The sequence below is a fragment of the Salvia hispanica genome, chromosome 3, assembly GCF_029641045.1.
Source record: "Salvia hispanica isolate PSC_SH4W2 chromosome 3, Shi_PSC_v1, whole genome shotgun sequence".
Taxonomy (NCBI): domain Eukaryota; kingdom Viridiplantae; phylum Streptophyta; class Magnoliopsida; order Lamiales; family Lamiaceae; genus Salvia; species Salvia hispanica.
The window spans coordinates 35027648-35168990 of record NC_142694.1 but is presented as its reverse complement, the minus strand read 5'-3'; the positions used below and the strand labels follow the sequence as shown (position 1 = coordinate 35168990).

The following is a 141343-nucleotide window of genomic DNA, read 5'->3' as shown; positions in this document are numbered from 1 at the left end:
TCCATGTGGAGTATATCTAATGCATATATGGTCTCATCAATCATACCATCATTGTGATCATAAAGTAATAACAATATTGGAAAAATTCGGCCACTAGGGATTAGGAGGCTATGATCAAACAATGAAACTTGCATCAAGTAAGGAGCATAAGATCTACACCCTAACCATAATGCATATGTAAACTCAATATCACAAGTAATGGTACTATCAACAAGTTTTCTCCTAACACATTTGTGCGTGTCATCAAGATATTTTCCATACTCTAACAAGTCCAAAGTATAAGCACATGGTATGGAGACACATAACTCTAACAATCCTTTTATAAGGTAATCCAAAACAAACTCATTTGTTGTAAGACCTTTGATAAAGGATCCATAAAACATACCAACTCCATGGAAAAGTTTGATTTTTATGCAATAAAAGAACTTATCATGCCAAGACACACATGCGTCAAACACTTTGTATCTCTTGGTCCCAAATCCATCCACTCTACCAATCCACATACCTAACATTGTCTTCATAAAAGAATTGACATTTTTAGAAGGGCTAGGGATACACAAGAAAGGATCCTCATAGCTTGTAAGACTAAACTTAGCAAGTAATGAATCAAGATTATCATGCCACATATCAAACAAACCACAAGTAATACCAGTATCAACACAAATGGGCATTTGAAAACCAATCACATTCACTTGTTTCATTAAATCATTATCACAAGTTAAGGTGAGAATACTTGAACCTTGGGAAAGAGGTGATTCAACTTGATCTTTCTTCCATGAGCTTATAACCGGTAAGAAGTTACTCGGTACATCCACAACTCGAGGTTCACATTCCAATCCTTCTAATTTATGTTTCAAAAATCCATCAAAGAGGAAAAACATGTTAAAAGAGTTAGTGAAATAAGGGTCGTTCTCCTCACCAAGGGCAAAAAGGATAGGGTGATTTAGAGCCCTCCCAAGGTTAATCTTAGAGTCTAACAAGCAACTTTTTTTTCTCACATGCTTGTAGTTTTTCTCTCTTGGTTGTGTTGATTCGCACTCACCCCCACCACTCTCTCTTGGCTTTTGCATCTCACTTTTTAGCCTTTTCTCACACTCTATATTTTCTTCTCTCTCTTGCTCATTCCTCAAGTACTCATTTACTTTAGCAATCTCATTTGGCTTCGTTTCAATGCTCAATACTTGAAGGGCTTTTAATGGCTCACACCTGTCCTCGGCTTCCACCATGCTAGACACACCATCATTGAAAGTTGGGCGTGCATCTTCCTCATGTACGGCCATAGACTCTTTTTCATCCTCACATTGCTCTGCATCATCATCGTCAACAAAATCCAACATATGCTTGACACGCTCTTTATCGTCACACTTATTTTGAATCAAGCCCTTTGAAGTAGTGAAGTTGGATGACAACCACGACAAAACCTTCGTGTGATAGCTAGGATGAGATAGGTCCACTTTCTTTGGTGGGATGCTTCTTCGGCTTGTGTCATTACCATAATTTCGAGGGCTTGAGCTTTCCCTTAATTTACTTGAGACTTCCTCCCCCATTAACCACTCATGCACCTTATGATGACCATGATCCTTCATCTTCTTAGAGTGAGACTCTCCATGGAACTTTGGTACTCGTTCCCTTCTACTTCCTCTATCAAGTTCATCATCATGGTATCTTAACTTGTAGCCACTCCTATCAAGTCTCTCTCGGTCACTAGGTGCTACAGAATGGTTTTGCCTAACTCGATCTCTAAGGAGAGCTATATTCTCATGGTATGCCGTAAAGCCCCGTTGCATAGAATTTATGGTTCCCCGCACCTCGTGCATTGATTTAAAATTCGGGGCGTCATTTGCTTAAGTAATTGAGGCTAACTATGTTTGTTGCTCTAAAATCCTGGCTACTGATTCTTCCAAATTTTGAGCATCTATGGTTCTAAGTTCTCATCTAGAGCTTGTTATGTCGAAATCTATATGAATGCTATTTACGTAAAGGATGTTGGGGAGAATTACCTTGCTTTGGTGATTCCTTAATTGTTGGGCAGCTCAAGAGCTTCCTCCCTCTCCTCTCATTCCTTGCTACTCTTTGCCGAGAAGTTTCTAAGTGGTAAAAAGGTGAAGCAAGAGGTGTGGTATGGCTCTTTATATAGCCAACTCTTTTGGCTTGTTGGGGAAGATACCAAATTCCCCTTTGAGCTAATTGTTCATCTCTCTTTTTGAATCTTGATAAAGGCTTCCTTGCCTTCTTGGTGAAAGTCTTGGAAGGTGATATGCTTGGTGATCAAGTTCCTTAATTAACCATGTTGTAGAAAAGGACTTTTCACTCTTTAGATTAAGGGGATGACTCATCATTCTTTATCCAATTGTCATTACATCCACTTTGGGAAGATTTGTGATATCTCATTCCTTGTCTCCTTGCAAACACTCTTGCAAAATCTTTAAATGGCTCCTTACCATTTCCTTGAATAACATTTTCCCTTGGTTTTTGTTGAAGATACCATTTATGCAAATTGAGATGGATCAGCTGGGGAAGCTTATTTTAGATTTCGTTAAGATGATATCCGAGTTGCCATTTTTGTTGCCCAACGAGGTATAGATGGACTTTGTTGCCCTCAGCTACTGACTCCCTCCTTCAAGCCTTCTTTTTCCTTAGATTCTGCTCATTTCTACTTCATTCCTTCGCTAGACTGTTTCCTTCAGCATCTCATTGATCTAGCGATTCTGTCACACACCTGGCTTAGAAACCGTGTTAGACCCAGCAAAATGTAACGCTTATCACCATATAACCGATGCATGAAATTAGCCTTATCACATCCTCATCAAAGTTATGATAAACAGCATCCAGGAATTCTTGCCATGAACAATTAGGATTAGAGTGTCGATGCTCGTGGAGCCATACAGATGCTGGATGGTAAAAAAATAACCTCACAAAAAACAAACGATCAGTATCATGATAGTCAAAATACTCCTGAACATCCAAAATCCATCTCACGGGGTTAACACCAGAAAACCGAGGAGGAGAGTTTGACAGCAAGACGGACATGGTGGTAGAAATCAATAGGAAGATGAGAACCTAATGAAAGCACCAATTATTTGATAGGAAGATGAGAATCTAATGAAAGCACCAATGCCTTTGATAGGATTTTACCTATCAAAGGAATTATTTGAGAAAAAGAGGCGTGAATTTGTAAGAGAAAAAGAGAACAACCCTAGTTGAAGTGCTAGGGGCGTCGTCACGCGGAGCGGATCACCTCCCCCATCTTATACACCACTTGCTACCCCACCAATAGAATAATGCCATGTATTTATTCTTTAAAATAAACAATTTCCTACATCATTTATATCCCACCAATATAATAGTGCCATGTGTATATTTACTAAATATAAAATTAAGGATTAAAATTTTCATTAAATAGTAATATATCATCTACAATACCTATTCATACCTATTCGGAAACCGCGGCCAATGGCCTTTCCGCCAACAATCCCTTTCTCCCCCGCCGCTCTCCGCCGCGATCGCCTCTAATCCCCCCGCCGCCGCCGGTCTCATCCTCTCCACCGGTAGTAAACCCGCCACCCGCAACACCCTCTCCCTTAATACCCTTCCCTCCTCCCCCCACCCGCCGCCGCCAACTCCATCCCCTCCGCCAGCACCCGCGGAGGACTCGGCATCGCCACCACCGCCGCTGGTTTCATCTCCCTCGCCTCCCGCACCGCCGCCGCCGCCGCTCTTCCCATGGCTGACGCCGCCGACCGCGGGAACAAACACTCCTCCACTGCCTGGAATTGTCTTCCTGCCACCGCTTGTGCCGGACTTGTTTCTGACGCCGCCGCAAATGCCGGTGGGGGTGGGGGTACGGGTCTTCCGGTGCCTCAGTTGCCGGGGTTCTTTCCACCGTCGCTGGTAGGTGATCCGATACCATTTGCGACTACGCTGCCGGCGGTGGAAGAGCAGCCGCCACTTCCTTTCTTCCTTCAGAGCCCGATTCGCCGGCCGCCGCCACAGAATTAGTATTTAATGAAAATTTTAATCGTTAATTTTATATTTTAATGAATAAACACGTGGCAATGAGTAGGAAATTGTTCATTTTAAAGAATAAATACATGGCATTATTCTATTGGTGGGGTAGCAAATGGTGTATAAGATGGGGAAGGTGATCCGCTCCGGTTTTCCCGCCAGAAGAGAGAATGAGATTAATAATTTAATTCTCCATTCTGCTTCATGATAATAAAAGACTCCACACATATTTATAATATGTGTGGTAAAAAAAATCTCCTATAAACTAGGGAAGTAAATCAAAAGCAAATCAAATCCTAACCACTAGAGAAAGTAAATAAAATCATGGCAACTAAATAATACTAAAACATTAATAAACTAAATAAATATACAGAGAGAATATCAGCTCCCTTCCGCAATAAAATAGAATATCAGGTCCCTATCACATTTACACCAAACTCAAACTTCAAAATTTATACCATTTTTTATTTTTGTCTCACAAAATTTTTGCAATAATATCATATTTGGTGTTGTTTCACAAAAAACACCAAAAATGAGTTTGAGTTTGGTGAATGATTGGTGAAGATTTCTACACCAAAACTCATTTTTGGAGTATAATTGGAGATGGCCTCAATTTGCAGTGTCGAGATCTTTCTCACTAACTAGTTCGTTTATATTTCCATCTTTTATTATTTCTAACAATTACAAACGTTATTTTATATATAAAATACAATAAGCTTAGCTTTTAAACAAATACTAATTTCCAATTGTATATCATTAGGCTCCATCTTGCATGAAAATAGATTTAATTTTATATCTTCAACATCCAGCATATTCCAAGAAATATCTCCAATTTGCGTTTTTACATGTAATGCCTCAACTTTTAAGCATAAAATGCCACCTAATTCAAATCTAGTGAAAGAAAATTGATTCATCTCACGGAAGTAATTCCACCTCAACACATGAAACGAAAATGCGTTGTGCAAAAATAAGAAGAAATAATACTAGTATTTTGTGTCCACGAATTTGATCATAATGGAGTATTAAATTATCCCTAGCTTTTTGAGTATTTAAGAAAATATAACATATAATTATGAGAAAAAATGAATTTCTAGAATATGAAAGTCGATAAAACAACACGGAGGTGAGCCCGGACCCACTTTTGCTCCTTGTCCTTAGCTAAGAGCACAACACCCACATCCGTGCTCTTAGCTAAGGACAAACTCAAAGGTCCCACCCTTCTATTATTCAATTTAAATACTCCAATTATTAAAAACATTTCTACATTATAAAAATACATTACAAAATAAAAATTACATAATTAAAATCCTAGAAAATAAAAAATACATAATTAAAATCCTACAAATTAAAAATTACACACGTGGAAGACTAGCCCTCTATCCCCAATTGCCTCTTGAGACCCCGGATCCTCTTGAGACCCCGGATCATTTGCTCATGTGTTGCAAGTTGATCCGGAGTCATCCGAGATGTATCGTTCATATAGAGTTGACTCAAGATGGCCCACAACATGTTGTTCGGGGGTGGAGGAGGCACAAAGGGAGCGGGGGCGGCGGGGGCGGTTGGCCGCCGCCTTCTTCCTTCCTTGCGGGCGGGAACTGCTCGGGCCAGCGTCGGGGCTACCCAAGTTAGCTCCGGCAAGCTGGGTAGCCACATCATCGGAGACGCCGTCGGATAGGCCAACCGACTTGGACCGTTTGCTGGAGGAGCTGGAGGAGGATGCTGCTATGCCGCCCCTTTACTTTGGATGTTGGCGCCCCTCCTGCCAACAATCGAGGTACTTGAACGGTTTGTACTCCTCCCGTTGGTATGCCGCCAAGGCGGCAGTGATGATGTCGAGCTCGTTCGTGCCGCTCCCCGCCGACCGCTCTTTCTGGAGGTAAATCCCCTGGAACTTCCCGATTGCCTCGTTGCATTTGTAGATGCAATTGCGAACCATACAATTATTGCGATAGATGGTTCCCGCCGGCCGGGTTTCATTGTAGAGGCGAGTGATACGCCACCAATAAGTTTCCCCGGTTTGGTTCGTGCCGACGTCCGGATCTTCGGAGACTGCCAAGTAGGCTTTGAACATCGCCATCATCTCACCCGGAGTGTACGGGGTGCGGGTGCCACGAACAGGAGGAGTAGGAACAGAAGTAGGAGTAGGATGTGACGCCCCGAATTTTCGTACGCTTATCTTGGATAGGAAAACTCAAGTTTAAGTGCTAATGTTATATAAGTGAAACAATATATGGAATTTACATACATATAAATGTGTAATTGGGAATACACGCCTATGTGGTACATATCAAGACTTTTCACATCACATTGCAGAAAGAAAATGCTACAGTTAATACAATTTTAAGGAGCTCAAGAATCAAGGATTTGCTAGCAACAAATAAATGGAAATGAGGATTTAATGGGAATAAGTACAACTTCTATACAAAGGTCACTCTGCATCATCAAACCAAAATTAGCAAAGAGATAACTACAAATCTTCATTGAGGATCCTCTCTACACACATTTCAATTCTTGATCCCCACTCCATGCCAAGGAGTTAATTAGTAGTCTCCTAGAGATAGCATGAGTTGTCTCTTAACCTGCCAAGAAAATTCCCAAAAATAGTTAGATTCCTTCTTCAACAAAAACCAAGGGAAAATGTTATTCAAGGAAATGGTAAGGAGCCATTTAAAGATTTTGCAAGAGTGTTTGCAAGGAGACAAGGAATGAGATATCACAAATCTTCCCAGAGTGGATGTAATGACAATTGGATAAAGAATGATGAGTCATCCCCTTAATCTAAAGAGTGAAAAGTCCTTTTCTACAACATGGTTAATTAAAGAACTTGATCACCAAGCATATCACCTTCCAAGACTTTCACCAAGAAGGCAAGGAAGCCTTTATCAAGATTCAAAAAGAGAGATGAACAATTAGCTCAAAGGGGAATTTGGTATCTTCCCCAACAAGCCAAAAGAGTTGGCTATATAAAGAGCCATACCACACCTCTTGCTTCACCTTTTTACCACTTAGAAACTTCTCGGCAAAGAGTAACAAGGAATGAGAGGAGAGGGAGGAAGCTCTTGAGCTGCCCAACAATTAAGGAATCACCAAAGCAAGGTAATTCTCCCCAACATCCTTTACGTAAATAGCATTCATATAGATTTCGACATAGCAAGCTCTAGATGAGAACTTAGAACCATAGATGCTCAAAATTTGGAAGAATCAGTAGCCAGGATTTTAGAGCAACAAACATAGTTAGCCTCAATTACTTAAGCAAATGACAAATGCTTTGAAGATGATAATTCCAGTGAGCTCTCAAGAATTTAGAAAAAAAACTAGTAGAAGGCTTTCTTTAGCAATCACCAGCATCAAGTAATAAACTTTCAAGAACTAGTATAAGCTAAGTAGGAAGACTTAGCTTAGTGCTAGAAGCTGTTCGGCGAGAGGCTCGACGGAGGAGGCGAGCGGCAGGGAGCAGCGACAGCGGCAAGGACAGCCGCTGGACGCCAGCTCGACGGAGGCAGTAATGTCGCCGGAGATATCTCTGCTGTCATGAGAAAGAGGCAGCTGAGGCGGCGCTGGATTCGATCGCCTCTGATCCGATGGAGAGATCGGAGGATGGTTACGGAGTCGCCGAGGGAGAGAGGAAACTCAGCGGAGAATGAGAAACGGAGAGAGAGGACCGATGGGAATCACCGGCGATAGGGAGCGCCGACGATTCGATCGGTGATGGACAGCCAACGGTGGTGGAGCTGGACGGCGAGAGTGAGCTCGACGGGAGCCGGAGACGGTGTGAATCGCCGGTGAGAGGCGTTGCTGGAGTAGCAGCGCATCGGCGACGCGAGGGCAACGGCGATTTCGCAGGTGAGAATGGGAAAGTGCCGCTACTGTATTCTTCGATTAGGGATTTCAGTTTGAGAAGTAAATGATTTTGGGGAAGAAGAGAAATCGATGGGTTGAGTTGAGGAGTATAGGCTTATTGCCTTCCTAATTAATTTAGTTGGATCACTAGATAAATTAAAGGTTGGGCCAATGGAATTATTTTAGTTGTTGGGCCTTAGTAAATTAAATGGAATGGGCTATGGAGTTGAATGAATAGTTTGTAGGCCTCATGATTTAATTGTGAAGTAATTGGGCCTACAGGTGAATTAAAGGAATAAATGGGCTGCTTCATTTATTTGTGGAATTGGACTCAAGGGAATTTAATTAATAGTGGGCCGATTTCTTTTAGTAAGTAAATGATGTTTGATTTTGGGCCAAGGCATAAAATAATTGTTAGACGTGAGAATCAATTAAGTTGGATGAGAATAAATTAGCATGACGGATGGACTTGTTTAATTGTGGAAATGGACTCAAGGGAATTTAAGTAATAATGGGCCAAGAGTTTTGCAACTAATTGGAAGTGGGCCGAGATGTTTTAAAGGAGAATGGAGCATGAACCAAGATTAAATAACTGAGCCAAGAATTATTTATGTTGGATCGGATTTAATTTAAGGACTTGAGTTGGAGCTCTATCAATTAATTTCTGAATAATTTACTAAGTTTCCGAAGATGGAAAATATTGAAATTGGAGAAGCGAATGGACGGCCTTAAGAAAATTCAAAGAAAGGATTTAGAGAGAGATTTTCCATGAATCCATACTTTAGTAAATAAATACCCAAGTGATTATCTTCGAGAAAATAGAGATTTCCCCGAAATTAGTGAAGTGAATAATCAAATCTTATGAAGTAGTGAAGCCCGAGATAGGATTAAGAAAATCCTATAAGCCGAGACTAAGATATAGGTGTTATCCAATAGGATGCATTGCATTAATGTTTTCTCATGAGAAATATTTCAAGTACTAATTAGCGTGCTACGCTATTTATTTTCAAAGGATATTTTGCTCGAGGGCAAAGTGAGGCCAACACGAGAGTTGTTATTTGGAGATAAGCGTATCAGGTGGGCTTTCTTTTAATATCCAGCACTATAGTGTGGATATAAATCAAATACTTGTGAAATTATGAAAAATCATCTTTTCTCAAAATGAAGCAGTGATTGTTTTAAAGTTGTTGTCATGCCATAAAATGTTTGTTTTGAGGCCTATCTGTTGGGGTACTAGCCCGCGGGTTTTTGGCGATGCCAGCCCGAGTTTAACGAATTCAGTTCCCAATAGGACCGCAAATCCTGTTCGGAATAACGTGCACGCGAGCCGTGAGCCATCAGCTGTTGGCCGGCGATGTGTCCGCTGAAGGTGGCCACCTTCACGGTACACGATTCTCAGATAAGGCGAGGATCCAAAAGAACTTAGATTGATCAATCGAACTTTTAGCTCAAACAAAGAATTTAGTATGCTCGGGCCTTTTAAGAAAAACCCCCGTGTGATACTGTGGATGGATGACAACTATATATTGTACGTTTTGTTTTCGGCATGTGTTCACTGAGTACTCCTGTACTCAGCCCTGCATGTATTTATAAATGTGCAGATTAAGCAATGGGGCGGAGGTGTGCTGATCAGAGTCGATGCTACTTAAGAAAATAAGTGTGGATCTCTCGACGCTTCGTATCTTCATATGCGAAGTCGTTCTCTGGACTTTTTCCGCTGCAGTTTGTCAAGAGAGAATAGTAAACTCTCAACATCGTAACTCTGATTCATTTTGATGAAATGGTATTGTCATTTAAATCCTTGTATTTGAATACTTGGATCCTATCTTATGATATTGTTTGACTTTTCAATGTGCAAGTTCCATTTCCATTTCTTCCTAATTCCTTTAAATCCTTTTATTAGTCGCGATTTACCCGCTTTCGCTATCCTTAGCAAAGTGCGGTCGTGACATAGGAGTAGAGCTGTTGCTCCCTCCTGATCTGGGTTCGGGAGTCCACCCGAATCCGGGGGCGTTTAGGTCGTGCAACGGGTAAGGACGGTAGCCACCCGGAGCTTGCGAACCCTGAGTTTGAGGAGGGGCCGTAAATTGGGTTTCCGGACTATATCCGGCCTCGGAGTCGAACCAATCGTGGTTCCAACCGCGATTGCCGGAGGGGTGATCGCCGGAGCCGGACATTGTGTAGTGTGGTGGGAATTTAGATGAGAGAGTATGAGGAAAAAAGATGAGAGAATGTAGATGAATGATGATAGAATAGATGAGAATGTGATTTTTTTTTTTGTTGAAGTGGGGGTATTTATAGATGAAAATGTGAATTTTGGGGAAAAAATTGAAAAATAAATTAAAAGTGGGTAGAAAACGGATATAATTTTTTGAGAAGTGGGAAAATATTTTTTTTTATTTAAAAACATTTTTTTAAATAAATTTCGAATTTTTTAAAAATAAATAAATAAATAAACGAATTTGCCAACGGCATAGCCGTTGGCCAATCAGAGCGTGCCACGTAGGCACGGACGTGCTCTTAGCTAAGAGCAGCGCCGTGCCGCTGGCACGGACGGACAAGCTCCAGCGACGGACGGACGAGCAGCGTCCCTGCTACCGCTGCGGATGCTCTTAATTTCAATTTATATATCACCAAAATATAATATGTATCAATAAATCTATACTAATATAAAAGCCGAGTTTTGGGCATAGTTTTGAATATTTATTAATTTTGGGTATTATTGCAATTAATCTAAATTTAATTTTAGATTTAAAACGACAGTTTCGCATGTATTATAAATGTAATCCACGATAACAAAAAATTAATTTTTCCCAATATTCGTTTAGGAATTTGACCAACTTAATTGTCATTGAACGTTACAAATTTTTCAAACTTAAATTGAATCAACCGTGCATGTCTTTTTTGCAAATATTTGCATGGAGTAATTATTAAATCAATGTGATGCCATTGCACAATTGAAATTAATATTAGTTAATGCTTATAATGCCTAATTATTGCCCCGCTTTGCTCCATATGTATATTTAAATATCGAGTCCTCATTTTCAACCTCCAATTTTATGGTCATTTTCTTTCAAGTTTTCTCTTTTGTTCTTTTCTTATTTGTTTATGCTTTATAATTAGGTTTATTCGTGTTTATGTCTTCTTTTAGAGTTCAGGCAGATTCTGCTTTGAATACAATTGATATGTCACTGGAAGAAAAAAGAGAGCAACAAAAGGATGGAGTTTTGCATGGCAGCAGTCTTTGTATTTTTTAAAGGTATTATTTTTTCTATTATCTAAATTTTATTTTGTTATCCTTTGAATGTGCAAGGCTTAATGCAAATAAGCAAGCACTCCATGTCGACAATAATGAAAAATGAGCGTTTAACGGCAAGGTCTTGCAAGGTCAGTAGTTGGGATAACAACACAAATAGGATTTGTTCAATGTTCATCCATGATGTGGATATGATGCTCATATCTTATTGTGTTTCCGTTTCTTATCAATACTTCATATGTTTGAAAATCTTTTATAACCATCATTACTTGTGAATTCAGGCATAATCTTATTTAAGCGTGAAGTAGAAGATGGAGGCGCTACAAGCGTGAAGAAGAGGAAGCTATCATTTTTCTTTTAACCTGATTGACTCTTTTAAATAGAAATAGGTCAATTTGGTAGTTAACTTAATTCAGTTAGTGGGTTTCAATATAAATTAGCACAATTTATTTAATTCAATCTATATTTGTATTACTGTATTCGGCTAAATTATTTAATGCTAAGAAATTATGTAGAAGGTTTTAGTTCTTAGGATTTTGGATTCCATAATTTTCTATATAGATTTTGGTTTTGAGTTTTAGCATATGGAATTGGATTTCCATTTATATTATTTTGAAAAAATAGGGAATTAGATGCAATAAAAGGTAATATTACTTTTAAATATTATTATATATTAAAATCACATAATTTACATAAATAAATAGAGTTAAATTATTTACTAAATATCTTTCAAGTTTCAATGTATTTCTGTGTGACGTATAAAGAGTACATATTATATGGATATCTTATTTAAACATACGAAATATATCAAAAAAAATGTTGGAGCAATATAGAAAAATTAAGAAAATAGGTATGCAAAATAAATATAGAATGACCTCTACTGATAAATTGAGTATATGAATTTATGAAATTTAAATTCTTAATTTTATGTAATTAATATACAAATTTTAATTTAATTTAATTAATTTTAGGTTTATTACTCTACACAATATTTGTCTGTTATATACTGAAGAATTTCTTAAATTTATTACTATTTTTTTGTATAAGAATAAATTATTATTGCATACATATTTATTTATGTTAATTTCTTTATAGCATGTAGGTATTGCTTAAATTTTTTAAGATTTAGACAAATATATAAATTTATAATCCGTGCATAACACGGGTGTTACACTAATTATTTAATAAAACTAATGTTAGATGTATATGGAAACAAGGAATTTCCAAATTAGTATACCTGCTTATTGTCGGTGTACCAAGGTATCCAGTCCTCTTCAATATTCAATTTTAACTTTCTCAAAGCATATCTAGTTGACGTTATTGGAACTACGCCATCTGTATCTCCACTATATGGTTATTACAAACACAAGTTAATCTTTCCGTCATAAGTAATTATTGAAATTTAGTTGAACAAGTGAATAACAAAATGATTAAGGGTGACACGTGTTTTAGGCCATCGGACACATTTCTACGGAAAGCTGAATCATAACTCTATAGACAACATATTTGACAGTTTCGGTTTTGAACTGATAATCGACAATTCTTATTTTAGTTCGAATTGGGTGATTTTTAGCCATTTTCACATGTATTTAACTAGGTTACCTTGAAATTACAATGATTTTTCCATGCCAAAACAAGTGACTAATAGTTGATTCTCGATTCAAAAGTATTCAAACTGCAATTGAACCGGTTGAATCGATAAATCAGTTTAGTTAGGCCCGTCATGATTCGTAAACAATAACATCTCGTTCCGAACCGACCATACCAAACCAACATTTCCGGCTTAACCGGGCATGATGTGAATCTATGCCAAACCAATAGAACAAACAAAGGCATTCAATGAACCACACCGAAGCTGAGGTCCGTTTCAAACATCAATATACCTATCAAGATGGTGTCCAAATTCTCTTTTAAGAATATCATTGTCTTCGTCATCAAAAGAGCTTCGCGTGAGTACCTTACACGCCTTAATCGGAGCCCGGATGAGGAAGTTATGGCCATTTGACTAAAGTTGCGCAAAGCTGCCAAACAATGCCCGGCGACAGAGAAAACGCCCGGGCCGGGCGTTTTGCCCGAAAATGCCATTTTTCAAGCTTTTTAAGACTATTTTCCCTATTACTTTTGTTTTAGTATAAATACTCTTTTGTAGGGTTTTCATTCTCAGCTTTTGAATATTTGTAAGAGACAATTTCTCCATATTTGAGAGCTCACCTTCTTCATCTTTTGAAGACTTATCAAATTCCTTCGGGTTGCATTCGATCTTTTGCCGGGCTAAGGTTGATTGTAAAGGTATGCTTGCTAGTTCTTGTGTTGCTAGTTTGTGGAGCCATTAGGTGTTTGTATGTGAAAGTGCCTTTGAGATTTCTTTCTTGTTCTTCACCTAAATCATAACACTAATTCATCCTCTATTCTTTTATCCATTTTTCTTGTTTCATTTCTTGGTTTATCTTGTTTATTTGTTGGGTTTATTTACAAGAATAAGTCCGGAGCAAATTCATGAGTCTTCAATCTAGAGGATTCACGTTAGGGCATTAATGAAAAAAATTACTCCATTAGACATGTTATTTGTATTAACTTAGTAGTGAGCATTTAGCATTTTTTTTTTGGATTGTGTGAAGAATATTAGTGTGTTAGGAAAATGAATCGAGTATTAACTAGCGAATTACCTGTATACCCAAACTCTTATATTTGAGGCTATGATTCTTCTTAGAATTGGGAGTATGGAGAATGCAATGTCATCGCTCTTATATTGGAGACTGTCACTGCATTGCAAACCACATTGGTACTCAATCATTCTTCTATTAAATATCATATTTATAAAGGTATAGTTGTTGGAGAAAAAAAATCAAAATATTTGATTAAAACTTGGTCTGTCCTATAATTATAAAAATTTAGTAGAAAAAAATTATGTAGTTTAAAATAGTTCGCAACTATCTCACGATGAAATATTCAAGTTTGTATAGCTAATATATTATTGACGTGACATATAAATATTTCAAAATTACATATGTCACTATATGTAGGTGTTTAGTATGATGTTAAAGTGACAGAATTTATGAATTTAAAGACTTGGATATAGATATAAACTTAAGTTATTAATATGACTAAACTTTGATGAAATTTCATGGGTTTTTTATTTCAACAATTTACCCTGAAACAATACATAAAAATAAAGTGCTATGTTATACCTGCAATGCACCCACGAATAAGGAATTTTTGTGACATTAGCATGAAGAGCATGTTGAACATCAGCCCTATTAAAATAGTTAATAGTATATCTCCGAGCACATGGATCGTACCAAGCCAACGCTCTTCCTTCTTGAAATAGATATAAAAGAAATTAAATTTTACTGTATAAAATTATACTCCATCTGTCCCATGCTACTTGAGTCATTTCTTTTTTGCATTCGTTTTAAAAAAATAATATTGAATAGTTAAAGTGGAGAGAAAGAAAAGTAAGAAAGAGAATAATGTAGAGAAGAGTCTTAATTATAGTATTCTCTTTTTTACTTCATTTTTTCTCCACTTTAACTATTTATTATTATTTTTTCAAAACGAGTGCGAAAAAGAAGTGACTCAAGTAACGTAGGACGGAGGGAGTAGCAAAATGAATTGAGACACTTACATTGTGAGATATATATTTTTGAGCATCATCCTTCAAATGGGTGTAAGATTCGGAAATAGTGGTGTAATTGTTGTCGACGCGGGTAGGAGTGTACAAACTGTATATATCTATGATATTATAAACCTCAATGTATTTCTGAAAGGGACTGTTGCATTCGTTCGAAACAATTTGCAGTTTAAAGTTGCAATTTTTCTTGATTTCTTCGTATAGTCCGTCAGATATAACGGCGCGATGCCAAGCGTAGTCGATCATGCCATTTTGGTCGGTTTCAGAGTCAGTGATGGCTTTCCGATCTATTAATAAAATATTCATTTTAGCTTGTGAGCTAGATGAGATAAACTCTACGGATAATAGTACAAAACTTGTTCACATTTTGACCAGTCGTACAAAGTTTTGAAAAAGAATTCTCAACTGTCTCTATCATTTACAAAAATGATGACTTCTGGCAATGCTTAAGCAACGTCATTTTTAGCATTAATAAAATATATTGTTTTGTACATGTATCAACAGTAAAAAAAAATTGAAACTTAGTGATTTAACATTTCATTTTCAAACATCATGCGTATGACTATAATTTATCAAACATCATAATCTAAATTAATACTATTATTTCTTTATTATAATGCTTGAAAACTGAAGATGATGAAATAAACTGAATCTTACTATAATGCCTTTGAGATTGATATGATCGTCGTCAGATGTTTTTTTGTTTCTCCCTATTATTAACTCAACAAGCTGAGGAATGTAGTGTCCTGAAACGTTTAAATAAACCACATGTCTAATTAAATGTAAATAAATCTAATTTAATTAGTTTATTCAAATAATTTCCTCATATAAACCAACAATAGAATCGATAATGGTTTTAGTTAAGTTATTACCAGCATAACTGTCCCCAGCAATGTAGAATTCATGAGATTTAAATTGTAGAAACCTTTGAAACCAGCCCAATAGAAAATTGTATGAATCCTGAGCTAAAATACACAGTCAAATGAAAAAAATGAAGTCAAGGTTAACCTAACAAAATTTCAATTTCTAGAAATCGATTTTAAAGAAAATAAACTGTAATGGTAGAGTTGTTAAATTGCTAGAAAAAACAATGAAGTTTGGTCAATTTGGTTCAATTCATATGTTACAACTATCATCGTGAATTTGACATTTTTCGTAATTGTCTCATGGGCATGGACTCGGGAGGAAATTACGTGTGATGTAGTTGCTGGAAAATTATGCCACAAAATGTCCAAGAATTTAAAAGACGCCGTGATCTATCTTTACAAAAGTTGTGATATTAACCAAATTTCATTAGTTTTTTTCAACAATTTGCTCTATTTAAAAGATAGTATGCGTTAGAAACTTCTTGTTGTTATCTATCCTTACAAAACTTTAGATATTGACCAAAATTTAACTAAATTTTTACAATTTTTTTGACAATTTACTCTATTTGAAAGATAATATACATAAGAAACTTCTTTCGATTTAATAATAACTAAAAGTAATAGTAAGTTAATTACCAGTAATAGTATCACTAATATAGCCCGCGAGAGCGAAGATACAATCTCTTTATTTTCAGTTTGTTTTGCACTTTTACGGTCGAACTTCACTTTTGGGAGTCGATTTGGTTGTTGATGTTACTGATTATCAATTCACTTTCTGTTAGTTTGCGTTTATCTGTGATATTTCAAGTTGATTTACGTAGATCCTGCTGTTGAGAGTTTATTTTAATAAGTTGTATGTTGATCTCTGTTTTTGCTGCTGTGGTACTCGATCTGGGAATTTGGTGATAGATTTGTGGTTTGTTGATTGATTGGAGATTGTTAGTTAAATCTGAAGTTATGGAATGTTTCTTTTGGCTGGAGTTTGTGTCGGACGCTTGGATCCGGAGTGGATTTAGCGTCTGAGGTTGGATCTGAAGGGAGGAGGTCAAGTTGTGCATGGATTTTGAGTTTTCCACTTGCTTTCTGTTTTACTTCGTCTAGCATCTGTAGATCTGTTTAGTTCTTTATTGTTACTCATCAAAATGGTTTAGATTCAGTCTGCTCTGTTCCGATTTCGCTCATGCTGTTTTTTTTTCTTCTGAGTTTTTACGCAAATTGGTTGAAGAAGACGATGTCGCTGTTAGTTAGTACCAGAGTTAGTTATTTTTCCAGCTTTTCGACCGTACTCTGCTTTTTCAGTTGTGGTCCCCACAGTCAGTTCGTTACCCAGATCTAGGTAATTAGAGTAGTTCTTAGACCTAGTGATTGTTCGGTTTAATTTTCGTGCATGCTTTGCTGTTTCGCCTAGGTCTAGCTGTTAGCGTAGCAGTTTAAATTCCCAAGTTAAGTTTATTTTCCTCAACCCGAAAAATGCGTGGCAGCAGTCAACCCAAAAACAAGTCCAAATCCTTGAACATGATTGTTACACATCCATCTCTGTGGGATTGATCCCTACTTCCCTATGCTAGGTTTAGTAAAATGGTTGAGGGTTTTTGAAAGAGTGCTCTGTGTGTCCGACGACCAACGAGTTCCTAGACCGCGTGATCTAGTGGATTTGCTGGACCAAGGAAACCCGTTATATTCTTTCCGTGCACACAGCGTGTTAACCAAGCAATCCCGTTCTTTCAGGATGCCATTTACTTTGCCGAGACGAATAAACTTCTCAACAAAATTTCAGAGGCAGTTGCATATATAGCAAAAAAGGAGTCCATGGCTAAAAAGGAGGCCACATTTGATTCTGCCGTCGAGACTATTGCAAAAAATGACGATGTGTCAACAACAAATGTCAAGTCTGATTCCGTCATCGACGAGACGGAAAAGATGACGACGAATCGCCTCAAGCGTTGGATGAGGCAATGGCTTTGGTGGAAACCAAATGTCCTCCACAATCTCATAGCCCAAAAATGAATGTTGTCATCATTGGTTATGTCACTGAAATCGCTGAAGAGATCTCATGCCCGAAGACGGTTTCTCCATCATTCGTTGAGGTCACAAGCGATACAATTTTATTTGAAGATCTAAACAAAGACAATGAGATGGAAGATTATTTTTCCGACTTCCACCTTGAGGGCAAGGTGGTTTTCAACGGTTGGGGAGTTGATAGGGACTTGATATTCTATTTTATTCCGGAAGGGAGCTGATATTCTCTCCGTATATTTATTTAGTTTATTTATATTTTAGTATTATTTAGTTGCCATGATTTTATTTACTTTCCCTAGTGGTTAGGATTTGATTTGCTTTTGATTTACTTTCCTAGTTTATAAGAGATCTTTTTTGTACCACACATATTATAAATATATGTGGAGTCTTTTATTATTATGAAGCAGAATAGGAAATTAAATTATTAATCTCATTTTCCCTTCTGTTGTGAAAATGCCCCCTAACACTTCAACTAGTATTGTTCTCTTTTTCTCTCTACAAATTCACGCCTTTTTCTCTTAAATAATTTATCTGATAGGTAAAATCCTATCAAAATGGTTGGAGATAGGAGTGAGGAAGCGCAAGAAACATAGACGCTGCGTTGCATTTGTGACTAATTGAACTCCCGATTTATTTTACAAAGTTTACGAATGATTTTAGCATGCTTCTTGGGCCGTTTAATTGATGGGCTAAATTAATTTATTAACAGCCCATGCACAATGAAATTATATGCTACTAAATTATTAGCCCATTTGTAATTGCTTCTGTTTTACAAATTCAAATATATAGACGCGTATCAATAATTTAAGATATAGAAACAGAAATGATACGCTTGTATATATTAAAATTCTCTAATTAATAACTCTTCTATATATGTGTGTGAAAGTTTTGCAGTTATTTTATCCGCTACTATATAATTTACCTATAATTTGAAGTAAAGTAAGAACTATCGATTATTAGTTCAAAAACTAAAACTATCAAATACAGGTTGCCTACCCGGTTATGATTCCGCTCTTTCCGAAACTGCTATTTCACCCGTAAATGTAATGACTTACGATATAAAGATAAACTCATTTTAATAATTTATTTGACCTAGGCAATTAAAGGAAATACTTATTTGTGGTGAAAAATGTTCTCACGCACATCTATTTTTGGAGTTTTTTTTTTTTTTTTTTTATATTGACTGAGTATAAAAAGAGACTATTCAAAGTAGCATGCCTCGGTTAGTTGTTTTGGTAGAGAGAGATGGTGATATTTGAGGAAATGTCCAAAAATGGGTATAGGAGTGTCGAAACGGGTATCCGCGGGTCCCCAAACCCGATTTTGTGGGTACCAAAACCCGAAAAGTTTAATATTATACTACCCAATCCAGACCCGTATAGTTGTACGGGTAACCCGCAGTTGCAGGTACCCAAACAATGTTGGCATAAGTCCAGTTGTGTATTATACTCCCTCCGTCCCAAGGAAGATGACCCCTTTCTTGGGCGACACGGGATTATGTAAATTTATTTTGTGTGTTGAGAGGAGAGAGTAAAGTAAAAGAGAGGGAATAAAGTAGAGATAAAGGTGTTTCCATTTTAAGTAATGGGTCATCTTAGTTGGGACAAACTAAAAAGGAAAGTGGGTCATCTTCAATGGGACGGAGGGAGTACTATTGTTTAATCACTACAAAAAAAAAGCACTAGATAGTAATGGGAATTAGTGACGGCGGCTGCTAGCTCAACAACTAGTGATGGAAAAATGATTGGAAAAGTCACTAAAAAATGACAGCATATTCCGTCACTAAAGCAAAGCAGTTGACTATGTTTTCCGTCATTAAGTGGATAATAGCTTTAGTGACGGACAATCCATCCCTAATATATTGACATGTTTTTTAATGACGGATCTGTCGAAATTTACTTTGTCACTAACATGTTTAGTGAAGAAATTTCACTGATTAGTGACGGATAATTCCGTCACTAAATAGCAAGTTTTTTTGTGGTGAATGATATTATGCTCTTAGTTTTTTGTAATGGATAGTATTATGCTCTTAGTTTTTTTTGTAGAGAGTGGTATTATGCTTCTAGTTTAGGGGGTCTTTAAATACAAAAGGAAAAAATACCTACTTCCTCCATCCCATAAAGTTTGTCTCATTGTACTATTTTTGTTCGTCCCACAAAAGTTTGTCCCACTTGAAAATTGGAATATACCAAAAAAATAGACATTAAATACACCCTCAATCTCCTCAATGTGGACCCTTATTCAAATACACATCTCCATTTAATATAAAGTCAAACAATTTCTTAAAACTCATGCCGGATCAAAGTGAGACAAACTTTATGGAACAAGGAGTAGTAAAATAGTAGCTTTGAGATGGTTTCAGTTTTTTATTCTCGACATTCAAAATTATTTTTTTTATTCTCGACATTCAAAATTAATTTTATTTATCATTTCATTCTAGTAACTATAAACGAAGCATTGGAAATAATTTTATTAAAACCTTTCTCTACATTATAGAAGAACAATCGATGTTATCTAGAACCTTAGTACACAGCGGAATGAACACGGTCACGTGTATGGAGACATGCACCTCCGAGAGCCTCCACTTAGACTAACAAGAAAATCATAAACTCTGCTCACCATTCTCTACCGTCACTGCTCAACCTGCACATTTAGAAATATATGCAGGGCTGAGTATAAAAATACTCAGTGAACACATTGCCGAAATATACATACATAAAATGAAAATATTGTCATGCCATCACAGTAACACTCGAGAGTTTTCTCTTAAAAGGCCCGAGCTTACTAAATTCTTTGTGAGCTAAAGTTCGACTGATCAGTTTAAGTTCTTTCTTTCTTTTCGCCATATCTGAACACCAAGTGCCGTGGAGATGGTGCTCTCTCACGGTCACCTACCTTTTTCTCCAGCCGGGGAGGTGGCCACCTCCCACGGCCTCCATAACTTTATTTGTGACCCGTGGAAGGTGGCCACCTTCCACGGCCACTTGTGTACACTAATCCAAGTAGGGACACCACCCTCACTTGGACCCGAATTCGATTCTTACGTTCCAACCAAACAGATAGGCATAAAACAAATCATTTATGGCAAGACATCATTATTTACATAAATATAGATTCACATTTTCATATTTTCATCCACATTAGTATGCAGGATAGAAAAGTTCACCTTTTCGCTTTCCCACGATTCTCGTAAATCATTCTCTCATTTATCATCATTACTTTTCTCAAGAATCTTCCCTTTTAAAAAAAATATAACAAGCTAACTTCAGTTTCAAGAAAGATACTAACTTGATGATATGCATTCTATTCTATTCTCTTCTACGTTCCCTTTTAGTTTTGCGTTATAAATTAATCCGTGAATTAATTTATAAAATGTAAGAACGAAACAAGGGATTTCTCATTCTCACATCTATTCTTTAATTAGATATTCGATCTTGTTCAACAAGGAATTATTTTATTCTTGTCGGGGTGATTGTCCCTTAATCATTTCGAATTACACATTTTACTTTCATAACATAATCCGAAGATTAATGTCTTACTCGAATCCAACACTTTAATTTCACAAATCATTTATTAATTCAAAATTAATTATTTACTTAAATAGGAAGATTTAATCACGAAGGCGATAACTTATTTATTTAACAAGTAAAACCAGCCCAAATCAAATAATTACTTTACAGCCCAACTCTTTAATTCCCAAGTTTCCCCTTCTCTTATTTCTTGTGGCCCAAAGATTTATTCGATAAATTATGGCCCAAACATTGAGTCCAACTAATACTCACATATGGACGTCGCCCTTCCCCCTCTCGAGTCCTCTCCAATCAAATCCCTAGCTAGACAAATCTGGTTTCTCCCTCTTTCCTTCGATTTTTTTTTTCTGCGGTCATGGCATCACCGGCTGCCTCTCGCGCTCCGTCCCCTGTACCTCTCGGTCGCCATCATCGCTGCTCTCTCTCTCTCTCTCCATCAACACCACCGCCATCCAACGCCCTCGACCACTCCCACCGTGGCTGTGCAAGGTGGTGGTCGCCACTGCATGCATGCGGTGGTAACGCCGCCTTCTGCCCTCGTCGGATCTCCTCGGGGAGGGTGAGATAGGATCATCACCAAGCCGATGTGGGACAAGATAATAGAATTTTAACACGCCCCCTCACGTGTGGGCCGGAATGACACATCGAACTTCCATCACGTGGGTAGACAAGAGAAGAGATAAAGAGATATAATCCATCATTGACTTGGACCCGCTCTGATACCATATTAGAAATGGGCCACTCACCCCTTAAAAGGCGAGGAGGGTTATCCATCCTTATATAGAAGAGATAGGACATCATCAAGCCCTTATATAGAAGAGATAGAACATCATCAAGCCGACGTGGGACAAGATAATAGAATTTTAACATATGTGCTGTCAGCCTTGTCAAGGTGAAGTTCTCTCCTTGTGTTTCATTAAATTTTAGCTTTAGATCCATTCATTTCATCCTAAAACTCAGATTGGATAGATCGTGAAACTGTCGCTATCGGGATTGGCTCGGCGTAGCTGCCGCCCTCTTACTGCCGGTGTGCCGTCGCTGGAGCGCCATGCCGGAAATCCGGGAAGCAGCTCCCCCACAAGAGAAGCCCTCTAACCATGTAGTTATTTAATACCATAGGCCTTTGCTTATTACTCTCATGATTTTAGGCTACTTAGTGAATATTTATTGAACAAATCATAAGTTTGGTGTTCTTAAATCTTGGTTTGGAAGTTGTATGTAAATTATGTATTACTGTTAGATGATTTAGGTTTTAGGCAGATTCTCTACTTTCTTCATATGCTGCTATATGATGCATAATCATACAAAAAGAACTCTACCAATTACTTACTTAAACTCATTGAAGAAGAACCTGCTCTCTACTTCTCTGAGATTCCCCCTCCATGTTTCTCTCGTTGCTCTCTACTTCTCTAAAATTCCTCCTCCATGTTTCTTTCGGTTATGATGTGTATAGCAGCTGAAAATCGGGAAGGCTAAGTTCTTTTATACCCAAGGATAATTTTGACAAGTGTCCCTATTTTCTTGACAAGTGTTAAATATTCTGACATGTGGCATTTAGGAGAACTTATAAGCTCATGGTCTTACGAAAATCCCTTTTTAAATACCTACTCTATCAATTTCTTCATAAATCCATTTACTTGGAAGAATCCTTGACTAACTTATATATGTACACTTATTTTTATTTGTGTAGGAATTGAAAGAAGATCTTGTGGTTACTCGAAGATGCATTGGGCGAGCGTTTCATTTGCATGTCTCTTAATTTACTTGTAATAGATTACTATTCAAATATTCAAAAATTATTTTCTATCGGACTTTTATTTGTACACACTTGAATATTTTAATTCTCGGGTTGAGATTTATGATTTCTATTATTTTGCTTGGGTCAAAGTTCGTCGCAACGCGTTTATTTCTTATAAATCACACTAAAGGACTCCAAGAAAACTTTTTATTTATCAACTCAATTTTTTTTTTCTAACAACTAATATACGAAATTTCTATATGTCATTTTCCAAGAGTTGTAAATAATAATAATAATAATAATAATAATAATAATTTGTAACCTAAGATTCATAGCTTAAGGAGTCAGTACAAAAACTTGGGTTGTTACAAGTGTATTATAGAAAGTGTCTTTAAGTCATAAATTTGAATTATGTTAAAGTTTGTGGACATAAAACATTATTAATTCTTCTTAATCTTGCAAAGCAATTTCGTTTCATGTGTTGGGGTGGAAATTAATTTATTATGTGTTAGTGTATTCTAGAAAAAAAGGGATATCGGCTGTGCCGATCTATCGGCTTCGGGGCAGAGCCGAAGAGGTTGGGAGATAGTCAGATAGGCCCCCTCCCCGCAGTGGAGGTCTAAGAGAGCCGATGAGAGGGCCGATCGCTCGGCCCTTGCGATCAGCCTCATTGCTAGTGCTCTAAAAGTCCACTGAATTTATACACCCCTGCATTTTCAGTCCATTCGTAATTGCTTTTCTTTTAGTTTTTGTTTGTTTATACTAGTACTATATTCTTATTGTGTAGTTTATGGAGTGTATTTTATTTATTTATTTTTATCTCATTTATTTTTTTAATGAAGTTGCATGAATTAATTTTTTTTTTCTGTTTTTTATACTAAAGTAGTTTAATTACCATTTTAATATGTATGTAACTTTAAATTGAATATGTAATTTAATAGTACAATTTTAAATATTTATTTAATTTTTAATATGCTATATATTATAAAAACTCACTTTTAAATTAAAACTTCTAGATCCGCAAAGACTTCATGCAACAAAAGTAATTTAATTCGTGAAGCCATTGTTGAAGAATTGAGCAGCCATGTTTGACTGCTTGTAGCTGCAATATTAGAAAGTTGAAACACAATTTCGAAGAAGGAATTGAGGGAAGTAACCGATTTGTTAATTGCCTCTTATCTATTTGGTAGTAGTATTTATTTGAGGAATATGAGAAATGTCAGAAACAGGCAACTCAAGAAATTTCTAGGTCTTTTGATTTTTATAAAAACGCATAACTCAAGAAAATGGCGAAGTTTGGAGGTGAAATAAAAAGAAGAAAAAAGAAGGTATGATTAATATCTTCGGCCAACTAGTTATTGTTTCAACATGTATATTTCCTTTCCTACTTACTTGTTCTGATATGAAAATCGTTGTAAATTAGGAATAATCTTGGAAAAACATGTAAATTGGTCAAAAGGTTACCTATAATTTGAAGTAAAATAGAACTATCGATTATAAGTTCAAAAACTAGAACCATCAAATATAAGTTGCCTACGCACTTATAATTCCGTTCTTCTCGAAACTGCTATGTCACCCGTAATTACTTACGATAGAAAGATAAACTCATTTTAATAATTTATTTGACTTAGGCAATTAAAGGAGTACTAATTTGTGGTGGAAAATGTTCCCACGCACGTCTATTTTTTGAGTTTGTTTGTTTGTTTTTTTTTGGTATAATTGGTGGGTTGAATGAGTACGAAAAGAGACTATTCAAAGTAGCATGCTTCGGTTAGTTGCTTCTATAGAGAGAGATGGTGATATTTGAAGAAACGTCCAAAAACGGGTGCCTGAATCCGAAAAGTTCAATATCATACTACTCAATCCCGACCCATGTAGTTATACGGGTAACCCGATACGCGCATCGGGTGTCCCAAATCCGCAGTTGCCGATACCCAAACCCGCTTGCATAAGTTGAGTTGGGTATTATATATATTGTTTAATGGTATTATGTACATGTACATGTTTGTACTCTATAATGAGTTTCCGCTACATAGCCGAAGAAGAAGAAGATAATCCGCATACAAAATTTCTCACATCAATTTTAGGAGTAAAACAAATACAAGTACAATTGTACAGCGACAACTTGGACTGCATTTAGTGTAACACCTTTGCGTATTTGATCTCCACAAACAAATCCAGCATGCCTAAAATCTAATCACTATTCAAAAGTTTAATACAAAATCAAAAATAGCACTAATTACTATAAGAGATGTCAGAGGAGACACAATTGGAAATAAGTATTGTGCAGTATATATTTCATTATTTGAAAACCCTAATCCTAAAAATACCGGGTATTAACGGGTATACCCATACCCGCAAAAATTTAAAACACTACCCGATCCCGCCCCGTTTCCAGATGTTGCCGGGTAGCAGGTCGGGATGTGTTTTAACTGTTACTACCCGCTACCCCTTTCGACACATAAAGTCAAGAATTGCTATCTTTTTCTTGTGGATGAGAAATTTCACGTGAAGAAGAGGGAGAGGAGAAATGTCAAAAACGCGTTTTACAGAAATTTCTAGGAGAAGGTACCATTAGTATCAGTGGCCAACATCTATAAATACCTACTACAGTTGCTACAGTATATACACCAATATCAAGATCTCACTCAAGCTTAGCAAAAAATAAATTAATTATCATCATATCTACTGATATAAAGAGAGAAGGGAGAGATGCATCACCTGGCGCACCAAATGCAACATTTGGTTCCTGCGATAAACTCTGTGACGGAAGGAAGGAGGCTGAACAAGTTGCTGATTCAGGAGAGGAGGCTGACCCAGGGCAGCAGCCAGAGTTCACTCTCTCGTTTTATTTTAAAAGCCACTAAATTCATCAAAAAAATAATAGAAAAGTAACCCTTCTTTTGTTTATCGGAGCGGATCTTGTATCTTTTGCTCCAACAATGGTGCACAATTCCTACTCAAACACTCTCAACAAAATAAAATAATCTTATAAACATGTTTTGTTGTGAGTGTTGGAATAGGAATGGTGCACCATTGTTGGAGTAGGAGAGCCGCTCCATTGTTTCTTACTCCCTCCGTTCCAGAGTCATTTCATTTTCTAAACAATGATATAAATAATTAAAGTGTAGAAAGAGTAAAATAGAATAGAGTATTGTAGTTAAAACTTTTCTCTACATTATTCTCTTTCTTACTTTACTTTTTCCACACTTTAACTATTTGTTACTATCATTTTTTCAAACTAAGTGCAGAATATGAAATACTCTACTACTGTGGAATGGAGGGAGGGCGTATCAATCAATATTATGTTCATTGTGTTTTCATACATACTGTGTCTTGTTTATTGTGTTTTCATCCGTATTGTGCCTGTATCCTTGCACTTATACTTGTTGTATAATGTGGCTTTGTTTTTTATAGTAAATTTCCTTTTTTGTGATATTTTGAGCGTTTTGTACTCATCAAAAGGACAAAAATAAGATATACTAGTATTTGTTTTTATTTTACACGGCTTAAATTATGTTGATAGCATGTAGCTCGTCCTCATTTTAATCTTGAACCTTTCTTTTGTAAACAAAATATTAGAATGTAAAAAATAATCGAACCTTCTAAATAGCAATATCATAAATCTAAATTAATGTCCAATAATCCCTTAATCACGACTTATGAGTCTCGATAGTTTTAAAACATTTATAAAACAATTAAGTTGTAAATTGTTTTTTTTTTTTTTTTTTTTGTTTTAAGAGAAAATTTAGCGAATGAAAGCCAGTGTATTATTGCTCAAAAACAATAATCATTATTGCAAAGATTAGTAATTTAAAATTTGTTTTGGTTTTAACTTTTAATAGATACCATAATGTCCTTAAAAATTTATCGATCGATTTTTTTAAAAAAATTTAGCGACTTTTAGTTTCTTATTCTAAACATGAAAAATTTCAATCTAGACCCAGAAACTAGCTGGTAAGATATTTCTCATCCAATTATAAAGTGAGAGTTTGAGTCAACATGATACGTAGAAGTGAATGGAGAACTATTATTGATCTTATACCGAAATTAAAAGCCAATGGTAGATAATGAGGCGTTTCTCATTCAATTAATATGTGAGGATCGGAGTTAGAAATCTCAGTAAATAAAAAATTATTAGGAGTATTAATCATCTTTAAATACAAAATGAAATATAACTAGTAAAGTAGTAGCTTTGAGATGGTTTCAGTTTTTTATTCTCGACATTCAAAATTAATTTTATATTATTTCATGCGAGTAACTTTGAACGAAGCAATGGAAATATCTATCATTTTTTACGTAAATGTTTTACATAAAATGTCTGATGTCTCGCTATATAAACTACGGGTATGGAATGATAACTAGTCTTGCCACATATTAGTATTTTGTATGTGATATTTTTTTTAATACACTAAAAGTAAGGGATGAATTATGTTAAAATGCGTGGACACAAAACATTATTAATTCTTCTTATTTTTGCAAAGCAATTTCGTTTCATGTGTTGGGGTGGAAATTAATTTGTTAACCGCCCACTGAAGTTACATATTGCTTCTGTTTTAATTTTTTGCTTATTTACAGTATTATATTCTTGTGATTTATTTTATACTCTCTTTGTTCCATAGTAATAGAGTCATTTTCCTTTTTAACAAAAGTCAACATATTTTTCCGCACATACTTTACTCTCACTTTATTCTCTTTTACTTTTTTCTCTCTTCATCTCTCTACCTTTTTCATTTTCCACTTTATTCTCCCTTTCCTTAACTCATCTAACACAATTTTTCTTAATCTCCGTGCCGAAAAGAAACGCATCTATTACTATGGAACGGAGGGAGTATTATTTAGCTCGAATTCGGTGATTGAATGGTAAATCCCACAGACCCACATTTTCCTTCTTCGATTTTTTTTTTTTTTTGGATTTCTTAAAGTATTCAAAGATTCGACATCTAATATATTTTGCAATAAAATTCCTTATAAATTGATATCAATATTTAATCAAAACAATATTGTTTTAAATTTGTGTGATTAAAAATGAGCCCGTCTTTGGGCAACCATGATTACAATGCCTTCACCTAATACGAAACCCAATTAAAAGAATCGAGCTTATTCAGCACTAGCACAAGGCCAAAGCCCATCATATGAAAAATATAGTAGTAATGCGCAATGATCCACCACATACAAATAGGTTTATTTAATTTTCAAATTAAGTGTTTTTAAATTTCTTATTTAATGTATATTTGGTCCCTTCAAATATTAACATCTAAACGGGAAAGTTCTCTATGTAAACGAAAAAACACAATTTTGTTGGTAAAACATTTCTTCTCTAATAATAAGTTGAGGGTTTGTTTCATTAGGTCAGAAAGTAGATGGAGATCATCTTACGATGAAAGTACTATAAGGTAAAATAGACTATGAGTCGTGTCTATTATCCTCATTCACAAAATCAACATTATTTGCTATACATAGATTCTAATATACTACTAATAAACAGCCTCATTTAAATAATTTTCAGTGACGATTTAAATCACGAATTGGGTCAAATTTTGGTAAGTTCTGGTAACATAGTAGTAGTAGAAGTATTAAATGATAAAGTTATGATTTTCTACTATACACAAAATGAGGTGTTTTCATTTCTTATTTTAATTAAGTAATGGTGTTTTGAAAGCTCGTATTTTGATTTCCAAAACGTTAATGTGACCACCGAAGTCCGACGAGGCTACCGGAGAAGTTTATTTTTGGACTTGCGACCCCACGCAGCAGCATCTCCGAACGTCCACCCCATGGTTGTTTTATTTTGAATTAGAATGGTCAACCATTTAATACTCCATATACTAGTTGAAACAAAGGAATCAGGTGAAGACAAATTAAGAATCCTTTCCCAAGTTGAGCCACTTGTTGATCCTATCCTATGCAGCTGCACCATTCATCTCAACAAAGCTCAAAAAATGTTGTTGTTTTTTTGTAGAATTGAATAGTTGTTTGTTAGAATAGTCAAAGTGATGGTGATGATTGAGAAAGATGAGAAATTTCTAGGTGGAGAAGAAGAAGGTGTGATTAATGTCTTTGCTTTGGCCAACGTCTATAAATACATATGTACAGTACGCCAATATTAAGACTCAACTCTAGCTTAGCTAATAAAAATAAATTATCATCACATCTAGAGAGAGAAGGGAGAGATGGATCAGCTGGGGAAGCTTATTTTAGATTTCGTTAAGATGATATCCGAGTGGGTGAACGCGAATAGGGAGAACAAGAAGCGCAACAAGTGGATGCGCGGCTAGCCGGTGAGCTTCAAGCCATGGAGGAGCACTCGTTTATTTGTTTTTCAAAGCCACTCAAAATCCAAAAAAATAAAAAAACCCTCCTCTTGTTTCTTAATTATGAATTAGTACTCTCTTTATTAATGCGCGCATTTTCATACACAGATTGATCATTGTCTTATATCTTTGTACTTGTTGTCCGTTGTGGCTTTATTTCTTCTTGTAAATTTCCTTTTTGTTGTATTGAGGTTCTTTTTGGCGTATCATCTGAATTCCTCTTCAATTCAACTTCCGCTTATCTTTCCATTTTGAACTACTCATACTGAAAGCATGTAGCTCATCCTCATTTTAACTTGGAACGTTTTGTAACATACAAAAATATATATTACAAAATATTAGAATGTAAAAGCTAATAGGGCATTGGAAATTGATTGGTTAGGATGCTATTGTTGAATAAAAACAAATGACTTTTGGGGTGGGGGATTGCTCATGCATCAAACTTGCATTATTAGTTTGAGATATTAGTGTTAGTGGATAGTGGAGTCCATTGAATGTTTCTCATTTTAGAAAACAGACCAAAAAAGAAAGAGTTTCTATTTTTAGGAAACAGATGGAGTAATCATTGTTAATTTTAGTCCCTCCGTCCACCATTAATCGTAACAAGTCGACCCGTCTCGGATTTAAATTAAAATGTATGAAAAAATTAGTGGAATATGAGTCATACTTTTTTTTATATATAGTTTTATAGTAAAATATGAGTGAAATGAGTTAGTGGAATATGAGTTCCATTATCAGAAGTAATAAAAAGTACGTGTGATAAGTATTGGCGGAAAAAAACTAGTGATAAGTAAAGACGAACAAAGGAAGTATGAATTGTAAGCAAAATTTATCCATTTTCTATGAAGATTCATAAATATGAATGAAAAACATATGGAGCTTTAACTTTCACAACTCAGTTGAGCCCATGGGTCAACTAAATTATTCAGGACACGCTCACTCGCCAGTGCAATTCCAAAATTTCTACAACTAACTTCAGCTTTAAATTAGACTCGACTCAATTATTCAAATCAATTTTGAAACCTTTAGCATTCGCTAGACCTAAGTATGAGAAGAAAGTAAATGGAATAGATTAGATTAATATGGTAGGAAAAAGTCGATTGGGCTTGGCCCTATGTGGCAACTATCCTACTCCCCCGTCCATAGAAATATGTCATATTTAGTTTTCATCTGTCTCATATAAATAATTTATTTCCATTTACGGCAATATTTTTCTTCTTCTCTTTTACTTTATTATTTATTGGCCCGTCATTCATTACACAATTTCAACTACTTTTTCTCATTCTCTTTTACTTTACCATTTATGCATTAAAACTCGTACCAACCCTAAATAGCCTATATCTATAGGACGGAAGGAGTATTAGTGTTTATTTTTTTAATTATTTGACTTTATTTATTTTAAGGTTTTCGTAATGATATTTAGTGATGAAAAGTAAGAATAAAGTTCATTGCCATTTTTAGTAAACTCTAAATGAAACTTTTAATGAGGATCAGACGAAAATGAAAAATGTAACTTTTAATGAGGACCAAACGGAGTTCCTAGTAATTTTATTATTGATGCCCAATTAAGTTGAAAATGTTGGTTTGTATGGGCCTTCACAGTCCTAACTAAAACTAGCTTATCGAATACTTTGAACTGAAATACGTATCACTTAGCTTGTTTTGACATGAACGAAAAGCCGTTGTAAATTCGGGAATAACCGAGTTAGAAACATGTAAAATGGCTAAAAATCACCTAATTTGAACTAATATTAGAACTGTTGATTATCAGTTCAGAATAATTTATTTGACCTAGGCAATTAAAAGAAATAACTAATTGATGGTGAAAAATGTTCCCATGCAAGTCTTTTTTGGAGTACTTTATTTTTTTGTTTTTATTTGTAGAATTGGTGAGTAAGAGAAAGACTAGTCAAAATAGGCTGGCCTGGTGTCCCTGCTTAGTGTAGAGAGAGAATAGTCAAGTGATGGTGATAATTGAGGAAGATGAGAAATTTCTAGGTGAAAAAAACAAATAACTCAAGAATGGCGTTTTCTGTGGATGAGAAATTTCTAGGTGAAAAAGAAGAAGGTGTGATTAATATCTTTGGTTTGGCCAACGTCTATAAATACATATGTACAGTACACCATTATTAAAACTCAACTCAAGCTTAGCTAAACATAAATTATCACCACATCTAGAGAGGGAAGGAAGAGATGGATCAGCTGGGGAAGCATATTTTAGATTTGATTAAGATGATATCCGGGTGGGTGCACGCGAATCGGGAGAACAAGAAGTGCAACGAGTGGATGCGCGGCTAGGGCAGCTGCCACCGGTGAGCTTCAAGCCATGGAAGAGCACTCGTTTATTTGTTTTTCGAAGCCACTCAAAATCCTAAAAAAAAACCTCTTGTTTCTTAATTATGAACTAGGAGTAGTACTCTCTCTATTAATGTGCGCATTTTCATACACAGACTGATACGTGTCTCGTATCTTTGTACTTGTACTTGTTGTGTTGAGGGTCTTGTTGTTACTTGTTCTACCTTCTTCTACTTAAATACCTTTGTTTTGGGTTTTGGGCATTTTGTAGTCATCAAAAAGAAAAAGATATACTAGTATTTGTTTTTGCATGATTTTGTCATATTGATAGCATGTAGCTCACCTTCATTTTAACTTGAACATTTTGTAACGTACAAAAATAAATACTATAGTACGATTAAAACTAGTAGAACACTCTAAATAGCTATATCATTTAATCACAACTTATGAGTCTCAATTGATCTCACGCATGTTTTAAAACACTTATAACAAGGGACTTTTCTATTTAAAAGAATTAAGTTATAAATTTAAATTATATTTTGATTTTAAGAGAAAATTTAGCGAAGTCAATGAAGCCCGTGTATTAATGCTCAAAAACAATAATCATTATTGTAATTAATATTAATTTAAAATTTGTTTTGATTTTAATAGATATCATAGTTTATCTTTTCAAAATTTAATTAATTATAAACTGATATCAATATTTAATCAAAACAATAGTGTTTTAAATTTCTATGATTAAAAATGAGCCCGTCTTTGGGCAACCATGATTATGTTGGGCCTTCACCTAATAAATTTTATTTACTTTGTCCATTATACGAAACCCAATTAAAACAATCGATCTTATTCGGCATTACCACAACTTCACAAGGCCAAGCCCATCACATGAAAAATTATAGGAGTAGTAATGCCCAATGATCCACCGCTTACAAATAAATTAATTTCATTTTCAGATTTAGTGAATTTTAATTTCTTATTTTATGTATATTTGGTCCCTTCAAATATTAATATCTAAACGGGAAAGTTCTCTATGTAAACGAGGAAACACAATTTAATTGGTAAAATATTTCTTATCCAGTAATAAGTTGAGGATTTATGTAATCAAGGTCATAAAAGTAGACGGAGATCATCTTACAAAGAAATTACTATAAGCTAAAAGTAGACTATGAGTAGTGTCTATTATCCTCATTCAACAAAATCAACATTATTTACAAAGGAAAAAAAAAATTATCAGTAAAATTATTAAAATTTTGATTCCTTATCAATCATGATGTGATAAGGATAAAAACCCTTAGCCAGACTAAATAAGTAGCAAAAGTCTAAGTTTAGCCATTTAGGAATGTTCAAAGATTTGATTTTGAAAATTAAGAGGCTATATATTCGATGCATTGAGTGTAAATATTTCCTTCGACTTTTGAGTATTCAAGTTCACATTGTTGAAAATTGTTTCACGTCTTTATTTGACTATTACTAAATTGTACAACTACATTAGTTTATTGAGTCTGAAAATATTATAAACTTTTGATCAAATTTATCACATGATTGCAAAATTAAATTATAAAATTATGAATTTAATAATTTTTTTCATTTTTTTCTTAAGTTGTCTAATTTAGGTGAATTGCATGCAGCATTACATCTAAAATTTTATTCGAGAACGAGACCAGTCGTGAGTTTCATCATTTTTCACCACACACTTAGCTAGCAAATATCTGAAACACATCATCAATTTAAATCACATGTGTTTTATAGCTTTATATCAACAATATATTTAAAATAAGAAATTTGAATTCATGCAATTATTCTTCTTTTGTTTCTTTTTCCTATCCCGTAACTAATTACAGTCCAACAATTAACCAATTCGTTAATTAATCACTTAATTAGTTGCCTATCATTTCAACATGTATATTCCCACTTAACACGTCTATAAATGTATAGTACTCCCTCCGTCCCGCTTTAGCAGTCTCATTGACTTTTCTGCTCCCTTTTTGTAAAAATGATAAAAAATAGTTAAAAAGGAGAAATGGTAAATTGAGAGAGAGAATAATATAGAGAAGAGTTTTATCTACAGTATTGTCTCTCTTACTTTACCATTTCTCCACTTTAACTATTTTTTATCATTTTTACAAAAAGAGGGCAGAAAAGTCAATGGGACTGCTAAAGCGGGACGGAGGGAGTAATATATATGTATACCAAGGGGAGTGATCAATTGCTAACTCATCATTTAATTGCTAACTACAACTAATTTAAGGCCATAGGATTTTAGAAAACGCGTGGTCTACAACTTGCCACGTGTAAGTTTCGTTTTTATTAATAAAATCAAAAAAGATAAAAAAAAACGCCAAATTAGGGTATTAGATGAAAATGTCAATATAGTGTTTCGGAAATATTAACACAATGCTTTGAGAATGTCAACACGGTGCTTTAAGAATGTTAACCCATTGCTTATATTGACATTCTACATGTATTATATTGACATAATTTATATAGTATGTTGACATTTCTGCTTTACGAAAAAATTGAAAATTTTTTGAATTTTTTTTCAAATTTTGACGTCGGAACATATACATATGTGATATCGTTGGAATCCTAATAAAATTATCTTTAATTTGATATATGTTATATGAATTTAAAGTTTTGGGATTTCTTTTAAAAGTTAGTTATAACTAAATATGTAGTTAATTGACATTAATACCCCTATTGATATTTTATGGAATTAATCATATGGCTTTATTGACGTTTTTTGTTGATCGTATTGATATTTCTTGGTTGATGATCTAGGCTTTAATTTGAATATCTAATGGTTATTATTTAGTTGTAGTTAGCAATTAGGTATTGAGTTAGCAATATATCACTCCCATGTACACCAATATTAATTAAGACTCAAGCTTAGCTAAAAAATTAAATTTATTGTCACGTCTAAAAGGGGGAGATGGACAAGGCGATGCATCATGCGATCTTAGTGTTATTAATGGCGGTGGTTGCGAAGGCAAACACGACGGGGGAGCAGGAGGCGGACCGAGTGGCAGCGCTGCCGGGGCAGCCGACGGTGAGCTTCAACCAATATGCGGGGTATGTCACTGTCAACTAGAGCCATGGAAGAGCTCTCTTTTATTGGTTCCTCGAAGCCGCAGAAAATCCTCAAAACAAACCTCTCCTCTTGTTTCTTACTGGAGGTACTAACCGATAACGTTCTTGTTTTCTTGTGTTCGTTTGCTGTTTTTTTTCATATTCAAGATTTTAGATATATATAGTGTTTGTTTTTGGTAGATTTCGTTATTATTTCTATTTCAAATTGCTATTTCGATATATATAGTACTATGTAGCTCACCCTTATTTCTATTTGAACGTTTTGTAGTAACATATTAGGATCTAAAAGCTAGCTAGTAGGAATTTGGTAGTATTTGATTGGTACTCCATTTGTTAGGATAAAAACAAATGAAATTGGGAGAAGAATGGGTGGGTCTCGCTCATGAAGCAAACTTGCATTATTAATTTGAAATAGTAACAAAAAGAAAATATCTTAACTATAATCAATTGAATAATTACATATGTAGCATACTCCCTCCGTTCCAGATAGTTTATCCCATTATTCCATTTCGATCCGTCTCATATTGTTTGTCATATTTCACTTTTTACCATTTTTGGTAGTGGATTCCATATTCCACTAACTTATTCCTACTCATATTTTATTAATATGTAAAAATAGAACTCACATTCCACTAATTTTTTCAACTCACTTTTCATTACATTTCTTAAAATACGTGTCTAGTCAAGTCAAAGTGAGACAAACTATTTAGGACAGAAGGAGTATTCATGAAAATGGGCCAATCTATATACATTGACTTTGGAGTCTAAATGACTGCATTATTACCTTTCACATCATTCATTTCTTTCGACAAAAAGTCCAAGAATTGGTTGAAAACCCACACGCTATAAATTTAAAAATTAATATTAATTCATTAAATTATACAAAAAATTAAAGCAACAGTTATCCATTTTCTATATAGATTTAAAAATATGAATGAAAAACAAATGAAGCTTTAATTTTCACAACTCAGTTGAGCCCATGAATTTGTGATTTCAGGTCCGGGATGCTCGTCAATTGCGTACGGACAGTCACAAGAGTTGGGACCTTTCATTCCCCAAAAAGGGAAACCAGAGCTCAAGCTTAACGATTATTCTTGGAATAAAGGTAAATAATTAATAATTATATCATCATCTTCATCACAAGTTAGAAAATTTTGGTTGAATATGTGTGACAAGTGAAATAAGTTTGTGATTAGATAAAGTTAGTAATTTATGCTTCTCATTTTATTAAACTCTTTCATTCTCCCAGTTTTAGTCCATTTTTGTCATTTTTGTCGGTCCTTTATTTAGTGTTCATTTTTACTTTTTGCCGTAAATGTTAAGTAGACTCCATTTAACTCACATTTTATTATAACAATAAATAAATTGGAATTTTTAAGTTCAATTAACCATAATACAAAATTGAATATTGTTTTATTTTTCATGTTCATTAGAAAATTGGATAATTATAAGTTGATTATGATTATTGATCTCTATATTAATTATTTTTCTTTTCATGTAGCTGCCAACTTACTATTCCTAGACTCTCCGGTCGGTGTTGGTTTCTCATATACAAATACAAGCAGTGATTTGCAAAACCATATTGGTGACACGATTACTGGTAATTAATATAAGTATCTTTTAAATAGAGAAAATTGTCAAAAAAACTTATGAAATTTAGTCAATATTGCAAGTGTTATAAAGATTGATAATAATGTCTTTTAAATTCGTGAATGTTTTGTCCACGTAGTCTTTCCCGCAACTACATCACACATAATTTCCTCTCAAGCTATGAGACAATTGTGAAAAATGTAGATTCACAATATTAGTTGTTAATGACCAAAATTTGGCAAAATTATATTGTTTTTCCGATAATTTACCAACTAAAATAATATTTCATGCTCTATACAATTACAGTTTATTTTTTTATAATCAATTTGTTGAAATTAAAATTTTGTTACGTTAATCTTGACCTGCATTTTTTTTATTTGATTGTGTAATTAGCTCTGGATTCATACAATTTTCTATCGGGCTGGTTCCAAAGGTTTCCTCAATTTAAATCTCATGAGTTCTACATTGCTGGGGACAGTTATGCTGGTGAGTAACTTAACTAAAATCATTATTAATTCTATTGTTGGTTTATATGAGGAAATTATTTGAATAAACTAAATTAGATTTATTTACATTTAATTAGACACGTTTATTTTAAACGTTTCAGGACACTACGTTCCTCAACTTGCTGAGTTAATAATAGAGAGAAACAAAATAACATCGGACGACGATCATATTAATCTCAAAGGCATTATGGTAAGATTTAGTGTATCTCACCATCTTCAATTTTTAAGCACTATCATTTAGGAATAATATTAATTTAGATGATCAAATTATAGTCACACTCATGATGTTTGAAAATGAAGTGTTAATCACCGAGTTTCAGTTTTTCGAAAATATTTCATGTGTGTACAAAACGACATATTTTATGAAAATGTTAAAAAAATGACGTTGTCTAAGCATCGCCGTAAGTCATCGTTTTATAATCGGATGAGACAATTGAAAAAAATTAGAACTTTGTGAATTGATATTCTCTTTTCAAACCTGGTGGGACTGAAAAATTTTCGTAATTTAAATAGCTTTTGTTCTTATAGTTTATTCCATCTAGCTCACAAGCTTACATGAATCTTTTATTAATAGATCGGAAATCCAGCAATCGACTCTGAAACCTACCAAAGTGGCAGGATCGACTACGCTTGGCATCACGCCATTATATCTGACGGACTATACGAAGAAATCAAGGAAAATTGCAACTTTACACAGCAAATTGTTTCTAATGATTGCAACAGTTCCACTCAGAAGTATATCGAGCTTTATAATATCATTGATATGTACAATTTGTACAGTCCTACCTGCGTCGGCAACAATCAAACCACCGTTTCTAAATCTTACTTACATTTGAAGGGTGATGCTCCGAAATATATATCTCACAATGTAAGTGTCAACGTTGGACTCAACTTCGATTCAATTCTTTTTGCTACAATATTTTAAATTAATTTCTCTTATTAATTTCTATTTCAAGCAGGAAAGGCGTTGGCATGGTACGATCCATGTGCTTTGATTTATATTAATGACTATTTCAACAGGGCTGATGTTCAACAAGCTCTTCATGCCAATGTCACAAAAATTCCTTATTCATGGGCACCTTGCAGGTATAACATAGTTCTCAAGGGTAAATGGGTAATTGTTGAAAAAACTAGGAGTATGAAATTTCATTAAAGGTCATACCAATAACTTAAAAAACCATCTATAATGAATTTTAATATAGTCCACAATTGTTGCACATGTTTTGATTATAACATATATATAACATCCCCTCAATAGGGATGTATTCATATCAAAACGCTAAGTATGAGTAAAACTTAAAACACTTGTTGTTCATTGGATCTTGTGATCTAACGGTCAGATTAATGCCACGTGTCATCTTATAATATAGATTTTTAGCCTAATAATGTAGCTCGGATATTAATATAGTATTTTTGTCAAATAATGTACATTTCTGGTCTAATAATGTACCTCGGCTAATAATGTAGATTTTTAGTATAATAATGTACCTTATCACAACCATCCAATCTAAGGATCCAAGGGCTATGATTTGTGTTGTGTTTTACACTGGGATGCTGTTAGGACCCCAACACACCCCTCAATATATATTACACATATACGACTTGAATATTTCATCACGAGATAATTGCAAAATATGTTAAACTTCATGTTTATTTTGGAAGATTTTTATAAATAAGCCATACCATTTTTTTATTAAAATTTACAATTAGCCCTTATCAAATTATAAAATCCAATAGAAGAATGATTGAGTACAATGCGGATTGCAATGCAGTGAGAATCTCCAATATAGGAGCGATGACGTTGCATTCTCAATACTACCAACTCTAAGAGGTATTATTGCTTCAAATCTAAGAGTTTGGATTTACAGGTAATTTTCTAGTCAATACTTGATTCATTTTCATAGCACACAACTATCAATGCTTACTATATACTCCTACAACATAGTAGTGATTTTATTTTATATGTTTAGTAGTAGTGATTTCATTTGTTAGTATTTTACTCGTTCAACTTAATTTCAATAGTTACTTATGACCAAAAGATTCACTTGTGTGTGTAATAACAATAAAGTGGAGATGCGGATGCCGTTGTTCCAGTAACGTCAACGAGATATGCTTTGAGAAAGTTACAACTAGACATTGAACAAGACTGGACACCTTGGTACACCGACAACCAGCAGGTACACTAATTTTTAAACTCCTAGCTTTCCATATATTTAATTTTATTAATAAAATTATTGATACATATATTTTATATTAATTCAAAATTAAGGTGGGAAGATGGACTGTGGAGTATAAAGGGCTGATGTTTGTGACAGTGAGAGGAGCAGGGCACCTAGTTCCCATATTAAAGCCCAGGGAATCGCTGCAAATATTTAATCATTTTCTCAAAAATGAAAAACTTCCTTCCATTCCATTTTGAATTCACTTTCTTAATTAAATTTCATATGGGAATTACAATAAATGAAGATTTGTATGCATAATAAATCTTCTATATATAGTATAATTGAAGCACGTAAAAGGTTGTGTAATAGAGAATTCTACAATAATGAAATTTAAAATCATTTCAGTGTTTTATTCTTGATTTTCAAATGTAATTCTCAATAAAATTTATTCGAGTAACTATGACGGAAGAAATTGGAAATATATAGTATCACTTTCTTTAAATGTTTCATTATATTAAACTTTCAGATTTTCACTTTTTAGAGCATCCGCAACGCTGCCTCGTTGCGGACTCGATCTCGTCTCGACAAGACGAGACGGCATCGAGACAGCGTTGCGGCTCCCGTCTCGTCTCGACGAGACGAGATGTCTCGACGCCCGACGCGTCCCGGCGAGGCAAGTCTCGAGGTCGCGAGACACGCGCCCGGCGCCACGTGGCGCGCGCGGGCTGGTGGCGTGACGCCCACTCGCCGACCCGCGAGTGGGCGTCGGATTTATGACGTCATAATTCAATTTTTTTTTTTTTTAAATCAGATTTTTCAAAAAAAAAAAAATTTAAAATAAGAAACGGTAATATTACCGTTGAACGGTAATATTTTTAATTTTTTTTTTTTTTTTTTAATATTCTATATATACTCTTCTCCATTCTCCATTTTACACACAAACACACATTTATTCTCTCATCTCTCTTTCTTTCCTCTCCAATCACTTCTATAAAATCATTCCTTTATTTTTTTCTTCTCCCAAATTTAATCAATTATGGATCCATTTGAGCAAATGCGTCGAATACTGGAAGAATCGCTAGAAGCAGATCGACGTAGGGAGGAGGAAGCCGCCGCGCCTCCTAGGCAACGCCAGACATACATCCACCGTAACCGGGAGGAAGCCGCCGCAAGGTTGGAACGTGATTACTTCAGTCCGAACCCGGTGTGGGGAGATATCTACTTCCGTCGCCGTTTCCGTATGTCACGCCCGCTATTTTTGCATATCGCGAACACATTGGCGGCACGGGAAGAGTTCTTCAGAGAAGGGTTCGACGCTGTTGGCCGTCCTAGCCACACGACGCTCCAGAAATGTACTGCGGCGATCCGTCAGCTTGCTACTGGACAAACGGCGGATGCGTTCGACGAATACCTGCACGTCGGAGAATCCACTGGGCGACTTTGTTTGTTGAACTTCTGCAAAGGCGTCCGGGCAGCCTTCACCGCCGAATTTCTGAAGAAGCCAACCACCGCAGATTGTCAGTTTCTGCTCCGTCTTCACGAACAAGTGCACGGATTCCCCGGGATGCTCGGGAGTGTCGATTGCATGCATTGGCAATGGAAGAATTGCCCTGTGGCGTTGAAGGGGTCATACACGAGCGGCCACAAAGGCACCCACCCCACCGTTATACTCGAGGCCGTCGCCGACTACCGGCTATGGATTTGGCATGCGTATTTCGGGGTCCCCGGCTCGAACAACGACATCAACGTGCTCAACAACTCCGACCTCTTCGCTGATGTTCTGAATGGTAAAGCGCCGGCCATCAACTTCGTCGCTAACAATCGCCAGTATAAAATGGGGTACTATCTTGCCGACGGCATCTATCCGAAGTGGCCAACCTTCGTGAAGACGTTCAACAGGCCTACGGACGAAAAGCAGTCTCTTTTTGCGCAGAAGCAAGAGTCTGCTCGCAAGGATGTGGAGAGAGCGTTCGGGGTTCTCCATGCTCGATGGAACATTATCAAAGCCCCGGCTCGACAGTGGTTTATAGAGAATATGGTCGACATCATGTATACGTGCATAATCTTGCACAACATGATTGTCGCCGACGAAGGACTTGAGGCGGGAAATTGGTTCGACCCTGAAACCCCGGGAAGCTCAACCGCAAGTAGTCCGCCTCGAACGGGAGTGCATCCGTCTTTGCAAGAGCGGTTGTCTATTCGGGCAAGGACACGTGATTCTACCGCCCACGCCCAACTCCAGGAGGATCTAATGGAGCACATTTGGGCAAAATTTGGCAACCATTAGATGATCGTCACTAGAGAACTCCTTCTTCTGCTTCTTTGCCTCCATTTTTTTTTATTTGAGTTTAAGTGTGCAATTTGTAATTTCTAGTTTTTTAATTATGTCTTTTTTATTTTTTTATGTATTTTAAATTGTAATTTTATTTTATTTATAATGAAGTGTGTTTTTTATTAATGGAATTTGTTGGAATTAAAAATAAAAAATGAAATTGAATGAATAGTTAAGAGATGAATAAGAGATGGTTAAGAGATGGAGGGTTGCAGGTGCTGTCTCTTAGTTAAGAGATGAGCTGAAAAGTACAGTGGGGCCCATGAATAGTGAAGAGATGAGATGGTTAAGAGACGGATAAGAGATAGCGTTGCGGATGGCCTTAAAATCGTGATATTTTTTGGAATAAGCTAAATATATAAAATATCACTATTGAATTTGAATCTATGTTTATGCAACATGTTTTCTCCTGATGATATAGAATTGGAAATTATTTTTGTTTTAAAGCTAAGCGTACTGTATAAAGCTTCTATTTATAAAAAAATCATATTTGCGAATAATAAAAATAATAAAAGGTAGAAATAATAATTAACAACTTAGTGAGAAAGATATCGACACCGCAATCCGAGGAAGTGCAAGAAACATAGACGTTTCGTTGTATTTGTGATGACTTGAACTACCAATTTATTAATGAAAAAAAAAAGTTACGCTTTTTGGGCTGTTTGATTGATGGGCTTAATTAATTTATTAACTGCCCATTACGCAACCCTACATTATCAGCCCATTCTTAATTGCTTCTGTTAGTTTTTGTTTATTTATATTTTCTTATAGTTTATTTAGATGGAATTTGGTGAGCTTGAATGATAAATCCCTCATTTCCTCATTTGTTTTTTGTGGATTTTTTTAATGTGTCTAAAATTGACATCTGATTTATTTTGCAATAAATATAACTATCAATACTCATAGTCATAACTAACTGTGCTTTTCTTGAATGATTGATAATTTAAGATATAGAAGGAAATATAAATGAAACGCGATTATTTGAAATGTTAATAATTCTTAAAGTTTCATGAAACAATAATTAGATATGAAAATGATAGAGCCATCATGACTTGAAAAGTGATAATAAAATTGAACTGACAATAAAGAGGATCAATTGTCAAATAGATTTGGGCAACTGTCGGCATATTTAATGCTACTCCATGTTGTTTTCACAAATATATCCAATTAAAAATGCTCATTGTTTTGAATGGAACCTTAATTAGATATGATAAAGCCATGACTTGAAAAGTGATAGTAATAAAAATGAACTGAAAATAAAGAGGATCAACTGTCCATAGATTTGGGTACTTGTCGGCATGTTTGGAGTATGTTGTTGTCACAAATATATCCAATCAAACTGCTCTTTGTTTTTGGCACATTAACAAATCAATAAATTTACAAAGCCACCAACTCCATATGGATATTGTAAGCATTGAATTTAGGTATTTATTTAGTTTTGACTTGTTTGTCCATTCGTTATTATTTTTTCTGGTGAACAATTAAGAACACACTTAACAAACTAGGCAATTTCAAGTCTTTATCACCACTCTTTAACCTTATTCTAGACCAAATTATTTGGTAGCATTTTATTGAAAGTTGGCCCTTGATCTCCAATTTTTTGAGCATTTTAAGGATCCACCTGAAACCGAACAAAATATACAAAAAGAAGAACTATACAATGCAGAACTGCGAAAGTATGTGATTTCTAGGCAAGAGTCGCAAGACGACGAGTTGTCATGGCGTCGTCTCCCCTTGTGGAACCAGTTCTCGATTTAAGTGGATCATCAACCACTTAAGTTGACAACTTAGGAAGAGTTGTGTGTGATTTGCTAATGAAGAAATTTTAGGTGAAAAGAGTTACTCCCTCCGTCCGCGAATAGGAGTTCCGGTTCACTTTTACCATAAATGGTAATAGGGTCTCACCTTCACCTAACTCATTCCACTCACATTTCATTTAAAACTAATATATACAAGTGAGACCCATATTCCACTAATTTTTTTCCACCTACATTTCTTAACATTTCTTAAACCACCAAGTAATGGGATTACTAATGGCGGACGGAGGGAGTATTATACAAGAGGTGTGTGTCATTTGCTAATGAAGATGTGATGAGGCCGTTATAGATAAAATTGGGTGATATTAAAAAAATGATTGAAAATTCTCAATCTTCTACCGGCTTTGCCACCATTCCTAGTATGCACGTCTTGTCATTAGTCTAGCAGAATTTTTATGGTGATTCTAATTCCAAAATCAGAATGTCTAATTGTTTTTTTTTGGATAAATCGATTAATCTAGTTTAATTATGCATGCAGCACCTCTAGCTTCAAACAAATTAACATAATAACAAATCGAGTTTTGATTTTATGTAATTTGTTGAAAACAATATATTAATATCAATAACATTTTTCAGGGTGTTAAAAGTATAATAAACAAAACTATATCACAAAGTTTGGACAAAATTTGGTGGATTTCGTCAATTTTTCTTAATTAGTAGTCGTATTTCACCTTTATTTTAGTTCAATAGCATGGCTGTGACTATTACCTTGAACCTTACACAAACAAGATAACTGCGCCAAATTAAAACTTCCAATTTCATATTCCTTTTTCGAATTTGCAATCAACCATATATATTTCGTGATTTGAACTACTATGGTCACTAGAATCAAACAAAATTTGTAAAATAAAACAAATAATTCTCAACTTCAAATTGAGCTACATTGGTGATCATAAATGATGATCCAAGTTAGTATGTGTAACCTAACATTCACAAACACCCCAATTAACAAACTCCATCAAAACTAAACCCAAAAAAAAAAAAAAAAAAAAGTATAATTCCAAAAGCAAAATCAGTTACTCAGAGTCATAGCTTTTGATTCCGATGGAGCAATCCTTCCAAAACAACCTTTTTCTTATACTCCCACGAATCAAAATCAACACCCTCCCTTTCACCGCTCTTCAATTTCTCGCCGTTTGATTCCTCCATTTTCGCCCTAATTCGAGGCACCAAGTAAAACCACGCCGTCGCGCACACAATCGCCCAAAATTTCCCCCAAATCACCATCACCACCAACGTCGCCGACACGATCACTGCGCCAACCGTCGACTCGAAGTCGCCGCCCGCCGCCTGTTTCCTCCGATGCGGCGGAGGCAGGGAAACCGAGTGCGACAGCTTGCGTCGGCTCGTCGCCGCCGGATTCACGGCGCCGATCTCTTCTTCCGCCGATTTTACAATCGAGATCGTCGTTATCGCAATTGATTCATCTCGATTTTCGTGTCTCTGAAATTGATAATGTAATTGTGAAATTTATGATCGATTAAATTAATTGATGAATTGAGAGGTAATTAGCTACCTTGCTAGTGATGATTGGTTGATCTGCAGATGAAATTGCGATCTTCTTCCTCTTCTTCTTTTCCTCTTCGTGTTGTTCGACATCGTGGATTTCGCTGGTCGAAGTCTTCGCGGTCTCCGGCGGATCGTTGACCGGAATAGCGCGGGCGGAGACCGATTTTCTGTCGCTGTGATCGGCGGAGACTTTGTTGGAAACGCCGAAGCAGGTTGCAAAGGAGCAGAGGAAGCTGCATCTACTGTGTTTTCTTCTTCCCTTTTTGGCGGCAGCCATGAGAGAGAGAGAGAGAGAGGAGAGAGAAGTTAGCTGCATGAAGGTTTTTTCTTAGCTATGTTTTGTTGAATTTGAGTGCATTTTGTTGCCCACGTTTTCATTTTCTTTTTATTTAATTATTTTTAGATTAATTAACATAATTTATTTATTCTATCCTCGCTTTTAACATAATTTTTTTTAATTTTGCGAAAAAAGAATATTTTTACCATAGAGGAACAACAGTAATAAACTTTGACTAAGATTAATTTTATTCTATATAAAAATTAGATTAATAAGTGAAGAATATATTATATGCCATTGTCTTGAAATTAAGTATCGAATTTTGTTAATTCATTAGATGATAATCTCGATTACTCGATTGGACTCTGAACGTGAGCAATCTCAACGAAGCTTCCTGTAATTTATTTTTATTTTATCTATCAAATCAAACTAGATCATTTTTATTAGAGTGTAGTATAGTGCAAATGATTTTATTAAATTGGATTGAGTTATTTTTCATAGAATTATTTATTAATGTTTAATTTGTTATTTTGATGTATATTTGAGCATGATATTTTATGTGATTTTGTTTTACTCCCTTCGTCCCATAAAAGTTGATACAAAACTTTTGTGCACGGAGATTAAGAATTTATACTAAATAAATAGGAGAGATGAAAAAAGAAGGAAAGATAAGAGAGTAAAGTAAATGATGGAATAAAGGAAGAATGATTAGATGTTTTGTCTTTTATTAAAAAAGGAAATGACTCAACTTTGTTGGGACGGAATAAAAAAGAATACGACTCAATTTTATGGGACGGAGGGAGTATAAGTTAAGTAAGATGGTAGTGTTTCCATTTTAAGATTATGCTATTTTAGTGGAATGATTAAAAAAAAGAAAATACTCCGTACTATTTTATTTCTAAAGTTAGAAGAATACTTATTTTTTTCATTTGAAGTTATATTTACTAATTCTTTTCATTCATTTAAATATTTGATGCATATTTCTTTAATTTGCATTATGCTAGTAAGAAAATGAAATATTATACTCCTCTCAACTAACTTGACTTTGGATAAATAGATGGCTCCAACTCCCGAAGGCGATCCCACCTTCTCCACGTAAAGACTGAAAAAGGCAAATGATCTGTGACTATTACCATCTTTACGAATATAAATAAATAAAATAATTGAAAAGGATAAAGAGGAGGTTTGTTTATTTCTATATCCATACCTCGCGAAAATTGTGAAAGAAAAATGTAGAAAGTTGGACTTGGGGACTCAAAAGACATATTTAGGGTACGTCTCAATGTTCAAAATCATAATTAATGAGTAATTTTAAAATCTTAATTGACATTCTATCCTCTAGTAATTACAATTTACTACAATTACTACTAGTACTTACTATATATGTCCACGTAAAAATAGCAAGTCATGCGGTGCTCCAAATGACGGGAGTAAAAATTTGATGGTCCTTCCATGCTAAGTGGCAAAATGATTTGGTATACTCTATCAATAAGTCCTTGACAAATAGATATAAAATATGGTCAATATGCCACATCTATTTAACGTCATTTCACTAATCTAACGGTTTCATTAATTAATTTATAGAAAGTAGTATAATACTATTAAATAAGAATTATCATAGTACCTTAGAATTGAATAGGCAATGTCATATAATACAATATATATGTATATTAACTACATAATGGAGTATATTTATAATATTTCACTCATTAAAAAGTAATTATAGTATTACATGATTCTTTTACGGCAAGGAAAAAAATTATGCTACTATTATAATTGTTTGATAGTAGTATTTTTTTTCTTTATTTTATATTCATATATATACAAAAAAATTATAAAATTAAAACTTATAACTATAACTTATATTTTATATAGCTTTCAATTATTATTGTGTTAAAAATTATTAATAAAATTTAATACGAGGATGCACTATCTTATCTTTATGCAATTAAAATAAACTTATTGATAAAAGACTTCACTTCTAAAATAAAATAAAAAAAGAGTATTTTAAACAATATATAAAATGAACTTATTAATAAAAGACTTCACTTCTAAAATTAAAAAAAAACAAAGAGTATTTTAAACAATATGTTAAAAAAATACAAATAATAACATATTTCACTATCTATGTAGTCAAATAAACACATACATATATATTTCACTATCTATGTAGTCAAATAAACACATACATATATATTTCACTATTTATGTAGTCAAATAATTTCTTCTCTATATTGTATGAAAACATCGAATGAAAATTGAATTGACACAAGAATTTTTTTTATAAGAGAGATATTGGAGTATATTTCACTCTAATTCTATGGTATGATAATTCCATATTTAATTGTATTATACAACTTTCCATAAATAATAAATGACGCTGTTAGATTAGTGAATTGAGGTTAAATAGTGGACCATATTTTATATCCATTTGTCAAAAAATTATTAGTGGGGCATATCAAATCATCTTGCCACTTAGTATGGAAGGACCATCAACTTTCCATCTTGTCGTTTACGGCTACATATAATATTATAATTTATGCTGCCATATTTAAAATTCCCAAATACAATTAGAATTCCATCCCAAATATATTTGAATAATTTGATGATATATTTTACTCTTCGCTATATTAGCTTTCTTTAATGGCTAATAAGTCACTAATTATGATAGTCTTTCACTAATGTTTTTAAAACATACATATTTATATTTTAAAATATTAACTAGCATGCAATAAGGCAAATTTCAACAATAATTGCTTTACATTGTTTTTAACCTTTTATGATTAGAATTCAGAACTATTTTATTAATATATTGATTTCACCTAACTCCAAACTTTCACTGTTTTACTTTTCATAAAATGTATTGCTAGTTGCTAGATAAATTTTGTGACAGAAAATGATTTATTGAAGTTTGAGGTGATGTTTTTTTACTTCAAGACATGGAACGACATTAATTCAACAATAAGGACAAGTATTGTTCTGTGTTCGCAACTTTTATCGTACTATTATACTACTATAAATTATAAAACTCATCAATTTTTAATGTATATTCCATAAAATATCCTAAATTTAGAAAAACTATAAGTTGAGGATATTTTTAAAGTAGGCTGAAATTGTGGTTTCTATTTTTTTTTTTTTTTTGTTAAAACAATCTCGTTTCATGTGTATTGAAAAAAGAGATCTAGCTCGGACCCTAACCAGATAAATATGCTTTTCGTGACAAGATTTTATATAGCAGGACATTTTCTAAATAATGCTGTAAATATGCGACATTTAATGAATAACAAACTGATGATAAAATAATAAAAGGATAATAGCTATTTACACGACGTTTGGTCAAATTATGGTCAATCTCATAAAGTTTAAATAGTATTTTATTTTGAGGTTCCAATTTATTTTAATTGTGTTATCCATGTGCAAGATGATGTCTTTTGGTGATGCTCAATTTGACGTTATTTTATTAACACGTGTACCTTTTCATTTATTTTCGTATTTTAATCAAACAACTCCGTTTTGAGCCATTATCAACGACATCACAAATTTGATAATTGAGTAAAATTTAAACACTTAGTGATTTAATATTTTGTTTATTACCAAGAACTTAATGATAATTCATGATTTAAATAATTATTATCCAAAAAAATAAATTATTATGCTTCTAATTTATGACGTAGTAGTTACTAGTAATAAAATGGAAAAGAACATTTGGTGAAAGTTCCATCCGCACAAATCACGGCCCCTACATATATATAGCAAGATTTGCTTGGGTGCTTTATTCTTAGCCAATTATTGATTAAAATTTAAAAAACATAATATTCAAATTGACCGATTAAAGTTTAAAGTATATAAACATACAAATCCAACAATTGGTGGTTTAGCTAAGGAATAAAAAAACATTGAAAACGACCTGCCCTCAGCAGTGAAAGATATTTATTTTATCAACAAATTGCGATATATTAATAAGAATTAGTCAAAATAATGTGTAGCAAACGACAAATTTTTGGTCGACAAATTTGAACAAACGCTCAATGAAGACTGAATAATTTCACAATTTAGCAATTTATTGTCAGTAGCCACTTTTGAATATTGTTGGAGTACTATATTTTAAAGGGAAAATGGCAATTTTATTCAGTAAGCACTCATAATTTTTAGTGTAGTGATTTAAAGTCATATTCTGACTTGATGCAAATTTAAAAAATATAAAAATCTAATCGAATGTAATAAAAGTAAATAAGACTGTTATTTACAGACAGACAAAAAGAAAAATAATGAAAAAAATTAGTTTTATGAATAGTAAAAAAGTATATGAGATATATTTACCGAAAAATAAAAAGGAAAATAATGAAACAATTGTTCATGAATGGAGGGAGAATTAAATAGCAAAACAGAGAATTCGAAATACATTTTGGATTAGGGAAAGAAACTAGGCCCCAAAAAGAGAATATAAATATAAAATCATGCACAAGAAAATGAAAGAACAATAATATAGCTGGATTTGCTCTTAGATTTAGTAATATAGCAAACGATGGAAAAGCTATCTTTTATTTGCTTCCATCTTTTTGCAGAATGCCCCCACTCTTCACCATCCTGGAGTTTAGTGCTCTCCCAAAACTCCATCATCATCGAGTCTGCTAGCTCATCTGAGAAGTTGGGACTTCGGCACTGCATACAGGACAGACCTACACAAACGACAGCATCATACACCAACGATCATTACCCCTCACAGTTCCAAACATCTGAATATAACTTTTCAAAGAGAGAGAGCATATTTAGATGCTAAATTTACTACTGCGATGTTGGTTTTCGACCTTTATAACTTCATGAATCAAGTACCCAAATAGATGGCACAGAATCCTCCTAATAGAGAAAAGGCTTGAAATTGGATAAAAGTTTCTGATTCTAAAGGACATGGACACGACTCATGTCATAGTATTACAAACAACAGAAGAGAGAATAAAGTAAGAATATGATGTTTGTTAGCTAAAAAATTAAATGAGTCAATTTAGGTGGGACACCCCAAAAAGGAATACGAGTCACTTTTAATGGGACGGGAGGAGTACCAGTGGCTGAGTGGCCATAATGATTGACGAGACAAAAAATATTACTACTACATTACATAACTTAGAGCATAAGTAATCAGAGTGTCCAGCCTCAGGTATATAACAAGGGAAAATAGAAATATTACGTATTTTATGTAACATATTTTTTTTATATGCTTTGCGGTTATACATATAAATATACGGGCATGCTTGGGGGTGTCAGCACCTTTCACCTAAATGCGTTATGGCATAACAACAAGAACATACCTTGTTTATCTTTAACCAACTGTTGATGCATTCTGAATGGTAGGAATGTTTACAAGAAAGGAGTATCAAGGTGTCGTCATCTTCAAAGTCCAGCCGACATATAACACAGCTGACAACCACCAATAAAACGTTGTCAGCATACCAGCATCATTGCTAGAGAAAAGGTGACATATTGATCTATGAAAACTAGATTTAAATACAGAAGCGCAGAACACAGTCATACGTAGGGTATTTTTAGGTCATAGTTAGTTTATTTTTAGGTCATGCTAACAAAGCATGACCTAAAATGATCTTAACATGACATAAACCCGAATTTTATAATATGACCTAGAACTGCTTAATTATGACCTTCCGTATTTTTGGTTAATTATTGACCATTAGATCATCTAATCCTAGGGCCAAGATTTGGGCTGCATTTCTTGATTTAAGCACATACTTGTTTTGATCACTCCCCTATATATATATATATATATATATATAGTATTACAACTAGACTTTCATTCAAGGTGGTAGATGGGAAGAAAAATTTAGGAAAGAATTACTAATATAGGGGCCATTCCGTTGAGCAATTAATCATTATGAGCAACATAGTGGTAAAAGGCAAACAGTTAAGTATATCTGAATAAAGCAAGTTTATGTTACTTACGAATCACTGATTCCTTCCTGGCTGCCTTGTGATTTGTAGTTAATTGATGGCAAGGAAGCGATTGTCTCTGCAGGAAGGCCCCTGCTTTCTGTTCCAACTACTTCACCGAGGGCAAGCAGCTCCTATAACACAAAGACAGCCATGATGTTCAAAATAAAGTATGATCCAAGAATAAATATAACATAAACTCGTAACCTAAGTTACCTCATATGATAGTTCATCAGGGTCAACTTCGTCCCATGCATCCTAAGGATCGGTAGCAGTATTAGGCATGGCACAAGCAAATTTAAGCATATTCATTTGCAGTTCTAAACTTCTAATAGAATAACAATGCAAATGGTCAGATGTAAGCACAGATATAAAATGGATGAGAGACTGCATCAAGCTGTGATAGCTGTCAAAAGTAGCTAACTGCACGAAGGATTCTAAGTATGCAAACCTAGCTTTCTACTCCCTGTATACATGAGAATCTCTCTTAATTTGAATACAACTTATCCTCTTCTCAGATGTCTCTATACTTCAAATCTCAACACAAACAAAGAAGGCTTCAACTCAATTTTCGTCAGCATATCATAAAGTAATAATTTCCCTTTCCCAGGCCAGCTGGCCTACAACTACAACTCTACAACCATCGAAAGAACACACAACAAGAATATCAGATCATACCTGAGAATTTCCATCATGATCCTCTTCATCGGAATCTTCACCTTTGCCAAACAATCAATATTCAAAGAGTTCTATCTATGTCAGTAATCTCAGTTCTAATACATAATCCAACGAAATAACAACCAGAAAGCAATTAACTTGGACTCTCACTTTCATTTATCCCAGCCAGGCCCAACAATCTAGCTGCCATCTCGCGTTCTTCAGCATCTTGCAATGCTCTCGCATACGCTTCGTCATCAGGAAATGCAGACGGATCCAGTTCAACATCTTGGCCATCCTCATCATCGTCTTCTCCTTCAGCACTAGCATCCTCATCAAATACACGCACTTCACCATCGCCCACCTCAACATCCGACTCATCATAATCCTCCTCGTCAAAATCATCGTAACTCTCCGTTTCCCAACTATCAGAATCACTCCCACCACCGCCTCCCATTCTCAACATCATATAAGCTCTTTCCTGTGTCAAGCAGAATCAAAACTTCAACTAATTTCCAAAATTAATCACCGAATCACCGAAATTGAGAAGAAAACAACACAACAAGGTGAAGAACAACTATAGCACCAATCTGGAAAGAAAAACCCTAATTGCGATTTTCATAAACCCTAATTAGACGAAAATAGAAATCGGCAAAGTTGAAAAGAAAACAAGTTCCCTATACAGAATAAAGCTACCATAACGCAGAAAAAAGGCACCGGAAACGGAATTAAAAGGAAAAACCTGTTCCTGGAGAGTGCGAGCAAGTGCTCGATCCGCGTCGACTTGACTGAGGTCGGTGAAGGGGGTTCTCTGGGGTCGATTTCCGGCGACGTCGCCGGAGATAGGGTTGGCATTGTCGATGCTAGGATTGCAGTGATCGTTGGGGTTTTCCTGGTTGCCGGAATCAGCCTTGTCATTGGTGTTGTTCTCCATCACGATTCGCCCAAAAATTCAAAGAAGAATTATTGAGCAAGAAAAGCAGTGTGATTTTGAATGAGAGAGTGATGCTTCAAATTCCTTTTTAAATGAGTGGAAATATTTTGATTCGCTTTATTAAATTAGATATGAATATGTGATTGAATCTAAATATTTTACTCCACTAAATTAGATAAAATGAATCTTGTTAGCTTGTTTGTTTCATAAATACTCCATCCAAAATAAAGGGAAAACTTATGATATATAAATATAATATTATATTTTAACTAAAATATTAATATGTAAAAATAAGATTGATACTACTTTTTAATTATATTTCGAGTCAGGTTAATTTAAAACAGATATTTAATAATATCATGACGACATTTGGAATTAATGCATTTTCTGCCTTTTGAATTTAATTGAGACGATAGCTCATTCGCTTGTTTTCACTTGTATTGAGTATATAACTTAATTCAACTTAAAATACAATCTGAGGCGTTTGGTTTGAATAATAAAATATAGTACTCCACTAAAATAGTTTAAGTTTATTAATGGTTTGATGTGAGAGCAATATTATTAGTTAATACAGTACATTTTATCATCACAAAATTGAATTGATTATTTAATCACTTACTATAGTCTATCATACAATTTTTTTAAATAACCCATGCAAAAGTAATAAATGATTTTGATTGCCCTTAATTAATTATATTTTGCATGATTATAAAATAAAATTTCGATATTATTAGCATTTAATTTAGTACACATAATAATCAATCAATCAAATATAAAATTAAATAATTGAACGTTAGACTATTTTGGTATTATTTCAATCTTATCAATCTTGTCCACGGATGACGGATCCAATACGATCTTGTGTCAAACATATGATTTTTTTTTATCATTTAGCAAGATTCAAAATTATACTTTTATGATTTTTAAAAATAAAATTGATAAAGTATGAAAATAAAAAAAGAAAAATAATAGAAAAAACTTTAGTAAATAATGAAACCTACGTAATAATAATAATATTAATAATAATAATAATAATAATAATAATAATAATAATAATTAACAAAAAAATATTTAACTTAACTAACTAATTTTAATAGATACAGTAGATCAAAATAACAATATAAAGAGGGTGGTTATCAATCTAAAATCCCCCATTTTCTCCTATTGGGGATTTTTTCAGTCAATTTGGAAGGCCCAAAATTATAGTACTCCACTACTATCAAATCTAACACTTTTATACTTTTATATGTTTTCTTAAAAATAAAATTGATAAAGTATGAAAATAGAAAAAAAAAAATAGAAAATATAGTAAATAGTGAAACCTAGTACATTGTAATAGTAATATATATACGAAAATATATTTAACAATATGAAGAGACAGAGGGTTATCAATCTAAAATACCTCATCTTCTCCTATTGGAGAATTTTCAGTCAATTTGGTAGGCCCAAAATTATACTACTATCAAATCTAAAACCTTTCGATCACATCACCCAAAATCGAAATGTTTAACTTTTAGAAAAAAAAAAAAAAAAAATACAAGATGTTTAGACTATTAAGTATGTCAAGTGAAAGAGATGAAATATAGTTGAATATAGTACTCCACATATAGAGAAAAATATAACTAGAGTATAATGAACATATAAAAGCTAATCGAATGTTACAAATGTATTCAATAGTCGGTCATATCACAATTGAATTTGCCAATTTTCTTATTCATAACTTCCATTATTCCAATCGGTTTTGACGTCATACTCTAATCAGACAATGCGCCGATTCACGACTGCACCAATCCAAATTTAAAGCATTGCTCTAAATATTTATAGCATATAATGTGTTAAAGGTTATCCAGTTTGATTTGGACAACACGTCAATTCACGACCAGCACTCTAATCCTATTTTTAAAACATTATTCTAAATATATATGATATCAAGTAGCCACTTCTATTCCATAGTAATAGAATTATTTTGTTATTTTGGTACGTTTCATATAATAGAGTCATTTCTCTTATTAGTAAAGTCAACACATTTTTATATGCCTACTTTATCCCTTTTTACTTTTTTCTCTGTTCTTCTTCCTACCTTTTTCATTTTCCACTTTATTCTCTTTTTACTTAACCCACCTAAGAGCATCCGTAGCGGTAAGTTGTCCGTCTGTGCCAGCAGCACGGCTTACCACTGTCCGCCGCTGCAAGTCGTCCGTCCGTGCCAGCGGCAGGGCGGTGCTCTTAAATAAGAGCACGGCCGTGCCGCTGAGCAGGCTTACATGGCGGGCTGCGATTGGCCAACGGCATAGCTGTTGGCAATTTTGTTTTTTTTTTTTTTTAAATCGAAATTAATTAAAATAATCGTCTTTAAATAAAAAATATATTTTCCACTTCCCAATAAATTAGTATCCGTTTTCTACACACTTTTAATTTATTTTTTTTCAATTCTTTTTCCCAAAATTCACATTTTCATCTATAAATACCCTCACTTCAACATAAAAAAATTCCCATCACACTACACAATTCTCATCTATTCTCTCATCTAAATTTTCACCACACTACACAATGTCCGACTCCGGCGATCACCCCTTCGATTTTGATTATGTATTTTCTAGGATTTTAGTTATGTATTTTTATTTTTTAGGATTTTAATTATGTAAGTTTTATTTTTTAGGATTTAATTATGTATTTTTTATATTTTAATATATTTTTATATTGTAGAAATGTATTTATTAATTGAAGTATTTAAATTGAATAATAGAATGGTGGGACCCTTGAGCTTGTCCTTACGGAAGAGCATGGATGTGGGTGTTGTGCTCTTACCTAAGAGCATCCACAATAGCGGCTAGCCGATCCGCGCCGCTAGCCGAACTATTGTAATCAGCCAGCGCCGAATCGGCGAAAAATTCGGCGTGGGCTAGCCGATTTGAGGGCGCTGGCTGCCATTGTGGCGTGCCGATCGGCCAGCGCCTATTTTCGTTTTTTTTTTTAAAATTTTTTTTAACCTATATATACGCGATTTTAGTTTCATTTTCATTTGCACCACTTGTTTTAACGAGTTTTCTCTCTCTCTAAATTTCTGTACAAGAGCAACATCGAGCGATGAGTAATGCGGGCTATATGACGACTACTTCGCTCCGGACCTGCGGTTTCCAGCAACCATGTTCAGGCGGCGTTTTAGAATGCGCAGGGAGTTGTTTATGCGTATCGTTGACGCTTTGGAGCGTCGATATCTTTATTTTCGCTTCAGGAACGATGCGGCTGGCAGACCCGGCCACACCCCTATCCAAAAGTGCACGACGACAATCAGGCAGTTGGCCTACGGAGGCGCGGCAGACATGTGGGATGAGTACCTCCACATCGGTGAGACGACTTCTCTGGAATGTCTGAAGTTTTTCTGTCAGGGCGTGATTCAAATTTTCGGTGAGCAGTACCTTCGAAGCCCTACCCCCCAAGATTGTCAGAATCTGATTCAGATGCACGGAGAGCAGCATGGGTTTCCTGAGATGTTAGGCAGCATAGATTGTATGCATCGGGAGTGAAAGAACTGTCCAACTGCCTGGAAAGGGGCCTACACGACCGGTTACAAGGGAAAGAATCCCACGATGATCCTCGAGGCCGTAGCTAATTACCGGCTGTGGATTTGGCATGCGTATTTTGGGGTAGCCGGGTCGATCAACGACCTCAACGTCCTCAACTTGTCGCCCCTCTTCAACGAGAAGTGTCAGGGCATCGGTCCAGCCGTCTCATTTGTGGCCAACGACAACCGGCATGATATAATGTACGCCTGCATTATCATGCACAACATGATCGTCGAAGACGAAGGCGTACAACTGACTAGTTGGGCCAATGACGATGAAGCCGGTCCAAGCTACGGAACGGCCACCCCTAGCGTACGACGTGGGGTACCTCACGATGAAGTCGGCCGCCTCCAGGAATATGCCGACATGCGCCAAGTGGATGCTTATATTCAACTCCAAAAGGATATAATTGAAGAGTTGTGGGCACGGAAGACTGCACGACGATATTTTTTTTTCTTTATTATGTAATTTATTTTTTTAAATGAATGTACCTTTTTTTAATGCAATTAATGAATTTTCCCGTATATGTCTCGTATATTTAATTCCGTAATTTAATCGTAAATTTAATTCCGTAAATGTAGTTGTTTTGAATTATTTTTATTGCGGATGACCTATTTGAGTAAATGCTGACGTGACAGGTGGATTTTTAGTGCTGCTGACGTGGCAGAGAGAGAGAGTGGCTTGCCTATGACTGACCTATTCTTATTGTGGATGCTTTAAGGACAGAGAGTAAAAGTGGGTCCGAACCCACTTTTTTTTCTTAATAAAAGCACGGATGGGGATGCTCTAACACAATTTTTCTTAATCTCTCTGCCTAAAAAAACTCCTCCATTACTATAGAAGGAGGGAGTATGAACTTACCATAATTAAAGTGTACTCCTATATTGTAACTTTCAATGATTTATAATTACGCCAAGAAAGAAGGTTAATTAAATAGACACAAAAAAAAAGAAAAGAGTATTTGAATAATTTAGCGGGTGAAAAGGCGGGGAACCCGTGAAGCTCTCAGGTGATGGCCTTCTCCCAAAACTCCACGTGGCCACTCTCTCCGGAGAGCGTCTCCGCCACGCGCCGCGTCACATGCCAATCTCTGCTCCAATTCAGTTTCTACTTCTTCTTCTCCTTCTCCTCTCTCTCGTGGAATTCTCCCACCACCATTTCTGATCGATTGCGATCTCCTCTTCCATGTCCGACAATCAACCGCTGGCGGATATGCTGAGCCGATCCACGGCGCCGCTCGCTCTTCTCCTCAAGGACGCCGTCAACTGGTGGGACACCGTCAACAAGTCCGTCGTCTGGCAGGATCGGATTTTCCACCTCCTCGCCGCGCTCTATGGATTCGTCACCGCTGTTGCTCTTGTACGCATTTGAATTCCGCTTTTGTTTTTTTTCGCCTTTTGAATTTCTCTTTCAGTTCACATAGATTTTGAGATTTTGATTCGAGACTTTGCTCATTCTTCGTTGTAGTTGATCTCACTTTGATTTTTTTTTCGAATTTTGTAAATTGAATCTCGTATTCTACTTCCGCAGCTTGTGAATTGTTGTTTTTCCCCGCATTTTGAATTTCTCGATCAGTACAGATAGATTCTGAGATTGTGATTCTTCTACGCCTCTCTTCATTTTCTTCCAAATTTGAATTCCGCATTTTATTTTTTTTGCGTTTTGAATTTCTCGATCAGTTCATATAGATTTTAACATTATGATTCCAAAACTTTGCTCATTCTGTAGTGGATCTTACTTTATTTGTTTCGAATTTGTAAACTGAACTTCGTAATCTACTCCCGCAGCCTTTGAATGTTTGTTGATCCTGCATTTTGATTTTCTCGATCAGTGCATATAGATTCTGAGATTATGATTGGCAAATTTGCTGATTCTAGATTACTTAATGTCACTTTGATTTGTTTCGAATTTTGCTTTGATTATGGAGCAACAATTTGTAAATTGACCGTAATTTACTGCCGCAGCTTGTGAATTGTTATTTTTTGTTTATTTCCGCATTTTGAATTTGCCGATCAGCATCCATAATTCCGAGATGATTTTTCGTTTTAGTTTAATGCTACTTTGATTTGTTTCGAATTCAGTATCTTGATCGTAATTTATTGCCGTAGCTTGAGAATTGTTGTTTTCGTTTTTTCAGCATTTCGAATTTCTCGATCAGTACCAAATTTGCACACTCTTCATTTTGGTTATTGTTACTTTCATTTGTTTAAAACTTTGTAAATTGAACGTAATTTACTGCCACAGCTTATGAGGTAGTTTATAGTAGTATGTTTTATACACATGTATTTCACGTTTTATACTTATACTCTTCTCCTGAGAAGTGGAGTAACTGAGAAGTAAACTGTGAAAAATTGATTGGAAATGATTAATTCGTTGTAGGTACAATTGGTAAGGATACAATTGAGAGTACCGGAGTATGGTTGGACAACTCAGAAAGTATTCCATTTCCTCAACTTCTTGGTTAATGCAGGTTTGCATGCATCTCCCATGTTTATAATTTACTGATGTTAGAAAAAATATTTGGAGATTCTTATTAAGAAAAATGACCTTTTTTAAAAATTTTGTTTATGCAGTGCGATGCTTAGTGTTTATATTCCGTAGGGACATTCAAGATTTAGAGCCGGAGGTACTAACTATAACTCGTGTTAGTGCTGGTTTGGATAGTTTTAACAAATTCTTCCCTGACACCGTGTTGCATGCGGAGTAGATTTTCCAACATGTAATGCTTGGCCTGCCAAGTCTCGCCTTCTTCACTACATATGCACTATTAGTGTTGTTCTGGGCAGAGATTTATTATCAGGTCCAGTTTCGATTCTATTAATCTTCAGTTTGCTTGCTATGAGTTTTAGGGGCTACTTATTTGCTTCATACAACATTGACAGGCTCGTGCTGTATCAACTGATTGGCTGGGCCCCACTTTTTACACAATCAATGGTGTGGTGTATGCCATTCAGGTGCATATCATTTCTCTGTGTGTAACTATAAAATTGACATAATAGAACTATGTTGGGATATGTCGCGCATTTCTTTGTAGAGGAATCGTTGTATTCTTCTAATTTACGGATATCCTAAATTGGCGCTTATTGCTTCTTGTATAATCCAGTGGAAATATATGGACAGATGTTTTTTGGAAGCAATAAGATATAATTAACATCAGAAAGAGTATGCTTTTCTGTAGATATCTCTGAGAGCAAATCGTATTATCGATTTTTGTCCTAACTTTGTGCAGATAATTTTATGGGTAGTCCAGTGGTGGAAGCCCATACATGCAACTGTCGTTCTGTCAAGAATGTTCTTTGCAGGTTGGCATTTTTAATTGATGTTGTGTATATACTTACTGGTGATAATTTCCAATTTGATATTGACTCACTCGGCAGGTGTTTCTTTATTTGCGGCCTTGGGATTTATTCTCTATGGTGGAAGGTAACCAAATTTCACGATTGATGCTCACGTGAACATTCTGTGATTATGCTTTCTTTCACCAGCTCTTATGTTAGTTAAACTAGCTTGTTGGTAATATTCATGAAATACTTAAAAATGTGTCCTTAAACTCTACGCACATTTCTTGATATTAAGAGTGTTGTATAGGTGCAGCTTTGCCGCTTTTGCCCTACCTCTGATGTCTTGATTGTGCAGGCTGTTCTTGATGTTACAACGATTCCCCGTAGAATCAAAAGGGCGACGCAAGAAACTACAGGAGGTGAGCTCTTATTAACATTTATAGTTATATTGTTCAAGTGATTGTCTGTTTATTTTAACTTTCCTCTTTCCATTTGATGTTCATTCAGGTTGGCTACATGACCACGATATGCTTTTCGTGTTTTCTCATTCGATGTATTATGGTAAGTTTCGTTTATCTATGAGTTTAGCTCTCAAATGTGTAGATTATATGGTAAATAGGTTGGACTTCTTGGTTGTCGAGAAATCACATAATTTTATTGATCAGTTAATCATGAAAATGTTGATAACTGTGTCAATTATTCAAGAACCAATCTGAGAATATTCGATTGCAACGTACATTCTTCTTCCTTCATTTCGAATATATGGTGTCTTAAACCTTAATAGATGAATTTATGCTCCAACTTTATTAACTAAATAGTATGTTAGTTGAGAGTTGATTGCAATCTTATAATGCTCCCTATGTAAAAGCTATTCATGTACTTCAACAAGTTGAAGCGTTGCACGAATTCCTATCAAATAATTATATCTAAGAAAGTTCAAAAGACACAATGGAACCGCCCAACTTCACTCAGATTAGGGGAAACCACAAGAACATGGTCCGTGTAGTTTTAGTCATGTACTAGCTGTTTAGATTCCGGGTAGAGATCAATGTGTTTGTAATGTGACTTGAGAGGGATTTATATTACATTGCATTTGATATACTTCCCAATTAGGTATACAGTCAAGAACTTTATTTTTCTGCCACTACTTTATCATAAGTACTAATAATGATAGTAATATATTCTGCACAAGGTTAGTAGCGACAAATCACATAGTTGTTCGTTCATCCTTGTACAACGTATGGAATGGACTATCCACATGCAGTTTTGTGTATGTGGTTTTTAGGTATGAACTTGAATTCTTTATGATTCGCACTTGTATATCTTCAGAAACCTACACTGAGTATTCTTGAGTTCACATGCTTTATGTTTCAGTGTCTTAATGCCATTCCTTTCGTTATCATTGTACTTTCGATTTGCTTGTTTTCGCGATGTGCCTCTAATACAACTCCAAGGCTACCGTACCTGTATACTTACCTACAAGCATATACATGTTCTATCATATATCTTGTGGCGTATATAATTCACTTTTTACTCGTTTTTTTCTAATTTTTACCCGTCATCTGACCATGGCTTAACCTCCGGGCTGCATCCTACAGATGTGCTTTAATGCGTTGCAGACAGCTGCAGATCTAGATGTTGTGGATCACCCTGTGTTGAATTTCATATATTATTTCGTAAGCTTCCTGATAAACTGAAGATTCCAACGCACCATTTCATCAATGTTGTGTAAGGTATTTTTGAATGTGATCAATTCACTGTGTTTGCAGCTGGTGGAGATCTTGCCTTCAGCACTCATCCTGTTTATACTGAGGAAGCTTCCCCCGAGACGCGGGATCACACAATATCATCCAATCCGGTAACGGCTTTTATGTTGTTGCTTTGGAATTGAAGACTTAGCGATTCGAGGGAGCGTTGCATTTTTCACTTTTATAGTACTAATTTATAGTACTAGTACATTTTGAACAACAACTAACCAAATCTGTCTCTTAAATGCCATTCACATCATTAATTTAAATTAAATTCATCTTTCCTCACGAAGGAGGGAGATTGCCCATTTCACTATTTAGTTTTTTTGGTTTGAAATGTGATTGTCTGATTCTTGAATTAAAGATCAGATAAGTATGTAATCATGTGATTGTCTGGTGATTGGAGTCCACAAATATGTTGAAATTGACCATTTTTAGTGCAAATTAAAATTTGCTTATAATTAAACCAAACGTCTCAAAATAAGGCATATTGACATGTCTTGCACTATCGCATATGTTTTGCTTAAGTAATCTAAAGTTAAAGAAGGTATGCTACATTTAACACTCTTAATAAAATCTTGGAACAGTTTATATAAACTGCTCCATAAACTATTCCTTTTTTCAAAATGAAGATGCTATTAAGTTTTCACGATGTAAAAGGCTGAATCATGAATGCACCAAACAAAAACTTCTAGAATGCATAGGAAAAGCAGTAGACAGACGAGGAAATGGTAACAAGTAACAACACGTTTATATAAAAATAATGATCAAATGTTTTGGAGTTACATAAGTAATTTGAAATGATCAAGCCTGTTTAGAGAGGGCTCTAGCAGCTGCCCTCTCCAATGCTCTCAATCTGTTAGCTTCCATGCGCGCCTTTTGCTCTTCCGTCATTACATATGTATTGGAGTTACTGGGGTTCACTTCCACTGTCTGGTTCGGCACCTCTTCCGCTCTAGACGTATCAGCAACAACAGGCTGAGAAGGTTCCTGCACGTACCAAAGGATTTCCAGTTTAATCTGAACCAGGGAAAGTATACAAAAAGGACAATTCGTTTCTATTATCGTATTACTCTTTCCGTCCACAAAATAAAATTTTGGACCGTCTACCAAAATTTGTATTGATCTATCTATTTATGGTAAGTTTATTTTTTTCCCTTTCTTCTGTGATGAGCTATTAGTACCAATCCTACAGTTTTTCTCCGTGGGCAGAGGAGAAAAGGGGCTCGGTGTGTACACGAGAGAAGCAAGGGAGGAGGTCAGCTTCCCTCCAAATAGCTACTTAAGCTGGTGTACACGAGCAGATAATGGAAGCCGGTGTACAGAGATGATATATGAATACAGATTGATGGACATCAAAATGCTACTAAGAAAGGCCCATCTTCACTCATGCCAGCTGGAGCAGACTCATGAATGGACTGACTGCTAATCTTATTGCATCAAATGAAACAAAAAAACAAACTCACTTGAGTGGCTTCCTCCCAGATGCTTTGAGGCATGTCTTCTTGAAAATCATTATCATCTTTGGTTTGCATATTGTTATTCTCCTGGGTATCGCGTGGCATGTCGAGGACACTTGTATCTGACAAAACAAAACACAGAAAATATCAGTCAGGCAACCGAAGGCTCAATGGGAAGGGAATGCGTGCTTACAATTGCTAATGTCGAGAAAATAAGATAATGTAGGTACAAGGAAAAATGGCTTTCAAATCTGATTGATCTAAGGAAGAGATGTGGGCGGACTTGAAGTGAGTAGCAAGGAAAGGGAACTGTGAACTTTATCAAATGCTTACTTAAAAAAAGAGTACATTGAATGTGAGCATTGTCTTTTCGTTATGGAGTAAAGGCAGATGAACGCAAAAAGAACAAGTAGAAAGTGAAAACAAAAGACAGAGAACTGAAATTAAAACTTAAAAGAAAAACAGTCCTCTGAGGAAGCCAAAAAATCCTCAAAAGAGGCCTACGGTTGATACCATCCTAAACAGCATATCATGATGGATCTTCCCATTGATATCACTTTCTGTTGTAATATTTCCACGGTATGTCGGTTAGTTAATTTGTATAAGTACACAACTGCACATATCAGCAAAGTAAAGCATTCTATAGCTAGGCAACCAAAATAGACTACCTTGTTCATCAACTGAGTCTTGCTGAACTTGATCCTCCTGCAGCTTCGTAGGGTCTACTCCATTCGAAACTTTGTCACGTAGATCTCTAAGACACACCTACTCTCAGAATTTAAAGAAGACAGTGTTAAGAAGCAAACCCTCAAAATGATGCAATATTTTGCCTACTACCACAGTTCTAAGGCTTTCTTAATCATAATCGGATAACGATTACGAGACAGTAATTTCAGTTCAAATATTTAAACTAGACAATCATCATCCTAATTCAAATACTCAAAGCCAGATATAAACAAAGTTGGTCTTGCTCTAGCACATCTGCTAATACAAGAGAAGAATATGGTTACAAATAAAACTCACATTTTGAATATATAGAATCAAATATGGTCACACAATTACACAAACTCAAATCAAAACAAACAAACTCATATTTTTCTAATGTGTTGCATATCTACATGTTGCAAGCCGATCAAGGATATAAATAAAATGGCATGCTATACTACATAAAAACAATCCACCTACAGAGCAAATCTCCAATGAACAGATAGCTATTTGAATCAAGCACAAAAGCTGAGAGTTCTTGCCTTGACACGCTTTGAACTGCCCACTCGTTCCACCTTATCTAAGAACTGTTCGAAGTTATAATAGGGAAGTAATCGTGAGTGCCAGTCAGCATACATCCGAAGTAGGTGTCGCAGATCATCAACCTGTAATCAGGAGAGATATAGATTCATAAGATGCTTGATTTTCTGACACAAAGAAATTGTATAGAAGAAAACAAAGCATTAGTTTTTTCATTTGCTTCGCCAATGGCACGAAGGAACCAACAATACAGGTAAAATTGTAGTAGTATCATAAAACAAGCTTCCTTATTTACACACACATACACACACTATTGGGGATGAGTTTACTCAGAATATGCTAGACAGTTTGCTTATCTATTAACCATAATCCTAACTAAAGTAGCTTTGTTTTTGGAGACTGGAATTTGAATTCCAATGAATGTATCCATTAATTTTTATTTTTAATCCTAAAAATACATAAGATTAAGAAAACGCCTCAAATCCTTCAATCAAAGAAACCCAAATCAATCCAAGAGTAATACATAGGATTCCTTAAACCGATAGCACACTGAATTTGAATTCTAATGAATAGATCCATTCAAATCAAAGAAACCCTAACAATAAGGATTAAGAAAACGCCTCAAATCCTTCAATCCAAGAGTAATCTAAGATTCCTTAAACCAATAGAAGGCATAATTAGGGCTGATTTAAGGGGATTTACCTCGTGGCCGCGGCCGCGGCATTTGAGAGCGGGCGGGAAGTAGCGGAGGATGTGGCCAACGCCGGCGTCGGAGAGTAGCAGATCGGGAGTAAGCTTGGGCCTGGATTTTCTCGGTGCCTTTTGCTTGGGCTTCTGTGGAGCGAGAGGCGGCCTGGACGCGGACTTTGAGCTCGGATCGAGGTTTGAACGTTGATTGTCGTTGTTGTTTGTTGTTTCGGAGGTGTTGGGATCGGAGGGACAGTCGCGAGACCAGTGGCCGGGACGGCCACACTTGTAGCAGCCGGTTGGGGCTGCGCCGCCGCTATTAACGCCGTTCATTCTTCGTCGGTGGTGCTAGGAGATAATGGGAAGAGTCGGAGCCATTATATTAAGAAATTCTTGTTTTGGCGGGAGATTTTGGAAACCATTACTTTTATTTAATTTTTATTTAATTTACTATTGTTCTATTTTACACGCACATTACCATATTTGACTAAACGATCATCGACGAGGTCGAATACGTCGTCATACCACCAATTTAAGAATCGGTGGCTTGGGTCATAACAATTGAACCAAAACGAGTTCGACCATAGAAATGGTGGTTCTGGTTTATGAACCAAAATCCATTTTCAATGTTGGTACAAAATGTATGTTTTAGGATGATTATTGTCGATTTTTAATTATTTTCCGTAAATTTTTTTTTTTTTTCCTAATCTTCTATTTTTTTCAATTTTAGGCCAAAATTTGTGATTAACTGTCTATTATAATTCCAATAATTTTAAAACCGAAACCGAATCGAACCGATGTGTATGGTAAAGATAGTTGTGGTTTGAAAATTGAAACCATCAATCTGTTAATGGGCTGAACCGGCAGTTCGGGCTTAACCATTAAGGTGTTTATCAATTTACTTTTCAATTTTCAATTTTTGTTATTTTGTTGATATTTTATTTAGAATTTGCAAAATTATTTTTATTTGAGTTGACTAATATCATTAGGGGCTTGTTTGATAGACTATCCATAGATAATGACTAGAAGTATGAGTTGACTAATATCATTATTTTTATTTTTATCATGTTTATTGCTTGTTAAGTATAGTACTCCGTAGTAGTTATTTCTAAGTGGTAAAATGTTGGAACAAAATCACCTCCGAAATCAGATTAACCATTTTTATTGGGAATAAAATACAACATCAGTATCACCATGATTAGAGGGTGGCTATTTAGGTGAAATAATTCAGCAAATTTGATAAGATCCATACTAGTTTCTGTTTTCGTGTACATTTTTACACACACAAGAGGCTACAGCAGCTTATCTCCGAAAACATGGCCCTGTCTCCTCTCATGCTTCCAAAACAACGCTCAACGCTTTGCGACCATCTGCATTTGCATCTGCTGCACCGTGAACAATCCAAACGTTCTCCGGGCCTCTTTCAACAAGGCACGACATGCTATTCCTCTGGGGAGGCATACACTAAGCTGGAAAACCTGCCAGCTTCTTGCACCTTTACAGCAAAATCTCCGTACTTACAAGGACCCAGCTGGTGTGACCCGAGTTATGAATGTTCATCAGCAATCAGCATCCTGGCTCCTGCTTCAGAGGTATTGAACTTGAAGCACCAAATGTCATGTGCTGGAGACATGAAACACAGAGAGAGAGAGTTGAATAACAGTCACTGCTCATTGCAATGAAATACAATAAGAATAAGGGGGTGTTCGGTTGGCAAGACTAAATCTCATGATTAAATATGTATCATGTTTGGTTCATAAGATTGACCCCCACAACTTAATCCTAGATGGATAGTCTCATGATAATTAGTCATAGCCTCCCCCCTCCAACTAAAATAATCCCACAACTTAATCCTAGATGGATAGTCTCATGATAATTAGTCATGACAACCGAACGCCACCTAATAGTATAAATTAATACTACTATTGTTTCTGGTTGAGGCTGAGATAATGCTATGAGGTTCTTGTCTTTGATGGTTTTTCTTTTGAAGGAAAAAATTAGTAGGTAAAGTAGCAGATGTTTCATTGCATAAATAAGGGGAATCATGTTACACGAAAACACGGGGACAAGATCTATAGATAAGCCCAAAATGAGTACGTACTGACACTATTTCACTGTACTCTTATCAGATGATTTATTGCCATTAATGATAATCCTGAAGGAAGACAGCAGGACATACCTGAGATGAATGCGGAAAAATACTACAAACAAGTTCCTCATTTACAAGAACGGGAAGTGGTGGCATCTGACTCATAATCCCAGGCATGTTTTTTATGCTGCAGGAATAAGAGGGTGAAAACTATACTCTCTCGAAAAAGTAAGTGGCACTTAAGGGCCCAATAAGAATGACATACTCGTTCAAAACTGTGGTTAAATTGTTCCTTGTACGAAAAAAGAGATTAATATTTTCCTGCAACTGGTAAATGGATGTCAAGATCAGGAGAGTCTAACCACAAGTAAAGGATTTATTAAGGAAATAGATCACCATAAAGCATATTAAATGCACATAAATCCACCACCTATCAATACTTCATACACAAGACACAAAATGCCAGCCATAACTTTCTATATAATAGTGTTTGATTGGTACTGAATTTAATAACAACAAACAACCAAATCACATAACACTTATAGAGCATCTCATAGTGCGAAGACACAACCCAAGATCGTTGTCAATTTTACACCAACAAACATAAAAAGATACAAATCATGAACTTCTATTGCTGGTGAATCTTAAAAGATAAAAAGGCTTTAACAGTGAATCTGATTTTTCATAACATGATTGAGGAGTTATGCGTACTGTTAAAGCTGCTAAAAGTTGATGGTGTAAAGCAACTTTCATATTTGCAGATTTTCTTTATGAAAGTCCTTAGGTAGAGGGTTCACTACCTGACTTATAGTTGGAGCGTTTAGTTGGTTAAGACCAAGCACCGGTTCCCTACTCAACTCTGTCTCTAAAACTCCCATTCCTAGGAGTAGTCCTCATACTCTCCAAATTTTAGAATTTAGTTGAAACCAACATTATTTTGGACTTCTGGATGAATTACTTCAACGTGAACATGAAAGTTTAACAGTGATAAATCTCATTGGTATTTCTCATGCAGCTCCTTGTACATAATTTTTTTATTGATAAATGACCAGAAACTTAAAGGCCGCGTCGCGGTGGACTCGAACCTAAGACCTTTGTTCTCAACATTAACCACTCAACCACTAGGCCAACACACACAGCTCCTTATACATGCTTAATTTTATATGAAGGACGTCTGGTTATGAAATATGTTATTTCAACTACTATTGGCACTTAATACATTCTATCATTCCTCCAACCGACCACAACATCCGTTATCGTCAAATCCCTTGCTAGCTTTTATATTATCCTTAAATTCCTTGGTTCACATGCTTCATATGAAAATTTGGAAGTTTTTCTCCACTTCTCCTCCTCCCATAACTATAAAGAGTGGGGGGAGGGGGAGCATACTTAGAAGAGGGTCAAAAGAAGGCACTCACCAAACTGTTCTAGATTTGGTTGCGAAATGTGAAAAATATCTCATTCACATAAAATAGTAAAATACTTCAATTGTATTTATATACATCAGCATACATTCCATAAATCAAATTTATGAGGGATTAAATAGCCAAATTCCTTTAGGGTTTGAAGGTTCTACCATTACCTTGAGAGTTGAAAGATTTGTAGATATTTGACCAAAAGCATGGTTATTTTCTTCCAACAGATGCCTGACTCCGTAACTAAGTACTGAAACATATGCAAATTTGTTCAATACACAGTTTAGGGTCGTATGCAAAAGTGATACACAATTAGTGCATACTAGTAAAATAGCAAGATGTAAGAGAAATTAGAATCATAAAGTTGTGCCAAGTAAGAATAAATTTGAGCCGTAGATTAACAGAAATCTGGGCGAAAAACGGACCTCCTGAAAATATGTATTCACTCTGATTATGATGGTTTGAAGACAAAGAATATGCAGGCAGGTTCAATGGCGGAGCTGAAGAGACTTTATTCTTTAGAGATGCTTCCATTAGTTTATCCTGAGAAACAAGGGCAACCTTCAAAAAACTTGTTTTTCACATTAAGAGCAAGCTTCTAATAATAGAGTTTACAAGTTCAAAATTTGAAAATTTTGGGAACTTTAATAGGTAAATGATAAAAGAAACGAAATTATACACTTACAAGAAGATGAGCAAGGTAAAGAAAATATCTAGGGGCTCCACCAAAAAGATAGAGTTTACCTTTCCTTCCTTCATTTTCTTCCCAAAGCTCAGGTCCTGCTGTTTCCTTCGCTTTCTCTAAAAAACAGCAGCATTGATTAGACAACTATAGGAAAAGAAGTTGGAGCGTTCTATATCAGACACGAGAAAAGAACACAGCTATTCAACAGTGATAACAATAAAACTATAACATTGTTTAGTTACACACAACAATCAGTTGTGATCTTCATCTCCACAAAGAAAACTTACCATCATCCATCTACACCGAAGAGCGACATCACGTACAGTTTTGTCCTGAAGGGAAGCAGCTATCTTAATATACTGCAGAATATGGGGTTCATGCGCATACCTACAGATTGAAAGTATAATGAACCAGATGATATCAGAGTCAATCTTAAACACTTAAAGAAAGAAAACCTTAAACATGAGAACTGCCATAATCAACACAAACTACATGCAACAGTAGTATGTGCAGCAGGTAAACTTTGGGTTTTAATAGAGTATTATGTTAAGTAACCGGCGTCAAACTTCATCATGTGAATTGGAAAACAGAGTGCAAACGCTACACCTCTGCAATAGGCTAATAGCAGCATGACTGCTCATGCATTACATCATCTCTATTCATGTGAGTATATCAGTTTTCCATTAGGAAAGTATACCCCTTTGACGTAACTAATACAAGTAGAATTTAAGATACATTTTGTTTCAATTTTGAAGCAAGTAATATTAGCTGATCCACAATACAAATCTCTATAAATTACCACTGTAGTACTATACTAGTCATAACAAGGTGCACGTCAAACATAATTCAGAATAACCCAAAACACAAATACTATTCATATCCAGCTTCGAAACGAACAAAATGCAGTTCAGTATCATACATCAGTAGCTCATTATCTGTCGAATAAAGAAACCCACACAGATAGATCACATATACTTTTTGACACACAAAACCAACCACGTCTAGATTCTAATCCACTTCCACCAATTTCTAACCGCCCCAAGCATTTGGCATCTACATTCTGCCCTAGCCATGAAAATCACTGCAAATTGGGGATAAATACTACTATTACAACACAATTCTGAATTCAATCAATTAGGTAGAAAAATAGTGAAAACGATCAGTTGCAACCAACAAACATACTCCTTGATCAATCAAAATCGAGAAGGAACTACCTACTTGGCCAGACCTTCCTCCAACTTATACTGTTCCTCCACAGACCACTCCACTGCCAGCCCCGTGTCGTGCTTCAGCCCCGGCACAGAGTCCAGCAGAAGCGGCGACGACGACGAGGAGGAAGGGCCCGCCGCGGAGCCGAAATACTGCACCACCCCCAAATTCAAGCTCCCCCCGTAGTAATTGGGCACGGGAATCAGGTCGTGCCCTCCGGAGGCGCCGCTGCTCGTCCCTCCGCCGCCGGGGTTGAACTCACCCGCCATGTGCTTGCGAATTTGCCTCGGCTGAGAATCATAAAAGGTTGCAGCTCCAAATGGATTTTACGGTGGTTGCGCTTCGGAGCTCCTTGAAATTGGTCGCATTACTAACCGCCACAGCTTGGATTCCGACTCGAATCGCAATCGAAAGCATGAAACCGCCAAAACCTCAGCTCCAGTCGAGTTTTTGTGAATCTCTGTGAGAGAAGAGAGAAGAGAGAAGAGAGAGAGAGCTCTTTTTTTTCTTTTTCTCTAATAATTCTATGAATAAATATTATAAATAATTTATGTAGTGCTGTTGTTATTATTGACTTTGAAAATAAATAGTTTATTCACATGGATATATATAAGCCTGGAATGGTGGGATGAATGGATATTTCATCATACATATAGTGAGATTGGAGTTTGGACTATATAAACTAAAATATACATTTGCTTTAAACCCTCTCAACAAATACTAGAAGTATAAATTAGCAATCTCTAATTTAATTTAAAATAAACAATTGATTCTTATTTGTACTATAATTCAACAAGTTTATGTTAACTCGATGTGAGATTTGTATCGTATGCTGCTAATAGTTAATCTTATACGTTAATTTTATTAATATGATTGAATTTTCAAATATAACGATTTCAAAATAATGAGGATAAACATTTTTTTATTGATTAATCTTTAATACTAAAACTTTTTTTTGCATATACTATAATATTAGTAAATCATATTGTGCATATTGAACTTTCTAATTAAACGGTATTTTTGCCTTTTTGGAGTAATTTCAGATGTTATTCGAACAAATATTTTAATAAAATAAAAAGAACCAAGCTAGAAAAATCAGATATTAAAGATAGCATAATTTCATAAAAGGATATTAAAAAAAGAATTAAGTCCAAATTTAGTCTCCTACATTCGTCTAAAACCCTTTTTGGTCCTATACATTAAGTGTGTGATCTTTCGATCCCAAATAATATATTTTGGTTCAAACATAACTTTTTTCGGTTAAAAATAACAGTCAAACACGTTTGACCAAATTAATAACTTAATTATAACCTAATTATCTTAATTAAATTAATATTAAAATATATAAAATATTTTTTAGTTAAAATAGAAATTAATGAAATTAAAAGGGAATTTACTTAGAACAAAAATTAAAAGGAATTTTGCTTTCCCCAAATTGTCACAAAATTACTTCAAAAATTTACTATAGTAGTAAAATACAACTCCCATAGCACGATTAATGAAAAGTTTTTTTTTCCACAAAGTTTTAGTGTTTATTAAATTGAGTAGATATTGTGTGTTACATAGTAGAAATTATATATGAATCAACTTCATATTTAAGTAAATTTGCTTTTAAATTAATCAATTCTTAATTTAATTAAGATTTTTATAAAATTTTAATATTATATTAATTATGTTAATTAAATTATAATTAAGCCATTAATTTGGTCAAACACAATTTGACCATTAGTTTTAACAGAAAGGGAAATTGGTCTCTAAAACCATGAACTTTGCCTAAAATTTGGTATTTCCCATAAACTTTGAAATTGGTATATAATATCACGAACTTTGCATTTTGTTTGGTATTTCCCACGGCATGTTTATTACTATATTTGACTAACATACGAGGCTTTTATCATACTTGACACAATTAAATCAACGTGGTTTTCAACGTGACTTTTTATGCTACATGTTATGAACTTAAAAAGTGATTTCAAATATTATAAAACATATCACGGTTGCCTATGTTAAATAAGATTTTGATGAAAATATCTTATTTGAGTGAGTTCGGGAAATACCAAACAAAATGCAAAGTTCGTGATATTATGTACCAATTTCAAAGTTTATGGGAAATACCAAATTTTAGGCAAAGTTTATGGTTTTAGAGACCAATTTCCCTAACAGAAAAGTAAAGTTTGGACCGAAATAAAAGATGACACGCTTCATATATAGGGTCAAAAAGTTGTTAGGGAAAAATATAGGGAACTAAAAATGGAAGTCTTAAAAATAAGGAAATCATGAGGCGTGAAACTGCAGAACAGAAAAAAACAGCGAAAATAACAAAAATATGACTGCTTCAACGATTTCTAATAAATACACCCTTTTTCATAACCCAGATTGCAAAATTTCATACAATGACACTATACAGTAAAAACATCATTAATAAAAGCTGTATCTAAGCATAGCAAACTCAAGAATGCTGAATCCATTCCTACCTGATATTGCTTTGGTGTAGAATATATTTGGCACCCCACCCTTGCTCTCTCCCGCTTTCGATCATACCTCGTAGCATTCGCAAGAAATCGTCTGCTTCTTCCTCCGATCCCAATTCCAAATTGGTTTGCAGAAAAGGGAGCGGCGTGTGAGAGCTGCTCCAGAGCTTCCCTTTTGCATCATCACTCCCTCTTTTCGGATGCTGAAGGTTCTGTCTAAATGACGTGGTGTCTGAACCGCTTCCGACTATGTGCACCACCTCACCATCGTTGTCAGCAAGAATCACACTGTCCAAACCTATTTCTGAGAGTATTTCCCACTTTGGATCCGCAGGAACTCCTTCCGACTCTATCAAACTGGGACAGCTGACGACTAAGATGAGTCTCCCGGTGATCAACACGTACTGACCAGACTGCTTAAGCGCTTTGCAGATGACTAGTGTCTCATCCCGCAGATTCACATCGGTTTCAGTGAGAATGTATGTCCCAACTGCTTCATCCCATGAGTAAGGCTTCAGGGGGGATTCTGAGCTTAAAGGCCGGGGTAAGCGGACCCTGAAACACCGGTAACCCATCTGGTGAATCCTACTGCGGTTTCTGATGCTTTGCGCGGTTTTTCCAGTCACCTCGAGTATACTGGCTGCTGGTCTCGCCACGAGCCCAGTAACACCCACAGCAATACCTGTAGAAAAACGATGCAACACATCTCCATTAAGCCAATAGTCGAACATAAGGTAAATAAACTTTTTTGCTAGCCGGCAGTACCTGAAAGTACTCCAGGCAGGCCATGTTTTTCAGCCCCTTTGATTGGTGATTGGAGCACACCAGTTAGCCCCTAAGATAAATAAAAAAATAAGCTTCACTAAAATTTCATAATAACGATATATTGGGTTTACCACGCGAGAAATGATACTAGCCAAATCCAGCTAAAAAATCTTCATTCAGTTTCTCTAAATATCACAATCCAGACAAGTGAATATAAGTGGCATTTCAAAATATGAAAAGAGTGAGAAGACTAGGTAATTATTTCAAAGGGGATGTAAATTCAATATTGTTTAGATACACACATCGATCACAAATAAAAAAAACGTACCTCAAGGAATTCATTTATAACTCCTTTACTGTGTGTAGACATCCCTTTCTGTTGTCTTTCTATCATTGTTGCAGTTTGGTCATCAAATGTAAATGCTACAATCCCCTGCAAGTTGAGATTGTGTTAAAATTCAGCTAAGAGATAGATGTATATACGTTCATGTATATTCTAGAAAACTAACCTTATGTGCAGCTTTGCTGAATTGACTAGTAGCATCACTTATTGCATAGACAGTACTGCTGAGGAGGCTCGTTGTACCTTGGGCCATACCGGTTATAAGACCAGTCGGGCTCTGCAAAAGAGATTTCAACTCAAACACTGTTCTCTTTATAGGGGGGTGGGACGGGAAAGTTAGGGAAGTATACCTGAATTACACTCCACATTGGAAGGGAGAAGAAGTCTTTGATGCCGAGACCTAAGCTTCTAGCAAATCCTACAGGATTTCCAATAACTCCAGCAGAACCGAAAACCTGCATTGTCATGTTACTAATGAAACTTGATTGTCATGAACTCTTGGGGAACAACTACGTCAGATTATAAGTTCATCACGGCTCTCATAATTTCATTTACTGGAGTTGACTGTTAAGAATTTCCAACCCAATAACATGAAAACTACAGCACAGTCCTAAATTTGAGCTCAAGAAAGCCAAAAATCTCTATGATCAGTTAAACTATAATAGAGAAAGATACCCTTTTCAGCATTCATTCTGGAATGCAATTAAAAACCAAAAGAGAAGTAATAAAAGGTAAGAATCCCTCTTCCGCACTCAGCTGTCAATTAAGTGACACATTTAGCAATTTTGTGGATTCAAAACATCAATCTAGAGGGCAAATTTAAGCAGAATATTAGAAAACCACCTATAATCTGCAAGTATCATACTATGATATTACAGAAAGATCCATTTTTGCTTAGAGTGTTTTAGTAAAGTTAAATTGAGGTGTGAAGTGTTTCCATTAGGAGGTAAAGTCTAATGGAATGGTTATTGCTCATAACTACTACAGCTTCAGTCAGAGTTGCATTTTCTAGTGATATCAAAATCAAACAAATGAACAGAAGAGAAAAAGTAGGCTGAAGTAAAGAGGTTAGTTCTAAAGTACGGGAGAAAGTAGACTGCAAAGTCATATGCAAAAATGAAAAAGATCTTTTAGGAAATTACCTTGTACATCTCATGCAGAAATTGCCGCGTGTAATGACTTACGAGGATCTCTTGAATGGTTTCCCAGCTAGCTATCTGGTGCGAAAGAACTAACTCTTTGAAATGAATTTTCGCACCCTCAACATCAGCAAGAGCCATGAGACCTCTCTATGGAAACAATACTATAAGTATAGAAAATGGAGAATTGCCAAAGAAAATTGCTAGTAAATAATGCCATGTAAGTGGGAAAATATTAATATTATAATGCCATGTAACAGACACCATGCCATTTAGGAACTGGCTAAAAAAGTCAGATAACAAGGAGAAATTAATACTCCATATTTGATGTTTTTCACTTACATGAATAAGAGATTCTCCAGATGTTAGGACACCATCCCTGAGGATCCACGGGCTGCTAGAAAAGCTGAAAGAAGAAAAATATGAGATCTACAGCAATCTTATAAAGATATGTGGTTTGGAACTAGGTTTAAGTTAACCTCAATGTAAGTTTAATTGGCCCCATATCAAACAGCTCAACATATACTTTCTTCTGGTTCCGTGCAGAAAGGTGAATTTGTTGCCACGGAGCTCCAATAGGAACGATGTTGGGCAGCAAAAACTTTCTTTTCTGATCTTCAAGGAGGATAGCAGAATATGGAGCATTTCTAGAGGTTTCTCCAGTGATCTCCAATTCCGGGAACAACAAATTCTGGGTTGAGCCTGTATGCTGATAAACTCTACTCTGCAACCTAGATGATACTGTTTTGCAGAATTCAAACAATCTCAGTACGATTTCTTGCTCAATCTCAAGATACAGATCTGCCATTCTGCAAAGGAAAGGAACACAGTATTGAGAGAAATGGCCTTGTTAAGTCTAAAAGTAATCTTTAGAAATACTGCAAACCTGAGGGTAATAGATTCAAATGAAACCAGTGATGTTTCGGCGTTTCTCCACTTGGAAGCACCTAAGAACAATACTGGCTCATACAAGCTCGAAGTGGCTGTTTGATTTGTACTTCCACTGATATCTTTAAGCTTCATCCCGTTTACCATATTTCCCTTGTTTCCAGAGTTGAACGAGAGGATTACAGGATATGGACTTGTACGTAATTGGTTATCAATTTGTAATGATGCAATTTGCAGGGAAAACTGCTGTTGGTCTAAGCTCTGTGCGAAGGTAAGCTTTGTGTTCTTAGCAGATGCAAAGAGTATCTCCTACAAAATAAAAAAAAGGTAATCCCGATTTAATATGGTTATTGAGATGTAAGTAAGAGACAGACACATACTTTCCAAGATATGATACCTCAGGGTGAGAGTTCATTAAAGAGACTCCAAGAAAGGGAATGTCAACTGAAACTTTTTCTTTGTAATTAACAAATGACGCATACTCTTTAGCTTGCTTTCCATTATCTTTCAACTGAGGAACGTGAAGTCTCTTCAAATCATTCAAAACATGATAACTTGAATCGATGACACTGAGGACCTGGTGAAATAAAAGAGGAAATTATATCCTGGAGCAAAAATGCTATTCTATTAGCAGAATTCGGCATACAAACCTTTATTGCTCCTTCTGAATGGACAGATATCAACAATTTCCTATCAGGCTTCTGCAAATGAAATTTTAAAAAGACTAGACATGAGAATAGCATAGCAAATATACTAGACAGACACATGGAAAGTAAGAAGAAATTGGAGGTGGTCAGCCATTTAGCAAGGGCTTTGGGTTTCTTTTTAGCTTGTCGCGCTCAGATAATTCATGATTATCTATATGCCAGCCTTTCGTTTTGTTGGTTCATCTAGAAGCCAACTTCAAATTTTCTGCCACTTGACATGACACATTGAAGGATCCATTTATAATATCATGAGATAAAAAGGTGTATAAAGAGCAATATGGAAGTTGAAATTTCCGAGAGGGAGTGCCACGTTTATAGGAACATTATTATCAGAGCATGTAAAATTGTACCTCCGATGTTGCTGAAAGGTACACAAGTGAATGGGCTGATACATCATCAATAGCATATGATCCTAAAATGCGTTCACCCGGGACCTAGCACAGTCAGAAGTCTGAGATTTATCCCCCAAAGCAGCCACTTGATCCGGTCAAAGACTCAAATTACCATACATACCTCAACAACAAGACGGTGGGGATAGCAGGGTTCATCCCAAGCATAAGGAATAGATGTGTAGGAGTGAATAACTGTTTCAAATGATTCACATTTCGGCTGGTAAATCCGCAACCTCTACAGAGTGTCAAAGGATGGTGTTATGTAGTTGCAATAGCAGAGAAAAACAGACAACAATCCATAAAACTTCACGACCCAGGATTTTGATAGTTTCCAAAAAAAAAGGGTTTCGACTGTCCAGCCTTTCATTGCGGGAAAACCAGTAATGAAAAAATTACAACACCCTAAATATTATCAACAGCATCATGGGTAAAATTTCCTTTTTATTTTAGAAACAAAACACATGACCTTGTACATATTATCATTATGCTCTTTGGTTTTCCTAAAAAAATATCACTAGCAAAGCATAATCTAACCTCCCTTGAATGGTTGTCAATCCTATATGGCATAAAGCCAGTATCATCATCTGACAGAAGAATTAAGTTTGTCCCCGAGTTTCCAGTTGTGCTCCCAACAATCTTTTCTTCTCCAACAGAAACATCAGCATTGCGCACTTCTACTCGCAGCATGTGCACAGCAGCAGTCATGTAGTTGCGCATTTTAAGCTGAGTGTCACCTAACTGCTTGGGTAAGAAGCACCCAGACCACTCCCATCCAGGTTCATCGAAGCGAACAGAAAGCAATAACCCCCTGAATATAATAGGCCATATAAAATTTAAAACAAAAGTAATGGTGCGCACCATGGATCACAGCCTCTCTAATCCTATACATATTATAGGTTAGAACATTCAAAATAAATGGAGTCATGATAAGAACATCTAGAAAATAAATTGTCAGTAATACAAACCTTGAGTGAATTCTATTCTACATGAACTTAATTTCCTACAAGCTCAAGTTCACGCATCACTACAATTAGGATTGCCACAATGAATAGGAAATGGATCAACAAACCTTTTACTATCCATCCACCGAATATAGGCATGTTTTCCAGCTTCCAATTGAAAAGAGGAGTCCGTACCCTTTTGCTTATAACATAAAATTTTGGTGCAAGTATTGACAATCACATATCTGTTAATGAAAAGGAATCAAGTGAATAGAGTGATAAACACACGAATCAATTGAACAAATAGGTTAGAGCAAATACCCAGGCTGAAAAGTGATAATTTTTGTCCTCCCAGAAAATGGTGCAGCCACAGCAGAAACAGATAAGACATAACCGGATACCATTGATGGTTGAGGAACAAGAACACTGGTAGAACCAGTTGGTGGAACTAGGGAAAAGGGGGCGGACCAAGAACGCTTTTGGAGATTTTCTATGACAGAAGGCACATGTCTACTGAGCTTCACCATAACCTCTCCAGAATACGAGTCGGGATCAGGAGAAAAAAGGCAAGCTGAAACCTTTTTACTACCACTTTCTACAAGATCAGATGTATACGAATTTGCTTCACTAGTAGAATCTGCGGGAAAAGTGATTAACCAATTGCATAAATGGCTCTACAAGAATCAATAACATAATTTGCTGAGCAGTATGTGGAGTTTACCTGAAGCAGGTACATCCTGATCAGATAAAATAAGAGAAAGGCCATCTTTCTTTTTGACAAGTACATTCTTCTCATCCAGGTCATAGCATGAAGGAATGATACAGCTAAATCCTTTCATTTCGTTGCCAGAGCTTGAGAGTGCCAGAGGAAATCCAGTACAGTTAAACAACAGAAATGGAACAGATATGAATAGTTCACGAGATCCAGAGACCGCATCCATCACTTTCTCCATCGTAACGTATAATGGTCCTACATCATTTTAAATAAGCGTCTATACTGAATCAAAAGTATTTTTGACATGTTAGGTATATGATGGAACTAGATTTCAACATACCATTACAAAACTCAGACTCAAATTTAACTATTTCAGACACTGAGTACTTAGTTCCGCTGAATCTAGCTTTTTCGCTAAATGATTCTGCGCGTGGATACTTCAAAGTTGAAGGCTTGAATCCATGCATTTGAAATGTTATTGAAAAGTCGTGAGAAGAATCGATATGGTAGAAAGAAGTTTCCACCTGAAACTCAGAATAACGAACATTAGATTGAAGACAGATACCTCCAGTATAAGGACAATAAAAATCAAACACAATCATGGATAGGGGTATACAAACGAGTACCCGCACCCAAGAGTTTCAATTTTATTCCACCAGAACACAACCTGCAATAATTCACGTGTATCCCAATTACCCGACGCGGGTACCCGCGCCCAATTGTGACATTTTTTTACTAAATTAAGAAGAAAAAAAAACAGCAAAAAATTAAACGATTCTGCTAATTAAATGTTAAAGTAGTACAATTTATCAATATGGCATGGATATAACCTTTAATTTTGTATTTACAGGGTTCATTATTTATTAGTACTAATCATTTTGATATCTAAGCATATCAGACAAGATTCAAGCCGATTTTGATTTTATGTAAGAGGTGAAAGAATATTTTAATTAGCTAATGTTGGAATCAAGTTAAGTTCACAGAAGGAAATCCTATTAATTTATAATTGTTGAGAAGGCTAGCCAATTCTAAAGCAAAGAATTTTCAATATCTATGGATCCATTTTACAATACATTACGAACAACACGATTTGTAACTACAGTAAAAAAATTGAAGAGTGCAAAGCAAATGGAAGAAAAGCTTCAGAAAGTACTTTGTTCTTAGCAAATTCACTGACCTCAGAAAGAAATGCTGTTCGTGTGACGCCAGCATCTTCTAATGTCACAGACATCAATTTCATGAGATAATTTTTTAACACCAATGGACTTGTTAACATCACTTGATATAATAATCTATTCCTTGGTATCTCCAAGTTGTGGGAGGATTGACTGTGACTATCTTGACACTGGTTACCACTATCAACACCAATTACCGAATACACTCTTTTCCCACAGCCCACTGGAGACAGACACTGACCATTCACGGAAATGCAACAGCGAAATGCCTCACTGCTAGGAAGAGAAGGATAGCAGACAAAGGAACGCAAAAAGCCTATTTTGACATCTCGAGAGATGATACTTGAGATATTATAAGCTTCACTCCATAGGTACGAGTCACCAATAGGACGCCATCTTATGCAGCCAGATTCAGCTAAGTGAAGAGGGAGAGGAAACTCTTGACCAGGATATATTGGCCCTAAAACCTGAAACAGGAAATATTAGAAGCTTAAATTGACACATCAGGCTCTAATTCCACATATGAGAGAGTAACTGGGAACCATTGCAATATTACCTTCGGAGATAAACCAAATGGAATATCAAATCGCACTTCAAGCACCACTGAAGTTGAGTTTAAAATTACAACCTGATAACAGCAATTAATGAGAAGACGGAAGAACCAACGAAATTTCAAAAATAGGTCACGAAAGTAAACATACTGTAGAGTATAACCGCATCAACTTAGTAAACCGTTGTACAGATACATCAATCACGACAGGAATAGCAAATCCTTTATTTGCATCTGCACCAGCATTTCCTTCACTCATTCTATTTCTAATAGAACTTGCATCACTATAAAATTCAGGGACATGCGAGGACTTTGAAAACTGAACTTCAAAGTAGTTGCGACCGACCAGATCCATTGAGATGGGAGCAGAAGGTGCAGAGGTACCCTCCAGTTGGAAAGTAACATATCGATGTGCTGACTCAAGCAATTGTTTGTCGTTGAGTCTGTCAGAAGAACGAACTGGTCTATATCGGATAAGTAGTTCTTCAGGTGATTCATTGATATAAATAAGAGTAGAAGATCCAGGTTGCAAGACTCCTTCTGATGGAGAGACGTCCAAATCATCAGCACCAAGTTTATGTTGGCACGCATATAGAAGGGGCAGAGTAGTCAAATTTTGCAGCATGTATGGAGCATATCTTCTAGTCCCTACACCTTTAGCTATCTGTGAATTTGACAGGTCTTGGCTTTCTGTCATTGCAGTAAGGCTCCATGCATCGTCGACCATCTCAACTGCCCTCGAGACAACCTTTGAGTAAATTTGAAATGCATCAGTGCTACATAATATAGAGGCATATATATAATTAGGGAGGGGGTCAAATAAAAACATCTGATTCTCAGAAATCTTGCACTGTACCCAAAAAGTAAATGCACTGAACCTATATGTCACTGTACTAAGCTTTACACTCAGCAAATACCACAAATTACTTTATACGTTATGTGCATTTCCTTTATACATTCAGTACAAGAGTTCTCACACTAAGAAGTTTTATATGAACTGCATTATATAGAAAGTGGTTAAAAGATAATAGAAGCAGAAGGCAAAAGTCAAGTTATTACAATGAGCATATGACCATTTGTATGAACAGCCGATGTCATATTAAAACTTGGGGTATCTCTTGGCATGTGTAGCGGTAATAAAACTTCTACTATTTCAGAAAAGTGGTAAAAAGATTGTACCTCGATAATTGGTTCATTAAGATTCAGATTGAGATGTGTCTTTGATTCAAGATTGATGTCTGTCGTGATAGTGCCACTGAAAAGAGCTCTCTCATCCTGCTTTCTACTCATGCTTAACTGAAATTTCCAAGGTTCTAGAAAAGGCTCCCACAAGACCTATAAAGAGTACAGTGACCAAAGTGCTCCAATAGATTATAAAGACAGGAAATAGTACATAAATAATCTATCCACCTTGTCAATGTTGTAGTAGTTCACTTGAAGGTCACACCCAAGAGATCCTTCAATTTCATCCTCAGTTACAGTGGACCAAAAACTTGAATTTCTCACAAGAAACTCCAGCAATGGTCCATTCGAAGTCTGCTCAAATACCCAAAAAGATAAATAAACAAATAGATGAATAAATAAGACATGAAAAACCATCAATAGTTGTTTTTGAGATGGATCAACAGATATTTCAATGCCACTAGCAGATACAGTTTCTCATGTTATGTCTATTGTCGACCATTCTCTGCATTGACTTATTATTAATATAGACTCAGTACATATAGTAGTGTTTAGAAAGCTGCATTGACTATCTTCCAAATAAATCATTAATTCGTGATAGTGGATGTATATACCTTCCAGTCATTTAGGTGAAGAGACAATCTCCTTAGTTGGGCATTTATGTTCATTCTCTTGATAAAAAATCGAGAATGCGTATCTTCTGTTTTCTCAAACCATGTAAAGTAAAAGAGGTATAGGATGTGATTTCCGAGAGACAAATCCAGACTATCAGAACGAATGAACAAATCCATGCTCAGGTTTTCAGTCTGATATTCAAAAATTTCTGCCTCAAGGTAGACTTTAGTTAACTGGAGAAGAGGCCAACTTTGTGCAGTGTCTCCAGATAATAGCTTCAGCACAGCACTCGTGTAATCAGAATTGATTGCAAGTTTGACACTTTTGCCATCAGCAACAAATTCGCTGTTTTTACTTTGCAGGCTAATGGAAATAAAGCAGTTATGATTGCCACTTGGAATACCACAGGCATCATCAGAAGGCAATTCATGAACATGGGACCTTCCCAATGTGTCATATGCATCTCTGCTAACCAGTGCAGGAAAATGTATAGACAAGCTGACATGTTCTAATGTTAAAACAGATGAACCAGCATCCAGATCGATGTCCTCCGGTGGAACATGACTTTGGCTATCTGACGCCACACTTGGACAATTATCAGCAGGAACACTGGACAAACCTTCAGCAGATGCACCTGAAACCTGTGTAGACAGTTTCTTGCTGAATGAAACAAGTAGATCAATAACCTCATTCCAGTCGGGCAAATATAGCCACACATCCAAACTAGGAAAGGACAAAACTATCTGACTTTCACCATGACGGGGTACTACAAGAATCATGTCAAGGACTGACAAGCCTGAATCGGTACAAGAAAATTCAGCAAGGGCAACAGAGTTTAGCAACGAAAATAGTGCCACGGAAGAGAAAGAGATATCAAAAAAGTTGGGTTTGCCATTAATCAGTGATAAAGAACAAACAAAGTGCATCTCAGCCTCCGCTATGATCTCAGAACATGTTGAGTCTCTTTTCACCTGGTGTAATCTTAGTGATAATGACCTCACACAGAATCTCATCTCATTGGTTGTTACATCTGCGCTTATAGACAGGAGCGCAGAATGCTCCATTAATTGTTTCTTTGTCTGTAGAAACCTCACAATATCATAAGTGAACATATTGGATTCTTGTTCCACCAAGGAAAACTGATCGATGACGTAACCCAGTGCATCCAGTCCAGTGATTGTACGTTCTTCTGTAAATTAACAGAAGAATACAGAAATTAACTTTTTTTTATAATTGAAGAGAGATCTGTTAGGAATGTAATTTATTTAATAATACAAAATCCTCATACCTTCAATATCAATCATGCAGTCATTGACCAAAGCCATGACACAAACTGGATAAGAAGCTGAATCAGTCTGAGAATAATAGGGTATTCTCACCCATACATCTGCAGTAAGCGATGCAATCAATACCAGTTTTTGGCATCCGTCCAAGGGATTGACTACATCCTTTCCCAACAATAAAACAGATAGGGATAGGTCACGTCCAAAGAAATCCAAACAATGATTTCTATCAAGAAATTTTCCAGCACCAATGCAGCATGAGGATGGAATATTCCTGGTTAATGAACTTCTGTCACTACTTTCAGAAAAAGAAACAGATAACTGTTTGATATCAATCTGTAGCAACCGATAGAAATCATTATCAGCAGGAGTGATCACATTACAGTCAACTATCTCGAGACTAAATGTAGTAGAGCTCTGAATATTCATAGTATCAGAAGGTAGTACTAATTCATAAGGGCTCCAATCTGGTAGTGAGAAATAACCAATCAACATCGCCAAAAAGTCGGGAGGCAACATGCAAAGGACATGCTGGACATAGAAACTCAATTCACTGGGTGAATTTTGTAACTGGGTGTTCCTTTTCTTTAGACATATATTCAAGATAGGTGAATGGTTTGAAGATAAGGGTCCCCAAAGAAATTCATGAATTATTTTTTTCCACCATGATGTAGAAAGAGACGCTCCTTCTGTAGAACATACCATATCCAACATGTCTTCAGAAATGGTGACTACTGATTTTGCCAAGGGCACCACAATAGTTCCAATAATGCAAGAGGCATCATGAAAATGCATAGTGATGTTGGTAAGATTCAAATTGACAAGAACTGAATCCCTGTTTATAAATGTACACATGGAAGAATCAGAATCAAGATTAGAATTTACACGTGGCGTGGAAAACATCATTGTTCTGTCTTGAAGGCTAGTTTCAGAAGGTCTGAATTTCTGGTCTCTCAAATTGAGTGTTTTATTGAATTTAAGCCTCATATCATCAACCGAGTTTTCAAGGTTACAGAAATATTTTCCATCCTCAAATGTAGCAGAAGGGAATTGATCCAACGGGATGTTTACTGATTCCTTGAAACCAATTCCATTTGAAAGACTATGTTGCTTAGGCTCAAAACCAAATATTGGCGAATTTTGATCTTCTACATTGTTTTTCTTGTAATCAAACTCAGAATGTCCATAAAGTGCTATTTCGTCAAAAAAGCTAACCAGCTTCCGGACAATAAATGGATGGCAATGAATTTCAAGATCACTTGCACATATTGTGTATTTCTGAAGGATCCACGAAGTATTTCTCATAGCTATAAAATGCAGAAAAATGCAGTGAGGAGAAAGTGAAGTTTTATCTTCCAAAAGTCCATTTCGACCATCAACACTCATGTTAGGCTCATTTTCTGATACAGAGCCCCGGATGCTTGAGCAAAGCACATGGTTTTCACAATCATCATTTGCGGAACTAGCAGATATCTGACAAGCTTGAAGAGAAACCCAGCAATCTGGAAAATCTCTTTGGTCATACCTACAATGACAAACGAAAACTTATAAACGACTAGACATTTCCAGCTTCCGTCAGAGCATCAGAGTTTCAAACCACAGACTTTTTAATGTATGCTACAAATGAAGTTGTAGGATAATGTCTTTTTTAAGTGTTTTGTAATTCCTGTAATAGCCAAGATCTCCAACCATAACAACCCCCAAACTATGTGCATAGAACAAATGAAACCTTCTGACATATAACTAACTAAAATGATCCAGCGGAGATCCAAGGTATGACTTGATATGTTTATAGTTTGGATGAAAATGTATGCATAACAGCCAACAATTTTCATACTTCCAGAGGAAGTTTAGGCAAGTAAAAATAAAAGAAAATAATTGAAAAGGTTAGCAGATTACATTTCTCCAAGCATAAGAAGCCGGTTGCAATTTAACATTTTGTTTCAAAGTTAGGGTAACCCACATGCAGTGTTTGAAATGTTTGGAGGACTGGAAATACTGCTCACAAAATGAACCGAACGAACAAGAATATGCACTATCTCACAACAAAAGAAACAAGAACATCAACTTTTAAATGAGGTGAAGAATATGTCGCATGCACGCGCATAACTAACTCCAACCTCCTTTTTAGCAGAGAGTTAAAGTGTAAAAATAGCGTACGTACCAAACACCTAGTTCCTGGAAATTGAGGTTCAGTATGCATCCATCAGCCAAATTGTCTTCAAGTTTAACTAGCAAATAAATTGCATCCAAACTAGCATCAACAGAGAACCAGGTATTCTCAGAGGCCTTCAAGCCATTTGACTTTTGTTCAATTGAATCTGAGGAGTCTGATGGAAGAAGCATGCCACACTGTGATATCAATCCCATAATTTCCCCATAAACAGAAGCAGAGAAGTGGGCCACAATTGAGGGCACCTGTACGTGAACCTAAAAACAAAACAATACACATAAAAAATGTTAAGGGAAAATAAATAATATTAACAGCAAATAATGGTGGCTAATCCACTCCTCATTCTTGATCCCTATACAGTATGTTTAGACAAAAGAGGCTCAACAAAATCCATAGCCGAAAAGAAAACTCAAAAGGAATTTAAATAATGCTACCACTGCACATTATTCCCAAAAGAACCAAATGGTGCAAGAAGAAGTAATCAAGTAGCCATGGAATTATCCACTGAAGAAACAATATTGCCACGGCTGTACACTGAAAAGTAGTGTAGTCAACATTACCACTTACCTCAAAAACCTTTAGAACTGGTTCATCAGGTAAAATACAGGATACCAATGTTGCAGAAGCACTAAACTTTTCAAGGAGGGGGAGGGTTACAGAAGAAGGCATGATTAGATTCATCTGCAAAAAAGTGACGTTTTAAAATCACCCTGCATGTCCGTAAAAAATTAACTTGGACAGGTAAAACCACTGACCTCTGTATCAGATATCAGGATTTCAAAGTGATCATAGAGATTATGAAGCTGAAATCCAAATTCGGAACCTCTGGGACCAGATCCAACATGATGGAAAAGATGAGATGTATCTCCGATGGGAGAAGCAGAAGAGTCTATTTCAGATTTGGATGTGAAGGAAATAGCTGCTATTTCTATAACCTGCCAAAATGAATCTACTAAGAACAAAGAATAGAGAAATAAACTTCCTAACACATATTAATCACTCAACTGTCACACTAAATAAGTTAAAAGTATTAAAACAATTCACTAACAGATATTTTGGGAAGTGCTATTCTACTAAACTAAAGTTAAGGCGCATGGGTTTGATAGAGAATAGAAAGCAGGAAACTATGCAGCAGTGGTACATCGACTAGGATATCTTTACAAATAAATGTTGGATATCTGCTCATTAAAATTATGGGATCTTCGATTGCCTATGAAGACCTCTATAACAGTGCAGACAAAATGTTCATAGTTATCAGTTAAACTAAGGGAAGGTCTTACATCTTGCGGAGGGGGTTTCATTTTTATGTTTCCAATTACATAATCTATGTTTTAACAAAAATATTATCCCATTTGATTTCTTCACACTTACTTCATCAGGGCCAATCTAATTATTTTCACATGGTGCGGATGGGCCAAGGTTAGGCTGACCTGGTGAGCTAAATGTGGCCCAAACTTTTGAAAAAAAAAACAGGTACAGGATTAGGTTTTACCAGCTTCTAAAAATGAATTAGAAAAGATAAATTCTTATAATTAGTTCCCAGTTTGAAAATTTTAGTTTGATAGAGTAGAAGCCCTAATAAAATTATGTTCCGATTGCACTAATGCGAAAACAATCTAGAAGTCTAGCTAACTAGAATCAGAAGTATAACTGGGGGCACATTAAGGAAAAAAGTAGTTAAATTATGTGGAATAGACACGTGAATTTTTCAGAGAAATCATTTCAAATTATTGTTTAGAAGATGCATCACCCACTTGTGAAAAGGGGAAAACAGAAAACATTTGCAGTTAGCAAAACAAGGGTATGAAAAAGATACCGTATTATGCCCTCCATTATTAGCATGTCCCCATGGTATATTAATGGCAGTATTCAAAAGATTAATATCCCACGTGATCTTCTTACGACTGGATAAAACATAGCTGCGAAACAAAATACAATGTAAAACTAAAAGATTCTATAGGATGATATAAACAAGGAAGACATTAAGCAGAGCACCCGACAAACACTATACGTACTCAAGTTTTGATAGAAGTCGTGAGTTAGGATCATCAATTCCATTTAGAGACAGCAGGATCTGAAAGAACAATAAAAGTAATATCGTGAAAACGCTGTACACTCTTATTTCCTATAAAATAAACCCAATCTCATGTAGATAAATGCAAAGGACATCCAGGTAAGATCTGCGGCTCTTATGCATAACATTATAACAATATATAAAGATAAAAGAAAATCAGAAAAAGATGATGTTGATCCTACACATAATTTGAGACATTTTGGTGAACACTTTAAAACCACAGGTTAATGGTAGATTAATTGCAAGTAGCTCACTCAATTCTCACGATATAATCAAGACAAAGTGAAAGAAATGAACAGAGTAGTACAACATCAATGATATTTCGGTCAAACTGGGCAGTCATATTCTTGCACACCACAAGAGTCAAGCAAAGAGAATATTGAACTTTCTTAATGACTTATGTTACCCTCTGCTGTTGAAAGCTCATGTGGTGTAGAACATCTAAGAAATCCAAAATATTCTTCAAAAGCTCTGAATCACAAAATAGTTCGGTTGGACTAAGTGTCACCTGAATACAGAAACTGGCAGTCATCAAAACCCCAAGAAACAGAAAGAAAATAGAATTGTAGATCAATGTTGCAGTCTGAAATAAATGAAGGACTTCGGAGCTAAGGGACATAGGAAAACCTTCACTGATAAATTACTATTAGAACTGGGTGGGGGCATCTCCACTTTGATATCCAAAGAGGGAAGGTGCTTGCCAAAAACAGCATCCTCTGAATTCATCTGCGAACAATAACTCCAAGTACAATCAACTGAAAACTTATAAATTCATGACATCCATATATATGCATAACCCTTTTGGTCAGTGACAATGACTCGCGTAGAAACCCCTGGTAATAATTAGTCAAGCACTTCCAACATATGAATACAGAGGATAAGATAATCAACTGAAACAACAGATTCACTAGAAGATCATAAAACAAAAAAAAATACCATTTCCAGATACTATAGCCTTTATCAATCCAGACATGTGCCAATAGCATATCACATGAAACTAATTTCTACATAAAGAAACTAATTGACTGATTGAAGTCATCTTACATCCGTGTACTCCTCTATGTGCCAAATCATATCCAAATTATACTAGGGGAAATAAAAGCTACAAAAACGATGAAAAATGTAGAGAAGTAAGAATATACAGACCTTTTTTGATGAAAGAATAATTTGACTGTTGAATGGATTGAGTATCTTCGCAGAGTTGACTGAGGCAGTAATGGCAGCAGATTTATCCCGGACCTTAGCCTTGATAGAAATCCCACAGAGCATCAAGTCAGCAATATTCCGACCCAGTTTCCTAAATGACCACCAGAATCACAAATAGTATAATACTTAGATGCGCTATAATGGTAAAATCAATCATTAGATATACATGCTTCTATCTAGAGGAAAGCAAGGGCTAGGGAGGATGATAATATCACAGATCATCAATATACAAGATCGACCAAGTATTCAAACTATGAACTCAAATCCAAAATCGACTATGTAATAAGCAGAACCAATGGGACCCCTAAGTACCTAATCAGCCATCTCTTTACCACGCAACCAATCACATATGCAGTAGCGGACGCAGAAATGCACGGGAGTAAGGGCTAAATTCTCAAATTTTACCTTAAAAATAAATTTGTAGGTAACTTAGATTATTAATAGGGGCTTTTATATAATAATGTGTATAGAATATGAATAAATTTTAGAACTTTATAGTAGAAAATAATTTAAAAAATGAATTCATTAGGGGCTAAAGCCCCTCCCCCTATAAGTGTAGGTCCGCCAGTGCACATATGAGAAGCATCTAATTTTGTTAACCACTAGGACTTCATCAATATTACTCTTAAAAAGTTCAAACAAGACATGCTGCAAAATGTTTTTAACATACTAGATAAGCACAGTAGATCAGCCTGATTACTTTTAGGAGAAACAGTGTCGCTCACATACGAAATCTTAACCTTTCCCTCGCCCACAACATAATCAATGAACAATGAAACTGTTGTGGCTTTGCTGCTTAAACATCAGCTGAAATATTAAAGAGAAGGGGAGAAAGAGGGCACAGTGTGCCAAACCAATCTAAAAGCATACTGTGTCGGCTGGCTTGCTTAGACACTGCTTTGGCCCCTTGCCTAATTAATCTAAGGGCACAGGTGAATTACTAGTGACAACAAAAATTCTTGACTTAGTAGCCATGTATTACCCACACAACACATCTTAGCCCCTGAAGTTGCAAAAGATCTTAATTTAGTTCACCACCAAATGTATCACCAAAGCACACTTACTTACAATGTTATTGTAACAATATCACAGAAGTCATACAGAACAATTTACGTACATGCTCCGGAGCTTGGTATGAATATCAGAAATATTGATCTTCACTGAATAAAAGTACACCTCTTCCTTATTAGCAGAGTCTCCAATCACTGCAGGGGCGGGATAAAATTTTGTCGCCTCGTATATATCCTTCAGAAAGATATGTCAAATCCTCAATACCAACCAAGTTATACATGTCTAATACTCCAGCAGTTCAGTGAAATCTATATATTGATTGAAAGATTGAACTAAACAACTACTTTCATACTTTGATCGCATCATCTGAAATGACACCAGAAAATTGATTAGTAACATCTGTTCCACCAGCTCCAAGCATCCCATAAGATAGCCAATTCAACCATCCACGGGGTTTGTTAGGAGGCTGATCATCATCTACTGACTTGTTCATGTTCATGTTTTCACCATTGCTACCATACTTTGAGGATGCATTTACCAGGAAATCCTGCCAGAAAAGGGAGCATAATTACAAGGAACACTACTCTGATGAAATGACAATTAGGTGTGTGTTTTTCCACTAGTAGCTTTCCAAATAGTGAGTGGAAGGAATGGGTGGACAGTTCAAAACTTGGATAAAGATAGTTAAGGAAGACATTCTAAATCTTGGTGTAACTTGCACACTAAGTGTCGTTACGCTGACCCCACAGGTAGAAGCAATGATCGATCTATAATGATGATGATGCTGAATTTCAGATGGTTGCAACGACAATGAGATATGCAGTAGGAGTGAATAAGCTGCCAGCTAAATAATCTAAAATATGTTAAACTGATGGCACTGGCCTTACTATAAGCTAAATGCAATAAGAAAGATGAAAAACAAATTTGTTAGTGGTCATTTTACCTCTAGTTCCTGCTCGGCAACAGCTCTGTAATTCAAAATATCCTCTATATCGGTGACTTTTTCCATTTCCTCTAGCTCCTGCTCGACATCTTCATCTATCATCTGATGGTTGGAATCAGAACAAACGGTTATTAAAGGGAGCAAGAGACTATAGAAAAGAAAGAGTAAGTTAGAAAGCACCATTTTTAAGGTTTCAATAATATATAATTCAAAGGAAGTAATAAGTAGCTCAATGCTACTAGATATACCGTATTGTGGCGGTCAAACATAAATGGATTAAGAATTCCAGAAAATGTGATATTCACATGATTTTTTTTAAAATTAAATTTTTTTAGCATAAATGAAACAGCCAAACATTGAAATTTTACATCTCATTCCCTTTAAACAAAGGGAAAGTGGTATTCTCAGTCTTTTATTTGTGTATATATCTAAATCAATCTTCAATACTGTGGCTACTTTTATAATATAATGTTCTTGATGCTTTCCAGTTTAATTTCCATTCCCTATTTCTACCCAATACTATTTGTCAGAAAATCTAGTGCTTAACTTCAGAAGTACGGCTACTGTTTAAGCATTTAAGCACGTGGAAAAACTATCTCACCTGGTCATGTCTGAGGCATTTCAACTTGGCCTTATACAAGTTCACATACTTCCGGCGAGAGTTTCTACCATTTAAACATAATAAAGACATTAATATACAAATTTCCAAATGAAGATGCAAGGGAGATGTCAGTGCATTTAAACTATCTGACATTATATTACCATACGTGTAATAAACCACATAAGCATATCATGAAGAAATAGAACAATGTACATGATTTCTCTTATCTCAATTCCCTTGGTCTTTCTCACATTAGCTTTCTCACTTTCAATGAGAAGCACTCCATTACAAAGTCTATATTTATCTACACGGGATTCATCCTTAGCAAGAATGAGAGACAACAGTGTTTGATAACAATTCAAGTGCAGTAGCCAGCACTCAACAAGATTACAAATGATACTTTCAACTTACAGCCTCTCTGCGAAGTACTTCCAAGAAGTTCTTCTCAGCCTCCTACGAACATCAGAAAGAACAGACTCTTGAGCATAGTGCCACCATGCCTTTTGCCACCCCTTAAACTTTTCCTCTAAAGGGCTCCACCAAGGCCGATAACACCCATAACTACAAGATGAAAGATAACAAAATAAACCAGAGTTGTTTATATTCAAAGCAGTTCATATTTTGATAAGCAGTGCCAAATTAAAAAGGATCAAAGGACATACGGAAGGATATATGAATGAGAAATGGAAAGAACGTGGTCCCAAATACTATTGCTGCACAATTAGTTTATGGCATAAAAGGTGCTATTATATTTTTTAAATGGTTAATACTTAATACAGCATGAGGCTGAATTTGGTTTACATATTTATGGGGATTTATATCCCTCAAAGCTGAGGGATAACCTGAATAGAAAAAAAAGGCACTGTCAGGAAGTCCTGACAATGCATACAAGTGACATATAGAGACTTCTAACATAAAACAACAGGAACATGAGCATAAACTAGTAAAGAACACAAGTGGCTAACAAAGAAATTGATTAGATAACTAGCCAAAATAATAAAGAATTCAAATGAATAGGCATTCAGATCTCATCACAAACAGTAAGCAAGTTCATCCTGATATTTAATTTTATTTGAAAATTGCAGGATAAAAGATCTTAAAGTAAATTTAGTGTGATAACCTGTTCCCAGTTCCAGATTGGAATATATAAACGCACAAAAATAAAATAAAAAAAACCGTTCTCTTAAAACTAAGCCATTTACAAATCAAATACTGAGAAAAAGATGATAGCATAACAGCAAGCTTACTTCTCTCTCAATTGACATAATGATACATAATCAAGAAGAGACAGTATCTGCTGCAATTGATTCTCATCCATTGAGGTAGCCTATAAAGCACAATACTAAAAAATGATCAGAAGATTCAGATAAAAAAGATGCAATGCAAGAATGCAAAATTTGTAGTGAACATGACTGTACCATGCTAGCAAGCTCAATGTTGACAGTATACTGCGGAGCATCATTTAGTAGTTTCCCTGATTTGTTTACCTACATGAAATTGATGAAAGCTCAAGTAGGCGTGAAAAAAAATTGTGCCATATATCAATTTAATAACTTTGTAGCAGAGATAGGTACTATGCCAGACATTATCATCATTATCATATTGGTCAGCTTACAATCATATCCGCAACAGACAAACAGCGGACAATTTAATTTAAGGATCGATGGGCAGTATCATTAGGGAGAGAACATAGGAAACAAATTTTTGTTAATGTAAGTTAAATTGCTGCAATTACAACTTAGAATAATGTAATTTATAAGAAAGGAGCAAGAATACTCTATTCAGTAATAAAATGTATCATAATTCGTCTAGTGTTTTTCATGTTCAATAACAATTCCAATAAACAAGTAAATTCAGATTTGAGCAACCATATTTCCCTGCAGTATTAGCAAAACCATCAAGTTCTAGCTAGCAGATACAACCAACATGAAAAATTTTATACCAATATATATAAAAAAATCTTAACACAAATATAGTTGATATACCCAATCATTTAGCAGTTATGAGTTTATGTTATTTGTAGGTGTTTCAAATAAAAGGAAATTCAGAACTTGACAAGGCATATGAAATACATTTTTTCATTTCTTAATTAGAGAAAAGTAGGTTTCAGTGATTAAGAGTACCATAGTCAGGTATAAAAGGTTGACCATATGTGAGTACTTCTAGTTCTTGAGTGGTAACAAGTTTATACCCATGAGGAGTAAAAATTTAAAAAAAGAGTAACTCAGACTAAAATCAAGCATTAAATGTTTTGGAAATAAAATTACTAATAAGAAACAAGTGGAATTTATTAATAAAATGAAGGTACGCGGAATGAGCAATACCATAGTGAGTGAAAAATACAATGTAACGTACAATTGTCTGGCATAAGAAGTTAAGATATGTAAGAAATTAAGTATACTGCTGGCTCAAACACTTTACTCAAGGATGCAAAACATAAAACGATAATATTATTACCTAAGATAGAAGCCAAAGATGCTTACCGACAAAGATACTGATACATTGAGAGGAGCTAATATTGACGAATATTTATTATCATCCAGTTCTTCCATTCCCATACTATTCGAAATGTGAGCAACCTCCAACTTCGAATCACTAGCTTCTCCGTAGGTATCACAATAAAGTTCTAAATTCTGAATTTCAATCAATTTGTTGACTCGACCCCCTTTAACTTTTGTAGTTGCCGATCTGAAAGAAAACTTAAATATACAAAATTGGAATAAAAAGAAAACTGGAACAAACTTCTGAATTCTAAACTTTCCACAAGGACCCAAGAAAGCCAATTATTGATCTATCGGTATGAATAAGTATTTCGCAAAAGTTGAGGCATGTGACAAGATTGCTTAATGGTTCGCTCACATTTGGTGGATAAAGTTGTGATCACCAAGTCAATTTCAGTGACTTTCTTTCTTTGTTTTTCACCCAGAAACAGAAACATCATTATACTTTTACAACCAGCAGACATAGCATCCACTCCAAATGTCGTTATTTGTTCTTTTTCTAAAGGGGGGAGGGGGTATTTAATGTTAAGGTATTAACTATTAACATTGAGCCAAAACAGTGAAATTTGCCACAATAATGTGTTCCAAACTTAGCTTCAACATTTACGAAGAAGGCTGTAGCTACCACAATAACATGCTAATTAAACAAAAAAACAAGATCCAAGGTAAGGAAGTATACACGAAAGCAGTTTGTTTCATAATTGTCAAACTTGAAAACTTCAGTCCAAACCGCAGATCTTCCTGCAAAACATAAGTCCAAATAATACAAATTAACATTACAAATTCATGACCATGTCTGGGGAATATGAAGAACTAGATCTAAGAAATTAACAATAAACTAGAATTAGGTAATGAGTTAGGTCATAAATTTCACAAATTACAAAGAATGTAACAAAAAAACAAACTAAAGCTGGCTCCCAAGTTATCAAGAGAAACAATCATCCCAACTAAACTCTTGTTGAAAAGAGATATAGACACGGTCCACATAGATCATTCAGATAGTGATAGAGAAACAATATTGAAACATACAAGCTTAGATTAGTTGACCTCAGTGAGTTGGATTGTCAAATGAACCTAAATATACGCAATTCAAGATCCTTAGCCAAAATAATGCTCTTTCTCGCACGCACACCCAGTATGAAATAACATTCTGCATTTTTCTATTCTGTCTAATGAAAGGAATATTGATAGTCTGATATTAAAACTTAAACACCATTTAGCATGTGATTTTGACAAAAGACCTATATTGTTCTAGTGCCAGTAGGGTGGAAAGGTATACTCTAGTAAATGAGCATGCTAAAACAGAGCTCACGAACCCATTTAGACTGCGAAAATTAGACACAAAGCAATGATTGACCGAACATGAGATACACCACTATACGCCTAATTCATTAATCACACTATAATACTATACCAAGTATAAGCGGGAAATATAGAAGTAGAGAGCAATAAATAAGATCTTTAGAGTCAAATAATTTATACCATACAAAAAGATGAAGTAATTGTGTCAAAAAAGAATTTAATACAGTTTGAAGGTAAAGACTCATGGGCATCAGTAAACAAATAGGATTCAGCATATACTAATGATTGATAAAAAATCATACCGCTGCACTCTGTTTTTCACAGTAGAGGACATGAACATTTCTGATGGATACTTGGATGCTGTCAAGAATCTTGGACATAATGCAGGAAAGTTAGAGAGAAAGTGAGTAAAAGGGGAAATTAGAGAAAGAGGGTAAAAGTGATTAACTGAAATGTTGTGCCAAGAGGAAAAGTAGAGCGCTAGTAAATGTCAAGTATGATCAATAAACCAAAAAAATAACTTTGTGAAACTATCAAGGATATTGTTATAATTATTAGATTGAAAATAACATCCTCTGAGATAGAACATCATTATTAGATGATCTTGTTAGTAGCGATACGAATGAACAAAAGAAAGATAACAAGAATTCAAGAGAAGAAGCTAGCACATTTATTAAACATTTTAGTAAGTCTTAAATATCTCCTTAATTGATATTGAATGCGCCAATGTTGGTTCATGAGATAGATCACTGAAAAATAAGCTTATCTTCCCAAAATACAAGATGTAGGCCAAAACGTGGAGATATGTTCTAACCAGAGAATGAAACACGATTACCAGCTTGCAGATAGCAAAATAGTACCTTAGCAGTGATGTGTGAAATAAAAGACTTTCCAGTCTGATTATCTGCAATAGATATGTTTTCATGAGAAACATTTTAAACCAAAATGATGCTCATGATGAGAGGAAACAGTCTTGACAAGGTAGTCATTATGAGAATTAATAACATGTAGTCATTTTGTATGCTATATGCTAGTTTCTACATGGGTACCGTATATCAAAGATAAAGGTGGTCACAGCAAGTACTGCTGATTGATAATAAAACACAGAATTAACAAAATTGCTCTTACTCAGCATAATAATTCACTTTCACTCAATAACCAAAAACCCAATAAATTCATAGCAATAAAGAATTTGTGGATTAACAAATTCCATAAGCAAGGGCCAGATAATCAAAGTCAACATCCTCACCACATACACGTCTTGATAGCTTTGCAAGTTCAGCTGCTGCAAGCTGGGCCTTTTTGCTTGCATATTCTCTTCTTTTAATAGCATCCATTGCCCACTGCAGCCAACACCAGTCAACAACAAAAAAAATGTAGTGAGTCACAACTCAAAAGGGTAAAGAATTCATTGATGTTAACGGGAAATGCTGGTAAGTTCCCCTTGTATCCTCCCCTAAACACATCATGTGTATCTGAGATCCTAGACCTTGACAAATACGTTGAACCCTTCTGATTTACCAAACACTACTACATTACTCAAAGGGCCACCAGAACCACCCACTTTCAATCACTCAAATCATAGTTGAAGGATCTTGTCTTTGGTTTAGTGCATACTGTGTTATCTGTGTCGATTAATTTCAGTCAGGGCTTCTCGATGATGTAATGGAACTCATCAATACAACTAAAGTATTAAATCAATAAAGATGCAGAGGAAAATGTGATTTGCTTCGCGACTTGCAGAAGAACGTGTTGTTTATAATGTTCACGTCTCTAACTTTCATGGCAACAATCTAAAAAGAAAATTACCTCCTTGTCATCTCTTTGAGAGAGACAAATATATACATCCTCCAGAATGATTATGATCGGGTCCCACCCTAGTTTCTTCCAAGGAATTTTGATGCTTAACTTCCCAACCCGGCCTATGAAAGCAAATACATAGAGGTCGTCACATGATAGAATATACGACCTCACAAATCAACAAAACAATATTGGTAATAGAAGATAGGTTTATCCTTAAAGGCCAAATAAGAGAAGCAAAAAACTAACTACAGATGCAGGCAATGCAATAAGGCAATAAGTCATACAGCATATTAATGTATTTCATCACTGAAACACACAATGGCCTCTTTTAACTCAGACTTTCCATCAACCAACCTACTCGTGTTTTATTTTTGTCTTGCACAACTTAGGAGTCGCCATATCCATCCCATTAAAAGCAGCATGAATTGCCACAATAACATATAGAACTAACTAAGCCTTCGACAGGTAACCTAGATTTTACAAAAAGCATAAATTTCATTGTCATATCCATCCCAGCTCTTATTGGTCTCGTTGGCTAGAGAGGAACGCATAAATTTCTAGCATTATGACAAGAACGGATGAGATTTTGTGTTTCCTGGTGGTGGGTTCAAAACATACGGATTTCAAGTACTCTTTGAATCGGATTCTATAACTCCTATCAGACTTTTGAAGTGGTGCAATGTAGCTCATTTGGAGTTCTGCTTTCTGGTACCTCATCCCTTTTAACTTATTTCCGCTTTTCATTAATGAAGATCTTTTCTATTTTCATATCTAAAATAAATCATCATAAACGCATGTCAGCTTCAAGGTGAATTTTCAAGCTCATCAAAGTGCATGACCAAAAGAATATGCTTTACGATACAAATAAGAAGCGCAACAATTGAGTTATCTATACTTGGACAATAGACAGCACTTCAAATTTTACCTTGCGTGAAAGCAAACGGTAGCCGGAGATAGTCAAAGGCTTCGAGAATCAGCTCCACATTTTCCAGTAATACTTCCTCTGAATCAAAATTCACATGTGATTCAAATATGAAATGATCATTTTAAAAAAGAAACCACCTAAAACACCATCTCCAGCTAATAAATTTCCAATACAATAGTAAAAGAACTGGAATAAGAAGAAATTCCCAACCATTACAGAAACAGAGATAACGAAATTCAGAGCATTATTACCATTCCATAGGGTGATCTTGAGCTGCTCTTTTTGGATGTCTTTGATGTATTTGCCTAGGTAACCCCATATTAACTGCCTCACTAATCCCTCAAACATCCTTTCTATATTTCCTTCTCTTTCAGCTTCTTCTCAGTTCGATTTCATTCACTGAACCACGGCAAACAATTATAAGCTAGTTCAGAACAAAATTGGAACCCTAACCGGAAAATTACCTCGACGGAAAATTGATGGCGGCGTGAAGAGGACGGAATAACGGAAATTTGACGGCGGAGGGCAGCGGCGGTTTGTGACATTTTCGTTTTTTTTTTACCTTTTCGTTTTCCAAGTGTATTTTGATATTTATATTTGGCAATTTACGAATACTCCAATTTTTTTACATTTTGCGAATATATCTGTCGTTACAGTTTGAAGTTAGTTTTGGGTTTTATTGTTTAGATTTATAATTGTTTATATAATGGGTTTATATATTATTAAATCAATTTCGGCTGTGTTAGTTTAATTTAATCTTGAGCTTGAATTTGAGTTAAGCTTGTATTTCCTTCATGTAATTTTCTTTTGATTTGGAATTCGATGAGTTACAAGATTGCTTATTGATATGAGGGAATAAATTCTTAAAAAATGAAAGAGGTAATAAGTTGTAAAATTTAATTGTTGAGAGGGAAAATATACAGTAGATTAGAACCAATATAAATTGGGATGAACCTTAGAGATTAAAAAATGAGACAAGATAATAATATTGATAAAATAAAATTAGAGATTTATATCATACACTTGTACTCCTACTACATAAATATATTTTTTAATATTAATTTTAATTTGGCAATTTCCAAAAACCCCCAAGCCAAACACATAAATCACTGGTTAAACTCATGGCCAAAATATAGAAACCAAAAAGTTAATTGAAAAAAAAAAAACAAACACACCTGATGATATTAAGTTGGCGCCCATAGATATTTCTGATCGACTGAATGACATCTTTTAATCCAGAAAAATTAAAAACCATCATCCATACTGTCAAAACAATCCATAATCCATAACTCATTCTGCTATTCAATTTACTCCATGATAAGAAAATAAAATTCTTGAAACTCTTGTCTACAATCGCTCTAATGTTCAATTATGGACTATTTTAACCGCGTTGAGTGGATAAACGGCAGTCTCACGGCCATTTTGGGAAAAAGAGGGAATAGTTGGATTTGATTCTAACTCTCTGTTTTGCTCGGTGAAAGACAACTCAATATTTTCAAAAATCAACCTCAAAGAATCCTGACAAGACTACTTGCTCGTCGACAAATATTCACGAATCTTGTTTGAGTGAACTATATAGATATTACTTTGACACTTCAATTTCACTTCTGCGGTACCTGATGAATTTGATTTGACATGGATAATGGGGTTATGACATACTTGGATTTTACATGGTTTTAGAGGATGGTTATGTATGAATTTGATCATTTTTGTCTATTATTGGACATGTTTATATCTACTTCTCTATTATGTTGGTATGTTGACCATTTTGTTAAGAATGTGTAGAAAAGGCACAAAATATGTGGATGTACAGCAGCCTTGGTTTGAGACAATATTTACTGGATATTTTGAAGTCCAATCAGCGCCTAATGCATATCAATCTCTTCGTCTTCGAAAGAGCTTCGCGTGGGTATCTCGCACACCTTAATCGGAGTTCGGTAAAAGAAGTTATGGCCGTTACAAGAACACTGCGCTGTCCAGAAACTTTCACGCGGCCGGGTGAATTATTACACAATAAATTCACCTGGCCGGGTACAGCGATTCTGCGCGAAAAGAGTCAGAAAGTGGTCGAAAATGACCACCCGGCCGGGTGAATTTTGCTCTTTATAATTCCACCCGGCCGGGTACGCTATTTTGGCCTATTTTCTTACCAAAAACGCGATTTTTGATGGGGGTAAAAGAAAAAAACGCCTAGGGTTCACGGAATTCAACACTCTACCGCCTCCAACACTCACACACATCTCCAAGAACACTTCTAGAGAGAGAATTGAAGATTGAAGACTGTAGATCGAAAGATTGAAGACTTCATTCCTAGATTCGTTCCACAGGAGTTCTTAGTATCCATCTCTTATGTCTTTCATTGAATTCGTTGTTTCAAACTGGTTTTTGTGAAGAACATGAGTAGCTAAACATTTCTTGTAGAATTCTTGGTGATGATGCACTAATTTCATAGTTTTATCCAATTAATTTTGTTCTTACCTTGCTCTTGTAGTTATTTGATTATTCTTGGGTTTATTCCTTTCAATTGCTTGATCACCACTTGATTGTGTATGATTAATTAGATTAATCGGGAGATAAAATAATTAATCTGGAAATAAGAATAATTCACACCTTAATGCAATAAAACTCGGAAGAGTTGAGGTTTTGAGTGAGGTCTGTGACCTAATCGAGCTTTTGGGAGTTAGGGGTTTTAGGATTAGAAGGGGACTTCAATCCTAGCACCTAATCTACAAGTTTCTCACCTCGGGAGGGGGTTTAATCTATAATTGTGGTCGACTTAGTAACTCTAGGGACACCAAAAGGTAAGATAATTTGTTTGGATAAGAGTTTGGAATTGTGCATCGGATCCCTGAGTTCTACAATTTTCTCCATATTATCTTTTCACTTCGTGTTTATTTGCTTTTACTTGTTTATTTGCTTACTATATGCTTTTATTAGTGTTAGAAAAAAAACCAAACCTTTCCTGATTCTCTAGATAGTACTCAACATTTGTTCGTGGTAGTTAAGTTGATACAAATTTGTCTCTGTGGGATACGATACTCTTGCTTGCTAATTGCTACACTAGCCCCGTACACTTGCGGGTACTACTTGTGTTAAAATAAGTCGAATCAAGGTTGAATCTTTTTTTTTTTCCTTTTTTTTATACTTCTTTTTTCTTTCAGTTATACGTCAGAACCCCCCCACCCCCAAACTTATTCAAGACAGAGGACAGAATAAGTTTGAAGATAAGTGGATGGTTGAGATACCTCTATTCGGCCGGGTGGAATTATAAAGAGCAAAATTCACCTGGTCGGGTGGTCATTTTCGACCACTTTCTGACCCTTTTCGCGCAGAATCGCTGTACCCGTCCGGGTGAATTTATTGTGTAATAATTCACCCGGCCGCGTGAAAGTTTATGGACAGTGCAGTGTTCTTGTAACGACCATAAATTCTTCTACCGAACTCCGACTGAGGTGTGCGAGATACCCACGTGAAGCTCTTTCGAAGACGAAGAGATTGATATGCATTAGGGGCTGATTGGACTTTAAAATCTCCAGTAAATATTGTCTCAAACCAAGGCTGCTGCACATCCACATATTTTGTGTCTTTTCTACACATTCTTAACAAAATGGTCAACGTACCAACATAATAGAGAAGTAGATATAAACATGTCCAACAATAGACAAAAATGATCAAATTCATACATAACCACCCTCTAAAACCATGTAAAATCCAAGTATATCAGGTTATCACATTTTTTGTCATTTTTTATAAGTTTATGGCTCCAATGGCATATGTGTCTATTATACTTCATTCGTTTCTAATAATAAGAAAATAATTAAAACAACACAGATTTTATGCATAGTTGGTCAAGTAAAAAAGATAGAAAGAAAAAAATGATTGAAGTATTATTAGTGGATAATGGGACTCATCTCGTTAGAGAAAAAAAAATCTTAAACATAATTGATCTATTTTTAAGGGTCATCTCAAAATGACAAATGTAATCTATTTTTAAGAGACACATGGAGTATTTCTCTTACTCATTTATTCTTGGTCATTTTTCAATCATGTTTCAATTATTTTTTTAAATTAATATTGTGTAATTTTAGAGTATCCACATCATGCACTTGCCAAGAGCATGGTGAAAAGGTTGTCGTACTGCGTGTGTTCAAATAGGAAATAACAGGTTCCCTAGATCCAGCAAATCCACTAGATCACGTGGTCTAGGAACTCGTTGATCGCAAGGAATCCCGGTCGTCGGACACACAGAGCACTTCTTTCAAAAACCCTCAACCACTTTACTTAACCTAGTATAGGGAAGTAGGGATCGATCCCACAGAGAAGGATGCGTAATACTCATGTTCAAGGATTTGGGTGTGTTTTTGGTGTTGGCTGCTGCCACGCATTTTCTTGGGTTGAGGAAAACAAATTTAACTTGACTTGGGAATCTTTAAAACTCCTAAACTAACAGCTAGACCTAGGCAAAAATTATAAGAGAACGTTGCAAAGAAAGTTAACTGCTCAACACTTGATCTAAGAAAACTGCTTCACTACTAGACCTAGGAAAAAGACCTACTGTGGGGACCATGACTGAAAAAAGCAAAGTACGAACGAAAAGCTGGCAGAATAACTAACTCTCGTACTAACTAACAGCGACATTGTCTTCTACAACCAAACTGCATAAACTCATAAGAAATTTAACATGAACGAAATTAAACAGAGCAAACTAATTTTAAATCAAATCTAAGCATGAACTATGAAGAACTAAACAGATTTGCAGACACTAGACGAAACAAAGCAGAAAACAAGAAGAAAACTCGAATTCATCTAACAACTTTCTTTCCTCACGTCGAATCCAACCTCAGACGCTAAATCCACTCCGGATCCAAGCGTCCAACACGAACTCCAACCAACAGAAACTCTTCATCACTTCAAATTCGAACAAAAACAAACTCCAAACAATCAATCAACCACAGATCTATCACCAAATTTCCATGTCAAACACCACAACAACAAACTAAAACAGAGATCGACAAGATACTTGTAGAAATGAACTAACAGCAGAGAGATCTATGCAAATTGACTTGAAATTTAACTGCTAAACGCAGATCAACAAACGGAAAGACAATAAGTATCATCAACAGCCAGGTCGACTCCCAAAAGTGAAGTTCGACGATAAAAACGAGCAAAACAACTGAAATTAAAAGGAATTGTATCTTCGTCCGCACTCGGACGGTGTTGCCAACCACGAAATTTCTAAGAAAATAACCTTCCGTTCCCGACTACCCCAGATCTCTCATTCCCAAGTATGTGTAATGTGTGTGAGCTAAGAAGAGTGAAGAAAAAAGTGATAATCCTTGCGTTGCATGCTCTTCTATATATAGGCGTTTGAGTGGAGCCCAGCGAGGTATAGATAAGACTTTGTTGCCATCAGCTATTGACTCCTCTGTCACGCCAATTTCCTTTGTAAATCCTGCTCACTTCGTTCCTTTCCTTCGCTAGACCATCTCCTTCAGTACTTCCTTGATCTAGCGATTTTCTTCACACACCTGGCTTAGGAAACGTGTTAGACCCAGCAAATTATAACATTTTTCGCACATTACCGATGCATGAAATTAGCCTTATCACATGGATATATGGGCCCGGACCTACTTTTATTCATTTTTTTACCCCATGTTCTTCCGCAAAAGCACAACACTCGCATTCATGCTCTTCCGCAAGAGCATGCTCAAGGGTTCTACCATTTTATTATTCAATTTAAATACTTCAATTAAAAAAACATTTCCACATTATTAAAATGCATTAAAAATATCCGAAATACTATTACAAATTACTAAAAAATTAAAAATTACATAATTAAAATCCAAAAAAAAAATTTACATAATTAAATTCATAAAATAAAATAAAAAACCCACTACTCGTGGCCGAATTTCGCCCAGATGTGTTTGATTAGGTCTTTTTGTAGCTCGATTTAGGCTTTGGTATCGCGCATTGTCAATCTTCTTTCGTTCCTCTCTCGCACCGTCTATGCACACCTCAGCGTGGGGGAGACCTTGCGGTTGAGCTTCCGGTTTCATCATCGTCGAAAAAGTTAGTCGCCCTCGGTCTTTTGTCGTCTATAATCATGTTGTGCAAGATAATACACGTGTACATGATGTCGACAATATTCTCTGTGTACCACATCCGAGACGGAGTCTTCACAATGTCGAATCAGGCTTGAAGGACCCAGAAAGTTCTTTCGATGTCTTTCCGAGCGCGCTCTTGACGCTGCGCATAAAGATTGCGGTTAGAAACATAGTCATCAGTACGAGCCTGCAAATGGTACGTTAAAACATTAACCCAAATATAATCAAAAATATTTTTTATAACAAAATCATTTGAAATTCAATCAATTGTCAATCGCTAGGAGTATGATATACGAGTATAATTCTTGAAGGCACATGCAGGTTTGGCTTTAGGATCTACTTTTATTTTGCATTATTTGCAAAAATAAGATATTTTTGTGAAGACGAAGACCGCGTAAGAATAAATAAGTATTTTTGCATTCAAAAATCAAAATTCCAAAAAATTAATGTTTGCATAATAAGTAGTAAAGTCCTTGCGTAGGTTGGATCATTCCGTTCTATTAAGTTTTATGCAACATGTTATATTGAAGGCGCTGATAACCACGTCTAAACTAAACTAATAAAATAACTAATACTACTACTCTTTTTTATGAACGAGCAAACGTCCCGTAGAGAGACTCGTCATGGCCTTGGATGAACTGAAAGATTTCGCTTTTTAGTTTCAAGATGGTGCCTGGCGGGTAGGGCCGTAGAGGATGCCAACCGCCATCTCTCCAAAATGGCAATCTTGTTATTTTCCCCAAAACTCCCCTTTTATTAATTTTAGATATTTATAATTTTATCTAATTTCATATGTTATTCTATAAACTTGGTATTATTATTTAATAAGTTATTCTATAAACTTGGTATTATTATTTAATTAATTGGAGACTAATTAAAATATTTTAAATTGAATACTAATTACAATATTAAAATATACTCTAGTAAATATTTTAATCAAGTAAATATAAGATGAAACTTAAAAAGATTAAATATTTGCATTGTTGTTTAGCATGTGAATTACTTCTAAGAAAATAAAGCATCGCGATAATGAATAAAATTTTAATTTTAATCCAAATAAAAAGGCAAATTAAACTCTTAGCACAATTCCAATTTTAACCTAAATAGAAAGAAAATTAATAATTGCTTAATCAAAATTTAAAAAAAAAAAAACATATTATACGCATAAAATTTAATAAATAGTAGTTAAATAAAACCAAACACACATACACCCAATTTAAAATTCTTCTCAATTATAAACGTTTCAAATTGTAAAATCCAATCCAAATAATATACTCCTACATAAACTAATTATCCCTACAAACCCTACATGATACAAAGTGCCGCCTCCTCTGTCCCTCTCTTTCAATCGCCCGTCAGGAAATAAAATCATGTGGCGAATAGGAAATGCTTCACTTAGAGGGAGAATGAAGAAGTTTATTGTACATAATGAATTATGTAGAATTTGTATTCACTAAAGCCATGTTTGGTTGCCGGGAAAGTAAAGTTGGCAAGAAAAATGATTACTAGGAAAATGAATCATTGGAATATGATTCCTAACAACTTAACTTTCTTGTGTTTGGAAAATATCAAGATTTTAAATTTCATATTTAATTAAATAATAATAATAATTTTGATATTATATTAAGATTCCTTTAATAAATATTAATTAAAAAATTATAATAATATATTATTTTATATATTATTATAATGATAATTTAAATAATTTAATTAAGATTTTCTTAATTTATTAGTTTATATTATTATAAGTATATATAAAAATATTCTTATAATTTTAAATATTTATTGATATTATAATTGAATAAAATTTATAATTTCAAAATTTCACTAAGCTTTGTTAATTAATTAGTTTATAAAATGGTAATAACATTTTATTATTAATAGTAGTATGATACATAAATTTAAATAATTATATTAGTAATTATTAATAATTATAAATATTATAATAATAATATAATTATTATTATTATTATATTTATAGTGTAATTATAGTTATTTATTATAATTAAATTAAGTAGAGTAAGATTCATAATTTTAAATTATTTTTCTAAAAAAATCTTTATTTATTTAATAATAATAATAATAATAATAATAATAATAATAATAATAATAATAATAATAATAATAATAATAGTTGTATAAGATTCAACTTATTAAATAACTAAATATGTAAGAATCCAAAAACTGGGAAAAAGAATACCAGGATTTAGAATTCTGGAAAGTTGTACCAACTTTCCTTGTTCTGAGATTTTAATTACTTTCTCAGTTTGATTAAAAACCGAAACAAACACGAGAATTTAAAATTTAAGGAATCAGATTACTTTTCCAGACAGAATTCGTGCAACCAAACATGGCCTAAGTGAAAATCATATGTCCCGTGCTATTGTACATAATGAATTATGCAGAATTTGTATTCAATAAAGTGAAAATCATATATTCTGTGTATAGCACGAGTGTTCATATTGATGAAAGCTCAAGTTGGCGTAATAATAATTGTGCCATTTATCAATTTAATAAGTTTGTAGCAGAAATGGGTATTATGCCATTATAATGATATTGGTAATTTAAGGATCATTAGGGAGAGTATGAACATATATGGAAAACTTCAATATTTTGTTATGCAAGAATATTATGGAGTACGAAATTTATAAGAAAAGGTCTACAACATATATTTAGCCAAATTTTATGATGTAAAGGGGTCGTTGATATAAGGCTCATTTCATGTATTAGTTTTGAGTTAAAATTTTGTGCATTTGGGGCGCTAATCTGTGTTTCTGAGTTCAGGTGCGTAATAAATCTGCCGGACCTAGGAGTTGTTGTTACCTGACTTGGCAGATGCAAAAGAGAGGAGATTGAGGTGAAATTCAGATGTCGTCGTCCGGACCTGGGAGAATTAGAAGTTGGCGACAGGAGAAGAAAGAGGCAGATAGCAGATATTTTAGAGCGTCTTATTCAAGGCACAAGCGTCAAATCAACAAAAGGATGCCCTAGGGATCAGAGCCTCTCCTATATAAAGAGACCAACCTTAAGGAAGAAGGCACGACCGGATATATCATCTTTATCAGCTTCAACACATCATACTCTCTTAGCTCCCTGTTTTTCACACTTCAAACTCGTTTCACTTGCTGCGCACTTGGAGATGGGGTGATTTATGGCCACCGCCGTGGTTCTCATTGTTTTGCCGTTGTGTAACACCGCCTTGTGAAGGCGAAGAAACAATATTTACTTTGCTTTGTTTAGCTTGTTTTCGTTTCAAGTACTTGTTGGTTTTTAGTTTCGTATTTTGGTTTTCTGACTTGGATTTATTGGATTCGAACTTAGTTCTCGTTATTATGGAAGTTTATGTTGGTTTTTGTTGAATATCGCTGAGTTGATGTTTATTTCTTGCTTTTCGCTTTCGTTCTTGTTGATTGTTGGGTGTTTGGAGCTGAGATCTGTTGGTTTGTTGTTGGAGGCTGTGCATTTACATATGGAGGTGTTCGGATTTGTTGAATTGTGGTGGATTTGAGTTGGAGTTTCGTAGATCTGGTGTTTGTTGTTTACGTTTTGCATGATTATGGCTATTTACTTTCTGTTTCCGCATCCTCTAGGTCCAGTAGCGTAGATATGTTAGTTTCGGCTTTAATTTCTCGTTTTAAGTTTAGATCTGAAGTTTGCTCTGTTTTCATGGTGTTTAATGCTCTGTTCTCGTTTGATTCCCAAAGAAGATGAAGTTTGTTTGTAGTTAGAACCAGATCTGCTTTTGTCAGTACTTTCTGCATGTACTTTGCTTTTCTGCATGTTCTCCAGACCCTGTAAGTACTTTCTGCATGTTTTTTTTACTTTTCTGCATGCTTTTCCAGACTCTAGCAGTTTAAGGAAATTTGTCCTCACTGTTTGCTTTATTTTTGTTTGTCTAAATTATGAAAGTCGTTCTAGTCAGTTTAACTCCAGTTGTCTTAGAACTTTAAAATATTTTGTTTCTCTAAATCATGCATGTCCCGTACGCTCTTGTTTCTTAGACCCAGTAGGTAGAGTAAAAAGTAGTTTAAGTCTCTCAGACCCAGTAGTTTTAGTACTCGACCCACAAATTGCGTGGCAACAGCCAACCCCTTTTCCCGAAACATCCCTAAATGCAGTTTCGTAACATATTCGTCCTCATGGGATCGATCATTTATTTCCCTGTGCTAATTGTAGTATAGTGGGTTGAGGTTTTGAAGAAATAGAGTGCATCCAACGACCCTTGTCTGATAGTTTCATGATCTTCTAGACCTTTGTGGCCTAGTTGAATCCTCTGGACCTGTTAGATTGAGTGATTTACCAAACACTACACTGCACAATTCTAAGTCTTTAGTCCTTATCGCCGAAGCACGACCAGTCAGTCCACCTACCAAAATGAACAATAAGATAGTAAGTGAGAAGAATTGGTAAAGTAAGTGAGAAGAATTGGTAAATGATAAGGCTAATTCATGCATCGGTTATATGATGAAAAGTCACCATTTACGGGGTCTAACACATTGTTTAAGCCAGGTGTGTGAAGGAAATTCGCCAGGTCCAGGAAGAATTGAAGAAAGTGGACTAGCGAAGGAAGAAGGCGAAAAATGAGCAGAATCGAGGAAGAAAATGGCTAGACGAGGGGAGTCCGAAGCTGAGGGAAAAGAAGACAATTCGCACAAAAAAAAGCCCCTGCTGGACCCACTTTCACGCCTATATAAGGAGGAGCATGCAACACACATGATATAGACGATAACTCTCAGCTCACACACACACACACACTTGGGAAATGAGAATTTTGGGGTAGAATAGTGGTCTAATCTTCAGGAAATTTGTGCAACACCGTCCTCAAGGAGGGCGAAAATACAATCATTTACTTTCCAACGTTTATGTTTTGATTTTGGTCGAACTTCGCCGTTTCGAAGTCGATTTGTGTGTTTGCTACTTGCTGTTAATCTATTAATTTTATTTCATGTTATGAAGGTGTTGATTCTGTGTTGATTTATGTTGATTCTATATTTTGAGGAGTTTTGTTCCGGAGGTTGATTGTTATTCTTTTTGTTGGATGTTTTGTGTACTTGATCTGGGGAATATGAGTTGATCTGTGGTTGTTGTTGTTGATCTGTGGAGAATTTGGTGAATCTGTAGTTATGGAGATGATTTCGACCGGAGTTTGTCTCGGATGCTTGGATCCGGAGTGGATTTAGCATCCGAAGTGTGGATCTGAATAGGGGAATTGAATTGTGCATGGATTTTGAACTTCTGCTTTCGTTTTTGTTTTACTTCATCTAGGAGATAGAGATCTGAGTTTTTGTTGGGTTTCTCGGCGTTTTCTGACTTCCGATCTGTTGGTCGCCGTTGAGTTACTATCTTTGTTCTGTTTTCATCATGTTTCAGTTAAATTCCGATTGTGCTTTGCGTTTGTAGGTAGTTAGGCTTAGAATTGGTTATTTTGCAGCTTTTTGGTCGTACGCTTCTATTTTTAGAAAAATGGTCCCCACTGCATGCATCGAGTCTGTCTAGCTAGATTAGGTAGTGACATTACTAGATCTAGGAAGTTGGGTTGAAGATAGCGATGATATAATGCCAATCTTTGTTACGTGGTTGTTTTCCTGTTCTTAGATCTAGAGATAGTTATATTTCTTTTCCTCTGTCTAGTATAAGTTCCTCAACCCCAATTTGCGTGACAACAACCATACCACCCAAAAGCCCGTTAAATGCATGATTTCGCATCTGTCCTCGTGGGATCGATCCCTACTTCCCTATACTAATTCTAGTATACGCGGGTTGAGGGTTTTGAAGTGATATACTGTGTGTCCAACGACCGAGATCTTTCAGCGTTCCGCGAGTTCCTAGACCTTGTGATCTAGTGGATTCTCTGGACCCAGGAAGCTTGATATTCATTGTGCACGCAGCTAAAAATATCCAGAGTTTCAGTAAAGTAAGAGAGAGAAAAAGAAAAATGAGTAAAGTAAGACAGATAAAGAGAAAAAGTAGCTAGTGAAAGTAGAATTAGTGGACTGTGAGGTACATGTCCTAAAATAGCAAAATTCAAAAGTTTCTATTTTTAAAAAACGGCGCAAAATGAAAATAGTTGCTATTTTTATAAAACGGATGGAGTACTCCATAGTAGTAAAGCCATTTCATTTTCTTTTTTAGCAAAAAATCATCTCTCTTACTTTATTCACTCTTTACTTTCTACTTTTTTTCTCTCTCTTATACTTTATCCTCTCTATTTTAACTCTTTAAATATCAATTACTTAAATCTCGTGCTCAAAGTGCTTCGCTTATCTTGGGACGGAGGGAGTAACATATTTTCCCACTCTTACTTTTCCCTTCTCTTACTATTTTATTTCTACTTTTTCCTTTCTCCTACTTTATTATCATTTTATGTAATACATTACACACTTTTTTATTAATCTTCGTGACGAAAAGAAATGAATCCACTAACTACTAAGGAACGAATTAAGTGTTTAACTTTTGTTCAATAAACTATTTTAGTAACTTACATAGAACATCCCCAACGCGGAGGGGACGGGCCGCGGGCGTTAAACGAGGGAAAGTTGCGGCTTGGGACGGTCCTGGGGCCGAAGTTGTGTCCTGAGGCCGCGCCCAGGGTTTGCCCGGCACATGGTTAATCGTGATGGGACGTGACGCGATGCGTTTCGGCCCAGCGTTATATGGTTTTCAGGCCGGACCGGGCTGGAACTTCAATTTTTTTTTTAATTCAAGAATTTATCTATAATTACCACTCCATTCATTTTCATTCAACTTCATTTCTCTCTCTCTCACACTATAAAATTCGAAAAATGCCTCCTCGCCGTGAAGGTCAACGAGCAATTGAAGCTCAAATGGCCCGAATGTTAGAGACGGCGATGCCCGCAATCAAAGAAGAAACCAACAACGAGGTGGAACGCTACCAAGTTGCTACTCATGCTGGGGTTTGGTGCCCCTTGCACAGCGGAAGACTTGTACAAACAAATAAATCAGACACGGATCTATTTGACCGATTATGCGATTAATCAATTCACATGTTAAACAGATAATTGCATGCTAGAACGCAAATAATTCATGCTTATAGAAAGTAAATCCTAAACATGAATTCTACGGTTTAGAGTTACCGATTTGATTCTCCAAAGAATCGTCGATTGCTCGCGCCTTCTCCACGTGATGATCTTCAATACTAGACCACGGATCTTCTGACTGGTTCCCGAACTGTATCTCGATATCAGGGTGGGCTGATCTTATCAAAATACTAGGACTTAAATAAAGAAGACAGAAGAAATCCTTTTGGGAAAAGGAGTGGAGTTCGAAAATTCCTACAGCTGGGGAAGCTGAAATTTTCGAAAAATACAAAATAATGAAATTGTGGTTCTTCTGTGTCCTTTATTCTCCTATTTATATTAAGTTCCTTATGGGCCCAGACAGGGATCTATGGAAGGTTTTGGATATGGGCTTTCCCAATTAGCTTTTTACTAATTAAATTGAACCCACAATTTAATACAAGCTTATATTGGAATATTACAAGCAGCCACTACAGAAGTAATATTGAACTCTCCCCATCCAAATCCGAAACCGGGTTTCCATTATTTATATTATTTATTTCCCGCGCTTAAGATATAAATGTCCATTAATTAATTCATGTCTGCTATGGACTTAATTAATTAACATCTTATTAATTCCAAGAGTGGACTTAGCAAGAAACACTTATTTATTATTCATAGAGTAATAAAACTCCAACTGGCCAGTTTCCCGAATAATAAAACCTTGTTCGAGCTCCTCTTGAGGACATTATCAAACGAGACTCACCTCGCGCACGATTCAACATAATAGCAATCCTAGCACCGCTAGATATTAATCACCACTACCCAATATATCAGGATTATTGGGTTGCGAAAAACCCGCACCATTTGATAAGTCAAAGTAGTGCATAATCAATACCGTATGCTCAATGCTAACGTATGTAGATTAAGAAATAGTTATTTATCAAGACCTAGTCTTTCAGTAGATAGCATAAAGACACGTCTTGCTGTTAGATCCATTCAGTGCTATACCACACCAACGTCATCTTATTTCAGAAAGGCTTAGAAATAATCGGACTGACATTGCAACCTTTCACGATAGGTAGTCTAAGCCTATCTGGGTTGTGAAATTCTTCTTTTTCTTTTGCAAAGCATTGCATAGAACCGACTGTGTTACCTTAAAGTGGACGACGCCCACAACCAGTCTACTAAGCAAAAGACTTAGACTTTGTTTGCTTCTTATACATTCAAATGTTTATAAAACATCTTCTAAATGCACAAACAAACACAATGTAATAATATATTGATTCTATTCGTGCGAAACTGCTCGAATAATACTGAATCGGGTTAAAAGTGGATTATAGAGTTTTACGTATACAAGCAAGATTCTATTCGAGCGAAACTGCTCGAAACATGCTTTTCAGTATACCAAACCTAACAACTCAAGCATCGAACGCACAACACGTCCGGGTACCACGTACTCCGATGTATATCCATCGAGACCGTGAACAAGCTAGTTTTCGGCTTTTCACGGATTATTTCCCTAGAGATCCTCGATGGAGTGATCAGATGTTCCGCCTTTGGATCCGGATGCGGAGGCCTTTATTCCTGCGCATCGTCAATACAGTTGTTGCTTGTGACTCGTATTTCATGCAAAGCATCGATGCTATCGGGTGGCAAAGTATATCGACTTTGCAGAATCACACATTCGCCCTACGCCAACTCGCTTACGGAACGACTGCAGATATGTTTGATAGGTACCTCCATGTGAGCGAGCAAACTGGACGCGATTGCCTAGCTAGATTCTGTCGGGCAGTGGTCGAAGCATTCAAGAATACATACTTGAGAAAGCCAACGACCGACGATGTTTGCAAGTTGGTAAACATGCACGAGCAGACCCACGGCTTCCCGGGGATGCTGGGCAGCATCGACTGTATGCACTGGCAGTGGAAGAATTGTCCAATGGCTTGGAGAGGACAATACACTAGCGGGCACAAGGGCACACATCCAACGATTGTGTTGGAGGCCGTTGTCAACCAACGATTGTGGATCGGGCATGCCTACTCTGGTGTCACTGGGTCGAACAACGACCTTAATGTGTTGAACGAGTCTCCATTGTTCAACGACTTGTGTGTTGGGCGAGCGTCGAACGTAGAGTTCACGGCCAACAACCGTCGGTACAGTATGAGGTACTATCTGGCAAATGGGATCTACCCTCGATGGGATGGCCCGTGTTCATGAAGACCATTGATAAAGCTAATTTCATACATTGGTTATGGGGTTAAATTCAACAATTTCCTCGGTCTAACACAGTTTTTAAGCCAGGTGTGTAGAGGAAAATACCAGATACAGGAAGAAGGAAGGAATTACCTGGTAAATGAATCTGGCAGGAAAAGTGAACAGAAAGAAGGGAAAATCGCTAGACGGAGGAGTTGAGAAAGTCAGTCTTTGACTTATTTGAGTTGTACAAGAAAGAATTCACTCCAGTGGCTGACCAAACACAACCATGAACAACTTCAGCTAGCCAAATGTCGAGTAGATCGACTAATCTGCGATTTCTTAGTAAAAGTTCTTGTAACATTCTCGGTGTTGCTAGTGAGGATGATGATGATGAAGATGGAAGCTCAGAGCTCTCTCGTTACTGCGCAGAGAGGCAATACCCGGCCAATGAAGATGTTGATTTTGACATTCTTATGTGGTGGAAGACATACGGTATTTCCTATCCTATTCTATCTGAGATGGCTAAGCTATTCCTATATCAAGCGTAGCTTCTGAGTCGGCATTCAGCATGGGGAGGCGTGTGCTGTCGACATTTAGAAACTCTTTGGCACCCGAAATGGTAGAAGCTTTGATATGCTCCGAGGATTGGTTGAGGTCTAGTTCTAGTTATGCAGATCTCATGGAAGAAGAAGGAGAACCAATACCATTTATGCAAAAGCAATACCATGAAAGTGAGTAATTTATTGCTATTTACTAATATATTTATTTATTCTTCATTTTGAACTCATTCTTTAATTCATTATTTTTTATAGTGATGGGGGAATAGAGATGTCAAGTGGGCTGGGCCGACCCAGCCCAGTCCAGCCCAGGCCCGGTATGAGCCAGCCCAGGACCGGCCCACTAGCGAAATGGAGCGGGCTTGGGCTAGGATGATTAGATTAATTGGGCTCCAAGTGGGCCTTTTTACGGACCCAGATCCGGCCCGGGCCCGGACCAGGCCCGTCAGAATCAAAATTATGCTGGTATATACTTTGTTTTATAGTTGGCTCTTTCAATAGACTTGTTTATGCATGTATATATATAAGGGAAGATTGAATATTTTTCTTTCTATAACATAATAACATTCATATCTCCTACTTATTAATTTACTATTAGATGCATGATTATATTATATTTATTATTAACATTATGCAAAGTATTCAATCGCTCGACTTAATTTATTCCATTTCCATAGTTATAGAGATTAGTTATTGATTATTTTTTTTTCAAAAATAGTGGATCCTAGAATTGATTGTGTTATAATAATTTTGATTTGCATGATTATAGAGACTAGTTATTAATGCTCTATCTTTCCACAAATATAGTGATTGATTACTTGATGTATATGTATCCAAATTGTAATATGTATATATATGTATTATGCTTCACGGATATGGAGTATATGTATATGAAAATGAAGGTTGGATATTATTTCATACATATCCATATCTTTTCTATTAATATATTAATAAATGCATGATAATTTTGTATTTGTATATTTTTAAGATAATCATAGATTTTGTTAATGAAATTATACAATAATAATAAATTAATTCAATTACTCAACCTAAATTAAAGCTTATAACAAATCTGATTTCCTTAACTACATTTGATTTGCTTAATTATAGATATTAATTGCTAATTGATTTGAATAATTATAGATATTAGTTGTTAGTTGATTTATCTCAATTCAAAATAGTTCCATATTTAAGTATATTATGATTCCTAATTCTGTGGGCTTGTATTATAAATATGCGTGTGTATGTGGGAAATGGAATATATATTTATACATCATCATACACTATATAGATCAATTATCGAATTAGCACAATCAAAATTTTAAATTTGGCCCGGCCCGGCCCGGCCCACTTTGCAAATGGGCTCGGGCTGGGCCCATTATATATACCAAAACCCGGCCCGGCACAGATGTGGGCCTGGGCCGGGCTGGGCTAAAATGTCGCCGGGCCTCACCGGGCCCGGGCCGGCCCACTTGACACCTCTATGGGGGAACTCCATAAGGATGGCAAAGTGACGTGGCCATTGGACGATGCAGAATTGAGAGAATTGGAAAGAACTCATTCAAGTGATCATGATGAAAGTTAAATTTATCGTGCATTTGTTTTGGAATTTGAAAATATGAACTTGGAGTTCTTTTTTTAAATATTTGAACTTTGAATGGTTGTTGAATTGAGTGGGTTGTAAACTTGGATTGATATTGTTGTTTTGGAATCTTTGAACTTAGAGTTGTTTACTTTATTGAATATTTCAACTTTTGGATTGAACATGTTGTAAATTTTTATACAAGCATGAAGCAACGATCTGAAGACTTAAAGGTTATTTACAACACTAATTACTTGCTACAACTACAGTAACGATTTAATACTGGTTTAGCATAAGTATTTAGAATTTTGACGTCAACTGAAAATTATTTAGAAAGTACACCGTTCCAGTTGTAACACTATAAGATCTTGAATAAATACACCACTACTACTATTTTTTTAGGAAATAAATGCTTTACTACTTTCACTTCCATTTTTAGAATTTACTACTATCTTCTATATGAATAAATGCTATTTTTATTGAGAAATCGTTGTACAACCATCCGATGACCCATTTATTAATTTATATTTTATTAATAATGTGTATGCATGGACGTTGTGGTATAACAATTAGTACAATCCTTTAAAAACAACATTAACCGCATAAGTCCGAAGAAAAACAAATCAAATTGACTTGATCTTTGATTCTTTATTATCAACTCATTCCATTAATAGATGATCAATTAACGAAGAATTAAAGTTTAATTTCTAATTCACTTTTTTTTTTTAATTTCGGTTCTGGTTCGACCTAGTTCGGTTAGGAACCGAACCGAATCGAGGCAAATTCAGTTTCGGTTCGGTGTTTCAATTTCGGTTCCATTTGAATTCGGTTAACAGGGTATTCAGTTCGGTTCTAACCGAACCTACCGAATACCCAGCGCTACCTGCATGGTTTCGAAGTTTAGTTCCTGTCTTACTTGCCTCGTCTAGCAGTAGTAGATCTATTTTATTTCCTTAGTTAATCGTAATCTGATAGTTTAATTTGACATGCTCTGTTTTCTACATTTTGTGATCGAGAATCGTTGGTGAAGATGAAGCTAGTTGTTAGTTAAATCCTTAGTTAGTTAATTACAGCTTTTCATTCGTACTTTACTATTTTAGGAAATGGTCCCCACGATCTATTCTTCATCTGTCTAGGCATTTTAGGAAAAGTAATTCACTAGGTCTGGTAAATTTTCGTTGTTGGAGTGTGGTTCTGTTTGCATCTGTGTTTTCACCATATGTGCTTTCGTTATGTTTTCTTAGGTCTAGCTGTTAGAATAGTTCATTTACATTTTCTGAATCTAGTAGTTAAGTTCTCAACCCAAAGTTGTTTGACAGCAGCCAAACCCTTGTCTAAAGTCTCTTGAATGTTTTCTTACGCTTCCATCTCTGTGAGATTCGATCCCTACTTCCTTATACTAGCCTTTAGTATTGTGGGTTGAGGGTTTTGAAAGGGCAGATTAGATTGTGTGCCCAACGACCGACAGTTTCAAGGGTTCTCTGAGTTCCTAGACCCTGTGATCTAGCGGATTCTCTAGATCTGAGAAATCTGACCACTAAAGTGCATACAATTGAGTAGATCTGAGACCTCTTCAACCATCACATGTCCGACAACGGATAGGAGGGCATTGTTTGCCCAAAAGCAAGAGGCGACTCGGAAAGATGTGCAACGTGCATTCAGAGTCCTCCAAGCACGGTGGGCTATGGTGAACGGATCGGCCCATGGTTGGCACCGTTCATTAATCGTCGACATCATGTATACGTGTATCATAATGCATAACATGATCGTTGAGGACGATGGAGAAAATGTCACTTTGTGGAGCGACGATCCGCTTTCCAGCACCAGCAGTAGCTACACTGTCACCGACCCGCCCGTGCAGTGTGTTCCTCCCGACGTGCACAATGTCATGGCCTGTCAAGCGGCGATGCACCAAGAAGAACTACACACTCGCTTCCAAACGGATCTAATTGAAGAAATTTGGACACACCAACATTTTCCAGCATTGACTTTATGTTTTAATGTTTTTTTTGGAATTTTTAAATTTCAATGTTGTAATTTTATATTTTTCAATTGAACAATGAATTTTCCCGATTTTAATTGTTCAACGTATTCTATTTTACGTGTAAAATAAATTGGAGTTGTGAATAGTGCAATTTAATAGTTATGGCCCGAGTTGGGGACTTCAGCAGTTGTGACCTGGAACTCAAATTTAAGAGAATGATACGTGGAGGACACTTGGGGCCTGAATTGGGGATTGGGTTGGGGATGCTCTTAGAGGCTCCTCACGTAATTATATAATATCCTAGTTATTTTATGGAAAATAATAGTACTACATTTTATCTTTATATTTAAATTTTATAATCATATCCCAATTAATTATATACGAGTTGTTGATCGTCATAGATTAATTAAAACACATATTTACTACTCAATCAATCTTTTTTAGAGATTTAATAAACACGCAAAGAGATAAAAGATGAATAGAAATAGAGGTGAATTAACACAAAATAAGTTGGTACATGCTATAGAAATAATAAAATAAAAAAGAGGGGAATCGATTAACATCAAAACGGCGTCGGATCAAGCACAGCATCCCATGCTTCAAGGAGGACACCGATCTGCCCCCAAACAAACTTATTTTACACACATCATTATTTAAATCACAATAAATAATTCATGCAACAAGTCCCAAATTGAGAATACCCCATGCAGTTTCCGGCCACGACTTCTCTTTCGCCTTCATGAGCAGCAATCTAACCCACGACACCCACGCCTGCCACGTCATCCTCTTATCCCGCGGACTCCCCCACTCCAGCAGCAGCCTCAGCCCCTTCTCCGCCTCCGCCTCCGCCGCCGCGAACTCTCCTTTCCCCAAATATATCTGCGCCAAAACCACGTAAGCCTCCGCCACAAACGGATTCCTTGCCACGCTCTCCACCAGCATCTCCTCCGCCCTCTCCACCCCTATCTCCGCCGCGTCGCACACCGCCTTCCAGTAAAGATCCCTCGCCACGATCTGCTCCTCCGGATCCACAACTTTACTGCAATTATCCAACACCGGCGGCACCACCAGCTCCAGATCTCCGTCTCTACCCGCCGGATTTTGATTTTTCAGTGATTTGAGGTAGATCTCCTCTTCTCTCACCAACAGATTATAGATCGCCGCCATTCTCGAGAAGGTGTTCATACACAGCCCTGGCTTGGCGAAGCCTGGCAACAACGAGGTCAGAACATTGTTGCCGGAGCAATCGAGCCTGCCGTCGCGGTTACCTAACAAATTATCATGGAAGCCGTAGAGCGATTCGCCGGTATCAGCGATCGTCATCAAGAGGAAAGTCGCCACCAACCGCCTCTACAGCTGTATGTCTTCCCCGGTTCTGATGTGCTTCACGCTCACCCCCTCCGCCGGGATGATCGATCGGATCTTATTCCTCCAGATCTCGTCTTCTCCGATCTCTCCGCCTTCGCGAAGCTTCTCAATCGAGATCGCCGACAGTGGGAGGTCCTCGACCAACTCGGGACCGGAGTACCTGGAGAGGAGGAGGCCCTCGGTGATAGAGTGACGAGGAACGACGCAGAAGAGGTAGATGAGGCGCTCGGCGGCGGCGCCGACGTGGCCGCGGACGGTGTCGCGGCCGGTGGGGGAGGGCGGGAAGATGGCGAGGTCGACGTAGGAGTTGGAGTAGGCGGAGTGGAAGAGGGCGCAGAGGCAGACTACGTTGGGGGCGTTCCAGAGCTTGAGGGTGCGGTAGACGCCGAAGAGGTGGTCGAGGAAGCTGTTGTGCTTGTGCCAGCACTCGCCGGCGCCGGCGGCTTGGAGGATGGAGACGAGGCGGGGGAGGTTTTCGTCGACCGCGTGGAGCTCGCCGCGAAGGAAGGGGCGGGCGGAGTTGAGGAGCGATTCGAGAGCCAAGCGGGGTTTGTGAGTGGTGGAAGACGGCGGCGCCATGGATGGTGTTGGTAGATGAGAGGGAGTAGTATTGTTTCAAAGAGGAAAGTAAACTTTGAATAATGAAAGGGATGATGGATGATTACAATTTGGTTCAGTATACTATATACTAATATAATGCTATAACAAGAGCATAGAGTGGAGTCAAATCATAGAAGGGAACGAATCATACAAGAGCATCAAAGGGAGTGTTGTGATATGTCGGGGATATAAACAAAATTATTTCTGTTTTGAATATAAACGTGCCTTTTTTTCTATTAATGTCCAAGTGCCTTTTTTCTATTAATGTCCACGGGGTTTGTTAGGAGGCTGATCTTGTTCATGTTTTCACCATTGCTACCATACTTTGAGGATGGATTTACCAGGAAATCCTGCCAGAAAAGGGAGCATAATTACAAGGAACACTACTCTGATGAAATGACTATTAGGTGTGAGTTTTTCCACTAGTAGCTTTCCAAATAGTGAGTGGAAGGAATGGGTGGACAGTTCACAACTTGGATAAAGATAGTTAGGGAAGACATTCTAAATCTTGGTGTAACTTGCAAACTAAGTGTTGTTATGCTGACCCCACAAATAGAAGCAATGATCTATAATGATGATGATGCTGAATTTCAGATGGTTGCAACGACAATGAGATATGCAGTAGGACTGAATAAGCTGCCAGCTAAATAATCAAAAATATGTTAAACTGATGGCATTGGCCTAACTATAAGCTAAATGCAATAAGAAAGATGAAAAACAAATTTGTTAGTGGCCATTTTACCTCTAGTTCCTGTGAACAAGAGTACCATAGTCAGGTATAAAAGGTTGACCATATGTTTGTACGTCTAGTTCTTGAGTGGTAACAAGTTTATACCCATGAGGAGTAAAAGTTTAAAAAAAGAGTAACTCAGACTAAAATCAAGCATTAAATGTTTTGGAAATAAAATTACTAATAAGAAACAAGTGGAATTTATTAATAAAATGAAGGTACGCGGAATGAGCAATACCATAGTGAGTGAAAAATACAATCTAACGTACAATGGTCTGGCATAAAAAGTTAAGACATGTCAGAAATTAAGAATACTGCTGGCTCAAACACTTTACTCAAGGATGCAAAACATAAAACGATAATATTATTACCTAAGATAGAAGCCAAAGATGCTTACCGACAAAGATACTGATACATTGAGAGGAGCTAATATTGACGAATATTTATTATCCTCCAGTTCTTCCATTCCCATACTATTCGAAATGTGAGCATTCTCCATCTTCGAATCACTAGCTTCTCCGTAGGTATCACAATAAAGTTCTAAATTCTGAATTTCAATCAATTTGTTGACTCGACCCCCTTTAACTTTTGTAGTTGCCGATCTGAAAGAAAACTTAAATATACAAAATTGGAATAAAAAGAAAACTGGAACAAACTTCTGATTTCTAAACTTTCCACAAAGAACCAAGAAAGCAATTGTTGATCTATCGGTATGAATAAGTATTTCGCAAAAGTTGAGGCATGTGACAAGATTGCTTAATGGTCCGCTCACATTTGGTGGATAAAGTTGTGATCACCAAGTCAATTTCAGTGACTTTCTTTCTTTGTTTTTTCACCCAGAAACAGAAACATCATTATACTATTACAACCAGTGGACATAGCATCCACTCCAAATGTCGTTATTTGTTCTTTTTCAAAAGGGGGATGGGGATAAAAAATCATACCGTTGCACTCTGTTTTTCACAGTAGAGGACATGAACATTTCTGATGGATACTTGGATGCTGTCAAGAATCTTGGACATAATGCAGGAAAGTTAGAGAGAAAGTGAGTAAAATGGGAAATTAGTTATTAGAGAAAGAGGGTAAAAGTGATTAACTAAAATGTTGTGCCAAGACGAAATGTTATTAGTAAATGTCAAGTATGATCAATAAACCAAAAAAATAACTTTGTGAAACTATCAAGGATATCGTTATAATTATTAGAACATCATTTGTTAGATGATATTGTTAGTAGCGATACGAATGAACTAAAGAAATATAACAAGAATTCAAGAAAAGAAGCTAGCACATTTATTAAATGTTTTAGTATGTCTTAAATATCTTCCTTAATTGATATTGAATGCTCTAATGTTGGTTCATGAGATAGATCACTGAAAAATAAGCTTATCTTCCCAAAATACAAGATGTAGGTCAAAACTTGGAGATATGTTCTAGCCAGAGAAAGAAACACAATTACCAGCTTGCAGATAGCAAAATAGTACCTTAGCAGTGATGTGTGAAATAAATGATTTTCCAGTCTGATTATCTCCAATAGATATGTTTTCATGAGAAACATTTTAAACAAAAATGATGTTCATGATGAGAGGAAACAGTCTTGACAAGGTAGTCATTATGAGAAATAATAACATGTTGTCATTTTGTATGCTATACGCTAGTTTCTACATGGGTACCGTATATCAAAGATAAAGGTGGTCATAGCAAGTACTGCTGATTGATAATAAAACACAAAATTAACAAAATTGATCTTACTCAGCATAATAATTCACTTTCACTCAATAACCAAAAACCCAATAAATTCATAGCAATAAAGAATTTGTGGATTAACAAATTCCATAAGCGAGGGCCAGATAATCAAAGTCAACATCCTCACCACATACACGTCTTGATAGCTTTGCAAGTTCAGCTGCTGCAAGCTGGGCCTTTTTGCTTGCATATTCTCTTCTTTTAATAGCATCCATTGCCCACTGCAGCCAACACCAGTCAACAACAAAAAAAAATGTAGTGAGTCACAACTCAAAAGGGTAAAGAATTCATTGATGTTAACGGGAAATGCTGGTAGGTTCCCCTTGTATCCTCCCCTAAACCCATCATGTGTATCTGAGATCCTAGACCTTGACAAATACGTTGGACCCTTCTGATTTACCAAACACTACTGCATTACTCAAAGGGCCACCAGAACCACCCACTTTCAATCACTCAAAACATAGTTGAAGGATTTTGTCTTTGGTTTAGTGCATATTGTGTTATCTGTGTCGATTAATTTCAGTCAGGGGCTCAGGGCTTCTCGATGATGTAATGGAACTCATCAATACAACTAAAGTATTAAATCAATAAAGATGCAGAGGAAAATGTGATTTGCTTCGCGATTTGCAGATGAACGTGTTGTTTATAATGTTCACGTCTCTAATTTTCATGGCCACAATCTAAAAAGAAAATTACCTCCTTGTCATCTCTTTGAGAGAGATAAATATATACATCCTCCAGAATGATTATGATCGGGTCCCACCCTAGTTTCTTCCAAGGGATTTTGATGCTTAACTTCCCAAACCGGCCTATGAAAGCAAATACACAGAGGTCGTCACATGATAGAATATATGACCTCACAAATCAACAAAACAATAATGGTAATAGAAGATAGGTTTATCCTTAAAGGCCAAATAAGAGAAGCAAAAAATTAACTATAGATGCTGGCAATGCAATAAGGCAATAAGTCATTCAGCATGTTAATGTATTTCATCACTGAAACACACAATGGCTTCTTTTAACTCAGACTATCCATCAACCAACGTACTCGTGTTTTATTTTTGTCTTGCGCAAATTAGGAGTCGCCATATCCATCCCATTAAAAGCAGCATGAATTGCCACAATAACATATAGAACTAACTAAGCCTTCGACAGGTAACCTAGATTTTACAAAAAGCATAAATTTCATTGTCATATCCATCCCAGCTCTTATTGGTCTCGTTGGCTAGAGAGGAACGCATAAATTTCTAGCATTATGACAAGAACGGATGAGATTTTGTGTTTCCTGGTGGTGGGTTCAAAACATACGGATTTCAAGTACTCTTTGAATCGGATTCTATAACTCCTACCATACTTTTGAAGTGGTGTAATGTAGCTCATTTGGAGTTCTGCTTTCTGGTACCTCGTCCCTTTTAACTTATTTCCGGTTTTCATTAATGAAGATCTTTTCTATTTTCGTATCGAAAATAAATCATCATAAAAGTATGTCAGCTTCAAGGTGAATGTTCAAGCTCATCAAGTGCATGACCAAAAGCATATGCTTTACAATACAAATGAGAAAGCGCAACAATTGAGTTATCTATACTTGGACAATAGACAGCACTTCAAATTTTACCTTGTGTGAAAGCAAATGGTAGCCAGAGATAGTCAAAGGCTTCGAGAATCAGCTCCACATTTTCCAGTAATACTTCCTCTGAATCAAAATTCACATGTGATTCAAATATGAAATGATCATTTAAAAAAAAGTAACCACCTAAAACACCATCTCCAGCTAATAAATTTCCACGGCAAACAATTATAACCTAGTAGTTCAGAACAAAATTGAAACCCTAACCGGAAAATTACCTCGACGGAAAATTGATGGCGGCGTGAAGAAGACGGAATAACGGAATTTGACGGCGGAGGGCAGCGGCGGTTTGTGACATTTTCGTTTTTTTTTTTTTACCTTTTCGTTTTCCAAGTGTATTTTGATATTTATATTTGGCAATTTACGCATACTCCATTTTTTCACATTTTGCGAATATATCTGTTTTTACAGTTTGAAGTTAGTGTAGGGTTATATTGTTTAGATTTATAGTATTTGTTTAAATGGAGGAGAGTGATCAATTGCTAACTCATCATTTAATTGCTAACTACAATTAATTTATGGTCATAGGATTTTAGAAAACGTGTGGTCTACAATTTGCCACGTGTAATTTTCGTTTTTATTAATAAAATAAAAAAAGATAAAAAAACCCCTCCAAATTAGGGTTTTGGATGAAAATGTCAATATAGTGTTTCGAAAATATCAACACAATGTTTTGAGAATGTCAACACAGTGCTTTAAGAATGTTAACTCATTGCTTATATTCGGTTATCGGTTATATTCGGTTCCAAATTTTGCATGTCTTGATCGGTTATCGGTTAACCGACTAACCGATCGGTTAACCGATTATTAAATTAAGAACCGATTAAATATATTAATTATGATTATTCTTTTAATTTAATATTAAAAAATACTTCCTCCGTCCCGCTTTAGCAGTCCCGTTGACTAATGTAGATAAGACTCTTCTCTACATTATTCTCTTTTTTACTTTATTATTTCTCCACTTTAACTATTTATTATCATTTTTACAAAACGAGTGCAGAAAAGTCAATGGGACTGCTAAAGCGGGACGGAGGGAGTATCATAACTTAGGTTTCATTCTTTCAAACCAGAAACTTACTCCCTCCGTCCCACTTAAGATGACACGTTTTCCTTTTTAGTTTGTCCCAACTAAGATGAAATATTTCAAAAATCTTTTTTGATAACTTTCTCTCTCCAATTAATACACCCAACCACTTTTTCTCACTCCTATTAAAATATACATCTTTCTTTATCTCTCTACTTTAATACTCACCCCCACCTTCTCTCTTTTCAATTAAACACTTTAACCAATAACTCCTAAAACCCCGTGCCGGCTAAGCAATGTGTCATCTTAGCCGGGACGGAGGGAGTAGAAAAGAAACGGAGCCCTAATTTGTCCACTCTCACATTCTTCCCCCTTCCACTGCGGCGACTCCTCCTTCACCACAAGTCCACGACCTGAGTTCAATCGGTGAGGCGAAGGCGAAGCAAAGCAACCAGAGTCCACTTCCACCGCGGCGAGGCGAAGCAAAGTGGAGCAACCAGAGTTCAAGCGGCGCTCCTTCTTCCCACTTCCACCTGCGGCAAGTCCTCCTTCCCCACGAGTCCACGACCAGCGGCGCTGCGGCGGTTTCCGTCAAGCTCGGTCAGTATTAAATGGATTCTTAGTTGGTTTTAATTTATCCAATTTTATGAAGCTTTTGTGAAGAATTTTCAATTTTGTGTTTGGTTATGTTTTGAATTTGATGTATTTCAATTTAATCAAATGTGGGGTTTCTCGTTTATGTGGTTTTAAGCTTTTGTTGTATCTCTGTCTGACCGTTTAGATGCAATTCACCGCAATTAAGGTAAAATTGTATAGTTTGTCTCTTTGTAGGTTTGAATTCTATTCATTGTGTTAGCAACCTCGGTAAGAGAATTTTTCCATTTTTAATGCTGAATTCACATATTTTTCACTTTGTGCAAATGGTCCCTTTTAAACCCAAAGTGGCAAATTAATATATGAGAGGGACCTTTCATTGTTCATCAACAAAGTGACGATTGGTATACATTTAATGCTATTAATACCAGACTTTTAGATGAGTAGAATTTATAAGTTTTAGGACTTGTAGGAGTCAATGCTTTGTTTGTGGAAGAGAAGCACTCTGTGAAAAGGTCATTCAATCAAGAAAAGGAAGTCAGCTTTCTTTTTATTCTTTTTTCTCAGCTTTCTTTTTGTACAGTACATGGATTTGTGAGGAAAAGAAATTTTTTAGCAAGACTTGATTATGTTTGAACTTGTGTGAAGGCCAAAATTGTAACAGTTATCTTTGTACAGATCTTAAAATGTCAAATTCAGAGTCTTGCACTCAAGACTTAGGGAGCAATCAGCCAATCGACGATAATATACTTGAAGATATTGAAATTGAAGAACCAGGGCTTGAGAGAGAGGAAGAGGGAGAGGAAATAGTGCCGTCGGCATCAAAAAAGCGTAAACAAGTAGTAAGATCGGCTATATGGCAAAAATTTGATAAAGTGTTTGAAGATTCAATTCAAAAAGGGAAATGTAAACTGTGTGGAGAAACGATAGCTGCTGATCCGAAGCACAATGGCACATCTGCTATGTGGAAGCATCATGCTTCATGTTTGAAGAAAAATGAAGCGAAAAAGAATCAAACACCATTCAGCCAAGATGAATTGCGGCAAGACATCCAAGAAAGGGGCAGATACGCACTGTGCAGGATGATTGTTCTTGATGAACAACCATTCAGATTGGTGGAACGAGAGGGATTTCGTTTATTCTGCCGTGATAAGGTACCAAACTTTAATATCCCGAGCAGATACACGGTAAGATCGGATTGTGTGAAGATGTTTCTAGAGGAGAGAGAACTAGTGAAAGTGGTTTTCTCTAGACCAAGCATGAGTAGAGTATCAATCACCACCGACTGTTGGACTGGAGTCAATAACACAAGCTTTATTTGTGTTACATCACATTTCATCGACAAGGAATGGAGCCTGCACAAGAAAATAATCAACTTCTTTGACATTACTAGTCATGAGGGGATGACATTGCTAAGGTGTTGATAAAGACCCTTACGAACTGGGGCATTCAGAGGCTTCTTTGTTGCACCATGGATAATGCTAAAAACAATGGTGTAGCAATCAAGGAAATGAAGTCCACCTTCAATGCAAGAGGCATGCTTGTTGCCAAAGGGCAATATTTTCATCAGAGGTGTGTTGCACACATACTTAACTTGATTGTCGAAGAGGGCATGAAACAAATAGGCATGGGTGTTGTACGAGTTAGGGAAGCCGTGAAATGGATAAGGGGTTCATCCATAAGGTCTAAAGACTTCAAGGATATTGTCAAGGTATGTAAGGTGGATACCAAAAAATTCTTGTGTCAAGATGTACCTACTAGATGGAACTCGACTTACTAAATGCTCGAGGCGGCATTGCCATATGAGCCGGCTATGAAGCTATACAACAACGTCACTCCCCAGTTTGGTAGGGATTTGAGAAACCTGAAACACAAGGACCTCACAGTTGGCGTACCTGGAGAAGAAGATTGGATTGAAGTGAGGAATATGTGTAGTTTTCTTCGATCGTTTTATGCTTTGACTCGTCTCGTCTCAGGCACCACGTATGCCATATCACATTCATTTTTAATGGAGATGTGTGACATATTCCTTATCATAAAAATGTTGGAGGATGATGAAGATGCTGAGATTAGATACATGGCCAAGAAGATGATGGAAAACTTTGGTAAGTATTGGTTGGAGGGAGATGAGCTTAATCCAAACATGAACAAAATTTTGTATATTGCTGCAATGCTAGATCCTAGACAAAAGATGAAGCATGTGCAACATTGTTTGAAGACGTTGTACGGTGAAGCACGGGGAAATGAGTTGGCAGAGGAGTTGAGAAAGTCAGTCTTTGACTTATTTGAGTTGTACAAGAAAGAATTCACTCCAGTGGCTGACCAAACACAACCACGAACAACTTCAGCTAGCCAAATGTCGAGTAGATCGACTAATCTGCGATTTCTTAGTAAAAGTTCTTGTAACATTCTCTGTGTTGCTAGTGAGGATGATGATGATGAAGATGGAAGCTCAGAGCTCTCTCGTTACTGCGCAGAGAGGCAATACCCGGCCAATGAAGATGTTGATTTTGACATTCTTATGTGGTGGAAGACATATGGTATTTCCTATCCTATTCTATCTGAGATGGCTAAGCTATTCCTATATCAAGCGTAGCTTCTGAGTCGGCATTCAGCATGGGGAGGCGTGTGCTGTCGACATTTAGAAACTCTTTGGCACCCGAAATGGTAGAAGCTTTGATATGCTCCAAGGATTGGTTGAGGTCTAGTTCTAGTTATGCAGATCTCATGGAAGAAGAAGGAGAACCAATACCATTTATGCAAAAGCAATACCATGAAAGTGAGTAATTCATTGCTATTTACTAATATATTTATTTATTCTTCATTTTGAACTCATTCTTTAATTCATTATTTTTTATAGTGATGGGGGAATAGAGATGTCAAGTGGGCCGGGCCGACCCAACCCAGTCCGGCCCAGGCCCGGTATGAGCCAGCCCGGGACCGGCCCACTAGCGAAATGAAGCGGGCTTGGGCTAGGCTGATTAGATTAATTGGGTTCCAAGTGTGCCTTTTTATGAACCCATACCCGGCCCGGGCCTAGAACCGGCCCTGGCCCGGACCAGGCCCGTCAGAATCTAAATTTTGCTGGTATATACTTTGTTTTATAGTTGGCTCTTTCAATAGACTTGTTTATGCATGTACTAGTGTTATCACCCGTGCTATGCACGGGACATAAGATTTTCAAATAATGAAAATAAATTATAAGCACATAGATTTAAAAAAAAGATAATAAAAATATAATGATTATTTATTATTACAAATATGTATTAATTACAATAAGTTTTCACAACTTTATAAACACTTACAAACATTCTAAACAAAAAAAAAAAAAAAAAAAAGAAATATACTCCTCCAAACCCACTGTAAATGAAACATTTTACATTCAGCAAATAATTTTACACAACTTTAATTTACGATATGAGTGGAGTATAATAAAATAAAACAAATGACAATAGGGAGATGTGTGAATAAGGATCAAAGATAACTCACTTATGACATTGAATTTTGAACGGAACCCACCAACATCGACTACATAAAATTAAATTAATATTAGTAGAATCGAAAGACAACGAAATATGATTAAATAGTAATTTGTAATTCAAATATAGGAAAGATCACTGATATCCCAAAAATCTAAAAATAAAACTAAATTGATAAATATTTAAAACAAATATACTTAAAAACGTTATATTAATAACTTAATCTATATTAATTGTATAATTAAATAGTTGTCTCTCTATTACATCAGTTATTTATATTTTTAAAAGGTAATTTAATAATTTAAGGCTTATGTCCTAAGCAGTGACAGCTAAATTATTTATTTATTTAATAACTTTTTATTCGATAATTCTACTGTGATTCAATAGAGAGAGACTAATAACTATATACAATTGACCACTTTCTATTTGAATTCTTGAAAAAGCCAATCGATAATATATTTAGTCATATTACTCCTAGGTGGTGTTAGGTTTTCAAGATAAAATAATACCAAGATACAATCTATGATTGATTTGTTAAATTATTTTAGTCATACGGGGTTAGCTATGATTAATTATTCCATAATTATCCATCTATAATTGAGTTGTGGGGTTGAATCTCATGAATCAAACACACAATAAATTTAATCTCGAATATAAAATAATCACTTATATTTTATATCCGTCTACTATATTTTTTCTTTATTTATCTCTCATATTTTATTCTCTCTATTTTAATTTTTTTAAAATTAATTATTTAAATCTCATGCCAAATATAGTGATTCGGACGGAGTAGAATATTTGTTAAAACTTCCGATGAAAGTGTACAATTTAAAAGAGACATTTTCAAGTTGTAATGATCAGTGTCTAGCTGTCGGCACATCTTCTTGGGACTATAAAGAGAAAAAAAAATTGGCTGCTGCTTTTAGTAAGGGTTAAAATGTTAATTTATTATGCTCTCTTAGTTTTCAAGAAAAATGATCTCTTTTTTGGATGGGACATGAATTTATGTAATTTAATTTTATATATAAAAATAGAGAAAATAAAGTACTTCCTCCGTCTCAAGAAATATGACTTCTTTCTTGGACGGCACGAGATTTTATGCAATTTTATTTTGTGTGTTAAGTGGAGAGAGTAAAGTAAGAGAGAGGGAATAAAGTAGAGATAAATGGATTTCCATTTTAAGCAATAGGTCATCTTAATTGGGACAAACCAAAAAGGGAAGTGGGTCATCTTCAATGGGACGGAGGGAGTAATAAAGAGAATAAAGTAGAAAAAGTGTATTTTTATTTTTAATAATAGGCCATTTTAGTTGGACAAACTAAAACGAAAATTAAATCATCTTTTGTGGGAAGGAGAGAGTACTATTTTAAAATAAATCTCCCTCTTTTTTACTCCTACTTATTAATATACTCTATTTAATTATTTTTTTCTCTTTTTATTTTATTTAATAATTTCTCATAAAATTCCATGCTGCTCAATTATGTGAACATCTTAAATGGAACGAAGGGAATATACTTGTGTTGTAATTTGACTTGATTTATTTCGGAGAACTATTACTACATGAATAGAATTCTAATTTTGTCTCAAAGAAAAAGCAAATTAAACTTTTAGCACAATTCCAATTTTAAACCAACATAGTATTATAGTAAAAATTATAATAAATTAGTAGTCCAAATTCAACCTTGCTTTTAAAAAATACTCCTTAAAAAAATTAATCATTTGATTTTCCTAGAATCTAGGTTTTCAATATTTATATATTTTCTTTCCTTGAAAGTATTAGTAATTGGAAAAAATATTTACAAACCGTGTTCAGTTTCAATTCTCTTAATTTTTTTTATCATTAATACAATTTTATATTTTTAATTAAATAAAAATTTACAATAGTTTGAATTCAGTATAACTCCAACATTTTGAATTTTTAACTCGAAATATGAAGATATTCAGATGAATTTTTTGGATCCAGATAATTTAGCCAAGTAAATTCGTACACCAAATTAAACAATCCAATTGTAAAATTCATAAATTAATAAAAGTAAAATATAAATCCCATATAACAAATGAATTACCCTAGAAACCCTACATGAAAAAGGCGCCTCCCCCTCTCAGCCTCTCCCTTCATCTCTCTCCTAGTCACCACGCCACCACACTCCACCGCCCTGCTCCGTCTTTTTCCTTCCAACCCTCACCTCCTCCCTTAATCTCCCAGTTGGCGCCTCCTCTCCCTCTCTCCTTGCCTTGCCTCGCCACCACGCCCACCAGCCTGCCGCTCCACCGCTTGATTCGCGGGGTTCCTTCCATCCCGCTTCACCTTCCCCGCCGTCTTGTGTGCTCCGGTAGTTTTTTCTTGGGCAAGAAAAAAGGCAGAAAACTTAGAGCCATTGTGCCTTTTTTTTTTCTAGCACAGATCCCTCCAAATAGAGTTTATTGAATTGAAGTATTGTGATTTATTCCTGGTATATATAGATTATTATTATTATTATTATTATTATTATTATTATTATTATTATTATTATTATTATTATTATTATTATTCTTCGCCAAACTGTCACTTTATATAATTATAGATTATAGATTATAGATATATATATGGGAAGATTGAATATTTTTCTTTCTATAACATAATAACATTCATATCTCCTACTTATTAATTTACTATTAGATGCATGATTATATTATATTTATTATTAACATTATGCAAAGTATTCAATCGCTCGACTTAATTTATTCCATTTCCATAGTTATAGAGATTAGTTATTGATTTTTTTTTTTTCAAAAATAGTGGATCCTAGAATTGATTGTGTTATAATAATTTTGATTTGCATGATTATAGTGACTAGTTATTAATGCTCTATCTTTCCACAAATATAGTGATTGATTACTTGATGTAGAGATTAGATCTACTGCGCGCTATATGTAAGCGACCGATGAGCGACATCCGACGTGGATTACACATCAATTTTCTTTTCTTTTTTTAATAGTTTTTCTTATATTATATTTTCCCCACTTTGTTTTCTCCTTCATTCTGAATCGGTTTAAATCAGTTTAATCTGATTTCACCGAACACTGTACAAATTCAAGCCACTGAACCTTTTTTTTATTTTTATATGGTTGCATCTCCTTGAAAAATCCATTGTCATCTTCGTTCTTCCCTATCCATTTCCTCACGTTTTTCCTCTATTATCTACACATTGTAATTTTGTTGGGCACTTTATAAAATCAAATTCCCCTAATTTGAGCCATTTCAATGAGTTTAGACTTTAGATTGAACTAGAACTGTTATATCATGGTTGTGATTGCAAATCGAATATATAGAATGAAAGGATTTCAAAACTAGTTCACTATTAAATTTTCTTGGCGTTCTTCTAAATCCCTCTTATAAATAGCATATAATGAAATATATGCAACATCGATTTCAGTTTCACAAAATTTCAAGAAGCACTGTAGAAACTCATCTGGTGAGAAAAATAATTGCAGAATCAATTCACGATGTGCAAAAGTACTCATTCAACAAGATTTATAAGAAGAAATGCCATTCATTAAATTGTGGAGAGTTTTGATCCTATGGTGAATAAATTGATTGACTAAGTCGAATAAATTTGGTGATAAGAAAATTGAGAGACGGAAGGTCTAGTGCAAATATTCCATCAATGGCATCGATAGGAACGAGAATTAGAGGATGGAAGCAATAACATTATAATGTGAATAAAATATAAGACGGGAGGAAAGAGAAAATAATGAGTGATATAAACTCAAAAAATTAACGGTGACACTGCCACATCAGCATAGTCGCCTACAAGGCGCTCAAGTAGTGTCGCTTAGCAGATCAACTCTCACTTGATATATATATATGTATTATGCTTCACGGATATGGAGTATATGTATATGAAAATGAAGGTTGGATATTATTTCATACATATCCATATCTTTTCTATTAATATATTAACAAATGCATGATAATTTTGTATTTGTATATTTTCAAGATAATCATAGATTTTGTTAATGAAATTATACAATAATAATAAATTAATTCAATTACTCAACCTAAATTAAAGCTTATAACAAATCTGATTTCCTTAACTACATTTGATTTGCTTAATTATAGATATTAATTGCTAATTGATTTGAATAATTATAGATATTAGTTGTTAGTTGATTTATCTCAATTCAAAATAGTTCCATATTTAAGTATATTATGATTCCTAATTCTGTGGGCTTGTATTATAAATATGCGTGTGTATGTGGGAAATGGAATATATATTTATACATCATCATACACTATATAGATCGATTATCGAATTAGCACAATCAAAATTTTAAATTTGGCCCGGCCCGGCCCGGCCCACTTTGCAAATGGGCTCGGACTGGGCCCATTATATATACCAAAACCCGGCCCGGCACAGATGTGGGCCTGGGCCGGGCTAGGCTAAAATGTCGCCAGACCTATAGGGGAACTCCATAAGGATGGCAAAGTGACGTGGCCATTGGACGATGCAGAATTGGGCGAATTGGAAAGAACTTATTCAAGTGATTATGATGAAAGTTAAATTTATCGTGCATTTGTTTTGGAATTTGAAAATATGAACTTGGAGTTCTTTTTTTAAATATTTGAACTTTGAATGGTTGTTGAATTGAGTAGGTTGTAAACTTGAATTTATATTGTTGTTTTGGAATCTTTGAACTTAGAGTTGTTTACTTTATTAAATATTTCAACTTTTGGATTGAACATGTTGTAAATTTTTCTACAAGCATGAAGCAACGATCTGAAGACTCAAAGGTTATTTACAACACTAATTACTTGCTACAACTACAGTAACGATTTAATACTGATTTTATTTAGTATGTTGACATTACTGCTTGTACGAAAAAATTAAAAAATTTTGATTTTTTTTCAAATTTTAACGTCGGAACATATACATGTAGGATACCGTTGGAATCCTTATGAAACTATCTTTAATTTGATATATGTTATATGAATTTAAAGTTTTTGGATTTCTTTTAAAAGTTAATTATAACTAAACACGTAGTTAATTGATATTAACACCCCTATTGATATTTTTTTAAATTAATCCTATGGCCTTATTAACATTTTTTGTTGATCGTATTGACATTTAGGAATTAATGATCTAAGTCCTTAATTTGAATATTTAATTATTATTATTTAGTTGTAGTTAGCAATTAAGTTATTAGTTAGTAATATAACATTCCCCGCGTTTATATATTATTAAATCAACAACCGTCGTGTGAGTTTAAGTTAATCTTGAGCTTGAATTTGGATTAAGCTTGTATTTCCTTCATTTTATTTTCTTTTGATTTGGAATTCGACGAGCCACAATATTGCTTATTGATATGAGGAAATAAATTCTTGAAAAATGGAAGAGATAATAAGATGTAAAGTTTAATTGTTGAGAGGGAAAATATAAAGTAGATTAAAACCAATATAAATTAGGATGAACCTTAAAGATTAAAAAATGGGACAAGATAAATAATAGTAATAATAAAATAAAAATAGAGATTTATTTCATAAACTTTACTACATAAATATACTTTTTAATATTAATTTTAATTTGACAATTTCCAAAAATGCCCAAGCCAAACACATAAATCATTGGTTAAACTTATGGCCAAAGTATAGAAACCAAAAAGTCAATCGACAAAAAAAATACACACACACTCGGTGATATTAAGTTGGCGCCCATAGATATTTCTAATTATGTGGTAATATTGTGAATTGGACGGCTGAATGACATTTTTTAATCCAGATAAATTAAAAACCATCATCCATACTGTCAAAACAATCCATAATCCATAACTCACTTTGCTATTCAATTCATTGCACAATAAGAAAATTAAATTCTTGAAACTCTTGTCTATAATTGCTCTAATGTTTGATTCTGGACTGTTTTAACCGTGTTGAGTGCATGAACGGCGGCCTCACGGCCATTTTGGAAAAAAGAGGGAATAGTTGGATTTGATTCTGACTCTCTATTTTGCACGGTGAAAGACAACTCAACGTTTTCAAAAATCAACTTCAAAGGACCCCGACAATACTACTTGCTCGCTGACAAATATTCACGAATCTTGTTTGAGTGAACTACCTCAATAATACTTTGACATTTTTTATTTTTTTATTTAAATACGTGATTACCCCATTGCCAGGTACTATAGATGCTAATAAAGCAAAAGGTAATACTATTCCATGTTTGCAAATTAATGGCATTTGAAAATTGCACCACGCTATTTTTTAATCCAACGAATTTCGAATTGATCAATTTCATTACAAAATGGGACCAAAATCTTACTGACAGCATCATTTGTAATTTCCCTGATTTGTTCACCTACTACATGATTTGATGAAAGCTCAAGTAGGCGTAATAATAATTTTTCCATATATCAATTTAATAACTCTCCATCATAATCATATTGGTCAGCTTACAATCATAACCACAACAGACAAACAGACAGCTTAGTATAAGGATCATTAAGGAGAGAATGAACATATATGAGAAACTTCAATATTTTGTTATGCAAATATTATGGAGTACGTAATTTATAAGAAAAGATCTCCAACATATATTTTGCCAAATTTTAAAGGGGTCCTAATCGACGAAGCACGACCCGTCAATCCACCTACCAAAATCAACAATAACATAGTACGTAGCATTATGTATAGTCAACCAAATTGTAATCATCCATCATCCCTTTCACTATTAGAAACAACAATCCTCCCTCTCAATCTCCCAATATAAACATTTGAAACGACACGAATTTTGATGCACAATTGGTAAAGTAAGTGAGAATAATTGGTAAACTAAGATAGAGAAAAAGAAAAATGAATAAAGTAAGAGAGAGGAAGCGAAAAAGTAGTGTAAGTAGAATTAGTGGATTGTGGGTTCCATGTCCTAAAATAAAAAGATTCTAAAATTTATATTTTTAAGGAACGGCCTAAAATGGAAATAATTGTTATTTTTAAAAAACAGAGAGAGTATTCCATAGTAGTAAAGCCATTTTTTAATTTTGGGTGTTTCATAATAATTGAGTCATTTTATTTTTTTTTAGTAAAAAGTAGTATTCCCTCCGTACCAAGATAAGCGAGTCATATTTTTTTAGGATGTCCTACTATAAGTGGGTCATTTTTTTTTTTGCAAAAAATCATACTTCTTACTTTATTCTCTCTTTTTTTCTCTTCCATACTTTATCCTCTCTATTTTAACTCTTTAAATAATTAATTATTTAAATCCCGTGCCGAAAAGAAGTGTTTCGCTTATCTTGGGACGGATGGAGTAACACGTATCCCCGCTCTTATTTTTCCCTTTCTCTTATTTGTAAGGAGAGACCATGAAATTATTGCTGAGTGGTAATAATTATCAAGTTTTTACATACTACTAATATAAAATATTGAAACATTATTTAATTGTTTGAAAACGAGATATAATAAACAACAAATTAGAATTTGATTTGCAACTAATCCACTTTATCCACCTCCAGTGATAGGATAAAGATAAAGAAAAATTTGATTTTGGTAGAATATGGAACAAAGGTTTCATGGAAAACACCAAAGAGCGTTTTTCATCAAATTAAAGACGTTATTGTAATGGCGTGTATACCTGTATTCATCGATTCATTTTTTTTAATGAAGTCGCTAATGAGGTTAGCGTCTTTAAAGCTGGTTTTAAAAAACAAAGTAAAAATCGAAAGGCGCAACAATAATGGCGTCTTTGAAACGTTTTTTTTATATTTATATTAGCAATTTCAATAATGGCGTCTTTGAAACATTTTTATTTATATTAACAATTTCAAAGACACCAACATCTGACACCAACGATATTGGTGTCTTATCCCAATCCTTAAACCCCCGATTGTTTAGTTTTTGTTCATATTACATATTTGTAAAGATTGTTTGTACTGTTTTGAAAGAGTTATTTTTTTTTTTTAATAATGTTTAGGTTTTTTTGATATTACATGTTTGTAAAGATAGTTTGTAATGTTTTGAAAGAGTTAGCTTTTTTTTTAGAGTGAACTATAAAAATAGTCTCTGGACTATGGGTTTATCTCGCCCATAGTCCTTGGACTTTAAAAATATCGCCAGTAGTCTCTGGACTAAGGGTTTATCTCGAAATTAGTCCTTTTGACTTTTTTAGTACGAAAATACCCTTTGATATTATTTTGGGGGGTTTGGGCAATTTGGTCTTTTTACACTTTTACATTTTAAATCTGATATTATCTTAGTTATGTACTAACTTTGATATTATTTCAAAATTATCATTCTTCTTCCATTTTGTTATCCTTCACTGAATTTGATTTTTTTTATTTCAATATTAGATTTAATTTTATAAAATTAAATTTAATATTTAGATTTTTAAATATCAATAATTTTTTTTAATGAAAACTATTAATTCATGGACACTATAAATATTGATTACAACTATTAATTTTTGTTATTTAATATAATATTCAATTGAATCGAAGAAGTACAGAAAAATAATACTCCATTAATCATGATGGAAAAATAAGAGTTATTCTATTTAGCCTCCGTTCGGTTGTTATAATTGCTTTGATTAAATATTATGAAGTTGACTAAAAATTTGATCCTACTAAAATTTTTATATATGAGTATTTTTGTTGAAATTTTCTAGTAAATTTTGATTGTTTTCAAATTAATAAACGAAAATTATATTACTCTTACATTAGATGCATATTTATTTCAGAATAAATTGTGTTATATAATCTATTTATGATTAAAGCTACTGTATTAAATATTGATTAAAACTAAGGCATTGTCATACCTTATTGATTACATAGTACTATACACTATCAAATATTGATTATAACTATTAATTTTTGCTATTTAATAATTTTTATAATTAAAAAAATTTATTGATATTTAAAAATTAAAATTTAAAATTTTGTAAAATTAAATCTAATATTGAAATAAAGAAACAAAGTGAAAGATGACAAAAGGGAAAAAGGATGATAAATTTGAAATATATCAAGGTTAGTACATAACTGAAATAATATCAGATTTAAAATGTTAAAAGTGTAAAAAGACCAAATTGCCCAAACCCCCCAAAATAATATCAAAGGGTATTTTCGTACCAAAAAAAGTCAAAAGGACCAATTTTGAGACTAACCCTTAGTCCAGAGACTACTGGCGATATTTTTAAAGTCCAGAGACTATGGGCGAGATAAACCCATAATCCAAGGAGCATTTTTGTAGTTCACTCTTTTTTTTTATTAATGTTGTGAATATTGTGATTTAGGTGTATTTTTGTTCAATTCTGGATTTCGAGGAAATTGGTACTTTTGAAATCAGATTGATCTTTTAAGTAAATTGTTTTGTAATACTATTGAATTTGTTGTACTAGTGTACTACTACATATTTTATCTGGGTTGATTATTTAAAAATCAATTATACTCATACTCATTGACTCTGCACTAACAAATACAGGCAAGTTGGGTAAATTAATAACAGCCCCTTGTTGAAAATTGACTCTGCACTAACAAATACAGGCAAGTTGAATAAATTAATAACAGACCCTAGTTGAAACGTCAAAAATCATCACCATCCAAAGATTTGATTTGATTTGCATAAGTACTATATTTTTTTTAACTTATCATAAATACACGCGCTATATCGAAACTAACGGGTGAAACGTGGAGCTCATAAAAATTGTTTAATTTTGTTTGGAAAGTGCCCATGGAGCTCATAAAAATTGTTTAATTTTGTTTGGAAAGTGCCCATGGATTAGCTTTTAGGCCATCTCCAAACCATTTACTCCAAATTCAAATCTATTTTTGAATATATATTACACCAAAAGATAGTTTTACTCCAACAATTTACACCATTCTTTAGTATTTGTCTCACAAAAATTTTACAGTAACACCAAATATGGTGTTATTCTATTGAAAAACTCAAAAATAAGTTTGGATTTAATGTATGATTTGAGAAATTGTTTACACCAAAAATGAGTTTTAGTGTATGATTGAAGATGGTCTTAGACCTTAATTTTTGTAGTCTTTATCCTAAAGTAACCATTGATTAGCTTTTAGAACTCAATTTTAGAATCCATCTTAGCATAAAAAAGAGGGGAATCAATTAGCCGCAAAACGGCGTCGGATCAAGCACAGCGCCCCATGCTGTGTTGAGGAGATCGACAAACTTATTTTACACAGCATTATTTAAATCACAATAAATAATTCATGCAACAAGCCCCAAATTTTGAAGACCCCATGCAGTTTCCGGCCACGACTTCTCCTTGGCCTTCATGAGCAGCACCCTACCCCACGACACCCACGCCTGCCACGTCATCCTCTTGTCCCGCGGACTCCCCCACTCCAGCAGCAGCCTCAGCCCCTTCTCCGCCTCCGCCTCCGCCGCCTCGAACTCCCCTTTCCCCAAATATATCTGCGCCAACACCACGTGAGCCTCCGCCACAAACGGATTCCTCGCCACGCTCTCCACCAGCATCTCCTCCGCCCTCTCCACCCCTATCTCCGCCGCGTCGCACACCGCCTTCCAGTACAGATCCCTCGCCGCGATCTGCTCCTCCGGATCCACAACTTTCCTGCAATTATCGAACACCGGCGGCACCACCAGCTCCAGATCTCCGTCTCTCCCCTCCGGATTTTGATTTTTCAGCGATTTGAGGTACATCTCCTCTTCTCTCACCAACAGATTGTAGATCGCTGCCATTCTCGAGAAGGTGTGCATACACAGCCCTGGCTTGGCGATGCCCGGCCACAACGACGTCAGAACGTTGTTGCCGGAGCAATCGAGCCTGCCGTCGCGGTTATCGAACAAATTATCATGGAAGCCGAAGAGCGATTCGCTGATATCGGCGATCGTCATCAGGAGGAAAGTCGCCACCAGCCGCCTCGACAGCTGTATCTCTTCCCCGGTTTTGATGTGCTTCACGCTCACTCCTTCCGCCGGAATGATCGATCGGATCTTATTCCTCCACATCTCGTCTTCCCCGACCTCTCCGCCTCCGCGGAGCTTCTCGATCGAGATCTCCGACGATCGGAGGTCCTCGACCAGCTCGGAATCGGAGTACCTGGCGAGGAGGAGGCCGTGGGTGACGGAGTGACGGGGAACGACGCAGAAGAGGTGGATGAGGCGCTCGGCGGCGGCGCCGACGTGGCCGCGGACGGTGTCGCGGCCGGTGGGGGAGGGCGGGAAGATGGCGAGGTTGACGTAGGAGTTGGAGTAGGCGGAGTGGAAGAGGGCGCAGAGGCAGACTACGTTGGGGGCGTTCCAGAGCTTGAGGGTGCGGTAGACGCCGAAGAGGTGGTCGAGGAAGCTGTTGTGCTTGTGCCAGCACTCGCCGGCGCCGGCGGCTTGGAGGACGGAGACGAGGCGGGGGAGGTTTTCGTCAACCGCGTGGAGCTCGCCGCGGAGGAAGGGGCGGGCGGAGTCGAGGAGCGATTCGAGAGGCGAGCGGGGTTTGTGGTGGTCGGAGGGTTGTGGAGTGGCGGAAGACGGCGGCGCCATGGATGGTGTTGGGAGGTGAGAGGGAACAGTATTGATTCAAATAGGAAAGTAAACTTTGAATAATGAAAAGGGATGATGGATGATTACAATTTGTTATGTATCCTATATACTAGTAATGCCGCTCCCTCCGTTCCATGTAGTTTGTCTCGTTTTGATCGAACACTAATTTTAAGAAATATATTAAAAAGTGAGTTGAAAAGTGAGTGAAATGTGGTACTATTTTTATATATTATAGTTTTATAATAAATACGAGTGTGAATGACGTAGTGAAATATAAGATCCATTATATAAAATGGTAAAAAATACATGAGATAAACTATATAGAAGTAACTGAAATGGAAAATGTGACAAACTATTTGGGACGGAAAGAGTATAACAGGAGCATAGAAGGGAGTCAAATCATACGCTTCTTGGTATGATGGAATGGAATGGTGAAATGGAATAGAACGTGATTCCTACTTCCATTTTATTCATTTGCTTGATGTGATGGAATGAATGAGTGAACGGATGAAAATGCAAAGAAAATCTAAGGAAATTGACATTTCATTCCTACCTCCGTTCCATTCCAACCTTTATTCCATTCCATTGTCGAGGGAATCTAATCATACAATTGCATGAAAAGGGAGTGTGGTTTGTCGGGAGTATAAATAAAATTATTTCTTTATCAGATTTGGTTAGAATATAAACGTGATTCTCGGTATTGCACTATACACCAGGGGTATTAAAGTAGCATTAATAGTTTAATCATTCAATGCTTAAATGTTTTTACTCTATTACCCCTAATCATTTATCATAGTGATATTGTATTTTTGGTTTTCACAGTATTAAGTCTTTTAATTAATCAAGAATCACACGCCTCGTTTCTCTTTCACTAATTATTCTGATTTATTTTTTGTTTGACTAATTTTTCACTTTCACACTTTATTACGTATCTTAATTGTATTTGAAATTAAAATGATTTGAGAGTTTCTATTGGTCATCATTTCAATTGAAATTTGGAGATTTCACTTGGATTTATTTTTATTTGGGAATAAAATTATCTCAATTCAAAATTTGCTATTATGAATCCCAATTGATACTATTAAATTATATTGGGGATTCATTGAACAACAAGAGATTCTAATTGATTTTAGATTAAATTAAATAATTATAATTTTCAATTGAACCTAGAATTATATAGAGATTCAATTTGACATTCCATTGATTTTCTATTAACCGCAACGATGGAAGATTATATATTTTTGTTTGGTTTTAGTTGAACCCTTGTGGTTACAATCGATTTTATAATGTAAATCACAAGTACTGTATTACATATGAGAATGACAATTAAATTTAATTTACTAAATTATTTATTTTTTATGTAATATTATTTTCATATGGACCATTTTATGAATAAAGATTCTTTTTGGTAGAAAAAGCGCGAGTATATATCCGATTACAATGAAGCCTAATGAATATAAGAACACATATATTATGTATCATGAAACAACCAAGGATGAAGTCCAATTGAGAGCTCCTCTAGAACATGAACCCTTTGAAACACCTATTAGTGTTATAAGATTTCTAGAAACATGATAACTTCTTGTCAAAATAAATTATTATTTATACAAATACGATAATGTGTGTTAGGTGATTTTCTTGGAGAAAGGATGGAAGTCGTAGATGTTTTTTTTGTTTTAGTTTTAAGTTCAATGTATTTTTATTTATTAATTTAGTTTTAATATATAGTTTAAAATTTTGATTCAATATTTTCGTACTTTTGATTATTTTTTAATAATTAAAATCAAAATAAATTCATTTCAGCTCCCAAACTTGATCATATGAGATTGATTTTGTCTCCCAAATCTAATTGA

General features: G+C 35.5%; 9 protein-coding genes, 4 long non-coding RNA genes and 2 pseudogenes across 18 annotated transcripts; 6 read left to right on the top strand and 9 right to left on the bottom strand.

Moving 5' to 3' along the window:
- The first annotated feature begins 8855 nt into the window (after positions 1 to 8855).
- On the top strand, positions 8856 to 11537 carry LOC148930625 (uncharacterized). The gene is made up of 3 exons (XR_016136304.1): positions 8856 to 8922; positions 10997 to 11104; positions 11383 to 11537. It is a non-coding gene; the product is annotated as an uncharacterized LOC148930625 (long non-coding RNA).
- Positions 11538 to 12329: 792 nt separating this feature from the next.
- LOC125209858 (serine carboxypeptidase-like 34) lies at positions 12330 to 17502 on the bottom strand. Its single transcript, XM_089066561.1, has 8 exons — positions 17339 to 17502; positions 16235 to 16281; positions 15605 to 15697; positions 15380 to 15478; positions 14723 to 15010; positions 14290 to 14419; positions 13768 to 13863; positions 12330 to 12447 (listed from the first exon to the last, which is right to left on the bottom strand). Exons 1-8 carry the CDS (start codon positions 17500 to 17502, stop codon positions 12330 to 12332), a joined length of 1035 nt encoding a protein of 344 aa, XP_088922687.1.
- A 2561-nt stretch (positions 17503 to 20063) lies between these two features.
- On the bottom strand, positions 20064 to 22729 carry LOC125212792 (uncharacterized). Its single transcript, XR_007174776.2, has 2 exons — positions 22478 to 22729; positions 20064 to 20260 (listed from the first exon to the last, which is right to left on the bottom strand). It is a non-coding gene; the product is annotated as an uncharacterized LOC125212792 (long non-coding RNA).
- On the top strand, positions 21428 to 23000 carry LOC125212791 (uncharacterized). Its single transcript, XR_007174775.2, has 3 exons — positions 21428 to 22039; positions 22108 to 22246; positions 22838 to 23000. It is a non-coding gene; the product is annotated as an uncharacterized LOC125212791 (long non-coding RNA).
- Positions 23001 to 34423: 11423 nt separating this feature from the next.
- LOC125216175 (serine carboxypeptidase-like 34) lies at positions 34424 to 39245 on the top strand (annotated as a pseudogene). The gene is made up of 10 exons (XR_016136286.1): positions 34424 to 34667; positions 35579 to 35686; positions 36083 to 36181; positions 36565 to 36657; positions 36779 to 36867; positions 37252 to 37549; positions 37634 to 37763; positions 38450 to 38545; positions 38746 to 38854; positions 38947 to 39245. The product of XR_016136286.1 is annotated as a serine carboxypeptidase-like 34 (transcript).
- A 4566-nt stretch (positions 39246 to 43811) lies between these two features.
- LOC125215960 (uncharacterized) lies at positions 43812 to 44838 on the bottom strand. The gene is made up of 2 exons (XM_048117546.2): positions 44505 to 44838; positions 43812 to 44431 (listed from the first exon to the last, which is right to left on the bottom strand). Exons 1-2 carry the CDS (start codon positions 44811 to 44813, stop codon positions 44015 to 44017), a joined length of 726 nt encoding a protein of 241 aa, XP_047973503.1. The 5' UTR covers positions 44814 to 44838; the 3' UTR covers positions 43812 to 44014.
- Positions 44839 to 49124: 4286 nt separating this feature from the next.
- LOC125210709 (E3 ubiquitin ligase BIG BROTHER-related-like) lies at positions 49125 to 52400 on the bottom strand. Its single transcript, XM_048110286.2, has 7 exons — positions 52114 to 52400; positions 51543 to 51852; positions 51393 to 51433; positions 50931 to 50972; positions 50727 to 50848; positions 50081 to 50189; positions 49125 to 49453 (listed from the first exon to the last, which is right to left on the bottom strand). Exons 1-7 carry the CDS (start codon positions 52303 to 52305, stop codon positions 49406 to 49408), a joined length of 864 nt encoding a protein of 287 aa, XP_047966243.1. The 5' UTR covers positions 52306 to 52400; the 3' UTR covers positions 49125 to 49405.
- A 4558-nt stretch (positions 52401 to 56958) lies between these two features.
- Positions 56959 to 61216, top strand: LOC125215378 (tobamovirus multiplication protein 3-like). The gene is made up of 11 exons (XM_048116781.2): positions 56959 to 57230; positions 58251 to 58341; positions 58445 to 58497; positions 58579 to 58671; positions 58754 to 58825; positions 59101 to 59173; positions 59249 to 59294; positions 59508 to 59571; positions 59660 to 59713; positions 60751 to 60828; positions 60922 to 61216. Exons 1-11 carry the CDS (start codon positions 57057 to 57059, stop codon positions 61012 to 61014), a joined length of 891 nt encoding a protein of 296 aa, XP_047972738.1. The 5' UTR covers positions 56959 to 57056; the 3' UTR covers positions 61015 to 61216.
- Positions 61217 to 61629: 413 nt separating this feature from the next.
- On the bottom strand, positions 61630 to 64671 carry LOC125212712 (zinc knuckle (CCHC-type) family protein). The gene is made up of 5 exons (XM_048112948.2): positions 64308 to 64671; positions 63608 to 63730; positions 63029 to 63125; positions 62367 to 62482; positions 61630 to 61890 (listed from the first exon to the last, which is right to left on the bottom strand). Exons 1-5 carry the CDS (start codon positions 64623 to 64625, stop codon positions 61705 to 61707), a joined length of 840 nt encoding a protein of 279 aa, XP_047968905.1. The 5' UTR covers positions 64626 to 64671; the 3' UTR covers positions 61630 to 61704.
- A 757-nt stretch (positions 64672 to 65428) lies between these two features.
- On the bottom strand, positions 65429 to 70209 carry LOC125214915 (uncharacterized). Of its 3 annotated transcripts, none has more exons than XM_048116138.2 (8): positions 69700 to 70208; positions 68769 to 68868; positions 68541 to 68597; positions 68222 to 68339; positions 67964 to 68046; positions 66647 to 66702; positions 66472 to 66568; positions 65429 to 65915 (listed from the first exon to the last, which is right to left on the bottom strand). In XM_048116138.2, the coding sequence occupies exons 1-8, from the start codon at positions 69957 to 69959 to the stop codon at positions 65859 to 65861; spliced, it is 828 nt and encodes a 275-aa protein (XP_047972095.1). In that variant the 5' UTR covers positions 69960 to 70208; the 3' UTR covers positions 65429 to 65858. The 3 variants fall into 3 exon arrangements, with proteins under 3 accessions (XP_047972095.1, XP_047972094.1, XP_047972097.1); XM_048116137.2 differs by having other exon boundaries at positions 66647 to 66708; positions 69700 to 70206; XM_048116140.2 differs by lacking the exon at positions 66647 to 66702 and having other exon boundaries at positions 69700 to 70209.
- A 1797-nt stretch (positions 70210 to 72006) lies between these two features.
- Positions 72007 to 97998, bottom strand: LOC125216013 (vacuolar protein sorting-associated protein, putative (DUF1162)). 2 transcript variants are annotated; one of them, XM_048117612.2, is made up of 49 exons: positions 97860 to 97998; positions 97647 to 97794; positions 97396 to 97473; positions 96477 to 96589; positions 95917 to 96010; positions 95528 to 95571; positions 94970 to 95038; positions 94045 to 94106; positions 93348 to 93552; positions 92283 to 92351; positions 92112 to 92191; positions 91276 to 91425; positions 90865 to 90928; positions 90264 to 90365; positions 89673 to 89867; positions 89427 to 89554; positions 88250 to 88400; positions 87731 to 87829; positions 87510 to 87611; positions 87045 to 87103; positions 86846 to 86948; positions 85785 to 85964; positions 85597 to 85710; positions 85021 to 85286; positions 82862 to 84381; positions 81573 to 82762; positions 81187 to 81312; positions 80956 to 81111; positions 79928 to 80524; positions 79783 to 79854; positions 79229 to 79693; positions 78392 to 78575; positions 78058 to 78306; positions 77658 to 77973; positions 77465 to 77581; positions 76930 to 77203; positions 76517 to 76630; positions 76354 to 76437; positions 75947 to 75997; positions 75694 to 75873; positions 75295 to 75605; positions 74888 to 75217; positions 74751 to 74814; positions 74412 to 74558; positions 73620 to 73724; positions 73436 to 73546; positions 73255 to 73359; positions 72927 to 72996; positions 72007 to 72843 (listed from the first exon to the last, which is right to left on the bottom strand). In XM_048117612.2, exons 2-49 carry the CDS (start codon positions 97741 to 97743, stop codon positions 72161 to 72163), a joined length of 10245 nt encoding a protein of 3414 aa, XP_047973569.1. In that variant the 5' UTR covers positions 97744 to 97794; positions 97860 to 97998; the 3' UTR covers positions 72007 to 72160. The 2 variants fall into 2 exon arrangements, with proteins under 2 accessions (XP_047973569.1, XP_047973570.1); XM_048117613.2 differs by lacking the exons at positions 95528 to 95571; positions 96477 to 96589; positions 97396 to 97473; positions 97647 to 97794; positions 97860 to 97998 and having other exon boundaries at positions 95917 to 96006.
- A 13981-nt stretch (positions 97999 to 111979) lies between these two features.
- LOC125209857 (uncharacterized) lies at positions 111980 to 112735 on the top strand. Its single transcript, XM_048109437.1, has one exon. The coding sequence runs from the start codon at positions 111980 to 111982 to the stop codon at positions 112733 to 112735; it is 756 nt and encodes a 251-aa protein (XP_047965394.1).
- A 195-nt stretch (positions 112736 to 112930) lies between these two features.
- On the top strand, positions 112931 to 113785 carry LOC148930624 (uncharacterized). The gene is made up of 2 exons (XR_016136375.1): positions 112931 to 113445; positions 113527 to 113785. It is a non-coding gene; the product is annotated as an uncharacterized LOC148930624 (long non-coding RNA).
- A 3527-nt stretch (positions 113786 to 117312) lies between these two features.
- On the bottom strand, positions 117313 to 123270 carry LOC125214631 (uncharacterized; annotated as a pseudogene). The gene is made up of 6 exons (XR_016137195.1): positions 123124 to 123270; positions 122894 to 122971; positions 121975 to 122087; positions 120480 to 121499; positions 119933 to 120137; positions 117313 to 119155 (listed from the first exon to the last, which is right to left on the bottom strand). The product of XR_016137195.1 is annotated as an uncharacterized LOC125214631 (transcript).
- Positions 123271 to 138056: 14786 nt separating this feature from the next.
- LOC125211410 (uncharacterized) lies at positions 138057 to 139579 on the bottom strand. The gene has a single exon (XM_048111185.2). It carries the CDS (start codon positions 139488 to 139490, stop codon positions 138198 to 138200), a length of 1293 nt encoding a protein of 430 aa, XP_047967142.1. The 5' UTR covers positions 139491 to 139579; the 3' UTR covers positions 138057 to 138197.
- Positions 139580 to 141343: the final 1764 nt, after the last annotated feature.

What these genes read in the sequence shown, in the direction of transcription:
- LOC125209858 (XM_089066561.1), bottom strand. Translation starts at nt 17,502, where the DNA reads ATGACGGAATCAGACTTGACATTTGTTGTTGACACATCGTCATTTTTT. An exon ending in AGTTTATTCGTCTCGGCAAA is followed by an intron (nt 16,282 to 17,338) that starts GTAAATGGCATC and finishes CTGAAAATAAAG; the next exon opens with AGATTGTATCTTCGCTCTCG. An exon ending in TGCTGGGGACAGTTATGCTG is followed by an intron (nt 15,479 to 15,604) that starts GTAATAACTTAA and finishes TAAACGTTTCAG; the next exon opens with GACACTACATTCCTCAGCTT.
- LOC125215960 (XM_048117546.2), bottom strand. Translation starts at nt 44,813, where the DNA reads ATGCAGCTAACTTCTCTCTCCTCTCTCTCTCTCTCTCTCATGGCTGCC. An exon ending in AACCAATCATCACTAGCAAG is followed by an intron (nt 44,432 to 44,504) that starts GTAGCTAATTAC and finishes TATCAATTTCAG; the next exon opens with AGACACGAAAATCGAGATGA.
- LOC125210709 (XM_048110286.2), bottom strand. Translation starts at nt 52,305, where the DNA reads ATGGAGAACAACACCAATGACAAGGCTGATTCCGGCAACCAGGAAAAC. An exon ending in ATCATGATGGAAATTCTCAG is followed by an intron (nt 50,973 to 51,392) that starts GTATGATCTGAT and finishes ACCGATCCTTAG; the next exon opens with GATGCATGGGACGAAGTTGA. An exon ending in CAGGAAGGAATCAGTGATTC is followed by an intron (nt 50,190 to 50,726) that starts GTAAGTAACATA and finishes GGTGGTTGTCAG; the next exon opens with CTGTGTTATATGTCGGCTGG.
- LOC125215378 (XM_048116781.2), top strand. Translation starts at nt 57,057, where the DNA reads ATGTCCGACAATCAACCGCTGGCGGATATGCTGAGCCGATCCACGGCG. An exon ending in TTTATTCTCTATGGTGGAAG is followed by an intron (nt 59,295 to 59,507) that starts GTAACCAAATTT and finishes TTGATTGTGCAG; the next exon opens with GCTGTTCTTGATGTTACAAC. An exon ending in GACGCAAGAAACTACAGGAG is followed by an intron (nt 59,572 to 59,659) that starts GTGAGCTCTTAT and finishes ATGTTCATTCAG; the next exon opens with GTTGGCTACATGACCACGAT.
- LOC125212712 (XM_048112948.2), bottom strand. Translation starts at nt 64,625, where the DNA reads ATGAACGGCGTTAATAGCGGCGGCGCAGCCCCAACCGGCTGCTACAAG. An exon ending in GCCGCGGCCGCGGCCACGAG is followed by an intron (nt 63,731 to 64,307) that starts GTAAATCCCCTT and finishes TCCTGATTACAG; the next exon opens with GTTGATGATCTGCGACACCT. An exon ending in TCTGGGAGGAAGCCACTCAA is followed by an intron (nt 61,891 to 62,366) that starts GTGAGTTTGTTT and finishes TGGTACGTGCAG; the next exon opens with GAACCTTCTCAGCCTGTTGT.
- LOC125214915 (XM_048116137.2), bottom strand. Translation starts at nt 69,959, where the DNA reads ATGGCGGGTGAGTTCAACCCCGGCGGCGGAGGGACGAGCAGCGGCGCC. An exon ending in TTGGAGGAAGGTCTGGCCAA is followed by an intron (nt 68,869 to 69,699) that starts GTAGGTAGTTCC and finishes TTCAATCTGTAG; the next exon opens with GTATGCGCATGAACCCCATA. An exon ending in TGAATACATATTTTCAGGAG is followed by an intron (nt 68,047 to 68,221) that starts GTCCGTTTTTCG and finishes CATATGTTTCAG; the next exon opens with TACTTAGTTACGGAGTCAGG.
- LOC125216013 (XM_048117612.2), bottom strand. Translation starts at nt 97,743, where the DNA reads ATGTTTGAGGGATTAGTGAGGCAGTTAATATGGGGTTACCTAGGCAAA. An exon ending in ATTCAGAAGGAGCAATAAAG is followed by an intron (nt 75,874 to 75,946) that starts GTTTGTATGCCG and finishes TTATTTCACCAG; the next exon opens with GTCCTCAGTGTCATCGATTC. An exon ending in CTGGAGAATCTCTTATTCAT is followed by an intron (nt 74,559 to 74,750) that starts GTAAGTGAAAAA and finishes TTGTTTCCATAG; the next exon opens with AGAGGTCTCATGGCTCTTGC.
- LOC125209857 (XM_048109437.1), top strand. Translation starts at nt 111,980, where the DNA reads ATGTATATCCATCGAGACCGTGAACAAGCTAGTTTTCGGCTTTTCACG.
- LOC125211410 (XM_048111185.2), bottom strand. Translation starts at nt 139,490, where the DNA reads ATGGCGCCGCCGTCTTCCGCCACTCCACAACCCTCCGACCACCACAAA.